Raw genomic sequence first — 144,179 nt, 5'->3', positions numbered from 1 at the left:
ACACATTCATTTTTATACCAAGTCAAATGTACCCTGGAAGAAGATCTGGATATTAATGTTCACTTATTTTAGTAATGGTGCAATATGGTAACTTAAACAGGATGAGGTAATCAATCTTTATACGGTTATGTAAATAAAGCAAACTACTTAATTTGTTTTAAGTTACAAAAATCTGGACTCATAACAGGAATTGAGTGCATTTGTGAATATATGTAACAAACATATCACTACCAACACCAAATTACATCTCAATCAATGTTAAAAGGCATCTGACATTTCCCTTTGATTTATGGATTAACCTTTACAGTTAATACAGTCTAGCATTTATTGTTTTCATCAGTCTGTGGTTTGGTAGCAACCCCACAGTTCATTGCAGGGAATTGACTAAATTAATAGCTTTTCCCACCATGATCAAACAACTAATGAAAAAGGTCTATTTTGCACAGCTGGTGGATGCTAATATTTAAACAAATAAAACAAACCTTTATGAAGGACAAATGAGTCTTGGGTCCCGATGCTGCTAGTCAAGTTATTTATCTCAGGAAACCAAGGTGCACCTATTGACTGGGGTCAAACCTGGCTAAAAGGTAATGTATTAAACCCAAAGTGACGTGAAAGTCCCAAAGTGGCAGCCAGAGGAATTAAATTTTATTTCAGGATCAATTTGCGGGCAAAAAAATAGAAAGTTTGCACTCCTCATTGTCTGAGATGTTCTCTCTTTGGAGAGAGAATATAAAATACTGGGAAAAAAATGTACAGGTACCTTTGCCAAGTCCTGCTCCCATTCATACTGTTCAGATGCTGAGGGATTATGTATTAGAATGACAAAGCATTAAGCAATTATCTGCACCACTTTGTGGAAATAATTCAAATACAAAAGAGTTTTCTTGAATAAAGCATAAGACTGCCTTAAAATAACCCCTGAATTACTCTGATGGAGGACTAATTATTTTAACAAGAAAAACATTATGCAACGTAGACAGATTTTAGTGATGACAAGTCAGTTTACTGGGGACTTTTCATTTCAAGCATCATTTTACATACATTTAATCAACATGAAATTCCCATTAACTTTTGTATTGCAAGCAGAAGGAGATTAGCACCTGGCTAAGCATAACAGAGTCTGGCTCCACATAAGCCATGGAGAAGGTGGGATAGGCATGACCAATTGCCAGATACACTCATCTTCCACTTCTACACGATGAAAGATGGACCAAGACTAACAGCTTTGAGAAAATCAACATAAAATTGACAGGTTACCTTTGTACAACTCTTCTAAACTTGTCTTATTTTTAACCCTAACCTTAACTCTAATGCTAACCCCAACCCTAAACCTAGGCACCTCATGGTAGCAGCGAAATTTCCACTCTCTCCCATTTGGAGGGAGAAAAAGTTCAGTAAGAAAAGTCACTTTCATAGTATTTTGGCACATCTGCTTCCTCACTCTCTTAAATATTCATTTTTCTTAAGCTTCACAGAAGGTTTCCGAGCCTTAAGAGTCAGGGTTCATTAGAGCTAAGATTTTGTTTGAATTACAAACATCTGGCATTGCAAAGAAATAGAAAGTCCTAGGCTGCATCCTTCTTACTGTTTATAGTGGCCCCAACAGATGCTGCCTTACACCTTCAGCAGCAGTTGCAGGTGGAGGATGTCTGTAATTACAATGCAGATTTATCTGTTTTATCCACGCTCACAGGTAGTTTTTGCCGTGGCTTAGTCATACGTGCAAAGTCCCAGGGGCTTCTGAAGGACAGAGGAGGGCAGAGCTCATTAGGAAAAGATTTTTTTTTTTTTTCTCTCAGAAAAAAACCCCCAGCAACCCAAACAACTTTGCCACTTCTGCTGAACTTTTCCTCTGAAAAGGTTGGCCTGTCGGGAAGCCACGATCCATGACAATCCACTTTTTCTCAGCCCCTGCATAACGGATGGCCATGGATCATTACTTCAGGATGGCACCAAGGCTGAGTTTGCAGCAAATGTAATGAGCTGAGTTGGCCTGGGAAACTTCTCTGAAGGCAAAATCAAAGCTCTCTTCTTGTAGAACCTGTGTAAGTGTGATACTGCATTCTACCCCTATTCAGAATAGGGTTGGGAATATCACCAGAAGAGCGAAGCTGGATTCTCCAGGAGATTTTGCATCCAGGGAGCATTCACTATGGAAAAATTATTTTAAGCTCCTGAATGGATTCCTTGGATATGAACAAATATCTTGGCATTATAGAGATCCTGTGAAGAAAGTGGTTCAATAACTCTCTGCAATACCATTGTTGCTGGTGCCAGAGATTCCTCTTGAAATTACAGGTGCTCTGCTCAATTTTACTGCCAGTAGAAGGTTTTTTTGTGGGTATTTTTTTGAAAGAAAAGGCTGTAAAATGCTTTGACCTGCTGTAATGGCACAATGTTTGCTGAAGCAGGTGGCAGGGCGAGTTAATATGTCATGGAAAGTTTCTTTCATTTAGCTGGAGACATGGGTTGGCTTTAACTCAGCTTGAAAACAAGGAACAAGAAGATTATTTTTTAAAAGTAACAACATTTCCAAGCCTTGCAACCTGATCCCAGTTCTCTTTACACTTTTTTATGTTTCTTAAACTTCCTGCTCCTGGAGTCACATGAGAGTCAGAGAGCTGAGTTTACACTTTCAGGCACAACTCAGCCCTGTGCAAAACTGATCTGTGGCAACTGGTCAGGGGGAGGATGGACAAAATGTTCAAGCAATAGAGAAGATTAAAGCAGAGACAGGAAAGGTGACAGCAAATGAAGAGAATGTAGACGGTCAATAACACCAGCTAGCTGATATAGCATGTTTCTAACAAAATGCCTTGCAAAGGTGAATTCTCTCTGCTGCTTTGGGGAGACACAGAGATATAAAATGACTTGCCCCAAGGCGTTGCCTGTGTTGAGGCAAAATAGACAATCTCTGAGGCCACAAGGTTTTCTATTTAGGCTATTGCAGAGAAAAGGATGAAATATAGAAACAAACAAAAATGTTTTCTTGGCTGTGATTTAAAAAAGAAAAATAGAATTTCCTGCTCTGTTGAATGGCTGCATTATAATCAGAGTATGGTTAAATCTAATATAGGAGCCCATGTGCCACCACCAGCAATACTTCTTTTGCAACTGCCTCCAGCTATTGCTACTAGTAGTTCTGATTGCAATTTCCTTGTACTGTATGTCAATATTACTGGGTCACAAGCGAGGAAACAGGAAGCCTGATAATCAATGTCAGTAGCTGTACAGTCATTTAGCTGCTGAGTTTGGTGGTTGGAAAAATTTTGGACTTTAGCTCCAGTAATTGCAACCCTGAATTAAGGCAGAGATATCAATTTCATATGTGCTGTGCACATGCCCACATGGCTGTAGAGCCAGGACACAGAAAACTCACTTGCTAATAGGAATGTTCCTTACAGGAAAAGAATTTCAGTTGGCTTTGGAGCTCAAGTACTGTCTTTGCTTTCCAAATTCAGCCTCTGCTTTTGTTATGGTATAAGTGATTCAGATTCAGGCAGGTTTAGAAGTAAAGAAAAAAGTTCCTACACATTCAAATATATTATTTTTTCTCTCTATCTGCTGTTGAGTAGCAAGCTACAGCTTTATGATGCTGCAGCCCAGACCTGACAGGGTGATTCTTTTTTACTTAGAAAATATCCACTAAATAAGAACTGAGCCTCCTCTCAAAAAAACATCTGTCAGACAAGGAGTGTTTCAGGTGGGAGTGCTTTGTTACAGAACCTCCTCTGGTAGTGGGTGGACAGGCTGGTGGCACCCAGCAAAGGCTGGGACTGTGCAGGGGCTGTTCAGCACGTGGGCAGCAGATGTCTCATGAGAAGATCCTACACTGTTTTCAACCAGGCAAAATTTTGCTAAAATTTTTCTCTGAGAATCTCAGACCCAGGCATGAATTAGGTGGGGGTCTTCAGAGATGAGGTAGTCTGATCCTTCATGTCTTCCCTGGCAGCCCTGGATTCCTTCTGCTGTCACCTGAAGTGAGGGGACAGGGGAGAGAACGGGGTGCTGGGAGGTGCCCGTGTCCCAGGTTGCTGAGATTGTCCCAAGTGCCTTAATAAAACAACACAGGAGACCATGCCCGTGGAAAATATGTGTTTCCAATCCCAGATACAAGGTTCCCTTAAAGGCAAGTGGGGCCCTTTCTATAAAATACCTTGTCAAGGTAAGTGTATCAGCAGAGGATAGATACTTCGACATCAGTCTTTTGAGTAGCTGAGGCTGGAAATCAGGCAGCTTCCCCCAGCAGTCTTCTGCCCTTGGGGGCTCCTTTTCTTCCTACTGTAGCTTCCCTGACTTCAGCTTTTCTCCAGCTGCTCCCCATAGCATGGGTGAGGACCAGCCCGTGCAAGAAGGACCGAATCAGGCCCCCCCTCCTCTCTCTGCCTGACCCACCCCTCCTGGTCTGCCATGGGAACAGGCTGCTCCTGCCTTTGGGTCGTTTTTCCTCTGGTTGATATGAAATCTGTCTTCTCCCACCCCCAGCAAACCTGTCTGGAAGTGCACTCCTGGCTGTGTGCTCTCCACCTGGGCTAGGCTTGTCTCGGTTTCATGCACTGGGAAGCAGAAAGAGCCAAGCTTCCCCTTGATTTCAGGATCAGAAACTAAAACGGATTAAAATGTTGCTGCTTGAATTTTAAAATGTTGTTTTCCATGACATGATTATGTGACCTACCTTTGTTTATTATAAATCTAATACCACAAGTTACAGTTCAATGAATTCACATTTTATTTGAAATTTTTGTCTGAAGTAGCCTAAAGCTCTTCAAGAAACAATTGCACAAAACCATATGAGAGCTGCTAATTTATAATCTGCAGCATCACAGCACAACTGGCTTTTCATTTGGTTAAAAGGAAATGGTTACTTAGAACAACAAAGCAAACCATGTGTCCATAGTTTATATTAAATGCCCCTGGTATTTATTAGGGATACACAATGTGTCATCTTGAGAATATTTATTTTCCTGTAATTTCAACAACAGCAAAACAAAACAGAAAGTAACACAGTGTCATCCCTTTGCCAAACTGTAGCAGATCTTGGGACAGTTTCTTGTTGAAAGAAAATCTGAGATCCCAAGTCTGGATATTAGCTTAGTGTGACTTGTTTATTCGAGTGTGTACACCAGCCCCAGAGCAGAGGTGCTCTCAAAGAACATACAAACATCTTTGCACCAGGAATCTCACCCCAGATGCCAACATCTGGTTCTGCTGTGTTCAGCCCTTGGGGTTTGGGGAACTTATCCCCTATTTGGACACATTTCCCATTGAATTCAGGAAGTATTTTGTCTGTCAGAAAGACAGAGCCAAAGAAACCTGTGGAAACAAGTTGCTATTTTGTCTTGAGAAGACACCAAGTAACTGCTAGAAGGTATTTAATTTTCTCTGCAGTCCACATGGCCTTTAATCTGATTAATCTCGGGTCCTGGCAATAGAAGATGAAGTTTTGATCCCTTGAACCCAGTGGCAAAACTCTCATTCATTTCATGAGAGTCAGGATTCAAGCCATGTAGCCAGTCCCAGATGCTTCAATGCAGAAAAATGTTATGGGCTGATTAGTGCTGAAGTGCCTCCCAGGGTTTGATAATTGCTCATATAGCTCTCAGCCTCTGAAAAGCTTGAGACAGATTAATCATGAAACACAGCTCATTGCACCTGTTATTTTCCACATTCACTTTTATGGAAAGTGCTGCTTCTTTTCCCCAGTCTCAGAGAGGCCATGCTGGAAGGAGGGGATGGCAGCAGAGGATGCTGGGTGCAGTCAATACCAGCACAGTGTAAAGCCTCAAGGCAAAGAGGGGAAGATGGGGAGCAATTTTGTTGCAGGAATAAATATCTGTGGCATGAATTCTCCAAAAGGATTTTCAGCTAGAACAGATCTTGCCTGGGACAGATGGCTAATGGTCAGCGGAGCCTTTGGGCCCAAGAGGGAAGTTGATTCTATCCTGTTTTTTTTCCTGGACAAGGAAAACATGACAGTGTTTCATCATTAGCAGCTATGGAAACTGCAGCTTCAGGGGACAGTTGGATCCACATAGATGGGGCTGTAAGGCCAGTGCTAGTGCAGACAAAAGGTTTTACTGACTGTGGGACAGAGTGGTGTTCTTTAGCTGTGCAAATTTCAGGAAGCCGAGGTTTTGGTTGGTTGTTTTTTTTTTTTATTAGAACCACTGATATCAGCATGAAAACTGAACAAACTTCCAAGCCTATTAATTCTTCATCATGTCTCTAATAAAGGCGTAAGAGGGAGCAGCTTTTGTGAGAACAGTTAGTCTGTGTAGCCGTAGCATAAGAGAGCTGCCCTGAGCTGCACCACAAGGGCTGACAATTCAAAGAGCACTTCTGTATCTTCTTCAACTTGCTCAAAGCAACACAAGACAGTATGTGTCCAATGCAAATGCTGATTATGGGGACCAGGAGCTCAATTTTGCAGTGCAAAACTTTTTCTGAAATACTCTGGCAGAACAACCACCCCCAAAAGATGAAAGGGTGCTCCTGTTGCTGTCCTAGCAGGGTTCACTGCAACCCCTGCTACAGAGTGACAATGAACACACAGAGAAACGCCCACGACAAAAAGAAACTTGGTTGGACTCACTGCAACTTCTAGTTTTCTTCTCTGTCAGTGCTCTGCAAGTTGCTATTTTCAGTTTCATAGTTATGGTGAGAAACGTGGTGTATTTTCATTCCTAATTTAGCTTGTTTATCCTGAGAGATTCCAGAATCTTCATTTGAAAGATAAATTCAAACCTTCTTTTTCCTTTGCAGCGCACATTCCATAACAAAAACATTGCATGCCATACTTCATTACAGGGCTTGGAAGACCTTCATGACCATAAATTTAGGAACTTGTGGAACACAATGGACTTTAGGATGGAAACAAGCCAGTTGGCCTATCTGGTCAGGTCCATCCCTTCTGTTTGAATTAACAGCTGGATTTCACAGTGGGAGAAATCCGGCAGTTCTTTCTCAGGCAAAATTCTCACAGTTGGATTTGCCTCCAACCACTGTAGCTAGGGTGGGAGGGAGCACAACTCACTTTGTTATTTTATGTTAGCTCTCCGGGTAAAAAATTCCAGTGCAAGTTCCATAGGAATTGGACCTACCCTGTTCTTTAATTTAATGACCCTAAGTGCAAAAAGAAAGACATATCCATTAAAACAGACACAGAGGGCATGTACTAGGTTCTTTGTGCAGTGCACATGGTACCCATGTTCTGGAGAAAGCAATTAGAAGCTGGATGCTGAGGCAAAATAAAGAGGGAGGACCATTTGTTGCTCTGAGAATTCCATCTGGGAGATGAGGTGCTGGCACAGGTTGGCAGAGTGTGTGAGTAGAGATGTTGAGTATAATATGCAAAGGTCCGTTTCACACGTGCTACTTCAATTCCAAAGGTAATTATACCAAAGTTAATGGATTTGCAAGGATTTACACCCACACAGCGGGGAGGAGAACATACCCCAGAGAAGACAAAGAGGGGAGAGGCCAGCTGGAATGAACAGTGCAGGATTTCCATGTCTTGACTTCGGGATCTGGTCACAGACAGGGATTTGTGTTACACTGCCAGAGCTGAAGGTTAAAGCCCTGTCTGCTCAGGGGCATGTGGACGAGGTTCCTTCTTTTCCCTGAGCTTGAGTGTGGTGGGACACAGGCAATTGCTGCCCTGGATTTACAGTACAGAGACTTGACACACAACCCCAAGAGCCCTTGTGCTGAACCATTAGCAGAGTCCCAACCAGCTCTGTATGACTGGAAGATATGTAGCAGAGCTTGTTTTCCCCAAGGCTTGTCCCTCCAAACCCCCTTCCCTCCTCTCAGTGTGTCCTCTCTGTTGGTAGAGAGTGGAAAGGACACATAAGATTTGGACCTGGACAGGCAAGTGGTACTTTCTGTGACCAGAAAACAGTGTAAAAATCTTGATTTGATTTTGAGGGAGCAAGGGAGCTGAGGACCAACCTGCTGCATGGCTGAGGAAGGTTGTGGTAGCTCAGGCAATGAAATGGAGCACAACAAAGCACAGGCATGGGGACAACCACCTCTCCAATGTGGCTTGACCTTCAAATGCTCCTTGAGCGCAGTTTCTCTTTATACGGGAAGTTAATGGGTTTCAACTAAGAAGATCTATCTGACTGGCAGAAAAATAGGGGAACTTGGCTTTACTGACAAAGAAAAGGTTTGTTTTCAGCTATCCTAATCTGCATTAATGCTCCCATAATGCGCAGGAGGTTCTGCTGAGGGACAGGTCCCTGTAAGTGAGGTCAACTACTGGCCTACCTTGGGGGTTATCTGGCCTCTTTTCACTGTTTGTGTGAAAGAAAAAGTGCTGCATCCTTGTCCAAGTACTTTGAATTTCATTCTGAGGCTGATCATCATTTTGTTGTTCAAAAACCACTTCTCTGACACCAATGGCAAAAGCCTAAGAAATTAAATCATTAGGGGTGAAATTGCTGCATAATAACCTAGTGTGGGTCCATCAAAATATTTATTTTATCACGGGAAGCCTTCCTTTAAAAGGATAAACAAACAACCCCCCTCCAGGGTCCCTCAGTGAGGCCAAGCCTTGCCTCTCCCCAGAAAGAAACCTTTCATCTTTCCTTTGCAAAGGTATTTATGATCCTAAAGGGAGAGGTCAAAAGGCCCCACTGTGCCCCCAGCCCAGCAGGGAGGAGCTGCTCTCCCTCTCCTCCTCCTGCCTCATCCCAGGCCTGGGACAGTCGGTGTCAGCCCCCAAGTGAAGCAGCTCTTTTGGGTTCAGAAAATCCATGGCTCATTCTGGGTCTGTCTCTGCGGTCAGGAAGACCCCTTGAGATTGAGGAATTGAGGCAAACACCAAAACCTTTCCTCACTCTGGCTGCTGTGCCCAGCCTGCCCAGCCTGCTGATATTCTCAGGGGTACAGAGCCCTGCCCTGCTCTGCTCAGCCGTGGCTTCAGCTCAGCTTTTAACCCGAGTGCCAAACCACCTACATCGGGAGAACATTCACCTGCTCTAACACAGGGCAAAGAGGGATGTTCCTGTGAGATTTTTTTTTTCTTTCATTATGGCTTTATGTAAGTGGCTGACAGGCTGTGATGGAGCTGAAGAAATAGCTCTGGACTCAGAGTGCAGGGATAAAAGAAAGAAAGCCAGACTTTTTCCCCCTCTTCCCTGAGAAAAAGTAATTTACGTAAATTTATCCACGACCAGCACACGGCAATAGCTCACAACTTTGTTAATGGAAACCTGGTGATCCATAACACTTGTGTGGGAGACATTTGCTCGGGGGTAATACAATATTAATGTTAATATCAATGATCGATCAGAGGATTTGCAAGAAAGGCATAAAGTATTTAATTATAATTACATTGGGAATGGCTTTGTAATGGCTACGACATTTGAATAAGGTCACATCTAGCCCTCACCCCTGTTATGTTGTTCTATATTAAATGCCATTCACTTTAGGAGCTGGAAACCTTTCTGGAGTTGTCAGAATATAATATACTGGGTAAATTGAAATATGTCCCTTCATTTTTTGAAATATGATTGATATCCTTTGCAAAACAAATGTTAACACCTATTTGTACACAAATTTGTTTGATTATATGTTAGGGAAACTCAAGTATGACAGTCTCTCCTAGCAGGCACTTTACTGTGAGCAAAGGACATGGCTATTTGTGAATATTAATTCATCTTACTGAAAATGGTTTCAGATCTCTGCTGTAAATCCACTTGGGTGTATTTCTGCCTTTCCTAATATATTAATCCTACGTTGCTTAGTAGCCATAACTGTATCTCCACTGGTCTCAGCAGCCCACTGGCTACAGTGATGCTTAGGAGGAACTTTTGCTGTCATTGGGGTGCCTTTTGCTAACAGCACTAACCAAGAACACATAGTAACAACCATAACTGCACATTTCACAGCAGAAAATATGTATTTCAAGTACAGTGCAGGATGTGTACTAGAACTATCAGCCCAACAGCAGCATTGCCATGTTTAAAACAATCAGGAAAATCATCTGGGTATAAAGCATGAATATACAGCTGTAGGCAGGGTCCTAGAGGGGCACACGTACCAACCCACATGTGAGGACATGCACACACTGGAGCATTAAATGAGAACATGCTCTTCCCACACCTATTTACTACTGAGCATAAATACTAAAGGAGCAAATTCTCGTCCCTCTTCAAATGAGAATCCATCTGTCCCGTCACCCTGGAGGTTTTCTTCTTTTTCTAACATCAGTGTAAACAGCAGATCAATCAGGTCTAATGAGACAAATTTTGCTTTCAGATAATCACCCAGAATAACCATTGATTCAGAGAGAATTGAAAGCTCCCATTTGAAGGCGGAATTTAGTCTCAAGAAATCATCCCTTCAAAGTTTGGAAGACATGCAGTGATGTAACTGATATGATTTTCCATTTTCTCTTTTCTGAAGAAGAAGCAAAGACTTTTTGCATGCTGTGCAAATGCCTGAAGATAACAAGTTTTACAGTTTTCCAAAAAATGAGCTTTTATTACCAATCAGTGTGAAATACCACTGATGGTAAATTTTAAGTATATGGCAGGAGTTTCAGCATCACGACAACATACATCATGCATTTTTACAACATATAAGTGCAGTGATATTGCTCCCTTTCTCAATAACAATATATAAGAATATATAGTATAAATGTACAGTATATATTAGACACAATGTAAAATAACTTAGTGAAATGTCAAAGCTTCTGCATAAAAATTCAAGTCATGCCTGAGCATACCTCTAGCACAGTTTTGCTGAATCTTATCTTATATACCTTCATTTATCTTTAGTTCATGTTGCAAAGATAATTTTTTCTCTCTGTATTTAATTGCTTAAAACCATCAGAATCTTTGTCTTTTTTTTTTTCTTTTATCTGCAGTAGGTGAAGACTATAGTAGCCAAGTTAAAGCCAAGATTTTGTGGAGCCTTTACTAAAGCTGTCATTAGGTTCTGGGAAGCAGTTCATTGGGAACAAGTTGTATAAAAGCAAGTTCCTAAATGCTCATTACAGTTCATCATTGTCCATCAGGTTCTGTTCCAATATCTCCCACTGCATGTAAAGGGTAATGAAACAGCTTTCTTAGAAATGGAGCTCATGAGCTAACAGTGATATCTGGAAATTATAAATCTCACCAGCTTTGTTGAAATCATATCAAGCACCACTTTGGTAATTGCTTGCAAGAAGGATCGATAAAAATCTATTTAATAGGAATATTCAACTTGTCTCAAAGCAGGTAGGTGGAATTTTAGCTTTGCTCAACACTGCATACAGTTTCATGCAAAGCTGGGTCTCCCTTCACACTTGCTAACTGAAATATGGTCAAGGACTTTTCTGCAGCAGCTCAGGAAGATTTCTGGTAGTACAAGGGGACAGAGCGGCTTTTTTTTTTTAACCAAGGCATTAAGAGGCTCTATGCCTCTGTCACATTACCTGTCAAAGTCTACCAGAATTCAGCAGACTTGCAATTAGCTCTCTTGGAATTATTTTGAATACAACTCCACTTCAACAATTTAAACAATTCTGCCCTGAACAGAAACAAAAATATATTTTAAACACACTTATTAATAACTACATTTCCTAATGAATTATGAATTAAATCTGCAAAACAGTTTGAAACGTGATGTCAAAAGAAAAAATAAGGGAAGACAGAGTGATTTTCAGTGATTCCTTATAAGAAAACAAATTACCACCCCCCCACATTCCCAGTCAGTGTAAGTCGACAGAATTACACGATTTCAGATCAGCTTAAGTTCTGACCTATATACTTCAGTGGAGTTAATCCTAATTTCCACCACTGAGAGTGGGATCAAATTCACTTTGTCTTTAATAAAGCAACGGGTGATAAGCAAGTCTCTTCTCTGTCGGATTCTGCTCGAGAAAGGAAATTCTTTGTCGTGTTAAATGATGTCCAAGACAGTTTAGAAAATAAAGCTGGAATTTCATAAATTTCAATGTAGTGAAAACCGATATTGGTAACTGTTATTTATGCTTTAATCTTAGCAAAGTTCTTTGGGTACAGACAGAGCATCAGCTGGTGAGTCAGTAACCCTTTGTGAGTACTGCTCAGGAGGAAACCAAGGAGGCAGGCGGCTCATTTTCAGTGACATGAGGCTGCTGAACAAACTGCGACTCGGACTTTGTTACCACGAATAAATAACATCACATTGTCCAGAACTGGAGATTAATATGCTGAGCCTCCAGTAGATGATATTTGTTTTCTTGCATGTTATATTGAGATCTCAGGACAGGCAAAGGGTCAGGGGCTGAAAGGATGTAATCGATGCTAAACTTAATTTCAGAATCCGATTTTGCTAAGGAGGAATTGTTTAGGCTCTGCCTGTTGGTCATGCTGTTTGGAGCAAACCCACAAGGCTCCAGAAGTTTTGGGCCTGATTCAATTCTTTCATGTTTACTTTCAGAAGAGGAAATGTTGTTCAAAGCAGAGTCCATAGAAGAGATATTGGGGGATGAAGGACTTTTCACTCTGTTTGGTCTCTGCTCCTTATGTTCCCTTTTCATGTTCCTCCTCCTCCGTCTTCGCCTGTAATTCCCATTTTCAAAGAGATCCAGCATGGATTCGCATCCTGTTGCAAAGCTCCAATAGTTTCCTTTCCCCTTCTCATTCCCTTCTGTTCTGGGAACCTGTATTTATTTAAAGGCAGTTCAGTATTTGTATGTGTTACAGATGCTGCTGCTTAGCATCTGCATTCATTTACATTCAAGAACGGTGTAAACACATATGACAAGATTTTAAGCCTATTCTCTGTCATTATACAAGTAAACTCCATCCTCCTCAATTTGTTATCTTTTAGCACACATCAGACAAGGATATACTCCTTATCTCAGGAACTGACAACTCAGAGAGATTTTAAGTGATTTGCAGCTCAGCTGTTTGTTTTCCTCCTTTCTTAAGCATGAGATTATTGCTGCATGTATTTTTTAGCCATGCACAGAGTGTATGTAAATACACAGTTACTGATCTTACCTTTACAAAACAACTGTTAAGTGATAAGTTATGTCGGATGGAGTTCTGCCAGGCTCTTTGATTTGATCTGTAGTAAGGAAATTTCTTCATTATAAAGTCATAAATGCCAGAGAGGGTGACTTTATTTGAAGGACTTTGCTGGATGGCCATTGCAATTAAGGCAATGTAGCTGAAAAAAGGAAAACTTGCTGTTACACCATTGCCCTACTCACAGAGTCAGTTTTTAGGACCACATGGATACGTGTGCCTATATCTTCCTTCCAAAAGTTCTCCCAGTGGATCTGCACTCTGACCTCAGATGTCCCAGGGAGAAGCCCTGAGCATGGTCACTGCCTGTCCTCCACAAGACCCCAGGTGACATAGAGGTGTTATTGCCAGGCACTTGAATCCCAACCAGGCTGTCTGCCCTGGCACTCAGTGCAAGGGGCTCAGATACAGAAGGACTGCAGAACGATCACACACCTCTCAAGCTCCATCTGAAAAGTTTCCCTGAGAAGGAAGGCTGCAGGGAGACAGACCAGGCTCGGAGATACTGTCACTGGAGACCTTCCCTGCTTGTAGAAAGGACCTTGGATGTCCCTGTGAACATCTATACTGCGCCTCTTCCCACCAAATTGGGATTACTGCAACTGATTCACCCGTTGGCACGTTGCACATTAATTCCCCTTCTCCCAGGGGTCCTGGAGGTTGGAGATAGTCTGAGATCTGGAGGCTCAAGGGCATGTCAGAGTTGCTGTAAGCCCTCACAGGAGGAAACAAATCATGAACACCTCGAATGTGGAGAGGGGGGAAATCTGCCCGCTGTGGTGCCTGCACCAGGACCGGACCCACTGCACACACCTGAGGAGAGGTCCCACGATCCCCTGAGAGCTGTGATCCCACCATCCCAGAGCTCAGAAACCTCCCCAGAGATAGGAGGACTTGGAAAAACTTCATCTTACCTGTACGCCGGTCTGGTGAATTTTTTCTCTTCGTCAGAACTACAGGTAGGATAATCATCCCCATCATAGTTAAAGCAGTTATAGGGGTACTGCGTGTTGTCAAACATCGTCCTGCTCCTTGCTCAGCTCCTGTGGAGTGAGAGAGATGGAGTGATGTTTCTCAGAGCTTGGACTCCCTCCTCCCTTCTTCCCTCCCCTCTGTCTGTCTCGTTCCCTCTCTCCCCCCTCCTCACACTCCCTCTCCTCTGTGCACACACACACTCACTCTGTGATGGAGTGGGGATTGTTTTTGCAATTCTCGCGTCCCAGACAACACGTCTGTTAGGATATTATTATTTTTTTTTTTTGGGGGGGTGTTGTTATTGTTGTTCTTGCTGTCGCCTCCAAGGGGGTGGCACAGCCGGGTGGCACAGCCGGACGGCTGGCGGCTGATGGAGCCGGTGAATTGGGGGTGAACCTTTGAACTGGGGAGTGCAGCGCCGGTAGCTCCGCTCAGCTCGCTGGGTGGTCCAGGCTGGAGAGGGGCCAGCGCTCCCACCCCCCCTCCCCCGCCACATCCACAACGTGACAAAAGCAAACAGCATGATGTTAATAAATCATGCTTCAAGGTCTCTACTTGGAAATTAAACTTTGAGAACAGAGTGCAGCTCCCCCTCAGCGCCCGAGTCCTCCCCCTCCGTATTTTTCTCTCCCCAGTAAAGCAGGCTGGCTTTTTTATTTATTTATTTTTAGAAAACCCGACGTACAATAAACAGACGTTCCAGGCAGTAATGCATGCTTGTCCTGATCTGCAATCTATAATACAGTATAATAGACATAAATTATATTTCCATGACTAAAGAAAAATCTGTATGTTCAAAGAAAGTAGAACAGAGGGATATGAGGGACTACTGTCAAGCAGGAAAGTAAAAGGAAAATAGCTGTAGGCAGGAGAGCTGCCTGTGTGGGCTTTGATCTGAAGGATGAATTAGACTAATAGCCCTGTGTGTTGGCATCCAATACTGTAACAATTTAATAGTTTTTCAATGCTTTGGAGTGTTTTCCAACAAGTGATGTAAACCAAAGGCATCACGCACCATTTCAGGGGGGACTTAAAAGGTGTGTGCCACATGATAATTAAATTATTTGAAGACAGCTCTGTCCCAGGAACTAGCCCCAGGAGGAAATGGGTATTGGAAAAGAAAAAGCAAATTGGTGTGCAGAGAGTGTCCCTGGATGGAAATATAAAAGCAGAACCACTAGCATTGCAACTTTTGTTTTCTATAGCATCTTTCATACAAAGTATGTCCCCTTTTGGAGTTAAAGGATACAATTAAGGGACAGTTCATCTGAGTGACAAAGAGTGCTTTAAAATTATGCTTAGGTTGCTCCTAGAGTTCTGACAAAGGTGGGCATAAGAAGGCTTTTCCTGTGGAATAGAACAAGACATTATAGGAGGGACAGAGGGAAATACATGGCAGGAAAAAAAAACATATACAAGAGGTGTTTTCTTGGGAACATGAAGCCAGAGCAGATACTCAAAATGAAAATTATCTCCACTCTAAAATACATCAATAGGCATATGCATGAAGCACCCACTGCAGAGGAGGTGTTAATTCAAAGGGTCAGCTACTGCTGCCCAAGGCATTAGCAGGGCTTTAATATTGAGTAAGATAGAGCAGATTCAGTGGTGGAGAATGAAATATATAATGTCTGATCTTAATTCATGCTTTGTCCAGCTGGACTAGAAGGTTTAAAGTAAAGAAGAAGCTGGGTCACAGACTTGGGAAGATTTTCCCTCACTAAAAACCATGATCCTTGAGACAAAAGTAAATGTCTCCTTTGATTTTTAGCAGCGGTTTTCTCTTTGGAGGTGTTTTACCTCACTGAAATTCCAGTAACTCAAACTAAAGGCTAAAAAAGTCTTGCTTCTGATTTATAACAATTTCCAAAAGTAGAACTGGGTTGTTGACTCTGATTTTACCCAATCTCTTAGCACCCTTTTTACAGTTTTTCATATTCTATTTATGACAATTGCCTTGCTAAGGAAGTCAGACAATACACTTTGACCAAAATCTCCACATATTTACTGACAGTATTTAATAGGTAAGTTTTCTGTAATGGGAGTTAAAGCAAACAACTGCAGTGTCATATATTTAGTTACATTATTTACCTCCATTCCTGTGTTTTGTTGCAGTTGTGAGTGTAACGCACTTGCCCATGTCTAACACATCTACAAGATGCATTACAGCTGTTGGTGGGACCTACTCTCTGTGCAATAGCTCATGGCCACTGTATTGCTCACCCATTTCGGTGGAAAATACACTTAGATTAAATTTCCATCTCAGTGGTTGGTTTGTGAGACTAAATTGAGCAAAAGGAGGAAGGTCATAACAACCAGTGTCAGTGTCCTTGAGCAGCACTTCAGGAGTGAGTGGGACCATGGGTGGGTGGTACAGGGGCAGCTTGGCAAGACATATAGGAAACTCCTGCCATTGCCCTTTGTGCAACACATCACCTGTGGATATATATTATTACTTCCTGAGAGCCAACAGTGAGCTGGAGGTTTTAGTTTCTGGCTCTGTAAATATCACTACATTCACCTGCAGCAAATTCATATAGACCCTAAGAAGAAAGCAGACCATTTCTGAGTCCTACAAGATCAGAAACAAGTTATATATGATCTCTCATAAACTTGCTTCTGAAATCCAGATATGCAAAACTGGCGGAATGTTTCTCAAGCTAATTTTTAAGGCCTGCATGCTGATATTTTACCCCCAAGTGAATGTTTATGGTCCAATTATAATCCTTGAAAACAATTTTCACAAAGGAATGCTAACATGCTCTTGTATGTACCATGGTGGAGTGAGCAGGTGCCATGCTTATGGTGGCAGAACATGTTGTACAATAGCTTTTCCCCAGCATCTGTGCAGCCATTACAGTTTAACTGGAGTAACTATAACTCATCCCTGTCATTATCATAAAAGCATAATTTTGCCAGGCTAGTGTTTTCTTATGTTGTATATTTTCAGAACACAAAGTTGTAAACCATTTGCTTTGAGATAGTAAATAGGCAATAAAAGTGCCGGGAAAGATTTGACTAATTTTTAAAACATTGATATTAAAAAGTTATTTGTAATTTGTGTAATTATGACAAAGATTATGAAAGTTGTACATGAAATTCAGATCAGTAATAAATCCAAACAGGGCTGAATTACTGCTCATTATGGGATAACAGAATAACAGCAGGCACCTCAGTGTTTAGGACTGAATGCTGACATTCCAGTCTTCTTATGGGTGTAGACTGGCATCTCCCAGCAGCATGAATCCTCCTGCTCTCTCTCAGACTTGGAAGCCAGAGCTAGTTGCAATTTAGTACTTTATCCCAAACCTTTTAAGTTTATCATAAAATCATAGAATTTTGGAGCTTGGAGGGGATTTTTTAAAGATCATTTAGTTCCAACCCCCCTGCCACGGCCAGGGACACCTTCCACTTGACAAGGTTGCTCAAAGCCCCATCCAGCCTGGCTTTGAACACTTCCAGGGATGGGGCATCCACAATTTCTCTGGGCAACCTGTTCAGTATCTTACCACCCTCACAGTAAAGAATTTCTTTCTTATATTCAATCTAAATCTACTCTTTTCTGGTTTGTCAGTGGAAACAAGCAGCCTTCAGCAGGCTTTGAATCCCTCAAAAGCAGTCTACATCACCAGTAAACTGCTTTCTTTTTAGTACAAGATCTGTAGCTCTGACAAACAAAGAAAAGGATGGAGAAATGCAGGTGGTGGTATTTATTCTCCTACTTACTTTGATATAGGATAAGAAGGAGAATTCCCCAGACTTCTTTGGGCAATTGGCTGCAATGGCACTGGATACCATTTTAAGAGACCTTATGTCATTCAATTTGGTGACCCCATTTCTGGGAAGGTGATGAGGCTTGCCACCCTGTGCACCTGCATTTCACCCTAAATTTCTCTCTGCTTCACCCACATTCATCAACTGAATTGCTTTCCCTTCTGCATCTCTTTTGTGTTCATATGTAGAACTTCATGGAAATAAAATTTGCACCACAATTTGTGGTTTTCTGCTGGAGTTCAGTGAGAATTGTTTATATTTCCTAGCTAGGGGGTTATTTGGAGAGGCATTCCTCATCTGCATGCCTTGTAGCTGCAGCAGTGTAAAACTCATGCATAAAACACAGCACGGGTTTCTACTGAAACAGGAACCTGGATAAGAAACCTTCAATAACAATTCATCACATTAGAGGTGGTAAATAAGTGAGCAACTATATAAACTGGCTCAGACATATTATCCCTGCCCTAGCTAGATATGGAGATTCACAAGACATATGTGAAAATCCATTACTGGAGATTCTGAGTGTGGTTTTGGTAGTGAAAAATAGGAAAAGAAGGCTCAAAGCCCTGTCCAACCTGGCCTTGGGCGCTGCCAGGGATGGGGCAGCCACAGCTTCTCTGGGCAACCTGTGCCAGTGTCTCACCACTCTCACAGGGAAGAATTTCTTCCTAATATGTAGTCTGTCTTTTATATTAGTGGGATTTTTCCTCCCCCAGCTGTGAAAGCCTCTAAGATCCTGATCCATGAGGCTTTTGGAGTCAAGTAGAAGAGCCGGAGGGTTTGATGTGAGGATAAATTGAGAGATGATGCCTATTCTTTGCCACATAGTGCACCTCTTGGACTGGCACAACAGTCATGCCTTAAGCAGTCTACACTTGTTCACCAAAACCAGACATGATCCTGGCACAGCTGCTGCACCTCGTCCATCTTTGGGCATTTCTCATTTCAGGTCTGTTCAAAATCAGTTGGCAATAGGCCTCACTTCATACATTGTTTGAATTCTGCACCAGACACAGCTAATAACTCGGGCCAGGAAACTTGTTCCAGATGTTAATTAACTCCCTCTGCATTAACTGAAATCACACAATTAAGGCCTGATTATTTATAAAACCATTTTTGTCAAGAGAATTAGGAGAATTAGAAACATCCTGGCTCACACTTTCACACAAATGTCCATGTGCTATTAAACTGTGGAAACTGGCACGAGTTGTCCCACACATTTATTTTCAGCCATCATAATTATTCCAGAGGAGAAAGGGCAACTGTCAGCCAGGCGTGGAGGAGCAACGCTGGAGCAAAGGAGCTAATTCCCAGCCCAGCAAAGGTCTGCTGTTGTGGTGCCATCAACCCTCAGAGATGCCTATCAACTATCCCACAGGCAGTGTGTCTCTCCTACTGCCATCACACTAAATGATGAGCAGCCTCCTGTTGCCCAGTCACAAATTGCAATATTTAGGAGTTTAGTAGCTACTCAGTGGCTGGAGGGCCTGACCACTGTCTGTGGTGCTTTGTTGGCTTTCTACCACACATTCATTGGTTTAAGGGATTTTTACGGGGGTCACAGAAGCACTTGACAGATCCCACAACACAGCAAATTTGAGCAAATTCAAACCTGCCTCTCCCATCTGCCTTGCACACAGCCCAGAGTCAGCAAATCTGGGACTTTTTGCTATCTGATGTGGACAAAATGGACAAATACAAGGCAAACGAATGCAAGGAGCACAAGCTTTGCCCAAACTGACTGAACACATGTGGTCCTGTAAACACAAGGGAAACCCTCCTCATGGTGATGCAACTTCCCAGCTTCTGGATGGGGAGGTGCATTCTGAGCACCTGGAGCACATGCACAGCTTGTCTTTGTTGCCTGTGTCTCCAACCACCAGAGATGGTCACTGAGAACGGTCCAGGGACTGTCTGAATCAAGGCTGAATGGTTTGTTTGAATCAAGAATCCCCTGACTGCCTTGGCCAAGCCTGGGAGGTTCAGTGGTGTGTGTTGAGCCAGGACCCCCAGCTGTAGGGCACAGGCAGGCTGAGCAGTGGGTGGTAATTTACTACCACTTTCTGTACCCTGTTGCCACTTTTACAAATTACAAATCCTGCACCTCAGGGAACAAGAGGGATAGGGAGAAGCAGCACTCTTATGTTTTGTTGATTTTATTTTCACTTGAAAGTAGTTATTCATTCCAGTTCCCTTACTCATAGTCCTCACCCACGCAGAAGTTTTCTGAGAGCTGCATGAACAATCCCAAAACAATGCAGATCAAACTGGCAGGGCAAAAGCAACTGGAAACTGGCCCCTAAGTGAATGCTGTTACTTCTTTAGAGGAAGGAGATGGTAGACAGGAACCATCTACATCTAGAACTGAGCTGCAAGATTACCTATCCCCAGGTTCTCTCTCTACTACTTTCTCTTCAGGCATAATCCCTTCTAATTTCTCAATAAGGTGCAACCTATGGCTGCACAAACCTCCTAGGATAGTCCAGTTTTCCATAAATACCCATCTTTAAAATAACATCACACTTTGTAATGCGTTTCCCAACTCTTAATTACCAAGTGATAATAATATTTCCCCGTTAGCGGTAAGATTTCTTTTTTTTTTACATAACCCACCAGTTCTGATTTGATGTATTTCTCCAGGTAAGTAAGTTCAATTGGCTTTTCTTCCTTCTGAAGGGAAAAAAGAAAAAGGCCAAAAAAACCCATACATGTTTTGATGATACCAGTTGAACTACTCAACTTCCTTCAAGGACAAACACTTGGTGGTTAATGTGTCAGGGACATCTGATTACATTTTTCTCAGTGCCAGACACAGGCCACTTTCTCTTCCTCTGAATTAGAATAATCATTACACAGTTCATCATTTATCACCCTTCAAGTATTTGGTTATCTATCGCATGAAAGCAACTCACAGCTAACATTGTATTCTGAGGTTCCTGCTGATAGCTCCTTAAAGAGGGGTAAGCTCCCTTCTTGCTTTTCCCATCCTTTTCATCTTATGAGAGGCTTTCTGAGGAAATAAGCTTTGATCTCTGCCACCTGAAGTGTATTTTCACCATTAGTAGTTTCAGGTGAAAATATTTGTAGTGTAATGCTTCATTGCTGCTGTCTTTTAGCAAGATTGGGAGATTTGCTGTGTGTCTATTTGTGAAGTCATAGTTTATGTTTGAACTGGGTGTGATAAAAGAACTCCATATAAATATAAACCAGGGTTCTTATGCTTCTTTTCATTAAATTTTGACCTTAGATTACTTTTCTCCATCAGCATTTCAGTTTGAAATGTCTTGGAGATTTAAGAGTGTCTGAAGCCAATCCATAGTGCTAAAAGTTTCTCATTTTCCTAATGCTCAGTGTCCTTTAGACAGCTGAATTTAAAAAAATGGGACCTTTAAGAAACCAAGTATTTTAATGGAAGCTCAACTTCTTTCCATTCATTTGGTGTATGGTGCTTTTAGGAATGTACAGGTAAGTTCTCAGTAAACCACATATCTTGATTAAGAGTTGAAGATTTCCTTATTTGAGAGTCAAATCCTGTGTATTTTCTGACTAACCCATTTCTGCAGCAGCTTGTTAGGCTGTGTGTAAGGAAAAGGGATGGTTATTCACAGGCACATCCCTCTGTTAATGAGTATTTGTGGGAGTAGTTTATTTTTCTTTAGTATCTTCCTTATTTCTCGAGTTGTTCATCGATTCCTGTGAATAATTCTCAGGACTTCCAAAGTTAGAAGTTATGGTCCTAATTCTTGAGCTCTGGATTAGAATACTCTTAAGGAAATAATAGAAGATGACTTTTATACCCATTTAGCTGCTGGTGTGAATTTCCAGGCAAACAGCAATTTATGAAACTTCAAGGATTCAGGGACTCTGTATCTGGCTGTGTGATCAAAAGCTAAAAAATAGGATCTGAGAAATCACAAGGTAGCCAAGTCAGCACTTTTATCATGTGAAAGACATTCCTAAATCCAACAGCTTCTGTGGTGAGTAGTCCAGTGTCTCAGAGCTGCAACCCAGCCATGTGGTGAAATCAGTATTGTGTGAGGTATTTTGCAGTGTGAAGCTTCACAAGCATCAGAGCTGCTTTGTGCCCCTTTTGCTGCCCACGGCACAGTCTGCAGCCACAGCTCCAAGGGCACCCAAGTAGCCCAATGTTGTACTTGTAAAATAGAGCCACGAGCAAAGGCTCTAATTGAGACAAAATTGACACCACGGCAGCTGCTGGGGGTGAACAGGAGCAGATCAGGAGGAGTTGTGTGGGTGGTGACAAAGGTAGTGACATGACCCAGGAAACAACAGGGAATGTGTCTATATTTAATTGCAGATCCTGCTATTAATGATAGTCTGAAGCAGGAACTTCAGCATTACCATTTGAAGGCTGGTCCGTAACGGGGTGATCAGTGGGTGGAGGTGAGACACAGGAATGATTACAACCATTCTTTCTTTAAAGCTGCCTGGCAGTCTGGAAAAGTTGCCCTTTTTTTTTTTTTTTTTTTTTTTCCTGTAATACCAGTCAATTCGGAAAAAAGATAGTCAAAATCATAAAAAGGAATGTTACATGGCTCAGAGACCAATGAGGAATGTGCTGACCCTCCAAAACATTTACAGCCACTGCCCAACACACAGCATTGATCTGAAAGAAAACAACGGTACAAGACAGTCCTGCATATTTTTCTTCATGTCTCTAGTTTTATCCCACCCAGAAAACACCGCCCATGCTAAAATGATGAGCAGGGGTTTGCAGCAGAAGTAACTCTGCTATGCAAGCTGCCTTTTCCAACACAATGTCCAACAGCAGAAGTGCAGCTCTTTGCTGACTTAGCTGGACTCAGTGGTGCTCAGTGTGATTTACTCAGTATGCTTGGGAAAGACTTAGAGCAGCTTCTTTCTTACCTGAGATTAGGCTCTGGGCTGCTAAAGGCAATTTATGCTGTGGCAGGAGCCTATAAACAGAAACAATCTTGAAAATTACTCAGATGCATTGGTGTTGACAAAGGGCATTGGGGTAGAAAAAGGGTTTCTAGGAAGCAGGATGCAAAGAAGCCAAATTTGCACTTAAAATAGGCAGAGAATTCTATTCTGGCATGTGCTGCAGAGAGATCTGCTGGCGGTGCATCACTGTGCCCTGGCACTTGAAAAAACTGGAGCACAGGAGTTTTATGGGTCATACAATGTACTTTAGAGCTATTCTGCAGTAACTGAGCTTGGGAGAGAGCACACCTTTTTTGTTAATTTTATTAAATAAGTCCAAATCAGACACCAGGATGAGAAGATTGTAGAAGGGCTGTCTGAATCACGAGCTCTTATTTGTGTTTTGAGATAGAACTCAGTAGAAATTTTTGATCCCAAAAACTTTAAATTTGGAGCATTTAGAATTCATCTCAGCTTTTTGTGGTTAATGGCCTATTTAGCTTTTGTGGGGAGAACTTCTAAAAAAAAAGGGCATTGCAAATATTTATGTTTGTTTGGTATGGAGCTGAACAGCATTGAGCAGAGAGCCAGAGATGTATTTTCGTTCCCCTCGAATACGGGTGGGGATGGACATGTTCTTAATTAAGTGTCGGAGTTCAGAAGATTGTTTCCCAAGGTTATTTTTGGTTGCTGAAGTCTGGATCTGAAGCTTGTCTCCTGGCTCCAACCCCAATGAATTCATGTCTGATTTGGGCAATTTAGAACTGAATCTTTATTTGGAAGCAAAGAAGAGCAATGGTTCACTTCACTGATTTCAAGGGATGTCCCCAATTTTCCTTAGGACAGTGGAAAGCTGTTTGAGCCATCTGAGTCTTACAAACATCTCCATCTTGCAGAAATCTGTATCTTAAAAACATCTATCTTGCAGCTTGTTAATGTTTTTTGTTACCAGGTGAGGGGTAGACTGGGAAACCTCCGAGTTTCCTGGAGGTGTCTAAGGAAAGGACAACACCTTTGTGTAAGAGTGCCTGGGTGAAAAGTTTTCTCATCTCATTCCCCTACTCTGGCATCAGCTCCCCCATGCCATGGAGCTCATGGCATAGGCTGAGAGAAGTGATGGGAGGGGAAATGGTAACGTTGAAATGGGAAGGGCACTTCAGTTATTCATAAATAACCCCTGGTTATCCATTCAGGGTTATTTAACATGACTCAAAGGGGCTGATCTGCTATAAATGCTTGATATTCAGAAGAAATAACTAACTTGTGCATTCTGAGGAAGCTAATTCAGTGGAGCTAATGAAATCATTGTAAGACCTGCACTACATGAAGTCATCAGAAGCAATTTGGTTTCAAGTTGTAATATCAAACTGCGTTCAGAAAATGGCTGTATTGTGACACTGGAGCAGGTTGTCCCCACAAAAATGTTCCCAGAAAGGGTTTGACTGTGTCCCAGGCCATGGCATCAGGATGCTCCCAGTGGAGCACTGGGATCTAGCAGGATGTGGGGAACTGATGAGCACATGAGAGAGCCTTTTCCAAGCACAGCTGCCTAAAAAACTTCATGGTGCTTATTCACAACTTTTGTTCCCTGGATAGCAAAGAAGCAACAGCTTTTTGTGTAAAACCCATTGAAAGATTTAACTCAGATTCCATGCTGTGCTTCCTGAGGAGAGGAGAAGGACCAAGGTCCTCCAAAGATGAGGATGATGCTAAAAATTATTGAATTGCAAAATGAAGGTAACCAGCACTGTTCTGGCCATTTTCTGGTGTTTTCTTCCTACTCCCTGAACCATTCACTGTTGGGCTTGTTGCACTAGAAATGAAAATTAAATGAAAACATGGTTTATGAGCAGATCTTTGTGCATCAGGAAGTCTCTTGCCTCAATCTCTAGCCTTATTTCAAACAGTTTTTGTAGTAGTTCAGAAATTTATTTAATTAATATTATTAATGATTTCTGATGGGAAAGCTGGGCTTGGACACATCTCTTGCTGGACGTCTGAGACATCATGCAGAGCTGCATTTTGGGGCAGAAATTGGTGGATCTGCCAAGCTTCACTGCTCCCTGGACATGGTCTAGCCTCTCAATGTCTTTCTTGTTGTGAGGGGCCCAAAACTGAAACCTGGATTTGAGGTGTGGCATCACCAGTGCCCACACAGAGGGATGGTCACTGCCCTGGTCCTGCTGGCCACATTATTTCTGTTACAGGCCAGGTGCCATTGGCCTTCTTGGCCACCTGGGCACACCCTGGCTCATATTCAGCTGCTGTCAACCAGCCCCTCCAGTTCCTTTTCCAGCTTTCCAGCTGCTCTGCCCCCAGCCTGTAGCACTGCAGGAGGTTGTTGTGACCCAAGAGCAGGACCCAGCACTTGGAGCCATGGTGGTGTGTGCTAATAACCCAATAATAAACTGATTAATGGTTTGATAAATCAGTTGTCACACCGCAAACCAGGAAATGCTTCCCTTGCCAAATAAGTGGTCACTATCAAGCTTAATGTGACTTTAATAAGAGCGCACACACAATGGTGGGCTGTTCAGTCAGGCTCATGTCTTTTGCTCACCTTGACAGCAATTCACTCAGAGACAGGAAAATCTTTTCAGCAACGTGTGTTCCTTCAGAGCTGCACTGATTATAGCAGGGATATGAGAATATTCTCTATACAGTGGGATACAGCAACGTGTTTGCATCACTGGTACTGAGCTGGGTGATGCTGCTGCTGCCCTCTAGATGGTGCAGTCTGATAAAAAATTTGAGAAAAGACTGTAATTTGCTTCGGGTTTTTTTTTTTTCTTTTGTTGGGCAGAGATTTTTTAATTGCATTTACAGGAGGGCATATTGCCAATGGCTGTGAATTGGAACACCACACTGCTGGTAATTCCCTTAAGTGTAGGGGTGAGGGTCTGATCCATATGGTTTATGCATATTTTGTAAAACCTGGTGCACTGTCCTGTATTGTACCTTGAGATATTTTTTTTTTTTCACATTAAGTTTCTACCTATACCATTCTATCAGAATTATTTTTTATTATATAATTTTTTTAATCCAGGAGTCAGTGTCAGGAAATGCACCGTTTTGGAGGTCAGACTGGGAAATATCACACAACTGAGTAAAAGACCTGGTTCAATGGGTTTGGGTATTTATATTCAAGAACCACGTGTTGTTGACTGCAGATTTTTAGTAAACAAACCCAGTACTGTATATGTTGTGCTGCAAAGGAGATATTTCACAAAGCTGATCACTGCCAAGTGGAACTGATTGGAAAAAAAAAAAAAGGAAAGAAAATGGGAATAAAAACATCCTAATTCTTAAAATGCAAAACTCCACCTAAGAGAAAAGACAGCAATTTGAGGTGAAAGCCTGCTTTTGATTCACTGATGAAATACATTCATCAGCTGGAGTGAAAAAAAGCAACATACACCACATGAGAAAGAGTGTGGGTAGGGATGGGCAGCAGCCAGCTCAAACTGGAGGTCCTTTGGTACAGAAAATAAATGTGAGGTGGAGATATATATCCAAAAATCCAGAGCAGGGCTAAGGAAAATAAAAAAGAGGTTTGTTTTCAAGCAAAAACATATCCTAGCAACATCACTGGCCTAATATTAGGTGGAGATACTGAAGCTCATGCAGCCATGGGAAAGGGAGAGGTATCCAAAAGATACTTTCCCTATTTGGAAAGCCACTCTCTTCTCACATAAGGTTGGCTGGTACCTCCTGGTTCATCCAGCTAGGAAAATATTAGGCATCATCTGCTAGGGTAAAAATCAGACTTAATTATTCTCACCACTAAGCATCTCAGAGGAACTGGCCAAGGAAGTCTCTGGGCTATGAGAAATCATTTTTGGGTTGCTTGAATGCAGTAAAGTCCAGGACCACAAGGATGCTGTTCCTGCTGGTGGGACACTGTCATCCAAGAGGTGGAGAGTGAATCCTATGAAGATAAAATGCATGGACAGGACTATAATGAATACAGATCAATTAGAAAATGGATTTTCTAGGTAAAGCCTAAGTTTACAAAGTCGGTAATTCCCTAGGTGGGGTCTGATTGCTGGACTGGAGAGGAGGTAGATAAGAGAAGGGTGGTTTGCTTTTGATCAAGTTCCTGTGATGCCAGGGATGGGATTGTTCATGCCTGGAAGGGCTTGGGAGTGGTGACAGGAGCTCAGAACAGACTGGCACTGCCAGATTGAAAGAGCTTAGGGAAGGGAAGGTTGCAAGGGAAAGTGACTGCAGGATATATAACATGGTGAAAAAGGACATAGCAAAAAAGTGACACATTCAGACTGGAGAGAAGGCACCCATGTTAAAAGGAGAGCATCAGGAGAACTGCCAAGGGAAGCAAATCACTTTGTCATTTCCTTGTGTCTTCAAATCAACTGTAGTTGCCTTTCACGTAACTGCTTTCATCAGGTAATTACTGGGCTCAGTCTGGGGATATCTGGTGAAACCTTGACATAAGGAAGATCAACTTTAAATCTTGTCTAAGGTCTCCTCCTGGCCTTTAACTCTGGAGCAATGAAAATCATCTCTGAAGAAAGATTGACAGAGACAGTGCATGAGAGAAAAGGAAACGCTGGGAATTTTCTTCTTCCCCTTGTTCATGTAACTTGAATTTACTTGCTTCTTATCTCGAGATTGGTAGGTCTTGTATTCTGCAGAAGAAAATACCAATGTTTGCAAAGGCGAGTCCTGAGAGGCTTTTGAGGACATCCAGCACAGGTTTGGACCCAGCTGCCACCTGAATGGAATACAGCTGTGCTGGCACAACATCACACCTCAGACCAGAAGCCCCACTGAAGGGCTCCTTCCCACACATTTCAGCAATTCACTGTGTCTTCCAAGGTAACACAATGCCTCCAACCCCTGCCAGGCCAGTGTGCCACTGCTGAGTTTGTGCCCAGGTCTGGGGACCTGGATAAACCACTTACCAGTGGATGTCCCTTAGTAGAGGGTTGGGCACGTCCACACCAGCAACCATCCTGCCCAGCAAAGCATCAAAACAGAATGCTGAAAGATTTGTCTGAATTGATTTTTGTGAGATTTTATTTTTTTATTTTGTAATCTTAACATTTTCTTCTCAGCATGTAAGTGCTATTTACAATGAATTCTTCCTCTCCTGCCCTTTGAAGTGACCTTTGCTCAGACCTGATGGCCTCTTCAGGCTGCAAGGGGGACAGTTTGACCGGAGCAGGTGGGACTTCTTCAGATGAGGGAATGTGTTGGCAAAGAATATGGCTGTTTTTTGCAATAGATTGTAAGCTCCAGTCCAGTGGGTTTTTAAAAGTATTATCAGAAGTGAAAGGCTACATTTAAAAATGTATAAGCAGGGACTTTCAGCACTGCATGCCTTCATTCATAATTCACCAGTGCTCGTTTCTAAAGAAGATTTGATATTTTTACAAGGTAAATGTACTTTGAAACCTTTCTTTACTTTGCAGTGAATGTGCAATTAAGTGAACTTACTGAAAAGGAGGAGAGGGAAGCAAGGTTTAGAATAGAGTCGCCCAAATACCCATGAAATGATTGTAATTTTCATGTAATTCAGCTGTGATTGGGAAATGTTGTTGCATTCTTGTTCTTAGTGTTGCTACGAGTTTGGGGCTGGTAGAACAACTTCTCTGAAAAGATCTCCAAATTTGTGGCTGGTGACTTTTATTATCTGCACTTTTATGTCTGAAGCTCCTTGGTGGAGAGGACATAATTTTCAACTTTCTCCGTGATGTGCCAGAGCCCCACATTGCTGAAACCAGTCCAGCAGACTGGTCTGGCCTGAAAGTTGCACCAGTGTGTCCTAATACCTAAACCAACTCCAAAGGCCTGTTATTATATATGGTGCTTGAACAGAGCTGAGCTGGAGGAAGGACAGAGATCACAGAATATGCTGAGATGGAAGAGACTCACAAGGATCAGGTTCAACCCTTAGCCCTGCACAGGACCGTCCCCAAGAGTCACACCGTGTGCCTGAGAGGAACGTCCAAACGCTTCCTGAGCTCTGTCAGGCTTGTTTACTCTAACAAGAGATACCCACCGCTCCAGTCTCCACAGTAATTAGGAGGAGCAAAGCACTCTTAAAGTACCTTCCCTGCACCTCTTATCCAGGCACAGTGTGAGGTGCAGCCATTAATCAGAAGAGCTGCTGGAGATAACTGCTAATTGAGAGCAGCGTGGCTCCCTGAAGTTTCCTCCCTCTTTCTATTCATGCTGAAATATATAATTTGTTGTCTATGCTGGTGTTGAGGAGCAGGTTGTGGTTTGACACTTGTGCTGTGCAGGGGTTTGGAGGAGGGACAGGCAGTGTTTATACAACAACACAGCACTCGTGTGTGTGCTGCGTGCCCCTGTCCACAGCTACACAACGGTGTGCATGCTGACTGCTCATATTCCAGTTCTGCAGGAAGAGGTAAGAGTGGGTTGTTGATAGGAACCAACTGGAGAATTCCCATGGACATCTGACTTTGAATGTCCAAATGGGTGGCCACCAGCTCAGCAAAGCAGCACCAGTATAAAAAGTGTTTGCAGCTGGTGTCAGAAAACTCAGCACGGGCTTAATGCAAGACTGTGTTGCACTATCCATTACTTCAGCATAAGGAAGACTTTCTTTGCACTAGTAATCCTGTTAAAGCCAGAGAGCCACTTGTGGGGGAAAGTGCTGCTCAGAAGCAGAGCTTGAGATCAGGACTGGCTGAAACTACACAGAGAAATGAAGAAAAAAGTGTAATCACAAGTCTGGATAAATTAGGTGGAAAATTCATGGAAAGCACCAGAGTGAAAGCACAGTGAAACCAGAGTAAAAGGAATCAGCCAGGTGCCATGTCCCAGATGTGCTGCACCACACTCAGCAATCTCTGGACAAGGTCACTTCTACCTCAAACACTGTGAAACAGCACCTGCTGCTTTATTTTCTAGCCAAAATCATCATTTTCATCCTCATTCTCATTTTCTGCTGATGGATACACTGTCTCCCATCATGATCATGCACAAAGGGTGCTATTAAAAACTGCATTAAGTCTGAATTAACTACAAGAGACTTTTGATGTGGCAGATCCCTCTTAGGCACTCTTGTCCTTCCTCTTGCTGCCGGCTTGGATGGGTGAAGAGAAGCATCAGCAGTTTGGGCTCCTTCCTACAAGGCAGATAGGACAGTGACAGTCCCCCTTGTGGCATCTGGAAGGGGGTGGGGAACTACCACTGGCTGGACCCACAACAACTCTTTGTTCCTGCTTGTTTTTTTCCCTAACACACTTTTACTATTCAAAGGGAAGTCTTTCCAGGGACAATGTAAGGGAAAAGTCTCTCTCCCTAAACAGGCCATTTGGGGACAGTCTCTGTCTAAGCATTTTCCCATGTAACCCTCAACTGGCTTTTTTTCCCCCTTACTGCTCCATTTTTCAGCCTTTAAGAGTTGCCTAGGACTTAGGGATGAAAGCCTGCCTCATTCTCTCAAAGGATCAAATCCATTAGGCCTGTTTTTCAACTTGATTGATGTTTATATCTATAAATTGTTTTCCCTCTCATTTTCTGATTTCCTACTGATATCACAGAAAGCCCTGAAAAAAACAATCTTTGATGGAGAATAACATGTTTCAGAAGACAACTTCCCACCTTCAATGTTTGTGGATAATTAGAAGATTGAGTATAAATGGCTTATGAAGCTGCTTATTAATGTATTTTTCTTTCCATTACCTAAAATAGTTCATTTCTCTGTTCCTTTTGTGCATCCCAGAATCTTTTCCATGCAAAAGACAAAGGTGACCCCCCTCTCCACCTGTTGTCCATGTTCTGCCAACTGTGATTTTAAGCAATATCATATTTTTAGCATCAACTGCGAGATGACTCCTGGTGTTTACATACTGCTTTATCTCTCCCATGCATTAGCAAGTGAGAACAGATTAACCCACACACTTCCCAAGGTAGACAGGTCCTGCCAGATTCCATAGATGGACAAATGGAGGTGAAAAAATTCAGTGACATCATGAGATCACAGGAGCAATCAGGACGAAATCTGGAACTGCAGATTCTCCCACCCAGTAACTTTTGGCCACAGATGCATTAATAATGGGATGTGACCTTATCTAGGTCAGGTTAAGGTTTTCGACTTTGAACAAAGCCCAAGCTCTGAATTCAATGGGAAAGGACTTTTGAGTCACAATATATTGCGAACTCATATTCAGGACAGATGGTATTTTCTAAAAGTAGCTGTTTACTCCTAGAATTACTCTTCCTTCCTGTGGCATTTTTTCCTCATTCTGTGGTTCTTCTGCCCACAAACTTGTCTTTTCCAGTATATTTCTGGTGGCAATTTTAACGATCTTTTAAAAAAACCCAGCTATAAAAAACCTCTTGCCCTGTCTTTGTCTTCTTACCTTCATGATACTCTGGGGCAATATCCTGTCCTAATTATGGATAAAAGTACAATATTTAGTTATTTCGGAAAATGTCTTTTGTCTTCATATAGGAGGTCTAATTAGAAGTTTAGTTCATCTTGCTTTTTGTCCAGCTAAATGCCACTGTCTCTATTTGTGTTGCTGCTGTTTTTTCTGACTAATTAAGGAAATCAAGAATAGATTGCAAAAAGAAATATACCTTGGGTTCATTTTCTTTTAGAATACTGTGGCTCCTGTTTTCCCCCTTTGTAAAGGAGAGCAGACTGTTTCAGATGTCTGCCACCCTGATCTCTCCCTTCTGACAAATCCTGTCTGGATTTATGCCCAGGTGCAAACCAAGACAGAGCAGGATTTGGCCCAGCAGCCCCAACAGGAACCATACACAGGGCTTGACCCAAATCCTTAGACACCTTATGGGGCACAACTAGGCCCAGTTAAATAAATGAAGTTGTTGTCTGTGTCAGCCTCATAGTCCTGTGATGAGGCTTGGCTTTTGTATTTCCCAGTCACAGGCTTGAACGTTAGATTTTCTGTTATTTAAGCCATGTTTTCTTTCAGTTTGGACGACAGCAGATTTCCACTGGCACCATATTCTTTAAAAGGCCTCTAAGTCCATACCAGTATTCAAAAGTGTTGCTCCTTAAACCCTGGAAAGCAGACAACCTTCCTCTTGTATGATGGAGAGGATGAAAGGTCTCATATAAATCTTCTTTATAGAAATTAAAATAGTCCCAGAAGCACAGCATTTTTTTTTCTTCCTATTCCACACAGGTTACTCTGTTAACAATTGCAGTAAATACTGTCTTCTGTTATTTCTGGATATATTTATGTTAGAATAATCTAACAGAGATTCTTCTCTTCACATAATTAACTAGCATTCTTCCCATAATGTCTTATTGGTACCCATCACCCTGGTTTCAACACTCATTTCAGATATAAAATTAGAGACACAGATGCTGAATTTTGCACTATTTGCAATGCTAAATTTTGTTTGGTCTGCTTTTATCTTTTAACTTTACACTTCTTATTAAATTAAAAACATCTCTCAAATTATGGAGATGCACAGCAAATGTAGTTATTAACTTATTTTCTTGATAGAGAGAGAAAAAAGGTAAGAGAATTATTGTTGGTACAGCAAAAGGAATGGGAGAAAAAATTGTTGGCTTCAGATTACACATAGTATGTGACTGAAAAAATGGAGCCAAGTGGGAACCTGCAGTGCCAAACTGCAATTAATCCTGGCTCACCAAGGCTTGAAAAGCAGATTTTCAGCTGATATGTATTACACAGTACCTTGGAATAGGCAGGCAGGAGCTCCATTCCTCAGGCAAAATAGTTGTCTGTGAGAGGAGAACTGATGTGTGCAGGAGACAGAGCTCCCCCAGGTTACACACTGGGCTCCCAAAGAAGGAAGGGGCTGTGGGAAGCTGCGCTGCTCGAGGCTTTGATCCTGACACGGCAGGGCTGCTGCTTGGGCTGTGCCTTCTCCAGTGCAATTGGAGTGATGGGATCAGCTAAAAGAGGGGAAAAAAATAACCCACAGACAAAAATATGTACTTTGTTCTGCGCACAGTGCACGGGCTGAAGGACCCACCTGTGACAGCTGCCAGTCACACAGAGGGGCACTGGGGGGGCCCAAACACTGAACAGTGGCAGCGTCACTGTCAGTGCATCACAGCTGAGCAGGCTGGGCAGGAACGAGCAAGCACAGAAGAATAACAGTTTCTGGTTAAAATGTTGTGAGGAAATAGCTTTTTAGGAAATATTTGTGTTTATGGACGTTTTCAGCATTTTATCCTTGTTTTTGTTAACTTTTAACCTGTGAAAGAAAAGCTCTTTTCCTCACTGTTCATTTGACTTTTGGTCCTTGGAGCGCTGTTTTTCATAGCTGCTTTGTTTAATTTTTCTAAAAATGGTTACACTTTCCCAGATGGTGCAGGGATTGGGATTTTGGGAGGAAAACTCCACTCTTGCCATTATTAAAAAAAGAAAATTGAATATATTGTGGGCTACTGCTGCTGCATTTTCATGGAAGAATTTTTCTTCCTTGCCTGGGCAGGACCATTCTCCAGGTTTCTTCCCAATGTTTCTGTCCTTGTTTGGGTTTAGTCTTATATCTCCAACTCTATTTTATGTTACTGAAGTGAAAGCATATTAAATCTCCACAAAGCAGTTGCCTTAGACCCAATCAGGTTTTCACAATCAGAGCTTTTTCATAAATCTGGGCATGTAGAACTTCAACAGTCTTTAATGCTGCTGTAAGGGTAAGAAACAGCAGCTTCTTTCATTCAGAAGCACCAAGCATATTACTGCAGTCAGACACAGACCAATGGTCTCATGAGCAACACTTATTTCCACTATTGTTCCTGCTCATGCCAAAGATTAATCTCTTTGCCCACAGCAGCCTCCTTGTCTGATTTATTTGTGTGCATGAAAGGGACCATACCCCGGGCTCTGGCTCTGTGCAGTCATTGCAGGGACATCCAATTAGCAGTTCATCATTTTATTTTGATTCAATGATAGTTATGATGAACAACCCCACTTGGATTGTGTCCTCTGCTCTTTTGTGTCGCTATTAACACACGCTTAGCACTGGCTGTGTGAGAGACCAGCCCTTGCCTGCATGCAAAGCCAGCTGGACTCAGAAAGGGCCTTTTTAGTGGCTTCAGAGGACCTTGGATGCAGCCTCTGATGTGAAGTATAAGCTGGTAGTCACAATAATTTGCTTTTTCAATCACAGGAAACTCCATGCTTCTGGATGCAACCAGCTCAAACAAATACATATTCAAATGAGAGCTCACCATAGGTGGGAAGAGAAATGTAATTGCACCCAATTTTGCACTTGCACTTGTCCTCTAGGAGCTAAAACAGGATTTTTAATACACTTGTTATGAATATCTGCTCTGTCATTTTTGCAAAATGAGCACATTCCTGATACTTAAAGAATTAGCTTCCTCTCTCTCTAAGATATAGGCAAAATGAGGCACGCTGTTATTCATGTATTTATTTATTCATTCATTATTTTTTTGCGTGAAGCATACTGGGCAATTCATCTTGTTCCCAGGAAAACCCCAGGGGAGATGGAGAAAGCTCAGCATTCAGCTCTGAACTCAATTATCACAAATCTCATCCTATAAATTAGAACATGTTGAAGATAAAGAAGAAAATGCAGCTCTCCATAGTACATTCCCTGAAAGAAAGAAAGAGGGGAAAAATGCTTTTGGACAGTTGCCTTGAGAAATACAGGGGAGGGAGCTTATCCAGCCTTCCCCAGCTCCATGCTGCAGGAAGGGAAAGGCCATTAGCTGTACTTTCAAATATGTTTTGCCACATCACGGTTTCACAGACTGAGCAAAGTCCAAAGCAGCAGCAGTAAACATGGATAACATAACCATCCTCGACTCCAGGATGTATCTGGAGCTCAGACATGATCCTTCCCTCTAAGGAAAGCAACTTTTCTTGCTCAAGTGAACCAAATAATGAGCTTTTATTTCTCCCTGTGATGACTCGAGGATAGTTCTAAAAATATATGATTTCCCCAAGTAATTCAGATGTTAGAAGCCCATCAGGAGAGCACCTACTGGGTGTGTCCCTGCAGCACGACTTACGTGCATTTATAAGTGACATCTGTGACTTCCACAGACCTGCTCCACAACTGCACAATGTGTACCAGCACCTCGAAATGATGAAGAGATTTCCAGAAAAATACCACCAGTTTTGACATGTCTGTACCACTGATCTTGCTAACAGGTTGACCTAGCCAGTATTTTCCTTCAAGTGACGTTCATAAGATGTGATTTGTAACCAGAATAATTGCTGTGATCGTTCTAACAACTTCATTTACAGCCAAAGCTGGACACCCACGTGTGCCTGGGAATAGGGGAGCAGGGTGTGCCAAGAGTGCTGATGCAGCACAGAAGCTGTGAAAGTAGCATTGCTCCTTAAAAACTGGTGCATTGCTGACTTTATTTAAATAGTGGTCTTATTTGAATGTGTTGCCTTGTTTAATATAACTTTTTAAACTTATGTAGGTTCTGACTTACTCTGGGCAGATGCCATGGTCTTTGTGGCAGTGGGAGACCACTGTTCCTGGTGTCTCTACAGCTCTGCACTGAAGGTGGAAAAGTGAACAATGGGCCTCAGATGGCCAAATACACAGACAACCTACAGCTCTGTGTTGTGCTGGGTTAGATGAACGGCTGCAAAGGGGTTTGAAGGCTGATGAATGAACAAGAAGCTGCTTGTATGGCTGAAGTAGTGTCTAACCAGCCAGTTCACCACCATTTCTGGCAACAGAGGGAAATGTGTAAGGAACAAACTCTCAGGTTGCTGTGGGATGTGTTTGACAGGTAACATTCCTGTGAGTCGCCAGCACTCAACGTTAGAATCGTTCAGTCCGGGGTGCAAAGTGTGGAGACCTGGTAAATAAGTGTCTGAACCTCTTAAAATGCTAATCAACCATCACAGGCTTGAGGTAGGATGCTCTAATAAAGGTGAGGATATGTGAGATCTCTCATAAATATGCAGCAGCCTGCCAGCTGGTAGGCAGACTACACAGGATGGTAGAGTCCGTATAGATTTTTCTACTGACTTCTTACTCTCCCTCCTCGGTAAGTAAGGCATCTGTTTTCACCTGCTGCAAAACTGTAAACAGCTAAGGGGTTACTCTTTAATCAGGAACCACATGTACCACCACCAAATAAAACACTTGTACAACCATTAAGCTCTTTCAGTTTTTAACATTCCTGTTTCTCAGGGTGTTTCTCAGAAGCTCAGGCGAGCAGCTCTGTACTGCTGCAGCTGCTATAGGTTGGATCCAAAGAAACTTGAAACCTCTGGGAAGCTTTCCATTAACTTCACTAGATTAGGTCCTGTAACAGGAAAATACTCATAATTTCAGGCTTCATGGGATGGCTCTGCCAATGCCTGTTTAAGAGGTGAAAAAATACACTGTGGGGACCACACATCCTGAAGACTGCAAAAACAGTTTTTCCACTGGAGCTATAGAATGGCAGAAATGTTTAGGTTGGAAAAGACTTCTAAGATCATCGAGTCCAACCATTAATCCAGCACTGCCAAGTCCACCACTAAATCATATCCCTAAGAGCCACACCATTAAATCCCTCCAGGGGTGGTGACTCAGCCTGTTCCAATGCTTGACTATCATTCAAACACGAGCCATGACACAGGTTTTCAAACCTTATCTGAGCTTCTCCAGAAAGAACAGCTTCCTTCCCCTTCCTGCATCAAGCCTGAAGATTACCAGCAGGCTCCTCTTGCTTTCTCTGCTCTAAGCAGCTGTTAGAGCCTTCAGGACAGCAAAGAATCAGGGGATCACCCCCCACAAACACTCTGGTGCCTGAGCAAAGCAAAACACCAGTTGCAGTGCAAATGCCAGGATAACAGCTGGAGTCAGGAGGATCTGTAGGTACTGAGTCAATAAGAATTGGGGGTTTTTTCTTACCCCAGACAAGTGGATTGCTTGTGCTAATGACATTTTCAGTCCCTCCTGATGAATTTAAGGACCGCAGTTCAGCAAGGCTGTTCTACACATACAGAGGCAGCGTCTTTGTCTGTGCAGGTGCAGATAGCACAGAAGATGTGCTCAAATCTGGCTCTCAGATGGACAGGGAGGGTAAAGCCCTTGGTCAGGTTCTTTTGAAAGGGCTCTGGAGGAACAAGTTTCACAGGAACTATACAATCCTAGAATGGTTTGGGGTTGGAATGGACCTGCAAGATCATCTTGTTCCAATCCCTCTGCCATGGGCAGGGATGCTTTCCACCAGATCAGGTTGCTTAAAGTCCCATTAAGCCTTGCCTTCAACACTTCCAGGGATTATCACACAAGCTCCTGTTTAAATCTACCAGATGTATCACAAAGTGAAAGCTCTCTAGGCATGGCCAACATAAGGAAACTTGCTGCAAACAGGAAACTCTAAAGTTCACTGCCAGCATTTAAACAAAGCTCCAATTACAATGCAAAAACTTGGCTATAAGATGCCTCAAGTTATAAATAATGAATGTTGATGTTTATTCAGGCAAAAAATACAACCATTAAAAATGGAATTCCAGTACAAATCAGTGATGCAGACATCTAGAAATATAGTGAAAAGATAAACAATAATAAATTATTAAATTTTACAGCTAGGAAAGCCATGGGAAAGTCAGAGGAACCATTCATCTGTAAATGGGGCAGTGAAAGAAGATAATGCACCTAAATTCTATGCCTATAAAACCCTCACTGCCTTCACTGATTAAGGAGGAGTTGCTTAAAAATCAGCAGAAAGGATTCTGATTTGGTGTAGAAAATGATGCAAACTTCAGTCAATGGATGAACCAGAAATGCCTTTTATCATTGCTATTTATAAAGTGCTGGCAAAGATTCCTGGTGCTACTCTTCAATGTTGCATGAATTGTTATGGTGGAGGACTACTAGGGAAAGCTACAAGGGAAGCTGCTTGCAGTTTTGGATAGCCTGATTTGCTTAGTTTACAAATCAGAAGATTTGTCCTCTATTTCCAAAGCTCAGCCTAGGATCAGAGCAATAAGTGTTGCTCCTGGCTTAGTCATTGGTGTTGGCAAGAATAGATTTGACCATCAACTTGCCTTTGTCATTTTGGGTTGTTTCTTTTCTGGTAGTGGATCAGATACAGATGTCAGCATTCATCCCACACTGCTCAGAATCCCCTTAGTTCTTCACATTAATTATATCAGTGTTGTATAAATGGAAAACCTTGAAAAGTGCTTAATAAGTCTAAAAGGATGGAACAGCAGGCATTCCAGCAGCTCTTCTCTAAACACAAACTTTTGCTTTGAGCTTGCATTAGAGGAAGAGGAACTGGTACTGCCAAATCAACAGCCTCCTCTTTGCTTATGCTTCATTTGTAACCATGGCCAGAACTGGTCTGACCTCAGTTCTCAGATCTTTTGACCCAACACATTGAATGGCTTCTAATTTTTTTTCTAGACAGCCCCTAAAAGCATTGAATTGGTACTTTACTGATGGAAATGTAGAAGGTAGCAGATAATTCAGTTTGATCTGGTCACAGATGGAATTATAGCTGGAGGCTACCTGTGAATGACTTTTAGCATGAAAATATAATTCTCAAGAAACTCAGCAGCTTCTAACTGGTAATAACTTGAAATTCATGTGAAAACTTGTTCCAGAACACTCAACATTTCCTTCAAACACTCAATTTACAGTTTCAGAAGAATATTCCTTGTGCACACTTATTTCTGCTTTTTGAGCTCCAAATATTTTTGTAAACAATCACCCGCAAGAAACTCCATAGAAAAAACTGACAGCTGGAATAATTTCTGGAAAATGAACTTTACATTCAACACTAGAAGAAAAGTTATCAACACTCTATGTCCAGCTCCCAGCTGAAAACTTAGAACTCTTAGGCTGGGGCCACAAAAGCCTGGATGCAGGGACAGTCCTTAGGTGGAGTCTGGATGTGTTAAAGGGACGATGCCGTTGCTGCAATGGAAGGTAGCAGGGTGTCCCCCTTGGGCAGATACAGGCTCTGTATCAGGTACAGGCTCACTAGCTGGAACCAGATATACCCTTTGGACACTCTTCCCTGTAACACCCACATAAGACAAGTTCGTTTTCAGTTCAGTGCCCAAAGGCAACAGCCAGGCTAAAATCTGAGTTTCCCTCCTCCTACACAACACATCTTGATGTTGCTTACACTGCAATCTGCTTCAGGCTTCCAGCTTGTACATACATCATGGGCTCTGCTGATCACAATAGTGATATCTAATTCAAACAATCAGAGCTTTTTCCCTTTAACTTGTGTGAATTTCCTTTGATGCTTAAATAACTGAAAAACCGCAAAAGCAAATGAGGCTCTCATCTGAATTACTCAGGAGAGCACAGTAAGCTATTCTAAGCTGTCAGATACAGTTGTAATTAGGTGCTTTTAGAAGTATATTATCTATTTTTATCTGTTATTTATTGTGCATACTCCATTTATTGTGCTGAACTCATTATGTCCCTGACAGACTACTGCAGATTTCTCAGGTCGTTAATTGTCTGGGTGCTCCTGCTACACCCATTTTCGAGACTCTGAGACAAACCAACTGAATTCTGACATTTATTTATCTTCTTAAAGCAAATCTTTTTGTCTGGTAAATATGTAGGGCTCCTAAAGAGATGTTACACCATGTCATATTAATCCTTCTTAGTTAATGGATTACTGACCAAATGCACAGTGACAGCCCTTTCAGAGCCACCATCTCCCACAGCTGCAATCTGCCGAGGTGCACAACCTCTGCACACCAAACCCACCTTTTGCCCTCCCCACCAGGACCCCAAGAATGAGCTGTGTCTATGCAAAGACACCCTCAAACCTCACCTGCTGCTGGGAGAGCTGGAAGACTCTCATTTCTTGTAGAAGGATATATTTCACCTGGGAGAGCAACACCCTCTGCCTAAAGGCAAACCCATGAGGTTTTCAGAAGAACTTCAAGCCAGCTGTTTCTTGGGGCAATGCAGATGCACCTCAGAAGTAGGGGTTTGCCTCTGCCTGGGCTGCACAGAGTCATCCTCGAGGCTGTGTTACCCCAAGAGCTGACAGAGCCCCAAGTTCACTCCCTATCTCCAGTTTCCTGTCTCTTGTGCCCACTCACCCCTGCTCTAATAAAAAAGAAATAGCGAAACAAGGCAATAACTCTTCTCCCTTCCCAAATACCTAGAAAATGAACATGAGCCAAAGCTCCAGCTGCCTGGCAGCAGGAATGCAAACACACCAGAGCTTCCTGGTGGATACCAAGAAGCAACTCCACAGCCTGTTTAATTAATCATCTCTTCCACTCCTTGCAATATCCTCAAATTCAACCCATGTCCTCAGCTACCCTGACCATGGGTGGGGTCCGAACTCACCTCTTACCATTAATTGCCTGAGCACCCCACAGTGTTTTTAGGCTGCACTGCCCAGGTGGTGTTAATTGACCCCAATTTCTCATCAGAGGCACTGAGGAAGGGAAACCCTCCCACCATGTTAGCTGGTGTCTCCCTTCTTCCAAGACACTTGTATGTCTCATGCCAAAGAAAAGCCTCCCCTTCAGCTTTTCTGTATGCCTAATTTAACACTGGAAATGAAAAAGAACTTTTCTAGGTCTACATCAAAGTTCAGGACAGGAAGGAAACTGGAGACCCTCGAACTCATTACAATATGCCAAGGATTAACGACCTTTAGTTCTATATATTCTACACAAACACTACTTATTCCATAAGAAACAATACTTATTCTATAAAAGCACTACTAGTTTTGCTTATAGAAATTCAGAATTAGATTCATAACAGTAAGTTCATGTCCCTGACAGCACCAGGCAGCCGCCTTTGGCTTGAACCAGCCTGCCAGGAGCTCCTGACCCAGCTTCTAAAGAGCAAAGGCTTCTACTGTATCTACTCCTCTCTGAGCTAGGAGTCTGCCAAGTGCTACTTTCCAAAAGAAAACCAGGTTTGCTGAGCTGACCGCAGAAGCAAAAAGCAGAACAGCTCCAGGAAGGTGATTTTATAGCCCCCATCTGCTGTCCTGGCACTATCTCCTTGTGAGAAAAAGTTGCACCTGCAGGAAAACCACAGCCAGGCATTGAGGCTAAAGCAAGGATAGTACCACCCATTTCACCTTTTTATAATCCTGTGTTTTGGGGGGTTTTTTTGGCTAATGGGGGGAGAGTGCTGCAGTGCCAGTGTTGTGTTGCAGATGACAGCCATGTCGTCATTTGTCAGTCCTCTGAAGTGAAAAAGAAGCCATGGGATAATACAGAAATTTTCCAAGTTCATGGACAGTTGTACAATTTGAGATACTCTGTTATCTTTGTATGCTATGTGTGTGAGAGACGTGGGAATTTGAAATGGGCCATAAAATATAAAAGACATGGGTTTTTTTAGTAATAATATATCAACCTAAGAAGTGAGTGAGCCCATATAGCAGCTCTTTGTCTGATTCATAATTTTAATATGCTGAAAGGCCCACATTTTAGTCTATCCGGCTACAAGCTTTTAAAGTATATGTTTATGAATCCCTGAGAAGAAAGACATCAAAAGAAACAAATGGCAGCTTTGAATTATAGTGGTGATGAATATTGTCATAATAAATTCTCTCCTCACCCAAAGGAGCAATAAGGGATTTCTGCTGTACCACACCATGTTTTCACAAGTCAAATAAAGCCACGTGTTCAATTTATAGCTTGCTTTGGGGCTGAAAGTCTCCACACATCTTCTGTAAATGCAGCTGAACATGATTCAAAACTATTTGGTTAAGAATATAAGAATAGCATGTTTCTAGCTAACTTAGGCGGAGATTTTCTAGGTTGTGCACGGGCTTTTGCTGCTCAAGTCAGAGGCATTGATGTGTCTAAATCCTCTGGGCAGCATGTCAAGCCATAATCTTTTAGAGGCGTTGCTCTACAGCTTGTTTCTACAGCTATAATTGCAGGAGGAAGGGATGCTGAAATGACAGTCAAAACAATGCTTTCATATGAAAGATTAGCCATTTCAACACCATGGTCCTTATCAGAGTTGCAGTGTATATTAATCACCAATTCCCCACTTCTGCTCCATTTGCTGTTGCTACAAAAGGGGATGACAATTTAAACAACCACTTCTGGGACACTTGGCTGATGCACACAGCTTTGCTCTGAACAAGATGAATGAATCCATTTACACACAATGGCTACACATTTTGCCATATCTTTATTGCACTTTTACCACGTTGCAAACAATTCCACAAAAATGCTGCAAAAGTAAGCCTAGAGCTGCTGAAAGCAGCTTTTTACCCATATATGTATATATTTACACAAAACTATCAAAAGCAAAATTGAAAAGTAGCAGCTCAGCTATGATAGTCTAGAAAGATAAGAGCTGCCACCTCCTTATGGACAAATAGTACAACTTGTCATTTTACATCACTTTGTAAAACCAACATTCAAGTATTCCTGTCAATGCACAATTAGTGAAATTCCCTTCTGGTAACCACTGTATTTATTATTATTATTATTATTATTATTATTATAATTATTATTATTTTTTGCCTTTAAAGGTTCTTAATGCCTTAACCCTTTAAATGCTGAGTAGCTGGGGGGACAAAAGCATTCAATTTAAATAAGATACAGTGGATTAGAGCACTTAAAGGGTTAACACAAAATACTAAGTGGACTGTCACCACAAATAAAGTGTGAGTCACAAAACTATGCCATCCCTCTTAGTTAAATTTGGTAGGTAGGTCTGGGGTTTCATAGATATACCATATATAAATACAAAATATTAAGTAAAGGCCTCCTTTCTATACAAAAAAGGACAGGAGGTGTTTTGCTATCAGACTGTTGTCTGTCAATGATCTGAGTATTTTCTGAATCTTTTCATAATCTCTCTTCAGGAACTAATGAAAAGCATCACATTAGACTTATTTTTTCTTAATGAACTAATCCTTTGCAGAGTCTACACTTTACCTACTTTGGGAACAATTATATCTCATTTCTGAATTCACTGAATTCACAAAGTGGCATACACAGTCTTTTGCAAGACTTAATTTTTATTTTCTTTTTCTTTTTCCTCTTTGAATCTTCTTTACTCGGCTGGTAAAAACGTAGTCTTGCGATTTCACTACCTCTCGGTCGTAACAGTGTTAACATCAGTGTTAAAGTCATTTTCAACCACATTGTCATAACCATCCTTTTCTATACAGTCACTAACAGCCTTGAGGACAATCCGTAGCCGCCTGTCCATCGCCTCCAAGTGAGGCTGGTAGAGAATCGGAGCTATTTTATCTTTTAGCAAAGATTCTTTCATCAAGAGACTGAGTTTGTATTCCTCCTTGGCTAACAGCTGTAATCGCAGATAGGTAGACTTCCTTATTCTAGGAGAAAAAGGAGAGGAAAAAATGCAAATCAGTATTTTCATCACCGTTGGTCTTGACAGGGCTAAAAGGCTTATAGTCAGAATTGCATTAATAGTGTAAAAAGCGTATTATGTGATCTGAAATGATGAGAACCAGGCACTGTCTCAGTCCTAATGAGCAGCTGGCATTGTCACCTGGCCAGTGATCCCCAGGGGCCCTTAGAGGTGGAGAGGTTTTGGAGCACAGCTCGATGTTGAAGTGCAGGCAGCCCTCGTGTTCCTCAGCTGGGAAAGGCACCAACAGAAGCTGGTGCATCATTCACAGGGTCATGTCCATCTTGGCAATGACACACGTGGCATTGAGCAGGGGGATGGGTGACAGCAGTGGAGGCTCCTCAGGCTCACCCTGCAGGGGATGCCCAAGAGACTCCCCAGACACAGAGCTCACCCTGCATCTCAGCTGTGCAAAGCTGAAACTCAAAATATCACCTGTCCTCTCTGGAAACCCTGGCTATGGGCACCAAGGAAAGCTGTGGTGAAGCACCCAAACAAGCTGGGATAAGTTTTGCCACTTGACTTCTGTGGATATTTTGTCTTCAAGCCTCTCTTCTGACAGCTTATAGCCACACTCCTGCACGGTCCTGATCTCAACAGAGCATTTAATGTGTCAATGCCAACGCTCAGGGACAGCTAAAGTCAGGCTCCATGGGTAGGATCACACCATGTCCTCATCTCCATGGTGTACAATTAACAGAATCACTTGAACATTTTCAGTCCTGTTAGTGGAAACTGTATAAACCAGGAAACAACTCCAGACGTGAAACATACCTGCAGCACTGGTTTAAAGGCACCAATATGGAAAGTTCATCATGGGAATATTTTCCAAACCTATTTAAAGATAAGAGCAAGAACGTGACAAAGGATGTTTTAAAGACTCACTTTTTTCTTTTTTTGTTTCCCCCAGAAAGATTATTAAAGATATTTACCCTCTTCCATTATCTAAGTGGATAATAAACGTTTCATTTCCAAACTTCTCAAAGGTTTCATAGTGATGTCGATCCATGTTACCTATGGAATAAAGAGGAAAAAAGGTCATTCTCACCCTGGTTTGCTGCTGAGCCTGCAGGTCAGGGCAATGCAAAGGCCCCAGTTCAATGAGAAGCCCAGTGCTCCTCACACATGATGGCTGTGAAGGGCAGGGAAGGGAATGGATTTACTGAGCTCATTCGCTTCTACCATGGATACCCTGAAGTGTAGTGTGTGATGCTGGAAGATGGTGGAAACAAGCCCTGCTGCTCCAGCCTGGGGTCAGCACGGTGTGTGAAGCAGCCACGGCACATGTGACGTGTGAGCCTTGGCTTAGGGAGGGGCAAATGCCTCAAGCAGGGCTGTTAATCCATAGGACTTTGTTAATATTGCATTAAACTTTCTGAACCCTGACCAAACATCCTGGTTTTCCTCTATTAAGAACTTTGTCCAAATTTCTGACTGCCTGGAAGGCCAAAACAGTATCATGGCTCTAACATATGGATCAGGATGGTTCTGCAGGGGTAAAGCTGCACAGCCCCTTTGGGCACCAAGGCAGGCAGCCGTGGGACCTGCTCTTTAAGGTCCATGTGCAGAATACTGGTGCCAAGCTGTGAGTTTTGTCTTCATGGCAGGGGTCTGGAGCTACTTATAGATGCCACATATGGCTCCTGAGCTGTGACTTGGCCTCTCCTGCTGCAGCCTATTGCAGAAATCTCAGTGGGGGCAGTGGCAGAGGATATGTCCACGCTGGCATGTGCCCAAGGATCAAGTGTGTAGGTTGGCAACTTACAGGTGTATTAGCTACAGCAGAACAGATTTCATATGAGAATGTCTCAGTGTTAACCAATGACTGGGCTTGGAATGTGTCATTATTACCCAGTTGTTAATAATTATTTTATTCTGATTCTGTTGCATAAGCAGATAAAACCTTCCTGATAGATACCACAGCTTCCTTTGTGACAAAGCAATGCCTCTTCCCCCCCTTCTCCTCGACATTTTATAGAGCAAGGAGCAGAGAACACCACTGCAGGATGAAAACAAAGATCCAGTAATGAGCAGTCCTTGCATGTGCCTCCAGGAGCCATACATTACAGTGGTAAAGCACTCACTAAAGCAAACTGTGAAGCCCTTCACTCTTGTGAAGGAGACTGCCCTGACCTGCATTTATCATCACTCTGCATTTCTGAACATCTTTGTTCCTTTAATCTGCACTGATGGGAATACATAACCATGTAAATCTGCATTTTCTCATAATCATCTAGGATGGCACATACAGTAAATGCAGCTTCAGCCACGCTTTAGCAAACTGCTGAGCTATGCAAGCAGTGTAGAAAGAAATGGTTCTTATTCTAATTAAATGTTGCATTTAATTTTTGAAAGAGATGAAACATACCCATTAGGAAATCAAAAACTGTCATATCCATTATATCCAGAATTCTGGTCCCACTGTCATACGGGGGAGTTTGTTTAACCTCTTCACAATAATCTGGATCAACTTCCCATCTGGAAAAGGCAATGTTTTGATATTTTATGTGACATACAAAGCTCACTGAAAATTACAAAAAAAAAGTTATTTTTCAAAGATCTAGTTATGTCATGTTGGACTGAGGGCAGGGTCAGGTAGAGGCAGCAAATTCCTCAGGCCGCTTCCAGCAATGCAGGCAACCGAGAAAGATTGTGACTGATGAAAAGGGAAGAAAACCACAAGATTGAAAACTATCTGGCTAATAGCTTCAGGATTTAGAAGACTAGCTGCACCATCAGTCATATGATGAAAACAACTCAGACTTGCTTAGGGCTGCTGATAGCAGTGAATCTTTCTCCCTCTGATAGGACTTAAGACAGGTCCCGTTGCATCCTGTCAATGCCACTGGAGGTATTTGTCCCATGAGGGAATTATGCCATTGAAGGTCCTTTTGGGTTCAGGACCATAAGCTGGAGCTCCTGGCATATTAAATGCCCTGTCCCTTCCCAGGAGATGGAGAAATACAGAGGCTGTCCTAAGGCCAGGACAGCCAGGGCAGTGACTGCAGCACTGGTTTATTTTCCCATTGCCCTCCCTTTGCTCACCACTACTCACTCTGCTTTCTTGCGCTTGTGGTAGGAACGTCTCCAAGGGTTTCTCCAGGTTTTCCTTTTTGCTAGAGACAAATCTGGTAGGAAAGCAGCCAGGGACCCTTCAATCTGATCTGGTTTTCCACACAGGGCGTGCTCTGTTGAGCAGTAGTAGGAACATTCCCCATAGAAGCAGATGTTGTTGGCTGGCAAATAAAGGAAAAGAGTTATAAAACCTACCCTTAAATTAGTATTTGAGAATTCATAAAACCACTGATGTATGTAGGAGCAGAAATAAATCCAAAACCCTGTTACCACACATAGTTTTCTTCCACTGAAACCACTAGAAAGACATTCATTTCAGTGGCTGTGATCACGCCCTGTGCTGAGCTTTCTGTGACTATTTCCAGTCTATTTATATATTCCAAAACCACGTTTGTTTTTTTTTTTAAATCCTTCTCTTTCTCCTTCCCCTCCCCCCCCAGACTGATACATTCTTTGGGTTCTATCTGTTACCCCAGGCTGGAACCCCAAATCCCACAGCTGAACAAGTGGCACATGCCCAAAATTAAGTAATTTTTCAAAACCTTGGCTCGTTTCTTTAAGAACAGAGAACATTTCATTCATTTACTTGTTGCCTTGTTGGTGTGAGAAGAACTGGCAGTTTTAGTACGGAGAATTATTTACCATGCAGGCTCCCGTGGGGGTGTGTGTAGAAGGTGGAAATAGCACAGATGTAACTCTGTCAGCACACATCCCAAACACAAATTTCTTCCTCCACACCTCACACTACTCCAACAACCGCAGAAAAAGAATCTGCAGCAGGTTTTGGAACTTGTGTTACCTTAAAACCTCCCCAAAACCGCCACCACCTATTTCTGTACCAACAGGAACACCCACCTCTTTACAGGAACACCCTGCCCATGGGAATTCACTGAAGGTGAGAGAGAGCAGCTCATCCCCAAAGCCCACCAACGCTGGGCTACAAACAGGAATAGGAGCACACTGCTGCTCTTGTCAGTGTGCTACAACTCTTTTGACATTGCTTTATGCATACAAAATGTCATTAGAGGAAGAGTGTGCCCTTTCCTCATGGTAATGCATGAAGCTGAGAAGTCACATTGCATCCTAATTCCCCACTAGGCTTCTAAATTCAAATATTATTTCTGAGCTCCTCACTCTTTGGGCAGGCTCAGTATAAATGAGGCAGGAAGGGCTGGGAAAAGAGGGAGGTGATTTTCTGCCTGCCACAGAAGACCTGGTGGCTTGGAAAGGTAAGCTGGTGGGTTTTCATCACAGTGATGCCCTGCAGCACGTGGCCCTGCACATCACTGGAGGCCTCTGGTCCAAGCTACAGCTCCAAGCCAGCTTCTCCAGGTTAAAAACGTCTGCAACCCTCAGCTTCTCCTTGTGCACCAGGTCCACCAGCTCCAGGACTGTCTCAGTAGCCTCTTTCAGACTCATCTCATTAATCTAAAATCAAGTATAAAGTCAGACCCCAGACAAACCCAATCTAAGGCAAGTCCTGGGCACGGTGCCCTGCAGTCTAGAACCATTCATGGGTTTCCTTTTCAAAAATGGCAGCTGGACTTGGCACAGCTTTTGCAGGGCTAACACAGGTGCCTCAGCTTCACCTTTAACCATCGTGGCAAACCCAGGAAGGCTTCGTGTCACCCTGTGAACCTGTTCCATCATTCAGGATGATGGTAAAGAGTTGTCCAAGCAGCTGTGGGCAGTACTGCCAGCTGCAGATGGGCCATCAGGAAGGTTGGGATATTCTCAGCCAACAAAAACTGGGGGAAAACATCTGTGATTTTTATCCTTAAAAGAAATTATTGCAGATAAAATATTTCAAGGGGTTTGAAGCTGCCACAAGGGATGATTTACAAGAAATCACATGCAGATGCTACTTGCTGCAGGCTAAAGCAGAAGAGTTAGGGAATACAGAGATCCCTTCTTTCCTGGGCACCAGCTGCCTCAGTGGGAAGGTCAGGTTTTCCCTGTGCTGCAGCCAAGGTTTGTGTTTCCACAGATTTTAAGCAGTGGGGCTTGGGCTTCAATTCAGCTGTCTCAGCATCACCCCCTCATCTGTGGAGGGAGGGAACCACGTGGATTTATCGTGACCGCCTGAGACAATTTATGTTCCGGGCTATCTGTGACCTGACTCCCACCTGGCAGCAGGAAGCCAATGCTCAGTTATCTGACACCACAACAGTTTTGCAAAGAGCAAAAGGCCCAGCAGTGCCCCCCACCCTGTGCCATCACAGCCTCTGCTGCTCGCTATGTAAATCTGACCTTTCAAAAAAGGAATTGTATTAAACACAGCATTTTGCTCAGTGGGAAGATAAATACTGTGTTTAATAGTTTGCTTCTGAATTTAACTTTGGGAACAATGAAACCCTGCTCTGTATTGTCAATGAAAGCAGCTGGGACTAATCATTTGACAGTAATCACACACTGGTATCCAGATAAATCTCGAGGAAGGCTCGGGGGCTGTGGCAGTGATGGCATTTGCTGCTGCAGAGTGATGCAGGGAGCACGTGTGCTGCCTGCACCATTCCAGCCACTCATCCTGCTCATCCCTGCCGGGATCTACCAGCTATTGATCTTCCCACAGAGCCCCAATTCCCTGCACCAAGGCATCCAGTCCCCCCAGCAATGGCAAGATGTGTCCTGTCATTAAGGCAGTGAACTTGCAGTAAAACCAAAAGTGTATTTCTCACCGAGAACTGAGAAGTTATTTTCAATGGCAAAGCTTTTTCTGCCAGCAGTTATTCTTCCTGTGGGCTCAGACCTACTCTCCACAGCTCCTGTCCATTTTCTGGGGATAGTGGAGGTGAAAGGATGCTGTATCTCAAACTACTGCTAATGAAATTAACTGCCTTGATTGATACAAAATAGACATCTTATTATGTCTACCTTAGTTCTTATATACAGGCAGTAAGATGAAGCAGCCTGAATTATCTGTGGAAACATTCATTTTAAAGGTTTCTTAAAAATGTAGAAAAAAAAAAGAGGTACCAAATATAGAAACCCACAGTTCTCATTTAAGACTTCAAGGTGCAGCAGCAAGGCTCTTTGAAACCTAAGTAGGTGACCCACATTCTGCACAGCAGGCTGAGGGTGAAATTCCAGCTAGAGACACAAGCCCAGCACTTCATGGCCATCCCATGCTGAGAGTAGGATTTGGCTTTCCCAAGGCAAAATAACAGGGAAAGGGGAGATGAGCTCCCTACTGGAGCATGGTCCTTCTCCTACCATTAAAATTGCCCAAACCTTATGTTCCTCTCACCAGATAAAGATATAAGTACACCCACAAAAGGAGAAACAGCCAGGAGTTTGTGCTCCTGCAGAGTGGGTAGAAATGGCAACAGCAGCAGTGCTGGCAAAGCAGGCAGGGAGGGATGTTTATACTTGCTGAAATGTTCAAATGCTGCGAGTTTGCAACATGCAAACTCCTTCTTCATTATAAACCAAAATTGTTTCCCCAAAGCACTAGAAAGGCAAGAGAATCCCATGTTGCAATGTCTGATTTTCATTATCTGAGGAGGAATGGCTACGATTCATAATGAAATGCATGCAAAAATCATGGTCTGGTGATCGAAACTCCAACTAATTACAACAATTAAGAACCAGAGTGTCTGTGTACTCATCTGCACATTTTCTGGGCATCATCCTGATAGCTGAACAATAGTTCTCAGGAAGAAAAGGAACAAGGGAGGATACCTTAAAGCAAATTGCTTGGCAGAGCAATTCTTTCATTGAGCTTTGCATGACTGTTAATAGAGGACATTTAGCAAGCTTGTCCAATTGGAATACTGGAAAGAATACTGAATATTTACTAAAGCAATGCATGAAAAGATCTTTCCTTTACCTCCTCAAAATAATAGGTAATTCAGAATTGCTATTGTATGCTGAGAAGGGAAAAAGAATCCATAATCCCTTGGAATTGGTTAATATTAACAAAAACATAGTGCTTACTAGCTGTGTAACATTGATTTCTTTAGGCTGCTGCCTCAATTACTTCCAAAACGAAGGCTGACATCATTAATATGTCTCTTTTTTCCTAGCAAATTACCATTCATTTGTGAGAGTAGCAGGGCTACTGCAGTCTGCCCTGCTGCATAGGATGTAAAATTAATTTAAATAATTACTGACCTAATTCCATTTTTCATGTTTAAGTCCAAGCTGCCTGGAAGTGCACTTTTCTGCAATCTGCTTCCTCTCTGAGTGCAGCCTAATGCATCAACTGACCTGCCTGCTCAGAGCCATCACCACTTTCCAGTGGAAGAAGGGATCCTGCTCGGTGCTGTGCTCTGAAGTACAACTGCCTGCAGCTCCCTGGCCCTGATTTCCATGTCTGATGGGACAAGGGAGGTGTCCCAGGAGTGGAAATGCAATGAGGTTTCTTCCAACACATCCCCATGCTGGTCCAGGGAATAACACAGTGCAGTGATGAGCATCATCAATACCCTCCCTCTGAGGGTTCCCACTGCAAACCATGGGCTCCCAGCCCGAGGGGGAGAGCGTTCTATAAAATCAATTTCATTTAGTGCTCGTTTAATTTTAAGAGAGGTATATGTGTGCATGGAGAGGGATGGATTGCCAGCACGACCATTAATTGTCACTGAGCACCTCTGGGGATAGAGATGCAGTGACAAAGCCACCTGAAAGGGAGTCCCAGAAGGTCCTCAATAGGTGCACAGACTGGTTTGTGCAAGTATGATATGTCACACTTCAAGTTCTCAGCTTTGTGAGCAGTTCTTCATCAAAACCAACTGCCCTTCATCTGCCAGAGGGGACAAATCAGCCTCTTCCAGTCTTCCCCAGGCTCTCTTTTCCCTCTCCATCCTCACCTTTCCAGACCACGAGTCTCACCCCTGCACCTGCCTCTTCCTTCTCTGCCCTCAATCTGCTGCTTGAGCTGCCTGCTTGTGAATTTGTTTCTAAATTCACAAGGCTTGTGAAGTTGTTTCTAAATGCTTAATTTAGGATCTTTATTATTTTTTCATTAAGCATTAATTAATGTCTGCCTTTTAAGGTCAGTATGAAATACAAGACAAAGGTTGGGCATACATTAATGAGAATCTGACTAATTAAACTGGGGACTTGTAGGGAAGAACTCTGACAAGTAACCAGCACGATTTAAGCAAAGTATATTGATTTAGGAAACGTAAAAGGGAAAGAAAAAATTAATTGCTTAAGCACTTTATTCTCCAGAAAAGCCTGATTCATAGTTAATCAAGTATTTTAATTGAATTTATCTGAGGCCTCTAAATAAATTTGAATAAAGGATTATGTTTGGATCATCCCTTGGATGTCTGGAATTTCATAATGACAAGATAAAGATCTTCATCTGAACTGGCAGCCTTAACTCTGTGTTGCCCTGCTCTGGCTGCTGTAAGCTTCTCAGTACTTGAGAACAGTTTTGTAATTCTCAGAAATCATTGAAGTTCACCCCTAAGCCTTGAAATATAACGTGGGAAGATTAAAAATCAAGCAAACCTACTAATCCGTGTCTTACTTACCAAAATGGGAATAAAATTACTTATGTTTTAAATGAGCCAAAGCACCTTGTGCACTTAGACAGTCACAAGATTTTTTGCCATCATTTTTGTGTGATTATTTGCCTACAAAAAGCCAAGTCAAAAAAAAAAAAAAAGTAGAAAGAGAGAGACAGAGAGGGAGGGAAAGCAACTGATGCAAATACAAAAATGTCTGCCCATCAGGTTTGGTGAACACATGCTGTCACCATGTACTGTCACCATGTACTGTCACCGTGTAGTGTCACTGCTGTCACCATAACTGTGCCTGTAAAATTGGAGTGCTCATAATACGGGGCAAGACGAAACCTTCTGTAATTATGTAACGTATTTTATGAGTGAAGTTACTGTAATAAATAACTGTCTGCTCAACCGTGTCCTGCAGAGCTGAACACAACTATGAAGCTAAAAATAACAGCCGTAATAATGACTTTATTGGGGATCTGAAAAGTGTGATAAACATTTTAAGAGTGAAAGCACTGCAACAACAGGGCTCTGGTTTCTCGCTAATGGCAATAAATTGCAGTTACATTGGGAGAAACTGTAATTAAGTCTTTGGATCTTGACTTTAGGGATCTGGGATAAACAGCTTCTGGCCAATCACACACAGAGCAAGGGAAGAGATCTCTGGAGGTTTCTGCTCCAGATTGCCTCTTACACAAGTCACAGCCTGAGTTCAGCAACACACATTTGCACGCAGCTGAAATAGTGTGAGTTAAGCTACTGGAACACAGCACTATGCTTTAAGTTGAATGTTAACCTATATATTCTACATGTAAGAACAAACTTAAGCATTATTTTCGTGCCTTAACTCAAAGCTCTTGTTTCTCTATCTCAGCATCTCAGATGCTACAGAGATGTTGATATTTTTTCCCACCCTTTGCCCATTTTTCCCAATTCCAGTTGTACCTTTTGGTGAGCAGGGCAGAGTTTTATCCTGTGTTTGTAAAATTCCCACCCTGTGGAGCTCCATCCTTGACTGGGTCCACAAGATGTGGTGAAAGAGTGAAGAGTAATAGAGAGTGGTATTGGTTTCTGGGTCAGCCCTCCAAGCAAGAGCGAGAACTGGGGACAACTCAGGTCGTTTCTAGTCTGCCCTCTGCCCAGCAGAGATTTCAAGCTGGAGGCAGGATATGTCATGTATCCTTCTTGATTTTTTTTTCAAACTCCTGTTGTAATAAAACCTAAATGACTCTGAGAAAATTAGGTTTTGGTCCTCCAGTCAAAACCAGAAATAAATTCATCTGACCAACAGAAGTGACAGATCACACTGCAGTAGGAAAAAAGTCTAGATAACTAATGGGTCAGGTAATAAGGTTTAGGGTAAACTGAGAGCAACAGAAAATTGCTTTAGAAATTGTTCTACATAAAACATTTGTTGAATACATTGCTTTGGCGAACATAAAAGCCTGTCTCTGAGGATAATTTGTCAAGGGGAAAAGGCAGTCAGTTCAAAACAATACAGTGTTCTTTGTAAGCTATGTCTCCACATTTATTTTTATTCAAAGGTCTAGGAGACAGTTTTATTAGAAATATCTGAGCAATTAAGCAATCTACACATCGTTCCCTTAAGTATCTGTTCGGCGGGATAGAAAGAATATAGTGTTATTTCCAAGACTACCTGGTGAGATGAAAAACGTTCTCCACAGCTTCTTGTCACGAGTAACATCTCGTATTTCCCTTGTCATGTTAACCAGTCTACCTGCAACTGGTGGCACACGACGGAAATCCAGGATCCTGGAAGAGAAAGAAAAGAGGTAGTTTATGTAAAGGATTAAAATGTAATGATAGTGTTAGGTCTTAGGAAGCTTCATTACACTCTGAAGGCACATTTATCTGTGGTCTTTAAGTAGCAAAAAGCCCATCAACTTTAAACTGGATAATCCTTCATATAATATATTACAAAATATGTCCTGAATGTGATGAGCTCTGACTTGCCTACATAGCATGGAGCAAAATACAGAAGGGTATGGGGGGCATTGTTCCATGATAAAAATGAAGACACATACAATTCCAGAAATAAGAGACAGTGGAAATTTATTTTTTCACTTTGTGCTACTTCATGATTGTTATGACATGCATTTTGCTCACCAGTTTTTTAAGTGACTTGGGGAATGGGATTTCAGCCTCTTTCTTCCATAAACACCATGTAATTCTTTTTCTGACAGCCTTAGTATGTGTTTGATTTATTTCCTTCTGCTCCTCTCTGTTTTAATACCCTTACACCAACCTAAACAATCTCCCTGAGACTAAAAATTTTCCCACGGGCAAAGGCTGGGAGAAGAGGCTCTTTCTACCCCAAACTCCCCTGCCTTAATAGATCATAAAAAACTCCCTACTAAGCATTGCTATTAGATACAGTAAAAGAGCAAAGGCCCCATACAAAGTCTCCCCATAGGCGGGATTTTTATATCCACTGTCTGCTGTTCAGATTTTCTACACTGGGTAGCAACTGCTTTTCCTGCTTAGTGTGTGGATATTTAACATACCCCCCGTAGGAACTCCACTAATGCTTTTTTTCTACAGCACCATCTGCTTAAAATGGCAATATAAAACACAAAGCAGAAGGGATCAACACCGAGGTCAACAACAATAAAATAGAGAAGATCCCTGAAGGATCTCATCAGGATGGCTCCTAACAGCAAACCTACCCTGTGCCACTTGCTGACAGGTTCCCATACCCCAACCATCATCCCAGAAGGCAGCAATATTACACAACCCCCCAAATAATTTGTTGCCCCAAAGCTTCAAGCTTTCTAAAGGATGTTTCTCAGCACTTCACAGTGTGAGAGACACTTCAGTTCTGACTCAGTCTGTGAAATGCTGTTGTTCCTGGCCCTACTGTTAATCACTAATTTTTAATTCCCACCCCTAATCTGGGCAGGCTGAGAGGGCTGCAGTCCCTTGCCAGTCTTGGGGTATCCACCATCTCCTGCACTATCTCTGCCTGGGGGGACATTTTCAGCTGACAGGACCATGAGATGACCACCAGTGTCCTCTCCTTCACACTAACTTGTGGCCTAAATGTGCTCCTGATCTGGGACAGTCCCAGCTTTTTGCTGTGAAACCAGAACTCCCTTCCCACCTCGATTACTCCCCTCTGAATGCTCACACCATTCCCCACATCTCACTCGGATCTCTGTGCCCTGGAGCTAATTGGGGTGTGTGACACATTCCCCCAGAGATGGGTCCTCTCCATATGTACTTCGAGATCACAGGGGAAATTAATTTCTCAGCTTCTCTTCGATATAACTTCTCCTTCTTTTTGAGAATTACTTATTGCCAGGCTTCTCATTCCCAGAGCAAGTCGCATTTCCTAATTATTAATCTACCCTTTCATCATCTGCCATTTCATTTATTCATGGAGTTTGCCTACCTTTGTTCGACTTTCCACTTTTTAAAAGTAATTCAGTTACAGGGCTGGCCAAGTGCAGCAACTTATCACAATATTTCCCCTTTTCTTCTAATGCAAATCCGTTCTACTTGCCTGTCCAGATGAAATGCTGCTATTTCTGCATTATGTCTCTCATAGTCTGAGAAATAAAAAAAGTCAGGCGGGGTTTCTTGTTCTCTGGTTTGCCTGCAAAGGAAAACAAGGGAAGTGTTTTAATGAAGGGTTAGCATTTCTAAGGAGCAGTGCTCAGTCATCAGCATGCTATTCAGGAGTTCAGAATTGTTTGCTTAATGGAAGACCTTTAAATACCTCATGTGTGCATTATTTGCCATGCAGCCTTCATTTTATCTTCTTTCTTAAACTACTGTGACAAAAAAATGGGAATTCAAGACTTGTGCACACAGTCTGCTGTCACAAAGCTGTTCCACTCAAGATTCTCGCTCTATTTAACAAGATCTGTTTTATCACTCTCAAACATTTCATTAGTGATAGTGGTGAAGACAATGTCATTTCATTAAATTATCATTAATCGTAATTAATTTCCAAAAGTAATAATATTTTTCTTTCATCTTTGGCAGTCATGCACCTCCTATCTAGAATATGCCTCTCTTTTTGTGTTACTTGGAGCCAAAAGTGACATGTTTTTCTCATTTCAGAAGCAACAGGATCATTGCAGTTTGATGGCCACGACACATGTCGTGTTTCAAAGAACATTAACAAGACCGTGCTTGAGAGAGGGTGCAGAATTTGTTGTTTCTTCAGTTTAAGAAACAATAAAAAGTGTCATTCTGATGGAAATAGAAAGGGTAAAGCTTCCACACTGCACTCCATGGAAAATACAAAGCTCCATGTTAAGACAGAAGTGTCACTTGTGGCAATTTCAGTCCTGATGGAACACAACTCAGGCAGTTGACCAACACAATGTCTGGGTCCCACCTCAACCTGCATTATGCCCTGTTTTGAAGTTTTCAGTGGGAGATAAGCACAGTAAAGCTGTCTGCACAGCATCTGCAGGGGAGGACAGTTCCCCAGAAGAGGAAAACAAAGCTCTTTTTCATTCCCCACTGCCACAGGTGGCCCAGCTGACAGCTCATGCGTCACTCCTGCTACCTGCTGGCAATTAAAATACAGCTTCTGCATGGGGACCTTGGCGCATCAAAGGCTTTGGGGTGGTGCTGGTGCACAGCTCAAACCTCCAGAGAATTTGCAATAAGCCTTAATTATGGGGTTTGTTGGGAAACCAAAGCTGTGTCCACCCACGACTGTGACTACCAGAGATGGTATCTGCCCACAAACTCTCCTGGGGCTCTCCACACTGCTGGAGAAACCGGGTAAGTCTTGTGGGTTTTGGCTGTATGAAGACTTTGCTATGCACCCAACAGGGTTTGAAAGCCTGATATTCTTTCTCAGACATTCCTTCTTATAGTAACATCTTGGCAAGGCACTTGATCTTGCCCTAAATGATGAACAATTGCTATCATAGAGACAACATCAAGGTATTGTCCAATGTAAGTCAAGGTCAGAGTGGCCTTGAACACCCCAGTGACGCTCTGGCCAAAACAGCACTGACCACAGTGATAGTGGTGGCCACAGAGGCGGCCAACACTTGGCAGAAGTCCTGCTAGGGCCCTGCTGTGGCCAAAGGGTTCACAAGGACACAGGCTAAAAGTGAGCCTGGCATAAAATAAAAAATAGCATTTTGCTTTGTCTCCATAAAAAATGCAAAAGTGGAAGGAATGAGCACACCCACAAAGAGGAACACGGAAGAGCAGAACCTCTGGCATCTCACACCATGCACCACACAATCAAGGCAAGAGTTAGGAGAGCTGCAACCTCACTGTGCATATTCCCCTAAAAAAATGAAGGAATGAGCCCTGAATATAAATTCAAAGAAAAAGATTAACAGATTTCTTCTAGGCATAAGATTACACATTTCTACATAACTTTCCCTCCCCTCCAGATTTTAAAATAGTTGATTTCTTCAACAAGTCAAAGAGAGAAAGATTCAACCCAAGATTTTGCAAACTTTACACGTATCAGCACAGCTGATAAGTTGCAGAAAATATTACTAATTAGCTAATCAATGCCATCTGCTTTTTATCTCCCAAATGCTTAAAACATATCACGTTTGTTCCTTTACAAGAAAATCCTGCTCCAGAAAATCAGAGCTGAATAAGGGCTAGATCTCAATCTTGCAAGCACAGCCATACCCCCAGCCCAGCTCCCCTGCAGTCAGCACATCACTGCCACGATCGTCCGGTCGCTCAAATTCCACTTTTCTCTTTACTCCCTGCCACCCCTGGCAATGGCTGGGGATATTATTCATATGGGAGTAAGTACAGCTGTCCTGCAGGCTTAGGCTTGTTTGTACATATTTTTCTGCTGTCATAATGTGTTATTAAGTGGTACCAGACTCTCCTAAGAAATCACGGAATTTATTGTCCTAAAACCTTCAAAACTGGACACCAAATCCACAGTGAAATCTAGACAGTGGAAATGCCGGTGTGTGAACCCGACAGTACACCATGAAACAAATTCCCAAGTTTCTTTGGTGCTTCCCCCTACTTAGCTACAAAAAACCACTCTCCAGCCACTGTCCACATTGTCCCTGCCCATGTCAAACATATATGGTACCCACTTCTCTGTCTCTTGAAAATACTGTGTTACTCAGAACATAGACTAGAAGGAGGATTTATCAACCCCCAAGCTGCTTTACAATCCTTATGTTCCTTTGCAGAGCTCTGCAGAACTAAGATGTAGCAGATCCAAACACCCTGAAATAACCTTGGAAAACCCCTTCTGCTGACTTCTGACAATATTCCATGGACAGAACAGGAATCTTGTTCCTTGGATCTGACTTTAGCTAGATAGACTTTTATTCAAACAGACATTTATTATTAATTTGATGTCTAGAGCAGCACCTAAAGAGGTTCCTTGGTAACTGCCCAGCCAGAGTAAGCTGCCATACCACCAGCAAACACTAACATGTGAGAGGATTGTAGCCCAAGGTAGACAACTGAAGCCACATGAGCTTAACACAGCTCTGAATCAATGCCATCCATGGAATGTCATGAGAATGGCTTTAACAGGGTTAAAGTGCACTTACATCATAATCTATATGTTTTACCTTATCCAACTGCGTTTATACATAATTTTATTTTATCCACGTTAAAAATGTCCTTTCTGTTTTTTTTGTTTGTTTGTTTGTTTGTTTGTTTTGTGTTTTTTTGTTTGTTTGGGTTTTTTTGTGTTTTTTTTTTGGTTTTTTTTTGTTTTTTTTTTTTTTTGTTTTGTTTTGTTTTAAAATGCACAATCTAATCAATAAATTGCCTTGTTTGGTGCTAATTCTAACAATCTATTCTGATATATAAGCATAGAGAGTTGGAAGATCAAACTGCTCTCAGCAACACAAATGAACAGTCAACAAGTCCTATCAGTTCCTCTGAGATTAGATCACAGTAGCTGGTCCCCAGTCCCCAAGTGACAGCTGGAAAAGGGGCAAGCACTGAGTCCCTGATCAAGTAAAGCATCTTATAAAACAACACTGGAACCAAGCCACCCCACAGCATGTTTTAAATCAGAATTGCATTTTAAAAGGGGAAAAAACCCAACATCCCTCAAGTTAGTTTGGTTTTTATCACCTGATGGCTATTGAAGGTTATTGTCTAATAAAATGACACACAGAGTGAGATATTTGAGCAAACAGACCAATATGCTGAGCCCTCTGCAGCAGTGCACGCTTCCGAGGGACAATAGGTTACAGAGCCAGCAGTGACACCTCACACCGAGCAGGGACAGGTTCTGCACAGGTTGCAGACGGTGGGAGAGGATTTCTGGCGGCGGCTCTTATTTTGCAAACAGTTGGAATCTGGTGATCCTCTCTTTGGAGAAGGATTTGGCAGATATTTATAACGGCAGGCTGGGAAGCTGTGGAGGAGAGGCAGATGGAGGTCTGTTGATAGTGCACACAGTTAAAAATTACACAGTGGCACCAGCCCAATTACAGCATGAGGAAAAGACAAATCAGCACGGTAACATGTGTAGAGGAGAAGTAAGAACTAAGGGGAAATCAAAGCCCATGGAGATTTCCCCACCATGACACAACTCACAGAAGACACGGGAAGCAAAGAATGATTTTAAACAGGACAGGGACACATTTGTGTTGACACAAGACAAGATGCAACTGTGATCTGATCTGGTGGCTAGAAAAGCAAATCATGCCTACAAACAGAAGAAATAAAGCTGTTCTCATAAATGAACAGTCAGATAAGTCCGGTGAGTCAGCTCCATTCTAGTTATGGTTGGGACCTGGTTTGGTGTTCAGTAGTATTTGGATATATCAACATAGTGATTTGCATGCAGAAATACTTGCAAAGTCTCAATCTTCTCTTAAATGTTTCTGTAAACACTTTTTTTGCCAATTACTTTATCCCCCAGACCCAACATTAATAATTTCTTGTGGCTTTTCTTTTTGCTGTTCATGAACCCCCTCACCACAGGACAACTGCAGACTGCAGACTCTCTGGCATTTCATAAAATGACATTGTAGAAACTAAACCTTTAACATGGAAATCTATATTTAGTTTCCATGACCACTAGCATACACCTGCCTAAACTAGGATTAATACCCACCGGGGCCATGTATTACTCGAAAGAATCCTGCTCAGTGCCAGACTTCCTCTGCTCTGGGGGGGTTCTATTATCTGTACAGTAGCCAAAAAGCTAAAAAATAGGGCAAACAGCCCAATCTGAGCTAAGTGTTATCCTGACAGACACGTGCTGTCTTCCTGTGCTGCAGTCCAGAGACATTTCAGAGACACCTTTTGTGTCAGACCCTCGTACCTTAACTAATGAGAGGATGTGCTGCTGATTTGAAAACATCTCCTTTTAAATAGGTTACACTCCTGTTCTGACACATAATCAGGGGAATCAAGCGCCGGGATTAGGGATGATTAGGGATCACAACAACGAGCTTTGCTGCAGCAGGGAGTAGGTTTGCTTGGGTCAGGCCATTTTGCAGACAGAGCCCCTGCCCCTCTCCAGCCAGGGGAATTCGGCAGCAGCAAAATCACTGTGAGATATAAGCCAATGAGGCTTTGTAATTGCATTGGCAGGGACACGACTGACACTGATAAGAGCATAACTTGGCTATCGTAACAGATAACAGGAGATTAACTGGGTCTACCCACAGCTATAGGTTGCTATTCTTCTCCTTTGGAAAGCAGCTTTCCTCTCTTCCTGTGGAGTATTTAAGGTGTTTAAAATACCTGTCCCGAAGCCGAGTTGCAGGCTCAAGAGTTCACATAGAGTGTTACTTAAATGATAAAGTATAGTTAATACAAGACTAAAAGGATAGTTAATGCAAGACTAAAAGGTGGCCACTCAGGAGTTAGCTGCTGTTTCAATTATTTTATGGCCTGGAATGGAATTGGGGGTTTTTCGCATTTGGAAGCTCCACAGTGGGGCTTTGTAGGCAGCCCCTTCTTCTAACATGCCACTGAGGCACAGATGCTCCATCAAGTCCGGAGAGCCTTTCTTCCAACACAGACAGGCATGAAATCTCCCCAGGCCTCACCAATGAACCTCTTCTTTGTACTAATGGAAAACTCAGACTGAAAGTCCGGTGTCTGCTTGCAAGATTTTCTCCCTCCTTCCCCTCCACGCAACACTTATGTCAAATTGGATTGTGCAGCAGGGGGATCTACAGTGCCCTGAGATCATCTAAAGCTTATTATTCTAAGTGAAGGAGGCAGCCCATGGAAAAAAAATGGTGTCTCTGAGGCAGCTGCAGTCCTTAGGAGGGTACTGAGATTTTGCATGCAGAGCTGTATCATCTGGGAGGGCTTCCAACACATTTGGCACTGGTTAAAACAGGTGGAAAAAGTGCCACTTAATTTTATAATAGATTTTAGTGGCTTAGTAAGTCCTTAGGAAGAGAAATGATACCGTTAATGCAGCTACATCTACAGTAGCAGAGATATCTGGTGCCTGTTTCTGACTCCTTATGGAGTCTTGGCAGCTGATGGCTCTGGCTTTATCAAAGCATTGTGCTACAAAGAGCACTCCCAGGGACGATAGGAGATGTTTACAAGAGCAGAATATGGGCCAGAAAACCAGTGGCCAAGGCAGGAATGCAAAGACATGCAATTTGAGTGGTACAGAGAGGATGTTTGGCCCGTTTCATCGCCATCAACAAAATGACAATATGGGCCTCTGCAGGATATTCAGCCTTCTCCAGTTTAAGTAGCATTTCTGCTGCTAGAAAAAAAAGGAGAGAATATTTACTGTGGCAGAAAGACAGAAATTCACAGAGGGATGTGATAGCAATAGGAATAATTAGCAAACTGCCAAAAGGATAAATACCGAGATCATGCTATTGCGTGCCAGCCCCCGAGTGCTTTTCTCCTGAGCAGACGGAGAGAGCTTGACAACAGCACATGCTCAAGGACCAGTTAGCTTAATATAAATCATAAACTTCTTATGCAGAGAATGACAATAAGCTTTTGAAAGAGCATTTGTATATATAAATATCTTATTACCTGGCACAGAAAGACAGTGGGGCTGAGAGGGACAGAAAATCCACAGGGAAATAGCATATTAGGGTGGGCTTTCTGTTTCCAGTGTGGAGTAAAAGAAAAAAGAGGCTCAGGAGGTCACCTAGCCCTATTCCCTGGCCCCAGGGTGAGATCAGCTAGAACTAAACCATTCTTGACAGACGTTGTTCTAACGTGATCTTCAAAATGTCCTTTCATGATCCCATGGCTACAGCCCCCTCATCCTAGTCCCCATGTGCTGGCTTTACTCTTCTGCTGATTTCCAATCTTGCTTTTCCACCTGGCAAAAACACCTGCTGCAGCTGATCCATGTGTCTTTCTGAGGGAATACATGCAGCACAGGCACCAGAAAAACTGGCTCCCATTCCTGAAACTACCATCCCCAAGCCAAGACCTGGCAATGAACGCCTTTAGACTGCAGATTCCTCAGCTCAGAAGCCCCTTCTTTACTAAGCACAATTAATTTATTTTTAATTCATTAAAATCCCAACCAGCTCAGAGCCCTGAAAGTGTATTTTAGGCTTTGCCCTTAAAAACCAACACTGTTACTATAAGGCAAAGAAGCTACCTCTAATTCCTCTACATAGATCAGGGCATTTGTGAAAACACTGTGCAAAAACAGCCCATTGTTTGAAGCAGCACCAGTGGAAGGCTCCTGCCATCCCATGCACTAGATGTATACATATATATATATAAAAGCAGATTTTCACCTGAGCAAAACACTGAGTTACCACTCCTGCCTACACAAGCAGATATAATATGAAGGGATGAAAAATAAGGGCAAATAATATGATCCAAGAATATGAAAAAATAATTTTATACTCCACTAAACTATAAAAATAACAATAAACCCAGACATTCTCCTCTTTTCTGGGTGCTTTTCTGTTCCTTTCAGTGGTCTGGATTTGGTATTAATATCTCAAAATGCACCCTCTCTATACTGTTGCCTTCACTGACATTGTGCTGACAGTAAAGTCAAGGCATAATCTCACCAATCATCATTTCATTGTCTACCAGCACAGAAGAATAGCTCTTTTTTCATTCACTCTTTTGTGCTTTCAGATGTATAAGACATGAAGAGAATCTTTGATCAGCACAAAAAACGTAAGAGTTTGATCAACCAGGGAAAATTTCCTTCAGCAATTCAGAATATTACTTCCAGCTCTGCCCAGTAAGTAGCTGTCTGTCACTGTGGGAAAAGAAAATGGAAAACAAAAATTAGTGTAAGCACATTTGTCAGGATGTCTTCCCTTTCGGCACGACAGCCAGCGGTCCCTTCCTGCCCCCAGGAATGTGGGCAAGGAGGTGGGGTCCCAGTGCTGAGTGCTGAGCTCTCAGCCTGGTCAGATCTGTTTCACAGGTTGTTTGTGTATTATTATTATTATTATTATTATTATTATTATTACTATTATTTAGAAGGTGGCTGAAGATAAAGCAAAATGAAATGCTGTTACAAAGCAGGTGAGCCCTACGAAACCAGAGGAATGGGCTCCAGTGCTGCCCAGCTCTGGATGGATGTACATAGATGCACTTAACATATAATCCAGCACATACAGCAATATCTATCACCACCTGCTGTGGTATGGGCATGATGTGACCAGACAAGTAGGATCCTTCTTTATAACATTTGCCTGTATTTCCCCTGCACCCCGCAAACATCGATGAGCCCCTACAATGCTATTTTATGCCTTTCTCTAAAGAATCTTCAAATTTAAGAGGCAGGCGTAGTGTTAGAAAGCATGCAAGACTAAAACACTCGAGGTAAAATGAGTTTTTCCAACATCATGGGGTAGAGGCTGATCTCAGTTATTACGGAAAAGCAGCACCACTGAATGATGGGGTGAGTGAAATAAAGATGCTTTCCACGACCGCTTTGGAGAGCTGTGTACGGGGCTGCTTCTGTTGTAAGCAATGACACGCACGGCTGATTTTTTGGCCAGCAGTGGGGATTGAAGTGTGTTTTTCCAGAATTAGAAGCTCAGGTCTTCGTACCCTGATTTAAAGAAGCCTGCCCCCTGCACAGGGAGCTCAGTGGGATGTATACAGTCCATACTGGAACGCTGATTGCGCGAGAGGCAGCACACAGCACGCGGAAATCACAGGGGTGCAAAGGTGGGAGTCGGGCTGCAAATTCATCTTTGTCTCCCTCCTTTGGGATGCTGGTGGGAAGAGGGAATGTAGGACGGAGAACAGATGAACACTGATGCCACAGTGGCTAAGTGGCAGTGCTTGTTGGCTAGAAATGTTTTTCTACCATCCAGAACAAGCAGGGCTTGTACAGAAAAACAAATGAGTCACGGTATGAAAGGAAAGGCAAGGTCTGGGAAGCTCCTGTCACCAATTTACTTTGCAGAGAAAAAAATTCTTGACCCAGAAATAAGGTTTGGTTCATCTTTGAGGTAGAAACCTGACTTGACATACAGGAATGGAAAGATTAAAAGGTACTTGACAGCACAACAGAAGAGTTCCCTGTGCCAATGTTAACATGGTCAATGCTGTTGTCACAGCAGGGAGAAAAAAGCCTCACAGAAATTAAATTAAATAAGCAGGAGACATCATTAATGAGATGCTGCAATGATATTTTGAGCCTTTCTTTAAGATATCTTCATTAAGAAATTATATCACTATGAGTATTTTCTGCCCCTGTATGGCCTAAATTCTTTTGTGCTCTTAAGCAAGCAGTGTGAGCATTTTTGCCATGCCAAGCCCATGATATCTGTCATCTTTCCCCTTGATATATCCCTTTGAGGCTCCACTGTACATTGTCTGCTCGCCACAAATTGCAAACATGAAAAATGATACAGCTGCAAAAACTATTTTTGAAAAATTGTCAGAGCAGGCAGAGCTCTGTGTGAGCCCAGTTACCTGCAGCCTCCTTCTGGAAAAAGACTGCAGAGTATTTTCTACAGAGGTTTTTCAATATATAACATTTCTAGAGGTCTGAGAGCGCAGCAGGAAAAATATGTGTAAAATTAGAAGTCTGAAGCATTTCTTCAGCCCCGAGAATGTTATTTAATATGTCTGGGGTCATTAAGGGTAGGGATTTAACGGAACAATAACATTAAACATATTAGAAGCATAGCAGAGCTCAAATTTCTCTCAGCTTTTTGGATTTTTTTTCTTTTCACTGCACGTGATGTATGTGCCACTGAAATTCCAGGGTTCACAATAGGTTTCAGCTCAAAATAGGTTGGAAAAAGTAATTACTGAGAGTCTGATGTATTGATATGTAATTTATTCCTTTTTATTCATGAGTTTCCTTGTTATCATGACGAGAACAACGAATGCTAGTAAGCCTGTCCTCAAAATTTCCCAGGAAGCAGGAAAATATTAGTCCCATTTTTCAGCAAAAGCTGCAAAACATGGAGCTATTAAGGATTCAGCTCTGCCCTAAGCGAAGCACTCGAGCCTCATTAAGCACATGCTTAACTTTGGGCACACATATAGCCAGTGAACTATGTGTGTCCTTGACAGTCAAGCATAGACTTTAATACTTCCTCGGAGCTGTTTTGTGCTCAGCACTTTGCAAGAACAAGCCAGTGATCAGCACCAGATCCCTGCAGCAGCTCTGGCCGCTCCCCCATCCACTTCCACACTCAGAGTTGTTTTTTCTTCTTCTTCTTCCTTCCAACTACAACAACAACTTCTTTGGGAAAATAATGTGCTATTCTGCCAAAAGTACAGGTCAGTTTGGCCATGGGCTTTGGTAGATCCCAGATATCACCTTTCAGGTTGACACTGCGGTGCCTACGTGTGCTCAAGACTCCTTATAGGTGAAATAAGACTCAAATCCTGGCTTTCAGTGTGTCTGCTGCCCCACACGGGCAAATACAAATAGATCTAGAAAAGCTCAGACAACTTTTATGAGCTCTCGTGTTGCAGAAATGCCATTTGAGCTGTGCCAGGCAGAGGAATGGGCTGAGGGGCCACAGGCAGAATGTATGAGCAAGTTGTATGAGCAGTATGTACAGACCCAACATTCTCATCTCCAGACCAAGAGGAAGAAGTTGTTTTGACTTAATAGTGACACAACCAGAATCACCACAGTGTTTGCGCTCTGTATTCAGCACATTTGGTCCAGGCTCCCTCTTTCAATTTGTAGTTCAGAGGTTGAATTTCTGCCCCATCTCTCTCTCTCTCTTTCTCTCTCTCTCTTCCTCATGAAGTGTTTGCAGTTCTTAAGATTGTATAATAGGAATAAAACCTATGGCTTTAAAGAATAAATAAAAGGATGCTCAGGCTTCAGCTATGAAAGTGAAAAATCCTTTCAGATTTCACAGTTTTGTGTCAAGAGTGTCCTATATATCTACATGTGTATAGAGGAGCTCCACTTTACCAAGCACCCCAAAGGAGTAACCATGCTGACTTTGGGTATGCTCCCTTCTCCCTTCCCACCTGCCTGTGCAGAAGTTCAAACACTTTTGGCTTTTAATTTACAGTTCACCATTCAAGAGCTACTGAACTGCACTGAGTTAAGTGCCCAAGATTATGCAGATAAATAACTACCATCAAAATCATTAACAGGACAGAACCTACACAGTGTGTGGACCAACACATAAGAAAAAGAACATGAAATTCTCATTTGTACAGTGAGCTGCTTTACCAGCTATGGATCTCAAAGTCTCAGTACAAAACGAGAAGCAGGGGATCAGAACAGCCAAGCATCTTGTGCAACCTCCTCCTGCAAACCCCAGATCATCTGAGTGCCAGCAGAGAGCTCAACTCCAGCCCCTACACATCCTTTCCAGCAGAGTGCTCCGCACAGGGGGGCAGAGGATGTGCTGGTGCCCAGTCCTTCTGCTGGTCAGAGGGAACATTCGCCCAGGGAACTGCAAGTTTTGCTTTTCAAGCTTGTTTCAAACCCAAATCCTCCATAATCATGCCACTGAGGACAGCAGGCATGTGGTTACTTCGAGATAATGGCTCCCCAGGGCTGAGTGTTTCTAATTCCTCGGAGGTGTGATTTCCCAGTAAAGCACATGCATCCCTGAACTCTCCTCCCCGCTGCCATTAACATTCCTTAACTTGTGGCAAAGGGTGATGTGCCTCTCTGAGCTGGAAAGGAGGTGTAATTGCCTGCTTCAGACTACTTCGTGGTCACAAAAGAAGTGGGAATTGCTTTGATATGGTGTGGTATTTCATTGCCCTAATAAAGCAAACTATGCAATCTCTCTCTTTCCTTATTTTATTTTAACTCCTGTCTCGTTATTACTTCTGTCAGCAAACATGATCTCCATGAAGAGTGCCTAACTTCTTCTTTGCCCTAAGCTGGTTCTGCAGTTTGTGGGTGACCCTCCATTTTTTGTGTTTTCTTCCCAACCAGAATTTTGCCTAAACAAGGAATACGGAGCAGCACTTCATCGCTCACCATTCCCGGGCTCTGCTCTGGCACTGGCCCTATCCCACTTCAAAACCCTGCAGCTGATCACGCACCTCTGAGCCTGATTTCCCCTGACTGATGAGTCTCCCACTTGGGTTACTTCCATCTGCAGAGGGTTACATGTTTGGGTTACATGCAGAGGGTTACATGCCATTTTAGCTTCTCTATCTCCCCTGAGAAGGACGATTTTAACCTCCTGGCCTCCACACGGGCCCTGCTGCTGGGAGCTGCACATACAGTCCCTGCTCACCACAGAGCATCATCCCTCTCCTCCTTTAATTCTAGTTATAGACAAAGCATTTCAGGGAAAAAAAATGGAGGTGCAGGTTTTGAGGAGCATCACTTAAATGACAGTGGATGCAGGATTTCAAAAGGGCTCAGTTTTGGCATAACCTGCTCCATTTAAAAAAAAAAAAAGACATATTGAAATCTCTGAAAAATATTCCATATGAAAAAATCAAGAGCAGGAGGATGTTAGGGGAAGTGCTCTGGTGCACTACAAGGGAAAGAAGGCTCTGGCTGGCTTGGCTGCTCAGGGCAATCACTGTTTTATATAAACATCTCCCATCAAGCGCAGTGCGTTCTGTGAACTCCCACACTCGAGGTGCAGAGGAATATTCACGCTTGGTGGATCACAAAGACACATCCACTCAGAGCTGGAGTGAAGATAAAGAAGGGAATCTGTGTGTATGTGTGTCTCTCAGTGTGTGCCTGTACTCAGTGTGCCTGTGTACAGGCACACTGAGGGGAACACTACTCTGGCGAGGCTGTGCTGAGTTTGTGCTCCATGCAAAACAGGTGTTCTCCCCTTCCCCACACTCAGACATTAGTTTCAGCTAATTTAAATTTTAAAGTCTACCTATGCTGAGGTTGCTTGCTATGATAAGGGGAGATTTGAATAAAGTGTGCGATAAAAGTGTGTTCAGTAAAAGCAGAGCTCAGAAAATACAACACATGAAAAAAGAGGCAAGAGTAGAGGGCAAGAGAAGGGAAGAAAATTCTGCAAAAGATGAGCAGTAAAAGCTTTAGTGAAATGACATTGTTGCCAGATTTTTTTTCTTTTTTTTTTTTATGGAGCTGATTTATGACATGCAGCTGCTTTTCTCTAACAGTGCATGTCTGGTTACCTCTCCTTGAATTTTTAACTGCATTTAAATGTCTACAAAATGTGAAGCTTATCTACTGTATGTACAGTGTGATAGCTATGTGTGTGCATAGCCCACAGGAGTTTGGTTTCAAAGACAGAACTATGTTTTTCCTAAAGCCAAGGACATTTGTATTTCAATTTTCCTACCTTTTTATGAGCTGCAAGGATAAGTATATGGTGGACAAAAGTGATCACATAATTCAATCATTGACTTCATCATCCCATTCCTTCAACTTACTGCTTTCTTCTGGGTCTGATCCAACTTTCTTTCTACACAATGAAAGGTCTCCCATGAGTTCAAGGTGAACTGGCTCAGGAAAGACAGAACCAGTTCATAATCTGGGACTTCACCTGCCCATACTCAAATTTAAAGGTCAGTGAAGTCATGGGAAAAGCCTCCCACTGACTCCAGAGGATTGTGGAACAGATGCAGACTAAATCAAACAACTAAATGAGCCATCTGTGACAGCAAACACCCTGTCCTTGTCCAGGTGTGGATGAGGGGGACAGAAGACATAACCTCTGGTTTTAGTGTTTAGTTTAAATATGTCCATGGTATCTTCCACAGCTCTTGCTAATATAAAGATCAGCAAGATGTAGGATTAAGCAAGAGCAGGAGTAGAAGAATCTTAAATTAATATTGGACTTTCAACTCTGTTCACAGCACACTGTGTGTCTGACACTTTCAGGACTGAGATCTTGAATAACAAAGAATATACAAACCATCTTCCTGTGTCTTATTACAAGTCCCTCGAGTTCCCTCCTTAAGCAATCTCCAGTAGGCTGCTATTACCAAATACCTGAGTAAATACCAGTAAAGCTGAGTGAAGATCTTAATTTTATCCCAAATATTGGTAAGAATTAAATCTGCCTTTTTTTTTTTTCCTGAGAACTGTTTTCCATGCAGCTCACAGGCAATGATTGTATTGACAGAACTTCTTGACAGCAATATGAATGTCAAGAAAATATTACAGGATTAGTTACAGACAGCCAGAGCACTTTGTGACTGAATTGGCTTATTGGTAGAAGAGGAAACCAAAGGAAACAAAATAATGTGGGTTCACTGCTTGCCTCCAGGAAAATGTCTAAAATGACCCAAGGGTGCAAAGCAGGATTAAATTTGACATTCCATTTTCTACACATATACAGATCTTTCTAGTCACCTCTTTGGTTTCCAGCATCACATACACTGGTGTTGCACTGACACATGGACCCCATTCTCCAAATTAGGGATTTCACCTACACAGCTACTGTGCAGTCTGAGAGCATGAGATGGAGTGCCCCAGGAATGTCAGGACATCACCACCTCCAGCTCCCACCACCTGGCTCTGGCAGGGAGCAGAGAACAGAGCAGTGGGAACACTGAAAACAACAAAAACCCACCACCCTTCCATAAAGTCCTATAGAAATTAAACACTCAGCTGCTCTGAAACTTTTTCACCCAGAGGAGAAAAATAAGAGGACAAATGAAGTGAAATCAAGTCTTTTAGGCCATTTTTTCCAGATACACCTTTTCTTTCCACAACATACAGTCAGTCTTTAAACTACATCCTAAATCCGATTGCCTTTGCATCAGACCAGTAAGCACTCTGGTCAAATAGATCTATTTTTGATATGACCTTAATAGTTAAATCCTCCCATTAGGTACATGCACACAGCTCCTGTGGACATAGCAAGACTTCCCCTGCATCTTGCAGTGCTGTTTTCACAAATGATTAATATTCAGCTCTACAAGTTTAATGAAGACATTGTTTCCACTTATCTACAGGTCAGATGGCAATTGCAAAACAACTTACTTGTTAGATGGCTGTAGCTTGCCTGCTGATATGTCTGATTATTTATGCATAATATCCATTTGCAGATAGATGACCATGTTAAATTATATGCCTTTGCCTTATTATTTCATGAGCTTTAATGGTTTTCCATTCTTTGTTTATAGGAAAGAAAGAATAATCACTCATGCTAATGACGTGCTATACCTGTGTTCTACATCTGCATCTTTAAAGTTATTGAACTTCTTTCTAAAGGCATGTCAAAGACCAGTGGCCTGAAATTTTTGATTTTTATGACAATAAAGATGAGAAAGAAGATTGAGGCCTTTTCTTTTTTCCAAAGGCAGCAGGATTTTTTTTTATTTTTTAACTATTCTGAGATCCAGCCAAAACTTTTCACACACGAGCCTCGTGCCCAGCTGAATTCCCTCCTGCACAAAGCCCCTTTGTGCCAGTTACACCTAAGTCCAACCCTGAAAACTAATTTCTTCCAACACCACTGGCCAAACACATGCACTCCACGTGGGTACCACCTTTGAGGGATGAGAAAACCTAACCTGGGTTGCCAGAGAGCAGACATGGTCCACTTCCAGACCAGAGTTCGTGGCTCCAAATTGGCAAAGCCCATCTGAGTGCACTGCAAACAGATGGGAGGGAAGGAGGAAAGGCACAAAGACCTACAAAGCTGCTTTCTGGGAGCTTAAAGTCTGTCTCTGAGCTGAGACTCACTGACCCACAATTAGACAGGCAGCCCTGTGGCATTTGGCATTCAGCTTCTCCTCCAGGGACACGTGGGGACACTGAGGTTTGAGATCCAGCAAAGAAAGGTCTGTGAATTGCAGGAGAATTTTCTTGCTTCTACATAAATGCAACTACTACTCTAACGTTATTTAACTAAAAATAACCAAGTCAGTTCTAGCTCCAAATGTGATCAGCCCATAAATAGTTGGATAAACTCCTTCCAGGCACATCATGTACTTGATTTCCATTTCCAACACACACTAAAGCTCTGCTTATGCATAAGTAATGCCTACGAGTGGTAGATGGTAGATTTGCCTTCTTAAACATACAAACCACTCTCACCTTACTGAGCAAAGGGACAGGATGGTGCTTTTCCACACTGTGTGATCTCTGCTGTCTGAACACTGCAAGAACCACTGCTATTTTTGTAGAGGGGAGTTTTTAACACCTGAATTGCAGATTTCAAAGAGCGACATGTGCTCACAGACAAAAGCGAGTCCGTGGGGAATTTGTGGGGACCTTGTATTTCCAAAACTGCTTAAAAGAAGTCTCATTTTCATCATGCTTATCAACTGTGGGTGTTTGGAGCGGCAGGGGAGGCTTCAGAGCTCTTAATTTCCCTTCACGTTATTTTGCACTTCCAAGTCCTAACCCTGGGTTGCAAATTCAGAGCCACTTTGATGGATCACAGTGTGGCTGCCATGATGTTAAGTTAAACAACAGTCTCATTCCACGCTATAATTACTGCAAACAATTTCATAGTCTAAGGGGTGCTTTGCAAGGTTATGTATTTGCTAATGCTGCTTCTGTCACTGTTCATCACATGAATATTTTCTTTACCTGCTGTGTCTGTGTGTGCCTGAAAGAACCGTGGCATTTTTAATGGCATAATTTCCTGGGATGAACTGCAAATCAGCACAGCATGGTTTGCATTATTTATATGCCGAGTCCTACAAATGGCAGGGAAAACACTGTAGATTTCCTGGAAATAAATATATTCATTATCCTGAAACCTTGTGCACAGTGGATGGTATGTCAGGAAAGGAATTTAATTACTACCTCAAAAACATTTTCATTTTGCTAGATTTGTAACAAAAATAGAATGTCTAGACATATTTTAATCCAAAGACAAAGGACTCCTTACCCACCCAAAAATATCCCATGTCGATAAATGTAGAAACATGACCTACTGTTGCTGCTAATCAGGAGAAAATTCTTAGCATTTTTACAGCATGAAATAAATTGTAGATTGAGCCAACTGGGAATGCTAATGACAGAAGCTATAAAATATTTTGTAACATCAATTATGACTAAAGGAAAAGGACTTGCACCATAGATCAGCAGAATATTTTGCAGCCGTGCTTCATTTAAGACCACGATTCCTGAACATGATTTGGGAGTTGATTTGCCAAGAAGAATGTTCAGGAATATATAATTGGCAGCTATGCAATTGTGGTGCTTCTGCAATTCAGTTGTAGCTGCAGAATTAGCTTCGATGGGAGGGCGCAGATCTATGGAACCCACCTGACAAACCAGACTCCAGAGGAGTTCTACAGATCATATTAGAATCAATAATAAAAAATCTGATTTTGGTTAAGCCTTAAAATGGTTATATTAAATCCAGAACTAAAAAGTGATCTGAGAACTAACAACCCCCTCTTTTTAAAATTTGTTTTCACATGTTCCTTATTGTTATGCACAGACTACCTCCCTGACCACACTTCATAGGCAGAGTCCAAGGAAATGCCTATTTCTTCTGCCTTTTGACATGCAGGATTTATCAGAGGAGGCCACTATTTTCTGCTTTACATGTCATTTATTTCAGAACATCATTGTAACTTCATCACCTTGTCTTTAAAAACCTGCTTATAAGGATCCTTCCATCTTGATGGAATTGCCATTTTACAGAGACAATACACTGAACTGGGGACTGAGAGAAGGAGAAAAGTTACATGGAAAAAGCCAAAGCCAAACTTATATTTTCTTCCATTCTCTTTCTCCTTGATACAAAAATTGTTTCCTTGCCCCAAAATAAACCAACCAGTAGATTCTGAATCAACATATTTTGAAAGCACCTGTTTCCCTCCCTGTGCAGAATACATTTCCAGTATCTATACACCACAGGAAAATAATTTCCCACCCAGATACTGCTTTTATTCTTCACACCACGCTTGCTGCAGCTCCCCATTAAAGACAGACAATATTTGGTCACAAGGTGGTTAAATTAAATCTCTCCTCAACACAGAGGAGTTATCCATGTTCAGCCTACAGTGTTCCAGCCAAATAATGCTTTGCTAATGATGTCTGCAGTTAGATGACAAATCAGGCTATTTAAATTGCTTCGGCACATACATCCTTTACAGGCAGGGTATCCAGGTAACCATCCTAGCATGGCTTCAAGGTGGGAGGGAGAAAGCAAGAGCTAATTTCTTCAGCTAGGTGGAAAATTAATCCTGAAGAGATTTGTCTGGTTTGCTATGATCAATTTGAAGAAAAAAATAATGATTATTTAAAAAGGTTTTTTAACATACGTAGTTAGGTAAGAGAGGACAAAATCCTTGTCTTTCAAAAATACGGTAACTTCTAGTTCTATTTCTGAAAATAATTAAAAATATTTAAAAGCCCTCAATAGGAACATTTTCTGTACTTTAGTACAGGTTAGTATCAACATGCTTCAAATGACAGGAATTTCAGATGCTGCAACCAAACACCTTTTCGTAAGTTTAACATTAACTAAAATTTAGAATAATAGATTGTCTTGCTTGTTTTTTTCTTTTCCCCTAAAAAAAAGCTCAGTAATACTTTTAATACTTGGTTAAGGAAATGTCATTGCTGACCAGCATTAGATGCTGTTATAGCTCCACTTGAGAGATGTCTGTTCATGTCCTTGAGTGCCTTTGAGAAGGTTTTGCTGCACTGGTGATGTTGGTTCGGTTGGAGATGGGGGATAGGGCACCTTTTTTGTGCCCTGGCCTGGGCTGAGGCTTGTTCAGGGTTTCAACACGAGCTTCTCTGTCAAGAAGCCACATGGAGAGGCAGGAGATGGGAGGGGCTCCCAGTGCCCCCTGTGGCTTCCAGTCTCGGGGCCCTGAATATCTTTTCTGTGATTCCTCCCTTGGACCTCCTAAATATTTTAGGTAGGGTTAGAAGATTCCTCCAGCTGAGATAAAATGCTGAGATGAGAGACCAGATTTTATTTCCTCTGCAGGCCAGGAGGGCTGCAGTATTTGACCCCACACATGATAAAGGGGTGGGGAAGGGAAGGGACCCTCAGAGCCTGCACCATCCCTGAGTGGCTCAGCCATGGATTCTGCCTTGACACCTGCCAGATGTACAGGCATTTGCCATTTGCCAAGACAGTGAAACTACTCAGGCCCCTGTGCTGTTCCTCCTGTGGTGCAGACCATTTTTTAAAGTATTCATTAGATCTATGAAATGGGAAAATACAAACATCTTCTGATATTCCCTTTCCTTGAAAACTATTTTGGAAATTATGACTCATTTACTTCTTTTCCAAACAGGAGAAGTAATATTTTCCAGCACTCCCTGAGGATGCATTTAACTAAAAGCTAAGCCAGATGCAGAAATGTCTGCAGAGGTTTTCATTCCTTTCATAAAAAAAAAAAACAAACAAAAAACCAAAACAACAAAACTGTAAAGTAAGAGTTAAAATATTACTGAGTTTTAAAGCACCGTTGGTCTTTTGATTACCCTCAAAATCAGATCAGATCAGAGAGAAAACACAGCATATGACCAACTAGAGAAGGTCACATTGCAAAAGAATGCAGGTGGTCTCATTTTTTAACAGCAAACGCCATAGAAGCACAAATCTTCCAGCCACCAAAGAGACTCTCCTGGTCTGACAATTGCCACATATAATATCTGATGAACTCTGATGTCTCACTGCTCAAGGATAAAAACCCAGCATGCAGGGGCTGTAGGAACATCTACACAGTCAGAGGGAAAAATCTTGTATTATTACAGCAACCACTTATTTTATTCACCAGAATTAAAACCTCTTTGCAGACAAAAGTGGGGATTTTTTTTTTCATCCCTCAAAGCAATTTTAGATTTCTATAGAATCATTCAAAAGCAATTAAAATCCTGCTTCTGTTGATGGATTTGTATTCCTTGCTTGTAGTGATGTCAGGCTTTGAAATTCAGGGCTGTTGAGTGTAATTCTGTGGGGCTCTGGAGTCACTGCTGAGTGCCAGAAAATACTTCCTGTAAGTTCACATATAAAATGGCTTTGGTAACACCAAAATAGTTTTGTAGACATGTAGCTTTTAAAATCTAGAAGATATTGCAATAAAGAATTGGTGCAATATCTGGTGATTCAATACAGTTTTTAGGGGAAGAGAGAGATGAGAGAATCCAATAATCTAATAACAGTAAAGAAGGACCTGGAAGCTTTTCCAAATTGTGGTACTGAAAGAGTGACAGGGAAAATTAAAAAAAAAAAAAAAAAAAAGGAACAAAATCCTTCACAAACAAGCAAGTAAACAACCCAAACCCAGCATCTACATAAAAATGATTCATAGTCCTCATCCATTTAAAGGTCTGTGTTATTTAAACAAGTGAGTGAGCCTCCAATACAAGTGTTTGTTTTGGCTTCATTCTATAAAACAAAGGAAATTGTTGTTAAAAATGTAATTCAGATGTCAGCAGCAGGAGGCTGTTCCCAATTGCAGAGACACAAAATGGCAGGATTAATACTTCTGGGCCTGGAATTGAATCAGAGGGATGAGCACTGATATACAACCCTGAATAAAAGGAGCAAGCCATGCCAAACATAATGGGGTTTTGGGCACCTCCTGCAATATAGGTACCATTCTGATCCTTGAAAAGGTCTTTCTCCTGCCAAAGGATGCATCACATAATGGGAAAAGTATAGGGTCAGCAATATTGGATACATAACCTTGCCAAAACATCAGAAAAACACTGATCAGTGATTATGGCTATTGGCTTATCAGCACCAGAGATACTGAGACTGGCATCATGCCAAGAGTCTGGTGTTTGTGGGTAAACAGGGCAATTTCTGTCCTTAGGCCACATTTAGGCTACAGAATTGCTGCATTGTTGCTCTTTGAAAGGGAAATTAGTTAAATAAAGCTATAATCACGCTGCTGCCTGACACAGGAGATTGTTAGTGGTCACTAGGCAGAACTGGCAGAAGGTGTGGACTGGCTCAAAAATGATGAGATCCATGGACACCAGCAAAGCCCAGCTGAAATCAGCATGACAAGAATTGTCCCTTATGCTGCTGTTGCAGGTGCAGCTCAACCCTTAGCAAAGTTTGGGGTGTGGAGTGCTGCTGGAAAGGAGGGAATCACAATGGAGCTAACCAGGAGAGGCAAGACTGGTTTAATGTCCTAATGTTGGGCTTCTGTAGCACAACCAGTCTAAAGGGAGGGATGGGACCATCCACACACAGAATGAGCATTATATCACAAACAGATCCTGTATCTTCACAGCATCACACCCTGCACAGCAGGGAACAAGGCAGGCTGAAAGGCAACAACCAATTTTTTTTTCTTCATTTTTCTCTTCCCCTAAATTCAGAGTAATAGATACAAATAGTTGCTCTCCTGCAAATGATGTTTGAACTGAGGCTCACAGGAAATGAAGGCAGTTGAGGGGGGGCTGTAAAAGGCTGTTCATTAGCCCTGCCTTCTTTATGAGCTTCTTCTTTCCCAAAGCCATATGGGCTTGGGAGTGCAGCAGAACAGGGGACTCATGTGTTCAAAGAAATGACAGGATCCAGGCCTGTAAGGAATTCCTCCCCCATCCCTTCAGATTATGGGGTTAATTAATAACAGTTAATTAACGATGTGTCAATCATCATGCAATGCATGCCTGTGTGAGGAAAGCTGCCCCTCAGCATGATAAGCACTAAGGCCTTCCCTGGAGAAAGCCCCTGTGACAATTCCTGTGAAGCCTCAAAGAGGATGTTTTAATCCTTTTATCTCAGGATTCCCTTCTGGTGAGAGCCAGCCTCTCACAGGAAACCACCTAGCAGAGGTGGTTAAAAAAATAATTGCTGTGCTGTTGTCTTCAAGGTGAGTCTCTGGAGGACACAGGACAGTGCCAGGTGCCAGCTGTCCCCAGCAGGGAGCTGGGGCCGAAAGCATCTCAAAAACCACCTGGTCATGGGTGATGGAGTAGCAGTCACAGGTAGAATGTGAGGGGAATCATCTCTGCTGTGAAACACCCCGTGCCCAAGCCAGACACCCCACCACCGTGCCTGCTCTTCCCATGGTAACTTCAGGAGGAACGGGCATTTGGACACGAGCACGGAGGAGCTCTGCTCTCACTCCCTCTGCCAGCTGAGCATCCCAGGCTCTTGGCTGCCAGGACACTCAGCCCATCTGCTCGCGTGGCACGGTGCCCGCTCACAAGTTGTCAGACAATTTCACGGGTGCCAAAAGAACCTGGATTTGAATAGGTGGCCTGGATACGCTGCAAAATCCATCTCTTCTGCATGGCCTCGCTGATTGCTAACGGAGCAGGGCCTGGCTGTGCTCACACCGCCTGGAGCCATGGGCTCCTTTTGGGCTGGCACTGCCCCTCCCCAGCATGAAAGCAGAGGCTGTGCCATGCTTCAGGCGAAGCATTAGTGCCCTGAGTACTGCTGAAGCACAGAAAAAGCAGCTTCCATACCAAAATATCCAGTGTATGCCAAGATGACTTCAAGGCACCGTGATACCATCAGCAACACAAAAGCCTGACTCTGGGAAGCAAAGGCACGAGTGGAGCAGAAACCCCTGTGGCTCCCCACGGGCAGTGACAAGTAGGTCAGGCAGAGCAAAAAAGGGCATGTTTTGGGCTAAAATCCCAGTTACCCAGCTCTCATACCTGGCCTCCTGAGAGGCTGCAAAAAAAAGATGGTTTCAACTTGGAGCTGGCTCTGGGAATAGGAAAATTAGGCAGACAATGAGAAATGCAGGCTTTGCCCTCCTTGGGCAACCTGTTTTGCTGGTGTCAGAGCCATGAGATGTCAGGTTGGCTGCTGCTGTGAATGAAGGGGGGGGGGGCATGGAGGCTTCTTGTGACACTGGGTCATGCTGAAGGGGACAGCTGCCCCTTGCCCAGAGCTGGCACAAGCCCTCCTTGCTGCACCCCAGCCTTCTGCCACCAACAATCCTCAGCCCCACATCTCAATCTGATGGAGAAAACCAGGATTTTGCTGTAAGTTGTCTGCTTTTGTCAGCTGCAGAAGGCAGAGCTGGCACTGGAACTACAGCATTGCTCTCCCTCCTCTTGGCTGGGGCTCATCAGGGCCCTGACACAAAACCTGGGTTTGCAACACGAAAGGCTGAAAAATCTCTGGGTTTTATGTCTTGGGAATCGGATTTTCTGCTTAATAAAGCCCCTAAAGAATCAGATGCAAAAGAGGTTTGCTTGAAAATTTTGGCTGAATTATCATAACACGGTGATTCAAACAGGCGCAAAATACCAGGAAACACAAATATGCTGGGTCAAAATTCTCTTCTTGGGTATCATGACATAGACTCAAACAAAATACAAGGCAGTCATACTGGAAACTAAAGAAAATTATACCAATCATTGCTAGATTTCCCATTAAACCTACAGATTTGTTTAACACCTTCATTTCTTTTGCTGCTTGCTGCCAGCTGATCAAAGCAGTTTAAAATCCATGTACAGACTGTGTGTAGCTGAGGTCTGTGTAAAATATTTCTGCTATTACAGGTCTCCATGGCATTATGTGTCCTCTGGCCAGGTGAACACCCTGGCATGAAGAACCTGGACTACCAATTATCAAGGTTTACAAAAGGGCCTTGAAGTGCTAACAGGATCAGTTGGCTGCTGCTGCTGAGAAGGGTATCTGGCTTATGTGCTGGCTTGGGGTGTTTTGTTATCTACAGCACATAATCCAGCATTTTAAACTGCTTCTATTTACAACAGTTTGGCTGTCCCTCCCTACTCTCCAGCTCCCACACATTTTCAGATGCTACTTACTCTGGGTTTCTGCTACTTCTTCACATGCAAATGAGTCTTTCAGGCTTTCTCACTTTTATTTACCCCCATGCAGAACATCACAGCACGGTGGAAAATTGTAAGTTAAGAAAACTACTAGGACTATTGAACTAGACACTGAAAATGAAAAACTAAAAAGTCAGAAGCGTTCGCTGTGCCCTGAAGCTGTGTTATTAACAGCGATTTTGGCTATTTTAAACACACTTTTTTTGTTTGTTTACAACAGTGAGTCACCAATAGCCCCATGCCAAGGGCGTCATTTGGATGTGTGCTGTGCCCTCTCTCCTAAGCTTTGCCAAAACCTTCCTGTCTCAACCTGCAAGACACTGTTGCTTCAGTTGTCAGTCTGTCCCAAATGCCACACAGTTTTTGCATCGTCACTGACCACGGGACTGTGTCACCTGAACTGGTGACCTCTGGCGAAGTTGAACAGTGGGTCCTCAGCCCTAAACATGCTGTTTCATCAGATCCATTTCACTGCTGCTTATCTCCTGCCCCTTCCAATGGCCAGCAGCCCTAACCTAAGAAACCTGTAGAAATGTTGAGGGTTTAAATGAGCAAACAAACATCAAACAAATCTCAATCCGCATCCTCCGAAGCAGTGGGGATCCCCAGAGCTATCCCTGTGTAAGAGAAAGACCAGGGGCAGAGAAGAAGCAATTTAGCTCCATAAAACATCCAAAAATAACTCCTCCCAAGGGGCAAGATGAGCACAGTGCAACTCATCTCCAGGATAAAGCTGTGAGTGCTGCTCCAGAGAGAAAACAACTTCAGCCTGTGGTTTATGCCACAAGTCTTGCACAAATCATTTTCCCTCCCTGAATTTCAGTCTCTTGAGCCCAGTTTAAGGATTACAAATTGTAGAGAAACTGAGACAAATTCCCATGGAATGTTTCAGGGTAGTGGTATCTGCATATGCCACTAAAAACATTTTGGGCACATTTTTTTTGCTTAGATTTACTAGGACATCTTACCTCAATGCTCCACCAATGAGTCCCCTGTGTGCCAAGCCCTGTTACTCAGCAGTAAATTACAGATTATGCATTTCATGCCAGCTCTTCCCTCGATAACATTTGCTGCTTTTCTGCTCTGTTGATACATGGCAAAATGTGTGAAATAAGGAACAGGGGAACTAAAGTGGCTCTCTGATTAAAAGACAAAGCCACAGGACTGCACTTTTTGGTATGCAGAAAATTAAAGTGAAGAAGTGGTTTGATTAAAATCAGACACTGAAGATGGTTCTTTCCTAATACACTGTGGCAATGTAAAAAAAAAAAGTTAGCTATTGTGATAACTGGCTTTAAAAAAATATAATTAACACCAGCATGTCTTTGTTCCCAAAGACTAATTAGCAAGATTCTGTAAGCACCTAGAAGGCATCTAATCAAGTAGAGACAATTCTATACTGTAAAATGTGACTCAGGCCTCCCTTAAAATGGGGATAAGGGGCAGGTACAGACAGGACCTGTGGCTGTTTGTGTCTGTGTAAGACAAGAACAAATATATTGAGCATCATGTTACCATCTGCTGAAAGCAGACCAACAAATGAGTTGTAGAAAAATGCAAGGCTGGAATTATTTGTGCAAAAAGCCACAGCAACAGTGGGGCTGGCATTTCTGGGAGCTGCAGAGTGAAGTCTTCTCCTGTCCAGAGCTGCAGATGCCATGGGGAGGTCTGGGGAGAAGGATATGGGGAGAACTCACCAACAGTGGTGGATGGCAGCTTCCTAGTACTGGGAAGTGGGATGGGGCTGAAGTCCATGGACATGGTGATATCCAGCAAAACAGCCCTGGTTTGCTGCAGGAAGGTCTGCTCCCTCCCACCTTTGGGATGCTTATTATCCCATCTGGCTTAGGGCAGCTCCTGTCTGGCTCCAGAAGGGGATAATCCAGGCTAGGTCGGTTTGGGACAGCACGAAAGACCTGGTGCCCAAAGAGAGGGAAGGAGATTTTTTTTCCCCTTCCTGGCTGCTGGCACAGTGAAACCTGCTGTCACAGACCCCAAAGATCCTTATCTAAACAGACCTTTGAGCTACCTGGACTTGGCAGACTGGGGTCATTTCACAAACATGTTTGCAGAATTTGAGAATAAACTGCTCCTGAGCTGGATGGGATTGATCAATATTTCAGTCAGCAGTTGCTGAGCTGTGGCAAGGGAAAATGCAGTGCACGGTGACAGACAGACACTGGATTTTACTGCTGTCCAGGGCCATTAGTCAGACTCCATCCTGATCCAGCTACCCTTGAAGTAACCACAAATTTTCCAATCTGCATAAATGAGATTTGGACCAGAGGCACTGCTGAGTCCTAGGACACAATTTGCATTGAAATACTGAAGAAGTCTGATATGATGAACCGGATTAGTTATAAAAGAGAAAAACAGTTCATGCATAATATAGCAGAAGTTAAAGAACTAAAATACTATACAGCAACCTCCACTGTCCTCCTTTAGGACCACATTCAGATTCATGCACTTTAAATATCAAGAGATATAATTCATCCACTTAACTCCAGATTTATTCCTGATACAACTACAATCAAATCTGCCTATCAGTCTCACTCAGGTAAACATTTCAGCAGGGATCTGGTAGGCAAGGATTTGAATGCCCTTAAAAAGCCCTAAATCTCATGGATGAGGCCCACAGAATATCTGATTACTGATTATTACTTCCAGCAGCAAAGAAAGCATTTCTTCTCCATGATGTAACAAGACAGCACTCCTTGCAATTTTAAAATACACTTACATAAACTGAATGCTGGAATTATCAGATTCAACCCTTCCAACCAGTTTATTCAATTTTAGGTCTCCAGTAACCCACCTTGCACAGAACCAGTGTTCTCCAGTGACTGGTACAGTAACACAGTTTAAGCCAAGGGACAAATCTCAGCTGCTGGGCTGCACTTTGACCAGTGGCTGCTCAGTTGGGTTTCACACAGCACATTCCAGCGTGCCAAAGTGTTAATCCTCGAAGGCTTCTAGCATAGCAGCTACTGGATGCATATCTCACTTCTCTCGCTGCTCAGAGAAAACATTGCAATTTGATTTAATTGCTATGTTGACTTATAACAGTATGTTTATACTGGATGCCTGCCAGCTCACATGCAACAGGTTGGCAAAATGTATTTCCTCAAAACAGCATGAGATGCAATGTAATAAGGAAAGCAATCTTTCAGCTGCCTCGGTTCTGGAGTTCGTTTGAACTCCTCTGACTTGGAAGCAATGCTACCAATTCAGAAGGATTACACCAGCCTAATTGATATGATAATCAGGCCTGGAGGCTGCACTTCCCAGGTACAACAGCCACACTGCAACTTCTTAAAGGGAATATAACTGCAGGAAATGAAAGCGATTAACAGTTGTTTGTATTATGGGGATTGTTTGGCCTATTTAATATCCCTATCAAAAGATGCATTATTTGTTGAACAATCCTAAAAGGAAATCAAAGAGAAACTTGAAGAACGTTGCTAATCCTTTGTCACTGTAAGTATGACATCTAAAAGCCAGTAAAAAGCTGGGCTTTGCCAATTGAAACAAAAATCATAGAATCATAGAATCATTTAGGTTGGAAAAGACCCCTAAAACCATTGAGTCCAGCCACTAACACAGCACTGCCAAGCCCAGTTGTTACCCCAGCACACTGTGTTCAGCACTGCACCACATCCCCAAGTGTCACCTCCACATCCCCAAGCACCACTCAGCTTCCCATGGCCTTGTCTGCCACATTTCAGCCCAGGGGACAGCATCCATGTCTTTGAGCCAAAAGGTAGCTACAGGAGCTTTACAGAAACAGAAGGGTGAGTGTGCTTGTTTCATTTCCATAGAGCACCAGCTTTGCCCTAGGCTGTGACTGCCCACTGGTTTTGTGGCTGGCGCTGGGATGGGTCAGGGCTCTGAAGGTGCAGGAACATGGAGATGCTCCCAGTGGGCAACATTATTTCGACAGCAGCAAGTTTCAGGAGGGACAGCAAGGGCAAAAGTTACAAAAAATGTGGTCAGCAGTGTTTGATAAGTTAATGAAGGAGACGACCAACTGTGATTCAAGGGCACTTCATTTTTTGATCCCAAAGTCTCCTCTGGCCTGGTATCACCCTCATGCTGATTGGTTCTCCTTCACTAAAGACTTTAACTTTGAACTTCATCTACTGAAAGAAACAGCCATATGGCTCTTACCAATACTGTATTGTGACTTATAATACCAGAAGAAAAGAAAAAAGATGTTAAAAATATCCAGTAAAATCTAAAGTTGGAACAGAACTGGCTTTTATCTGTTTCAGCCAAAAGCAAGTTCACAAGATACAGTAGTATTTCTTTGAATGGAACAAATAAACCTCAAAGATTTTATAATGAATACCCCTTCTGCACATTTGTACAAAGCAGTCTATAAAACTGGGAATGAGAGATGTCATTCTTAAACACAGACCACAGGACACTTTTCTCACAACTCCAGTAACTAGGTATCATTTTCTATTGGATCCTATTTGGCTTTTCCATAAGGAACTGTAAAAACCTCTCTCAAAATCCTGGCACCAGTGTGTGCAATAGGAATCCTAACACTGGCTCTGTTGGAGCAGAATTTCCCTCTTCAAGAATAAAGCCTTGGGAGGAAAAAAAATAGCATGTTGGTTTTGTGGCTCAGCCAGCTATTTAACTCCACAAGCTCACAGAAACAAAGAGGAACCAAATAAAACTACAGAGCGTATGTTCCTTTTGGAGAAATGAGCCAAAATCCTTCGAAATTTATGGCTCTACCCATCCCTACCTGGTAAGTCATAGAGAAAGCTGCAACTGCAGATATCAGCAATCATGAAAATAGGTTTTATTATGCTGTATGTACAATACTAGTACAGTTAGACACACTAATCATGGGAGAAGGGGAGGTTGCTATTTTTCTTCTGTCCCATATGGTAATAATTTTGCATGATTGAACTGTTATGAGCTAAATAAAACTACACATTAAGTTAAGATACATTGCAAATACATTAAATCTTCCCTGGAGTTTTAGCAAATACGTGCTTTTTCTATCATGCATTTAGAATTAGTAAAGGAATCTACACTGGGCCATAGGATTTATAAATAGATTTGGCTTCCTCTGCAATACTTTATGGGCCATTATTTCAGAAATGAAGATGCAGAGCCACGAATAAATAAAATAATTACAGCTGATCAGGCTTTATTTACTGCTATCCCATTTCCCTGACTTCTATGCTTCCCTCCTCTCATTTGCTCCACTATCCTGAATCAATGACCAGATGAAGAGCTGTTAGTTAATGTGAAACACAGAGCATAAAAGATGCCAAAGGCTGATTCTGGTTTCCCCACTTCCAAATCCTTCCTGGGCCTTTCCAGAGCTGGCTTTCTCCCTGGATAAATTCCACGTGGAATTGGGAGGCTGGGAAAGGGCAGAGCCAGTCAGATGAGTTCTGCAGGGTCTCCACCAGTTCTCCAGGGAGCACATTTTGCTGTGACTCCCCTGCAGAAGTCACTGCCAAAGGTCTGGAGACCCCTACTGCCTCTTGTCCTGGGAAAGAACACCCAGCTTTGTGAAGCCTCAATCAAAAGGGTACCCTGTAGAAAAGAGAGAGCACCAGAATCAGCCTGCAAAGTATCTAGGGAGTGAAGAAGATCCTACAAGAAGTCTCCTAGATTTAAAGCCTGGGGGTTTTTTTTAATTATTTTTATTTCATTCTCGGCTGCTTATTTCTGTATAAAGAAATGATGCTGCAAACCTCTCCAAGAACATCAACCTCAGTCCACAAGGCGGTGAAAGAGGCCAATGGGACCAGATGCCAAAGGAACCAGGAAGATTTACGCTGGGTGAGCATCTGGCTCCCTGTTCACCATTATCAGAATGAAGACAAATGCTTGCAAACACCCTTATTCAAAATCACTAATGTGTTCAGTGATGCTCAGCACAACTGCAGCAGCATTGCTCCTGTAAGGTCTGCTGACTGGAAAAGCAGATGCTGAGTGCTTCTTCCAGGGGTATATGTGATGCAAAGAGCAGTGAGAAAACAGTGCACTGCTGCCCCTCAAATCAAGCAAAGGGAATGATTAAGACATCATTTTCTGTTGTTGTTCTAGTGGATGGTAGTAATTGCTTCTACACAGGAATGTGGCTACACTTCTATTGTCATCCATCATCCTGCTGAGGCTGTGTATAGCACAGTAGCAGTGGCAAACTTTTGATTTGACCTCATTAGCATTCCCAGAATTACAATGTCATACCAATGATAAAGACTGAGATTATCTGCATCTGAGAAAACAGAGAAGGAGCAAATCACACACTATGTAAAAAGCCAACAGTGCAACCACGACTCTGCCAAACACTTAAAGGCTGCTTGAAACCCCCTTGGTTCTTGATTTTGCACGTGAGACAAGACACAATTAGGAATTGTGCCTATATATATCAAACTTGCAGATAAAGGGGATGAGTTCATGTACTGGTGACCTGAAAATTTGGGGAGAGGACAGGGAGAGGAAGGACAGATGCTGGAGCAGATGCTCTCTGCTACCACCTTCCCTCTGACTTGTCAATATTGTCTGTGCTTCCTCCAACCTCTCCCAGGCAACCAGAGATCCACTGAAAACAAGGAAAAATTTGTGTGCAATTGGGAAATAACACATTTGCACAAATGCCTTGTGCTGCCTGAAAGTTCATAGGATTTCCTTGTGATTCCCAGGACAGATGCACGTAGGGAGGGTTCCTGCACAAACTTGGGTTGAGGGGAAGTGGGACCAATTCTTTGGCCCTTCTGCAAGTCAAACAAAATCAAGTCAAATCTGTCCTTTTCTGAAGTCAATCTATAGCAAAATCTATAGTGAAATGGGGAATTTCTGAGTCTCCAGCCAGCAGCTTCCCTCTGAGCTGTGCTCCCCACTACAGCTCTAACACAATGCCAACACATATTCCAAACCACTCATTCTCAGTTACTTTAGTCTTTTATGGACCATCGTAGGGAAAATTAACTGAACTTCCCTACAGTGGGAACAAAAGAAGGAAATGGATTTATTATTCCAGTGGTACCCTTGACACAGATACTGAGTGGCTTCATTAAACATTTTGCAGCCCCGAGCATCTTTGATGAACCCTCTACAATAAGCAGAGTCATTTTCCTTATTACAAAACAAACATACAGGTCAGGATTCAGGAGTCATTTACATCTGCTTTGTATTTGAATAACTTATCTCAGCGGGATCTGGGCAGGCACAAATCAAGGCCATATAATCCTAGTCCTTCCCTTTCTCTCCAGAGTCATTACCTTGCAGTTCCACTCTTGGATAACCTCATTTTCACAGACTCAGCATAGCCACAGCCAAATGACTAATACAACCCTTTAACACAAACAACAATAAATCAACTGATTAAATTATAATTTATCAGACAAATACTATTTAGCTCTTCCCAAAGCTGTTCTGAACCACCTCTCTTGCCTGGCCATGTTCCAGAGGAGCACTGACACTAGATAAAGCTCAGACCTGTGCAGTAAGTTTACATAGGAAAGAAATGCTGAAAACATCTTGTATTTATGATGGGAGATTTCACAGAGATCAGAGTGCATAACATTCCTGACAAGACTGTAATGTCTCTGAAGCCTCCTCAGCATCTCTTCCAAAGACCAGTCTAGCAGAACAAGGTATCAACAGACCCCGAAGCTCCAGACTCGGCAACAAGCCTCAGGAATGAGACACAACCTTGAGAGACACTACAGCAAACTTTTAACAGCTTAGAAAATGGCTATTCCACCCCAATTTCACTTAACAACACACACTTTTTTGACTTACTTCATTGGTTTGAACAATGCTTGTCCATAGTTCTGGAATGTCATGATCAGCTTCAGCTGGGTGCCTCCTGATTTCATCGCTGGGGGAAAAAAAACAAAACTGTTTTAAAATGCGACATGTGGATCTACTTAATTCAGCTTCCTTGAAACCAAATCGTATCTATTTTGCTCTGTATTAGATGCAGCACAAAGCAGGGTAATCCTAACTGGACAACAGATTATTAGAGTACAGGGATGGGCTTTGGGCTGCTGACCAGGACTAAACACGGATTGTACTTCCTGACACATCTTTGTCTTCTTCAACTGGCCACTGTGGGCTCCATAAGCACCCTGACTGAACAGCACGGATAGGAACAGACCATTGGAGTCTTGTTTTCTCCATCTTCAATTGCTCTGGGAGTTCCTTTTAACAAGGGACACACATTGGGAAAGGAGACGGGGTGCTTTCAAAGACATCTGCAGCTGGGATGTACAGTCCAATGCACAGCAGACATCTCCTTAATTAAAAGCACGAGCAGATACTGCAGCAATCTCTGATCTCTGCTGTGATTTTATTAATGGCTGCTGAGCAGTAGAGATATGTAAATTCACCTCCTCTATGCACAATGGATTTGTATCCAGCCCAGCTATTAACTTCAAGGGATCCCAAGGTGGTTCATACATGAGAGTGGAGCTGGGCAGCCTGGCTTGGCTGGGAGGGCAGGAGAGGACACATGGAGGCAGCAAGGACAGTGGCCCACACTGCACACTGAGGGCTATGCTCACCTCTCAGCTGGGAGATAACGGGAATTTAAGACTGATATCTATTCATACCAATCTGAAAAATTTGGACAAAACCACACCAACAGCCAGATTATAGTGTTTCTAAAGTTGGAGTGATTTTTCTATATGTATAAGAATTCATAAAAATACATTTTAATTGATGATAAGGCTACTTAAAAAAGATAAACATGTACTTTGGCAAACAGCTGCTTTTCTACTGCCTCATTCAAAAGTGCTCTGAATAAGTGAAATGACCTATAGCCCAACTCCTTAATGTACCTCTGTGTTGGGAGAGGCAGGGCATGGCTGTCAGGGCTGTGTGGATGAGTCAGGCCTTTAGAGAGGCTTTCTACGAATCATCAGATAATCAATCCCTTTCTTTAGAGTTCTGACAAAACCCATGTCAACTGGAGAACTACATAAATGTCAGGTTATCTTGCTCTGTAAATTTTGGCTTAGAGTTGCCCTTGTTCCACCTATATAGCTTGTATTTTTTTTCTCTAAGCAATGCCATTGGCTGCACATCTTTTTAATTACTTGTCTCTGTGTCTTATCACTGATAGGTCATCAGCTCTCTTTCAGCACTTGTAATCTATACTTTTGCAACAAAATGCTATGCAAATCTGGTTAGTGTAATTATACTTCTAGAATAAAATCCCTCTTGCCTTGCTGTTTTGCTGATCCCAGCCTTCTCTTGCATTTCCAGTTTATCCCAAAGGAACAAATAAATAATTAGAAATTAAAGGGCATTAAGCAATTTGAATTGACCAGGTAAAGCAGAAGCACATGGCTTTCATGGATTAAACTCCTTCTCTTGTGCAGAACAGGTCAGTTGTTCTGCACCTGAGGGGAGAAGGAGCACTAGGCTTTTTCATACCCAACCCACAGCCTGAGGGCAACGAGAAGCAGAAATCCTCCAGTTCAAAACCTATGTGTGGTGCCTCGGGACCATCACACCCAGCTGTGCACTCTGGAAACACCCCTGGTGAGTCTGGGCAGTGAACAGGCAGCTGGAGCTGCCCTGGCCTCATGCCCACAGGGACACACAGGGCAGTCCTGACCACCTTCCCTGCCCAACCACTGTCAAAGGTGCAGGATTTCAAGTAAAACATGGAATCATACAACGGCTTGGGTTGGAAGGCACTTTAAATATCAACTAGTCTAACCCCCCTGCAATCACAGCAATGCAAAGAAGAAGAAAAAGGGATGTTTCATCACGCCCTTTTCTAAGCACAAAGTTTTGGACACGCTAAGGCGACTGGTTTCCCAGAAAGTTGAAGCCACTTGACAGATAATGATTTTGTTAGCAGCCAAACTCCACAGCGAGTATGTCATCACCAGGCAGGGAAACGTATGAAGAACATTAACAATTCAGAGTAATTCTTCCACGAGACACACAAGCCTGGTTTCCTGTCAGAAGGAATTGAGCCGAAGTAAGACAAAAGCGTCTCCCTCGTCTTTTTGGATCCCTCGTATTGTGTTGCCTTAATTGGTTGCACCCGCAGCCTCGACCCAACACAGATTTTGCTGGCACGTTGTTCCTCCACTGCTGCGAGGAGCAAACTTTGGGCCCCTCCATGCCAAAGGGTGACACTGGTGGGAATGGTGTCCCATCATGCTCTCTAGCAGGGCATGCTGGAACCCACGTGCATCATGGAAAACAGCCCCATCATCCAGACTTGCAGATATTCCCACTTTGTCTGCTCTGCCAGTGCCACAGATGTGCTGGTCAGGCTGGGGGTGATTCAAGGCCACTCTCCAAATGCAGACTAGTTAAGAGCCCAACATTGTAATCCCTGCAGAGATGGAAACACCTAAACTGAGACTGTTCTTTTAAACTCAATAAGACCCTTGCTGTACCTGTAAACTAAGCAGGCTTGGGCGAAGTCCAGGGTGCCCGAATTTTGGGGTGGCAATGCCAGAAAAGAGAAGATCTCATTGGAGATGATTCACTCTGACCTCTAGGTCAGATCACTTCCCTTGTCCTGACTTAGCATCACATTCTGCATACTGGCTTCCCTCTCATTTTCTGAGCTGTATTCCTCCAGGAACTCATTCTGCTCAGAGCTCAGTTAAACACACCTCTCTGGCCATTTTGGCCAAATAACGGGAGCCCTGTCATTTTCCAGGGGTTTCTCCCAAATGAACATTGCTTGCTCATCTGCAGATATCCTTGTACCTTCATCTACTGCCCACAGGAACATTTCTGAGGAATGTATAATACCCAGAAGCAATGGATCCAATTCTCCAAGGAAGTGGATGATGCTACACCATTGCAGTCTGTCACGTCTGATCAGCAGGCTTAGGGATTTTTACTAAGGCCTTGCAACACAAGGCTGTACTGACTCCAAGGGAACCACTAGTCACTCTCTAAATTCACCTTTCTTTTTTTTTTTTTTAAGGTTTTTTAATATACTGTAACATCACAGGTCACAAACAGCTCTGTAAAAGGCTTTATAAACCTGCTAGCTCACAACAGGTACTTCAAATCAAGTCTCATACAGCTCCTGGATGTACTGGCACACTGCTACAAACAAATCCCAATACCATCATTACTTTTCATCTTCAGGCAATTCAAAGCCTCTCTTTTCCCCCAAAGTAGAAGGAAATGGAAAGCAGCATTAACCTTTCCTGTTAACCCCGTGTAAGGGCTCTTGAGTGTGATCAGAAATCTTCCAACTTTAGGAGGCTTTGCAAAAAATTCCCTAAGAAATCTTTTTGCTTGAATGACTGGGATTAGAGTCTTGTCCAAAGATTAGTGAAATTGGTGGGATTCTCTCTGTTTTCTCTGTTAGATTTTGGATCAAGCCTGCAAAAATCCTCACTCCATTTACATCTAGGAGCCTGCTGTCATGACCACATTCCATGTCTGCTACTTCCCCACCTTGTCCCCTCACCAACACAAGTCCTGAATTCCCTCCCTGAGCCAAACACACCATCCAATACAAGGTACCCTACCTATCATCTCTCAGTCATTTTTTTAAAACTGTGTGCCACAGGGTTTCTGGCTACCATCCAGTACTAACTCCCAGTAGAGATACAATCCTGCCCAAAGGGATCTGACCCAGAAGAATTTAGAATTTCAATTGATCTGTCTTTCCAGCTCCTCTGGTTTACTCCATGATAGCCCTGGTCCTACCAGCCTATCTAGACCATATGGTTTTCTGATGGAGAGTGAGAGTCCCAACAGGATCTTTGAACCTTTTCTGATTCTTTTGGTCAGAATCCAACAAACGTTTTAAAATATATTTAATTATGCAGCGCTAATGCCTGAGAAGTGAGATCCAGTCCCAGCCTGGGATGCAATTAACATCTGAAACAGAGGATGTTCAGATCCATTTTGGATTCCTATTTATAGATCAAGCTTAAATCTAACATAAACATGTTGATTGGCTTTAACAAGTAATGCTCTGCCCCAGGCTAGAGACATGGCCCTGTACGAGCTGTAAAGAACATATTTCAAAACAAATTCAAGCCCTCATTATCTCTTAATTTGTCCTTGTTCAGTCAGTTCTGCTAACTTGTTTTTAAAGGACTTTCTTGGTTTAGTCAAGAAAGTAAAAGACTTCTGCAGAGGAAGAGATCTGTGAAATTATTCTCAGGCTTTGTTGTACATTTTAAGTCCCCTCCTTTCATCTGGAATTGTACATTAAATCAATCTGCTGACTCTTGGCAGATTCATTGTTTTCTTATACAGTAAATCAATGGTGCTACATTTCATTATGTTTTTCGCAAGTTCTCAAAAGCACTTTTTCCTTTCTTTTGGATGAGATTTTTATACTTTTCTTTAGAACCAGAATTTATGTTCAATATTTAGCGTCTTGTCTTTTTCTTCTTCCCCCCCCCCCCCTTTTTTTTTTTTTGCCTGCCTTGAAGCAGAGTCCACCTCAGGTAATTGCAGCATTTATCCCCTGCGTGAGTAATCTCGCATGCTTGCTTTCTAATTACTGCCTGAACAAACTGAAGGCACCAGAGGTTCAGAAATTACCTCAGTCAGGTTATGTTTCCAAACCTTTACAACCAGAGGATTTAAAGAATCAAAAAATAAACCCTGCCTAAACAGAGGAATCACAAAGGCCTATTCTGCTTACAGGCACAGCACAGCTCCTCTGGACAGCAACACAAGCAAGACCAAGCCCATGCTGCCCCTACAAAGCACCATGCCAGAGTTGGTGTTAAGCTGCTGACAGTGCTGCAACAATTATGCACAGACATCTTGTAAATATGCAAGAAAACAGCTAACTATGGTTATTTATGCATGCAATAAACAGTTATGAAAGGCAAAGGAAATGTGCAATTGCCTGTGCATGTACTTCTGAAAATCAGGCTTCAGTGCTCAGTGGAAAAGCAATTCTCTCTAGGCTCCTATTTATGGCAAGAGGAAATTTTCAGTGAATTAAATCAAATTAAGAGCTATCCCTTTATGCTGAACAAAATGAATAGGAAATATATATACTGATGCAGGGCACAGAATTCATCCTCAGCCCGAGAGCCTGGGTAACCCTGTCCTTTTCCAGGCCAGCTCTAGGTGTCACTGTGGGAGCTGGATGTGATGCTCCTTCCCATCCATGGAATTGTTCCATTTAAACTTTAACATCAAGAAAATGTCACCTTGGTGCTCCCTGCTCTTGGGAATTGCTTCTGTCACCGTTTTCATTTTAAAATACCACTGCACGTTTCAGAGTCATGTGAGTGGTTCTAATAGACATGGGAGATCAATCTGGTCACCACTCTCCCCCATAAATAATGCAAGCTGAGCAGAGAAATCACAGTGTGGCCAAGAAGGCTTCTTTGCTGCAGTTTGGATCTAATTACTGTGGGTATCAAGCAAAGCATCTAATTCTATTAGAGCCAAACTAAATCTGAATACTGGGAAGAAACTGGATAAAGCAATATCCCATTTCATCTAATGCATGTAACCCTGTATATTTAATTGTCCTGCTTGCTAAAAGAAGCCTGAAGATTGGGCACTGTAAAGGTTTCAGTTTATTTTATATTCCTAAGCTGATATCTTCCCAGCTGCCTTAGAGGAAAAAAAAACCAACAAAAAATGGACCAAACTCAGCAAAAATGGACCATAAGGAAAAAACAAGACTAATTAGAAGATATGCAGGAGTTTGCAAAGAATGTAACAGACCTATAAATGTCCTTTGGTCAAATATATTACTCTTTATTAATCAGCTTAAATGCTTTTGAATCCCTGTGCTGCTCTGCAGTAAAGCTGAAAACTGGCAGGGATTACATTAAAACATGTATTTTTAAACACTCAAAGAATTTGGAACATAAAATAAGAGATGCTGCATTGTGTAATAAATAATAAAAAAAGAAAGTATATTAACCTCCAGTCTCATCTTAAAAAATGTTAACAATATGTTCTTTCTTTTGTTGCAACCTGACAAAGCTCCCGAACCCCCACAGGGACAGACAATGAATGCTCCCACCAAAATTCAGATCCTGGCATCTCTACATCAGCAAAAGTCCCCTTTTCATTTCCATACACTTGATTTTAAACTGGGATTTATGTGTAGGAATCGTTCTCTGTCAGTTACCACAGTGGCCAATACCAACACCAAATGCACCTCATGGTTTAATTTATGGAAATTATACTGATTCATTGCTAGAAACCATGGCTCTCTGTTTTTGTTAGAGGCCTGAGAGGCCCTACCATGCTCTTAAGAGCCTTGTTCAAACATTAACAGAGACAATCCCAAAGGGAATAGCTAATAGCAACCATAAATCTTCCCCTGTGGTCCCATGGCCCTTTCCCCTCGTTGATCTGAAAGCTCTATCAAAATCAGAATTAATGGAAACCCCATGACACATCTATATGACACATTAGGTGAAACCACGGCCCCAGGGAAGCAAATGGCAAAACTTCCACTTACGTCACCAGGGTCAGGATTTCACTCCTATGTTTTATGAGGATAGTGTTTTGCTGCTAGGATAATTGAAGCACAGACTGGTGAAGCCACATGCCCAGAAGCACAAGTGAAGACCAAGCCCGGATGATCAAGTGAAGAGTGAGTACTAAACTATTATTTCTTGCTCCTACCTCCATTTTTCTCCCACCAGCTTCTATGTCCCTACATCAACCTTAGCCATCCCACTGCTCTGAAGAAGTGACAGACTTTGTGGCTCAAACACTGCCAAGTTTGCTGCAAACACTGCTCTCCTCCTGCACAGACAACACAGCTGAGCCCTGAAGGGTTGAGGAGGTAAGTAGAGATCGATACACTCAGCAGCCATGCAGTACAAAACACTGCTACAGCCAGTGCACTTGGTGCAAGCCTCAAGAGATGGGCCAGGAGATGGCTGAGCATCACCTCTGCACAGTGCTGAGGACACTGTGCCTGGGCTCTGCTGCTCACTGTGGGGACAGGAAAGGGCACAGACTGCATCTTTCCCTCCTCAATGGATGTGACCAAAGAGCAACGTCAACACGTGTTACAAAGCGCTGGCTCAATCCCCATTTGCACGTGTCACTAATATTCCAAAAATCACTTGGTATTGAGGGGCGAGGTCAGGAAAGGTGAGGGCTGTATCAAGGAGAAAACCATCCAGGCCATGTCCATACAGAGACTGCTGCTACCTGCAGTGTCACCTCTGAGCTAGGGAAGGGAAAACACATGGTTTAATTGTCAAACCCAACCTCCTTAATGAATCACTCCAATCCAGACTTTTGGGGACAGAAAAGCCAGCACAGGTTAATAAATGAGTCCATGTTTGTCATCTTTCATGAGTTACGTGTCCACTGGACCCTTGAATCCAACACGTGGGATGGCACCTGGATACCACAAAGTGCTTTATTCAAAATGCTGCCCCAGCAGAGCAGCGTGCTGAGCACAGCCACCAGGCAGCAAGATTCATGGAGGCAAAGCTCTCCTGTAGCATCCTGCATTTTACATCTACTCCATCCCAACCAGCTAAATCAGCCCACTCTTGATGACCAAGGATCTCCTTTATTCCTGCTCAGCAGCCACTGTGATTCACACAATGGAAAATGTAAACCTTAGGGCTGCTTGAGCTATTCTTACCCAGGCCATTTCCTGCTGAAGCTGGGGAAATTTTTGCCTTGCAGGGTTAAAGACCTGCTGACCTCATCCCACAGTGCCAACACACCATCAGCACTTTTACAGAGCTCCTGCTATTTCATCCCTCTGAAAGGGACTTTGCAACTTTGTGGTCAGCACAAGTAACTTCATTTTCTGCGTGGTGGATGGAAACCACTGCCTGTGCTGCAGCTCCCTACCTCTGGAAACCACGGGGTGTGCATTTGTTTAGTATCCCAGGGCTGTCATTTGGGGCTGTGTCATTTTTTCCCTCCCCGTGCAGCTAGGCGGCTAAATTCAAGGAGACACACGTTGCCATTAAACAACCCTGGAGAAAAGCCCCGAACTGTGTCACCTTGTTTAACCAGAGCCAAAGGTTGACACGGGCACATCCCCGTCGTGGATTTACAAGCCGAATAAACAGAGCTGAACTCTGCTCAGCAGGAGGCTGGCTCGCCTGGAGCTCCCTGCGCGATGCCCAGGGAAGCTGCAGCTCCGGCAGCCGCAGAGCCCCGCGGTGCCGGATGCTCCCGTGGCCATCACTGCAGGGCTGCAGGTCAGCCGCCTCTCCTTCCTCGGGAACACGAGGCTGTGCCAGACACAGCCTTTTCAATAATAACCAGCCAATAATACAAATCCAGCTCGTGCAAGATGCTATCTGCTTTTTGCCATCCTTTTTTTTTTTTTTTTTATTATCGTATTTATTTTAAATAACCAAATAGGCCACTTTCAGCCTGATTGTGACTGAAAGATCTCTGAAGTGAATGGGGTTTGCCTTGCTGTCAGACTTGGCAATTATTCAGGTCATACAGAGCTGGCAATATCTCCTTATGTTTAACAGGGAAAATGAGCAGAGAAGTAAGGAAGCAATGTTGTAGGGACACCGGAGAGAAGCCATGCAAAATATTTATATTCAAACAACGAGATCCTAAACAAAGAGCAAATAATAATAAACAAATAACATATATCCAAACATACCAACACTGGTTATCTTTTGGGAGACAAGGTCTTGTAGTAAAGCCTCAATTGCAGGATTATGTCTGGAATACAACTCGTACCGATTAATGCCAATGTGGAATTTTAACCAGTTTGGGTAGGAGTCTATGGAGGTTTCTCCTGTTGGCAAAAATTCTTCATGATGATCTTCATTTTGCCTACCACCAAAAAAAAAAAAACAAGAAAAAAAAAAGACCCAAAAATTGAGGAGAAAGAAATAATGTTACAGTTTGTAACATACATCAAGAAACAGGGCTTTAGAACGTGACAACTTGGAAAGGCAAAGCACTACAGAGGGGAGAGAGGTCCCAGGTTTCTCCCTGCACCAGCTCCATTCCAGGAGCAGGCTCCCACCTGGGGTCAATGGGGAGATGGATTCTCACCTCCACTCATCCTGCCTGACTGAAAGGCCACCAAAGTCAGGAGCAAAACTCAAGAGTGACATCACTGAGTGTTGGCATAGCCCCTTATATAGCAGAAACACAGAGCTCAAGTTTTACCTTGTGTTTAGTTTGTATCATGTTACACAGAGCTTTTACAGGTCTGACTCAAAGGAGAGCATCATCCTGAATCTTTATTTAACAGGGACATGGAGCTGGGAACCCTGAGTCCAGCAGCAACCTGACCTGTGGTACCCAATGCTCCCACTCTCTCTCTTCTTTCTTAAATAGAGAGAATGAGAAGAAACTGGATTGCTCAGAACTGGTTGCTGAAGAACTGGCTGGTTTTGCCCCTTCCCAAGCAGTGGGATATTTCTACAGCAAGGAATTGTTTAATGACTATTACCTTCTAAATTTCATGCTAGTTCTGTGAACTTTGGCTGCAGCCACTACGGAAAATAAGTACAACAGGCAGCTGCATTGTGAACATCAATGATGATTTCACTGTTCACCTACCGAACAGACTATCCCATATTTTCTATCCAGAGTTCTCTGTGTTTACAGTCATCTCCAGATGTTCAGGCATTTGTGACTTTTTTTTTCTCTTTTACTCTCAGAGCAACCAGAACTTTTTCAGGTTATTTCCCTTCACAGTCAGTTAGGATTATTAGATGGAAGAGGCCTGGACAATTCACATGCTCATGGGGCGGAAATCAGAATTATTTATCCTCTCTTTCTAAAGGTTTAGATCATGCTGGCTGCTCTGCAGCTTGACAGAGCTTTTGCACGGTACAATGCAGCTGTTTAAACATTACAATGTCAGTGTGTTTGGAAGAGGGTGCTGTTGTATTAGACAACCCTTTTGATTTTTCAGTCATTGAAATTTCTCAGCATTTCTTAGGAGCCAACAGGGCATACGATTCACAGAGGCAACTGGCTGCTTTGAAGGCTGGAGAGCAGCGGAGGTGTAGGGCACTGGGAATTAATTGAGGATGAAAAATGTAGCACAGATCTGATCCCGAGAGTGGAAATACCTGCCAGGATGAATGCCTTTGTGGTATTAGACCTTGCTTTTGAGAAAAGTTAATGTATTACTGCCTGGCCTCACTGCTCAGCCCCTTCACCTCTGGATGGGAGACTGGGAAGGTGGGAAGGTGCTGGAGAATAAAGCTCACTATGAGCTCACCCTCACACCGTTGTTCTTGCAACATCTGCCTCGGCTACAGCTGGAGATGGGGCAGACGGACCCTTCGGCCCCAGCGCTCCAGCCTTCTCGTGCTCCTGTGTTTATTCTGTATATCATGGCATTTAATTTTTGAAGGAACACGACCGGCCGAGCCTTCGAATGGTTTCCCTTTTTTCCCAGTGACCCCGAGTCGCTCAGTTTAACCCTCTACCCACTCCAAACCAGCCACGACACCGCTCCTCGCCAGCGCCCGGCTAAACCCCGCACTACCCAACGCAGGGCAGCGACACGGGGACACGCCGCGTTCCCACTGGGGCACAACCGGAGCCCCGTGCGTCCCCCCCCCGGGGGCACTCACCACTCGGGCTGCTCGGCCGCCCGCGGGTTGAACCTGATGTCGCTGTTGACATTGAAGAGCAGGTCGCCGTCGGCCAGCGGGGGCAGGGCGGCGCGGTACAGCGGGTGCTCGAAGAGGGCGGCCAGCGGGGCGGCGGCGGCGGCGGGGGGCGGCGGGCGCGGAGCCCCGGGGCCGATCAGCCGCCGCGTCCTCCCCGCCGCCGCCGCCGCCCCCGCGCCGCCTCCAGCGCCTCCACCGCCCGCCGCCCGCTCCGCCGCCGCCTCCCGCGACTGCGAGGAGAGGTTGGAGGCCGGCTCGGCGCTGAAGTCCTGCAGGATCCGCAGCGTGTGCTTGCTGGGCCAGCGCGGGGCGGCGCGGGGCGGCGCGGCGGCGGCGGGCGGCGGGCACGAACAGCCCGGGCGGCCCTCGGGCCCGCGGCGCTCCAGCCGCGGCAGCAGGTCGATCATGATGTGCATGGTGCAGGCGACGAGGAACACCATCAGGATCAGCACCCGGAACTTGCGGACCAGGAGCATTTTCATGGCCGGGGCGGCTGATGAATTACCGGGGGAAGGGGGAGGGAGGGGAGGCGGCGGCGGAGAGAGCCCGGGCGGGCGCGGGGCTGCCGGGCCCCCCCCGGGGCTCCGGGTTGCTCCTCTCGGGTCGGGAAGCGAGCGATCAAGTCAATAAAGTTACCTCCATAGGCGCCGAGAAATAAACAGGCTAAACCCGATAGGTCCTCATTTCTCAGTATCATCAAGAACTTGTGAGGGGGAGGGAAAAAAAAAAGAATAAAAGAAAAAAAAACAATAAAAAAAAGGAGCTCCGGACTGAGCCTTTAAAATCAACGGGAAAACAATGCCAGCGGCATGGCAATATAGAAAGCCATCTGTTCACGATTTCTCCTTCTTTTTATTACAGGGATCACAACAAATACCGAGAACTGACTCTTGGAGAGAAACCGGCATCAGACACTGGCGTTGATTAAATAAAATTAAAAAAAAAATACGGGGAGGAGGAGGGGGGAAAGAAAAATATTAAGAAAACCTGTGCGGAAAGGCGACAGAAGAAAAAAAATCATCCATAATATTTGGCTGCGCTGGAAACGCTGACTCCCTTCCCTTGGATTTGAGCAGTGATGCAGCAGAAGCGCTCTCCGCTCGCTCTCTCTCCCTCTCTTCTCTCAGACTCTTTAAGAACATTGGCTGGAAAATCATTTTCTTAGAGCAGTTCCAGTTTCTTCGTCCATCGCGTCCAGTGCTTGGGAGAGATTAGTATGTTCAACTGAGATCGAGTCTGGGTGGCTGCTGTATCCGAGCTGGGCTTTTGCTTTGGCTTGTGTTGGTTTTTTTTGGCTGCAAAACTGTCTGATGGCACAACTGCAACATAAAGGTTAAATATGGCACAGAAAAAAAAGAGGGGGGAGAAGGAAGGATTAGAGGAAAGAAACTAATATAAATCAGTAGAGGTTCTTTTTAGCGAAGAGGTCTTTGATCTCTGCTGGGTCTTACAGATCTGCCTTTTAGAGAGAGAGAGAAAGGAAGAGAGAAGGGGAGAGAGAAGGAAAGAGGGGGGAGAGATCTTTGGCAGGTGCAGAGTGAAAACCTCTTTCAGCTACACTGAATTCTGGAGACTGGTTGGACTAGTAGCTCTGCAGCTCCGGCTTTCAGTGGGTGTGTTAAATATTATGAGCGAGCCATGATTCCTGCCTTCCTCACGTCATAGTTAGGAGATTGGCTAAATAAACGCTACAGTGATAGTAACAGGAAAACCTCAACCAAAAGCGGTTTTTTTTTCCCCCTCCTCTCCTCCCTTCTTCCCACCCCCCTTTTCATTCTACTGCAGCTCCAACTGGGGCAAGGAGAGGGCGTCTGTTCCACAAAGGTTTGGGAAAAAAAATATATAGGAAAAAAAAAACCTCGTAGAGAGGAATCTGCACTAACAGCACTGCGAAGCTGGAGCGCGGTCCGTGCCCTGCTGGGATCAGCGATTCTGCTCCGTCATTGCCCGGGCTGGAAGTGGCGCATCGCCCCCTCCCCTCGCCCCCAGCCCCGGCAAGGTCAGCCCGTCAAACCATGTGCTCCGCTCCCTCCCGAGGAACAGCCTTTCCTTCTAATCCGCGATCCTGCGGGCTGTGATAATCCGGGAGCGTGCTGCCCTCTCTCCTGCTGCGTTCGCTGCGCAGTTGGCTCCGTGTCTGGGTGGCCTAAAGGCTAATGGAAGTGGTGGTCTTGGGGCCAGGACAGCCCAAGGAGTGCTGTTGACGTTTGTCTAAGGTTGAGGGCACTCTGGAGGAGGGAACAAGCTACTCCTGATCTTCAGGTGATCAGGCAGGGATGCTCAGAGCTGATGATTTTTGGTTTTGGGCAGGGGTCTGCCTGGATTTTATGGTCCATAGCAGGGCTCAAATGATTGTCAAGTGGGGCTGCAGGAGAAATGAAAAAGGTAATGTTCTTCCTCCAACCCACCGCCACCTTTCCACAGAATCATCTCAATGCTGAATGTGCTGGTCCATTTTTCCCCTGCATTAAGCAGCATTAAAGTATTTATTTTTCTCAAAAGATATTCCCCCACCTGACAGGCTTCATCCAGCACCGTTCCCTCACTAGGTGTTTCTGCAAAGCCCTGTGCTCTGCACTCCTCCGAAGCACATCCATGCAATGTTACAATGTTTTGCACAAGGGAAATCACTGCTTTTCCAACAGGAAAAGAAGATTGATGAAAAAAAAAGACCCGACGGGGCCATGATCCTATGGACTGCTCTGTACCTTGAGTAGAAACACTTGCTGCCCTAGAGGGACCTTGTAGTCCCAGAGGTACAGCTCCCTGTAGATGCAACACTTTGATTCCCAGGGAAGCCATTATGTCACTCTGGATCCTTCAAGTACACAGGTACTTAATTGCAGCAAAATATTTTGCTACAGAGCCAGAAGCAAGGCTTTCCATCTTTCTGCACTTTTTTCACCAAAATCAGCTTAGACTTTGTGGACAGCTGACTCTGCAGACAGTGACAATGGTTCCTTGTTGTCACTGCCTCCCACTGCTGCTAAATAGCAAATCTGTATGGTCCTGCTTGGGAAATCGAGTTTGGTTCATAAGTTAACTACCTGCCCATGCAATGAGCTAACATTCAGCTTATTTTAATCTAGTTTAGGAAGTTGGCATTTTAGGCCCATCAGGAAGAGCCTTGAAGTTTTGGTTCGGCTGGAGAACCCACAGCTGCTGGGAGGGGATATGAGATGTGATGGGTGCAGTATGAATGACATGTGGAAGACTATCTGTTTCATTTTGGGGTTCTTTTTTTGCCTGCCTGTGGCTGTAGCCTTTCTCCTGCTGCTGTCTCGTAGGGAAATCAGCTGAACTGAGTTATCAATCAAGCCCAAGGGTACAAAAGGGGGCAGGTGGATGCGTGATCCTGTGCCTTGGGGAGTGGAGCAATGGAGGAGGGCAGCCAAAGGCAGTGCTCTGGAAACTGTGAGTAAAGGGGATGTATTGCTTGTGTTACACTCTTTGCTGTGACTTTTTAAAAGAGATCTGAGTGAGATGTGTTTGAGGATAGATAATATGACACATTATCTGCTTTAGTATGGCACAGTGGGGTTTGTAGGCTGCAGGTTGGGTTTGCCCTACTAAAACTGAGGACTGTAGTATTAGATGGGGGTAAGATGAAGATAAAGTGCTGAAGATAAAGTTGCAAATTACTTAAATGAGTTCTTTATGATAAAGTTGTTTGAATACATCTATTACTTTGCAGTAACAGAACATTGTGTCAAATGTGTTGTAACTCCATGTTCAAGAGTTATATAATGAAAGTGAGACTACCTTTGAAATACAATATAAGCAACTAAATGCAATTAATTACATGACTTTCAAAAGGTGAAATAACAGTACTGTGAACAAGTAACTGATTCTGTGAAACTACATTTTTTTGTTCTCATCAATGTGACCTTTGGTGCTTATTGGCTATTCAGTTAAGTATGGTTTTCTCTAAACTGTGTCTGCCTGAGAACTCAATCTCCCTAACTCTCCTCTATGAGCTGTTTGTTCCTTAAGCCTTTTAGACATTTGAGTTTTATCTAAAGATGGGAGACTGGTGGATGTACCCTGTTCCCTTCTGTACGTGACCTTTGTGGACAAGTTTTGCTGCAACAAAAATGCCCTAGAGATGTGAATAAAAGAGAACTATCTTATCTGTGCATTTCTCACCTCACCTTCTTTCTTCTCTCTTTTTTTTTCTTTTTTTTCTTTTTTTTTTTTGTGGGATGCAGAAGAACTGAGTTTCACTTTTTTGAAATTATACTTGCTACTTTGTAAATAGCACCCATACACTAGCAAAGGGAAAAATGTTGAAAATGTTGAAACAGCTAATGTCGCCAGCAAGGGGTGGCCTGTGGTGAGGAAGCCACAGATTGTTGATGTATGAAGCCACTGGGATATGTCAGGAGCTGGGCTGCAGGTCAGGATAGCCTGGAAATTGGGCAAGAGGTACAAGAGAAGGGGCAGGCAGACTCAGGGACCAGGTCTAAGGTATTCCAAGGCTAGTGCAGCTTCCCAGGACAACCTCATTGCTGACCCTCTGCAAGTGTGAACTTGGTGCTTTTGTGTGTGTGCTGGGATGTGGGGTGTATGTGACCGACTCTTGGTAGGAAAAGGTTCCCTTTTCCTGTTGTAAAGGAAGAAACGAGGATTTGTTTCCAACCAGCTGGATTTCAGCCCTATCTCCCTGTCTATGTACCATGATGCCCTGGCCCCTTAGCTTTCAGTGCAAGTGCAATATTTGCATGCAGGTTACCTCCCATGCTTCAAACATTTGCCTTCAAGACTTGAATGGATGAGAAAACAAAAATTTCTGTTAACTGATGACTGTTGTTCAAGGTTTTCTTCAAGTAAGCTTTTAAGCAGCAAACTTGTGTGTGTAAAGCCACAGGGTCTTTGTAATAATGCCTGATGTGGGTAATTTAAGAAGTTAGTAGTTTATTATTTTACTTCCCGAGGTCTTGGTCTCAGTAAGGAAAATATAAATATTTCTCCTTAACTAAACTCTGTGCTTTCATATGGAATTCCAGTATGTGGCAAAGAGCTTTTCATTTCTGCTGTGCTGTGTGTTGGACCAGCATTACCCCCATAATTGCTGGCATTATGTAAACAAGGACATAATAAGTTCTTAATGGAATATTATTACATTAATAAATCACTGCATACAGCTCATTTCAATAATTTAAATGAAATCAAGTCCCTTACATAGACTCTTTATTTTCTTTTTGGTCATTGAATTAAAATCTGTCCCCTGTTTTATTGAAATATTTGAATGTCATTGGGAATTTCACAATGAATTGCTACAATCACAAGCCAAGATTGCTTTGGATCTAACAGGCTTTTTAATGTGGTATTACAAATTAACACTAAGCACTTCTTTACATGTTCTACCTTTGCTTTTATTTAACAATACAATCAAGAATTCAGGGGGGTGGGGTTATTGTCATATATCCTGGCATTTCCTCATTGTTTTGTGTGAGAATTAGTAGCTTATCTGCTGCTGAAATCTGTGTAGATGTTTATTTTCCCTGGTTTTGTCTGCTTGCCTCGCTGAGCAGCGACAATGGTCAGTGTACGTGATAGTGTATTCAGGTAAATAAATGAAGCATGGGTTGGGGTGAGTAAACACACCCAGCTATTATTTGCTGTTATAACGGTTTACAGCCTTCTGATGTAAAGCCTGAACGCAGCAGGGCAAGCTGTAAGTCAGGCCTGATTGCACATTTTCAATCAGTGTAATATTTTTATTGTTACTTCTAATAGAAAAATGGATTTTCCTTTCTGAAAGCCTCCATCTATGGTGCTGGAGGTCCTGAGGGCATTCCATGCCTCGCCTGGCCCCTGTGGTGATGCTGCCTAGGGTGCTTTTCCTGCTCTCCCTCTCTTTCCTCCCTCTGAAGATTCATGTGCTGACCTAATTTATTGGTGCTTTGCCTTATAAACACAAATCACACTGGCAATCTAGTGGGTACAACATATTAACCTCCCACACGGCCAAAATCACTTCCATTGCTAAGGAATATACTTGATAGTGAACAGGAAGTAATTCTGTAAGCTTGATGTCACTGTTAACGTTTTTTGTGTATAAAGAATCAGTGATACACGTTTGAAGTGGTGTGCTCATTTTTTTTTTTTAACAATGCATACTAATATTGTTTTGGTTGCCTTCTGGCCCAGGATTTTGTTAGGTATTTGATATTTTTTTGAACAAATGCTGACCAAATCTCCACCCCCCCAATTCAAAAAGGCAGCGTGGTGACCTGCTCTTTCCCATGATGGTTTTTCTAAGGTTGACTAGAGGGGCACTGAGCTGCAAGCCTGAGATAAATAGTGCTGAAAGTAGGGACATGTGATGGGTTGCCCATTACCAGCAGGCCTGGCTGGTACTGCCAAATCATCAGAGCTGGGCAGAGGGGGGCTTGTCCTGGAAATTCATCACCAGCCTCCACTGATTTCAGAAAGCGTCTAACTCCGGCCTTTTGCTTTGGAGTGTTCCCATTCTTTAATTTGGGTTACAATATTCTGGATTATCTAAACCCTAAGGGATTTCTTGATAAACCTGTTGAAAGCACTGAACTCATTATTATATTAAGGCAAGGGAATGGGAGGCTTTTCCCTGCCTGTTTGTTACTCCTCAGCTGTTGCTGCTGCAGATCAAGGGTTGGCTCCTCAGCTGGGATCAGCTGGCCCCCATTTCAATGAAATGCCATCTAATTATATCAGCTGAGGATCTGGTCCACAATGCTTAATTCTTCCACTCTCTGGAACAAAGAACTGCCTGGCCATGCAAGAACAAAAACTGTTCTTGTCGTCGCCAGAGCAAGGGGGTTGGCCTGTGGAGGGATCACATTTGCTACAGTCATTCAAGTAGAGTAGTGATCTTACATATAGCTACATTACAGAGGAGCTGAAAAATTACCTTCCTAAGTGGTAGGATGTCATAAAGAAAATTAGCTCTTAGGAGATTGTGTTCTTATCTAAAAATTATCATTGAAACCAAGTCAAAACAGATTATGTTGGTGTGCATGACATAAAAGCATGCACTGCTTGAGTTATCATAATTTCATCTTCCTATAGCAACTGATTCCTTCAAAAATAATTGTGATCAAATAACCTGTATTCCTTGTGGACTTTCTGAGTTAGTACATGAATCTTTTTTAAGTGTATAAAACATGGCTTGCTAAATTACACATGAAATAATTTTGCTTTTTTGTTGAAATTGAGGGAGCTACATGATTTATGCCTGGAGAAAATGTGTCTTGATGCTAAAACAAGATGTAGTTACACATGCACATAGGAAGCTTCTGCCTACTGCAGTGTGCAGTCACACATGGACCCATTTGAGTGCATACAAAAACATGAATGCATGCACACATGAACAGCTTAATTGTATACTGAAGGATCTCCTCTGGGAATTCTTTTTTTTTTTTTACTTGTTGCAGTCTAATTTTGATTTGCTTGGATGTTTTGACATCTTAACTTGAGCTTTTTTTCCTCTTGGCTGGCTACATTTTCAATCAGATAATTAAAAAACAACCCAAAACAAACAACTGAGGAAGTAAGAGAGCAAACCACAAGACATTTTAAACATGCCACAGCCTGAAATAGAAATGAAAATACTAATAGAAACCCTCATGGGAGAGTCTAGAAACTAGGCAGTGTAACCTACACAGGCTGTGAATTCCTCTGCCCCCAGGAGATACCAGGACACTCCCCAACCTGGATGCCTCTTCCCAGTATGATTGGGAAAAGTTGCTTCAGCTCCATTTCCTTGTCTGATGGGAAGGATAACCTGGAACATTTTGAGATCTATTAATAAAATCCACTACAGGAGAGAAATGGTGGTATTTTAGGTCTTACTTTGGAAAATAATTCATACTCCTGACTTTAGCCCCAGAAGAAACACAGAATCTTGAGAATATTTTTTTATAGGAAGGTCTGAAACACTTAAACTTGGGGTGAGTCCTTGAGTTATGAAACCCCTTAAATGTAATAGCATCCTTATTTATTGGCTTGGTGTGATCTTCCTTTCTAATGAGTTGCACTTGCCCTGGGGTTCTCATTCCAGTGCTGGAACCCTGCTAAGGCAGCTGCTCTAGTCTCAGCCTGTGCAGTTCCTGCCCACAGCCTTGAGATCAGAATTAAACCATCCTAGACTGGATTAAGGTGGGCCCAGAGCTGGCGTGGCCTTGATGAAGATGTGGGGAGACTGTTGTTGGCTTGCCAAGGGAGGTGCTGAGGCTCTCTGGTGTCTCCCCATCAGCAGGATGGTGTTTCCTGGAACTGTTTTGTTGTCAGTGATTTCCACTCTAGTTAGCCCTAAATTTGTTTGTTTCTCTAAGGGTTTTTTTTTCATATTGTTTCACTTTCTGGATTATTCTATCAATATATTGCAATAGTAAATTTTAGTGATTAGATATGACTATTTTGCATTTGCTGTAGAAGGTTGGAGGATGTGTGTGTAGCCCTTGTGGTAAAGCAGCTGTGCTCTTATGAGGGAGGGATGATCTATGAGTTTGGGAATGTGTCACGGTGCTGTGGGCAAGTTTGTTTTCTGTATCTATTATTTCTTGTCGGGCCTTGGGCTCCTCCAAGGCATGGGTTCAAACACTTGAGACAGTTTAGGTGCCTGAGCTGGAGATATAATTGCCATAGACTCCCTTGTAAGTCAGACCTAACTGCCTTTGGGTTTGTCATCCAGTTGAGAGACCAACACAGTTCTCCATATATAGGTTGGAGTAATAAGACTTGATTTATCTGCTCTGTCTCTTCAGAGTGGGATGCTTTGAGGCAGGGTGTCTCCTGTATTCTGTATTTGTACAGTGCCTACAGCAAGAGAACTGTATCCTCAGGTGGAATACAGGTTAGAAGAAGGATGGGGATAATATACATACACAGTGCCTGTAATCCAGTGGTGAAAGCAGTTGCTCACTTACCTTCACTGCTGGAAGATAAAACCTCGGGCAGTTGCCAAGAAATGTGTCAAGGTTATAACTCTCAGGTGGGCTGGAAACATGAATGTCAGACATGCAAAGTGGAAGTGGTTTCAAGAACAGGCTTTTGCCTTCTCTGGTCCTTTGAAGACGGAGGTAACTTAAAAAGAAGGGGGAAAAAAAAGGTTTCCATGGAAATTTTTGAAACCAGAGGAGTGAATATTGGTGTGTGCTTTGTTCTGTGTTCTTCACAGCTGATAGAAGTCACAGTGTAAATGGACTTAACTGCTGAGTGACCTTTGACAAAGCCAGAGAGGAAGTCTTTGTTGTTGTTGTCAGTGATGGTAATTTCTTTTTTTTTTTTCGAGGTAAGAAGTCTTTTTCAGTGAGGTGATTCACTAGTTTTAACTGAAACTTTGAGACAGAGACATGGTGACAAGATAGCGATTGCAGTGAGTAACAAGGCTCAGTCAATTATTGACCAGCCCATCTCAGCACCTTTGTTTTATTTGCTGACAAAATATCACAACCTTTATACAAAGAGCTGAGCTGGCAGGAACCCAACATTGCCCATTCCTGGTGTCACTGTGAGAAATGAACGTTTTCTTGTTATAAAGTGAATTGAATTCTCTCCTTGCAAAGCTCTTCCTATTATCTTTTGGATTAGTGCTCTGTACATGGCTGTCGGCTCTGATTTCTGTCCTTTCTCATAGGAAAACATGCATAATAGGTACAAGCCAATGCAATAACTGTTGTCTTGTAAAATATTTCAGAAACCCAAGTAAAGTTACCTAGAGCAGGGCTAGTATGGCCCAGATCTCAGCTGGAACCCTTTAGACCTGACTGCCATGCATACAAATGACAATGTGTTGATTCATGTTTCTGAATCCTCCCTCAGATGGCATATCTGCTATTTGTACTGGAGCTAATCATTTCAAGAGCACGTGGGCTTTGTAGTAACAGTGGCTGCAAAGCTCTGCTGTGCTCACATTTTGCGGTGTGAAGGTGTGCAGCTCCCTCCATCCTTTCCAGTTGTCTTCAAGTATAGATCATGCCCTTCTGTCAGGTTGGTCAGGGCAAGGGGTGGGACTTCTCTGTGCCTTTTGCAGGGGTGCTACTCTGTTCAGCACTGATGTAGCCAGAAAACTCTGAAAAAGGATTAATGCTTGAAATCCCTGAAGGGATGGTGCCATGCCCCAGAGCCCTTTGCCTTGATGTGATGGAAAGAAGTTTTTGCAGTTGAGCTTTTTCCCCTTGGCTTCAGGTGGCAGCAAAACCTGGCTGGCCTCCTTACTTGCTTATTGAAGTCAGCAGAAGTTTGACATTCAAGGACTGGACAGGTTGAAGTGAAAGGCTGGAAAAGCCCCCACTCAGCTCACAGTGGTGACCTTGTACATAACACCAAAAATGTGAGTAGTAGTCTCAACTCACTAATAGTCACCCCTTAGGACTAAGTTTTGCCAAACTGGAATTCAAAACAATGTAGTCTTTCCCATAATGTAAAGCCACAGAGATTTTTTTGCTTGTTATCCATAAGGTCCACTTTAGAATTCCAGTCTACAAATGGAGATGAGGTTGGGCAAGTCAAGTGCTAGGGGTTAATAAAATGAAAATTAAATTTACTAGTTATATTTAAGATGTGTAGTGATGCAGAAAGCTTCCTGGCATCTGATTGTTTCTGTACCACAGATACCATATAAGCCAGCAAGAAAAATAAAAGTTATATGAGGAGCAAAGTAGCAGCAAATCCAAAAATGCATCAAAGACAGCCCATTGAAACTGGCAGGGTTTACGAAAAAAAAAAGTTTTTGTAAAAAATCCCAACCAAACAAACAAAAAACCCCCAGACCCAAACATTAAAAGGATAAAGATCAAAGGAAGAACAAAAGGAAATAGGGACAAGTAAATTAGACAACAAAATTATAAAGCAAGAGAACAAAATGTCTTATACAGGAGGACTCAAGATGAAGGACTCAGAAAAATAATAGAACAAGGGAATAACTAATAGTAAGATGCAGCTTAAAGTATCATTTGCATAGGTGCTCATAGTCCAATATGAACACTTCTTTTATAGAGGTCCTATTTTATTTTATTGTTTCTCAACCCAGATAAGATAATTCTATGTTCCTTCTAATAATAATTACAGGTAGGCTGTGCCTTCTGCCTTTAGCCTGTAGGGATATCACAGAAATAGCACTGTGGGTAGTCAAGACCTTCTTGAATGTTTTGCTGTGTGCCGCTGGCAGAAGTGGGTGGGGGCTGCAGATGGCAAAGGGCAGAGCACTGGAAAGTGCTGGAGTTTGGGTAGGACTTGGGGGTGTTCATGACAGTAGGGTGAAGGATGGGGAGGAGGATGGGAAGGAGTCTTTGATGGAGGTCTGACAACGTGTGACTTGTCCCATCTGCTGCCTGGGAGTGGTGCACAGGAACATCTGAAATACCACTGCCAAGGAAGTCCATAAGGGTTACTTCGTGCACTAAGATGCTATTTCCCAGATTCTTGGCATGTAGCTGTTGGTTGAAAACTTGGTATGGAAATCAGCATATAGATTAGGGTCAAAATGTCCTGCTGTGCACCTGCTCCCAGTGTGCTCCCCCTGCCCTGATGCCCAGGGCACAGCACTGGGGTGAGGGCCGAGATTGCTGAGGGTGTGTGTTGTGTAGCAGATGCCCAAGCACACTCCAGGGTGAACCCATTACAGAGGCAGCACAAAAGTCACAGAGCTTAATCACTCTATTTTCCACCTGTTTTGTATTACAGACCTGTGGCAAAATGGGAGTGAAATGGCCAATGGATCTCGTGAGTCCAGCAGACCCAAACCATTTTCCTTGTAAGGGACTCAAAAGAAACCAGCTGAACCTTCCCCTCCACACTTAGTCTGGCATTTTGGTTTGTTCTTAGAATGGAGACACTGGCATTGCTGCAAAACAGTTCAGGAGGGGGTAAGGGTGCTAGAAGGCACTGAAATACAAATAGTCTGTGGTGACTTTCCCCTGAATGGATACCAGGTGACCACAAAAGCTGCTCTATTGTTCCCCTTCTCAGCTGGAGAGGGGAGGATTGAGAGTTGGGATAAGGGCAGAGAAAGATCACTCAACAATTACTGTCACAGGCAAAGGAGTCTCAGGCAAATAAGTCTATTTTTTTTACCAGTCAAATCAGAAGGATGGTGAGAAGTAAATCCAAATCTTAAAAACACCTTCCCCCTGCTTCCTTTCTTCCCAGGCTCAACCTCACTCTTGTTTTCTCTACCTCCTGCCCCCAAAGTGGCACAGGAGGGCAGGGAATGAGGGTCACAGCCTTCAGCATGGGGTTCTCCACAGAATGCAGGTGGATCTCTGCTCCACTGTGGACCTCCTTGGGCTGTAGTGGGACAGCCCCATGGACTGCAGGGAAACCTCTGCTATGACATTTGGAGCACCTCTTACCCCTCCTTCACCAACTTGGGTGTCTGCAGGGTTGCTGCTCTCACATAGCCTCACTCCTCTCTCCTGACTGCAACTGGGAAGTTTTGTGGGGTTTTTCCCCCTTCTTGAATATGCATCCCAGAGACACATCATTGCTGATGGGCTCAGTGGCGGGTCTGTCTTGGAGCCAGCTGACATTGGCTCCCTTGGACACAGGGGAAGCTTCTGGCAGCTTCTCAGAGAAGCCACCCCTGTAGCCCCCCCCTACCAAAGCTTGCCATGCAAACTGAATACACAGCCAAACCCCAGAGGGAAATATTGGCAGTTTGTATGACCTGTAGCCTCTTTTCTGCCGTTAAATTTATCGAGGCTGTGTTCCGATGCAGCAGCTCATCTGCTCCTTCACTGCTGTGGCAGCAAGAAATGGGTGAAGACTGCAAATGTGCTCCTGGTTGTACCCCACAGTAAGTGCCATCTGAAGTAATTTTGTTCTTCACTTACTGGCAGAAGGACTGAGGAGCAAACTACAGAAAAGGACAGAGAGGAGAAAAAAGGGCTGAGCCTTAAAGAGCTGAGAGACACAGCAGTGGCAATAGCTTTTGAAGTCTTTTAAGAGAAAGGTCTGTGGAAAATTATTTTCCCCTTTTCTTTGCTCTCCAGACCCCAGCATTCAAAGGGCAGGCAGTGACTCCAATTGCTACCAGCCAGGTCCTCCAGAAGTACCATTCTTTCAACTTGGGCTGGCTAATGCCACTAGTGGGAAAACTTACCCTGGGTGCTGAATGTTCAGATTTGCATTCTTGAAACCCAAGCTGAACTTTTATTTAGTCTGAGTCATGATTCACAAAAAATAAAATATGTAGAAATCAGTAGTGAAGAAAAGCAGCAGAAATGGCTTTTTTGGCACAAACATATGCAAGCCATATTTCTCCAGCAGTAATTTCCCATAGATGTTTAACCTCTGCAGGACACTGAAGTTAAATTGAACTGTAGGTTTTGTAACATTAGATGCTATTGTCAGTCTGGCAAACCTGACAGCCATGGAGGAGTAACACAATATGAAAGAAATGGTACACCCATCTCTAGAGCAAAAACAAGGAGCTTTTCTCAGAGTTGTTATTAATGTTGCCATCCCTGTGTGACTGTGGCCATGTCATTTAATCTCATTGCATCATCTGAAAATGGCTGTGAAATTAGTCCCATATGCAGCCAGCACATAAAGGCTAGGGGAATAAATCATAGTGAGAGAAGATCACATTGTCCTTAAAGATGAGAACTTTGTGCACATCTGAAATAACTGTACTTTCTCATTTGGCTCATGGCTGAGTGGGCACATGGACCCTGCTTGAGGTGAGGGAGCCCAGTGGCATATGTGTCATGATCTGCCACAGAAGGTAGACCAAGCCTGTAGCTCAGCCCTTTCCACACTGGTGGTGGTCTGGGGGCTGGCTGTGCCTGGGATGGCCTGGCCAGCCAGATGTGCCTTTGCTAATAATAACAGGAATTGCCCTACGAGCAAGGCTCCATCTGGGCTGCTTGTATAAGCTGCAGGGTATCAGCTCCTCTCCTCCAGGATAGGTTATGCAATCGCATCAGAAATCAAATATACAATTTGGATTTCACCTTTTTCTGAACATCTGGCTGTTCACGTTTTGGGCCTGCTGATTCCATAAGGAACCTGGCTAGAAATGGGTCTCTTTGCATGCAAACATGGGAAACATGCTGAAAGGTTGCCCAGACAGTGACCTTGGAATTAATTTTCAAATTCAAGTGAATATCTTTATATTTTCTCCACTTGGCTGAAAGTTTCCTTAAAAGCAGTGCTGTGGTGTGACCTCTCTAGACCTAACTCAGTGCTTATTTGAAAGAGCCCCTCTTTTCTCTAATGCTGCATTGGTGCCTTTGAAATCAGCAGAGGGAATGGCACTGGAGCCCTGCAAGGAGATAAAGCTGGTGACCTAAAGCTGGTGGCATCTACAAAAAGAGTCCAGTTGACTTCAGCAGGCTTTGGAGTGAGCTCATAAAAGGCTCCTGGCAAGGCACTCTGTGGTGCCCTCACAGTATTTTAATTTCCTCCCTTTGCTGGTCTCAGATAGTCTGAACCTATTGACCTTTGGTGCATGCTGATCATCTTCTCTTTTTCACCAGGGAAGCAAAGCTTGGGACAAGTTTTGCTGGAGAATTGTCAGAGAAGTGATTGCAGCTTTTAATTTGCTTGGCTTACTGGCTGAGGTCCATGTTGGCAGATACTTCAGTAGCTTGTTATTGTTGGAGGGTTTTCTCAGTGTGTGTTCTTTACAGCTCTGCTCAAGGTATCTGGTGAACCCTGAGCTGTGTCCCCAGTTTCAGAATCCCCTTCTCAACTAAGTGAAGTCAGTGGGATTGTGTGTCCCAACAGCAGCATGTAAACATAAAGAAAGAAAGGTTTAATGGCCTCCTTCTTAATGTTTTTGAGTTTCGGGACTTTGAGGAAATGAGAAGATAAGTGTGATAGTCTGTTCCTTCAAAGTCCCTGCAGCAGTTTTAACTGCGTTTCTGATTATCATAGTAGATAATAAATACAATACATGCTCCCATGCACATAAAACAGCAGTATTTTGTGCTTAGTCCATGTGTTTCATGTAGAAGTCTGGATGATGGCCAGATCAGTAAATGACTCTGATTTTTAATGGAAGTCAGAAACACAACAGATGTACTGTATACTGAAAAGAGTTAAAAATAGCTGTTTGCAATCTCTGTGCTTGCCTTTAAGCAAAATACATGATATAGAGCAGTGGTGGTTTAGCATATGGAGGCTTTAACATCCGATATTTCTGAGAGTTTGCCAGGTTTATACAGGGAGGTCTTGAAGTTAATGGCAAGTTTCATGGACAGGATTTCTGACATCTTAACACTCTCTCCATGGTCAAACCCTTCAACTACTGTGAGCTGTGAAAATCTTTATGACCACTTGCATGTTACAGTAACTTCTGTGTAAAAATGTGCACACACCTAATAGAAGTTAGTTCCCATCCCTGCCCTACTGGAGAGCTGGGTATTTTTATTTGGTTTGTATCTGGATAAACTGAGAAATTAATTCTGGGTCACACAGCAAAATGTTTTTAACGCTGGTGCCTCTTTCTTACGACTGGTACCACTTCTTTCTCATTACAAATCAGAATAACTAGTTCAGCATTACATGGAGGATCGGCTGCATCTGGCAAAACTGGATTAATTCCAATGAGCTGCATAACTTCAGACTGACTGCAATCCTTGGGAGAAAAAGATTCGTCTTTACGAGTTAACTTAAGTGTTATCCCAGTGTGTGCATCTTCCAGTGTGCTTGGCCTCATTGCAGCTGCCAAATGACTGGGGAGCCTTTATGTAAATCATTTTGACAATACACATTTGTAAGCTGGTGCAAAGAAAACATTTTCTTCCCCTATGAATGCTATATAGTGGAAGAGCTTCATCTCCACATCACACTTATGCTTTAATAGTCTCCCTGTCAGATGCTCTGTGTAGACTCAGAAATAAGTTTTAGGGAACCCAAACTACCTGAAGGGCTGATTTTTTTTATTTTTTTTTAAAGAGGAATTTTACCTATTTTTGCCAACTTCTGTACAGTATGTTTTTGATTCAATATATTGTTCTTGTTTTCCCAGAGTGCTAAAAAAAGCCCTTTGAAACACCACAAGACTATAGTGATGAGCTATGCTAGAGAAACCAATATTATATATTTCATCATTTGTCTGGTGTCCTTGCCAAACTTCTAATTTAGCAGCACACAGTAGTGCACCAAAGTGAGTCATGAATTCTTCAGTATAATTACCACGCAGTGCAAAACCAAGGCTACAGAAGTCTGAACCTTTTCCTGTCTGTCGTTTTCCCCTTCTACTCGCTTTTCAAATACCATATGCTGTGCAGGAAAGCTGTGCATTGCATCACAGCCTCAGCCCTGTTCTGAGCAGATATGATTCAAAACTAAATTTGGAGTTAATAACTAAAAGTTCTTTTCCGTGGGACAGTCACAAAAAAAAAAAAAAAGAAATGTTTTTGTGTTATTTTTGTAGCTAAAATGTGAGGTTTTTTAAGGAAAACATCCTGATAGAAACAACCACTATGGAGTTGTAGGGCTTGATATGAGATCTGAGTAAATGCTGAGAGACAGTGTTGTTGACATTTTAAGATTAGATTTCCCTAAATTGATTTTTATATCCTCATATTTGTCTTGCCCATGCATTTTAGAAAGTATCCTCACACATGAGTTTCAAAAGAGAATTGGAAACCTCGTGTGTTCATTCAGGGTTCACTCCCATCAATAACTCAATTTAGAAGGGTCCTGATGACTTTCTGTATTATCAGTGAGATATGAAAGTTTACCTGCAATCTAGAGTTTCAGGATTGCTGCTGTGTCCAAATTCATGTGCACTTAAGCATCTTCATCGAGGCTCAGTAATTTTTACCTATTTTTTAAATGTGTACAAGGGCTCAAATTCTACAAGGGTATCACAAAAGACAAAGATTCTTTGCAGAGTTGCTGACAAATGAAGTCTTTGTTCAGAAAGACCCATTTCAGGTTGCTTTTGAAATTTTACATCATCCAAGTTGCTGCACATGACTTATCTACTCCAAACTGCCATTGAAAGTAAGAGCTTAGAAACTCAACTTCTTTAATACTTATGTTTCTTCTCTGCAAGATTATGCATCCTGTTTGCAAACATGCAAGATAAAATGTGTTGATATGTTAAATATTATCTCTGTGTTTGAATTATTCCTGCCTCCTTGTCTGTGTTACGGGGTTGTTTTACCAGAGCACAGAGATGAGGTGCAACAGCTCTGAGGGATTTCACTTCCTTCAGCTGCTGTGAGGATGGTCACTGTTCAGGGACAAATTGTTTCTAGGTGTTGCAAAAAGCTGTTTCCTCAGCTCTTAACTGCAGAATTCTGCTTCCTGCAGAGGTACAGGACAATGTGGTTGCATTTCTAAAGGCACAGTTACATTTCAGAGGGCTACTACAGAAATATTGACATTGCCAGTTCTGACTACATGACCATCCCTAACTCCTTCTTAATATTTCCCTATTTTCTAGGGAAATGTGCCTTTCAGGTCTAAGTCTGCTCAGCAGCTATAGATGAAAGATGATTATTTTCTAACAGTGACCCTGTTAAAACACAGTGACAAAAGATGTTACAAACTCTCCTTGGATTTCTGGAAACTTCTTCCCCTCTTTTCTACTTACTGTTTTGTTTGCCATACCTTGATTGTGGCTTGTGGCTCAGCCTTGCACTTGTTTCATGCTTGCATAAATGGAATTAAAGCAAAGACCTTGCTTATGTGAGTGGGGCTGCACAGATGCAGAACACTCTCACTTTGCTGTCACTGTGCTCTGCCCACACTCCTAACACAGCTCTCAATCACCCTTTTTCAATAATTTCATTAACTGAGAGCAATAGTCTGACAAATTCCCAGGCATGTCATTTCTTTCCCTTTCATAACCGTGTTTATAGGAACACGCTGTGGTGAGAAGTTAATTCTACATCCACGCTGAATTAGTTCTGTTGGTTTGGGTTTGTTGTGTGTGTGTTTTTTTTTTTTCTCAAATGGTCTACTTCAGAACTGCAATGTTGCTTATATAGGGGTGGACACAGTATTCTTTTCCATGTCAGCTGAATAATAAGTTATATCTCTAAAGAGGGGGTGATTTCAGGTTATGGAGGTGTTAGGCTTCTCCATTATGTGACCTGCTCTCTTTAGCTGCTGCAGCATCAATAACACTTTTCCCAATTCATTTTTTTTATAGACCCACAGATGCATAAAAAATTGCAAAATGTGAGTAAAAACACTTTCTAAACGAGTCCACAGCCTAAGCTTGAATGTACATAAGAGGAGATAATAGCAAGTGATAGAACACGTTTGGAATGAAAAACCACGTAACTATGTAGTGTAATCATTTGGAGCAGGTGAACAAATCAGTTGTTTTGATGAGGGCATGTTGGCTGGAAAACTTAGACAAGAGTTGCTGGGAAAGGGCCTTGTGCCAGAGATGAGGCATGGTGGCTCAACTCCAACAGGACACTTCAGGCACTGGGGCAGCCTGAACAAACCCTGTGCTACTCACTGTGATTAGAACAGCTGCCCGAGAGAGATGGGCTCAGTCTGAATGCTGCATTACTTTGATTTTTGTCAATTAAAGCCTGATGCAATTAGATGAAGCCCTTGCTCTGCATACTTGACACTGCAAGATGCTGAGGAGACTGGCCCTGATCCAGCAAAGCACTTAAATGGTTCCATTAGTTTAAATGGCCCTACCTGTATGCTTAAAATTAAGCATGCACTTAAGTGCTTTGCTGGGTTGATGCCAGTGTGTGCAATGGGTGGCAAGATCAGATTTGTAGTGACCACCAGAGTCTTGCTTTGGTTTTTGCATGCAGGAGGCCTGTAAGATTTTGTTTATTGCCTCTTTAGACCTGCTCTTCAGCTTGTGATTTTGATAGAAATAAGTGGCAACACTAAATAAATCACCCCCAAAAAAGTGCTGCTCTCATAGAATTTTTACAATGCACTCTATCAGAAACTGGTCAGCCAGAGAAATGCTAAACTGAGCCTTTCCAGTTAACAGAGACCTGATGTTTTGTAACCAGTGAATATTTTTTGGGGAGCAGTTGAAGAAAATGGCTGATATTCTTGACAGAGTGAAGGCCACATTGCCAGATGCCTAATGGCATTCTTAGGTTAAATGGATCTGTAATCTGTGTATAATTGTGATAAAAGTAGATCATAAAATACTATAATTATTATCACTTGGTTTATATACTGTTCTTAAAAAACCCCAAGGCACTGTTAATTCAGAATTAAGTCCAGCCACTAAGTCTGGAAAGTTGGAGGTTCTACAGGTACAATAGTATATGGAGAAATTTGAGATGACTTACCCTAAATTAAAAAATGGGCTTGGAAGAGATCTGAGGAATTCATTTAGTTCATCTGTCTCTTTAAACCACCAACACCATATATTCTGCAGTGTCCCTAAGCTATCTGTTTCAGGACATAACAGTCTTTACCATTAGGAAATACTTTCTAATGTCTGAATTGAATTTCCCTAGCTGTAATTTTATCTCATTATTTCTTGTCTAACCTACCATGCACATGAAGAATAGATTATTCCCTTCCCATATGCAACAGCCTTTTACAGAAGTCTCAGGGCAGTGCAGAGCTACTCTTTCTCCTCATGATTCTTCCTTATTGCTTATTTTTTCCCAATTTTGTACTCCCCTCATTTCTATCTCTCTGGGATCTAGCTCTGGACAACCACCTGTGAAAGACTAAGAAAGGAGCTGAGATTATGCTCCTAAGGGTTTAGGCAACAGGAAACCCTGGTGGGTAGAAAAAATTCTGCCCCTCTGCTGTATCTCATCAGAGAGTACCAGAGCATGGAGTTCCAGTGTACAAGCTGGTGTGTGTGACTTTATTGAGATGGGGTTTTTATTACAGAAACATCTAGTCATCAAACTTCTAATTTCTTTCACTTCACAGTAAGTGACAGAGGACACAAAGCTGTGGTCGGACGCAGCTGTTGTTGACAGGTCCAGGTTTTCCCCGGGAAGCTGGGTGGTGGATTTGCATTCTTGCTCTCTCTGTGTGACTGCTGACTTGTTCCTCACAAAGGAAGCCCAGTTCTGATGCTGACTTCTGGGTCTGTTGGGCAACAGACAAAAAGCCAAGGCTGATGCAGTTCATGAGCCAGGCTGCAGTTTCTGTAGAGTGGCTCTCCTTTTGGGAGAGACCAAGACCTTGAGGCAAGGTATGAAACAACAACAAAAAAAAAAAGTCAAGGCTTCCAACTCTTGAAAACCCTCTGCACTTCTTTAGCTTGAGTCCAAGAAAGCCTATTTCAGGCTTGGGAAGTTTCAGTTACATTCCAGTGATTGATTTTTATTTTTCTACTAAAGATCAGGTTTTCTTAACAGCTCACCACATCTGATAGCCTTGTCTCAGTGTTTGGGCGCAGCTGAGGTGCAGAGCTCAGCGAGCTCTACCAGTATTAGAAAGAATGTATTTTTTCCAGGAATATCCCCGAGGACAGCCTGGAAACATCAGGAATTCTGAGGGTGGCTCTTGCATTGCACATGGTTACTGAGGAGCCTTTCCTTCCATGTGCATGTGCACTGCTCTTTTTAGTTATTCTCAAAGCACCTCAGGAAACTTGTGCAGTGCCCAGCCCTGCCTTCCCTGAGCTCTGATAAAGCCCCCTTGGTGACAGATGATACTCACGTGGATGCAAAGCCAGTTATATTTACACTCTCCCAGAAGGCTCAGTGCAGTTGTCACAACTTGTCAGTGGTCGGCACCGAGCAGTTTGTGGTCGGTGTAAAGATATTTTTCTGTTACAGAATTTAGCATGTTTAAAAAGGAACTGGGTGACTGTGATTATTAAGATGTAATCAAATACATTAAGGCAGCTATTTCCTTTGCCATTAATAATGAGAAAGCTGGCAATATAATCTACCCTTCATTCTCTTGTTTCACTTTCGTGGTGAGAAATGAACTGAAAGCAATCAGGAGCTTCAGGAGCCTTTTGGCACTGTGTATTTTTGTTGTCATAAAAATCATAAAGTAAGTACTTCTGTCATGTATTTTTAGTTAAAAATTCTCCTGGAGAAAATCTTTCCTTTATCATAGCATATAAGGGTTCCCATAAATGAGAATTAGGTTCTTAATTCATCAAGATACTTTGGAAAACTCTCCCTTAAACTACACCTGCAGTAGGTATGTCTCCTTCTCAGTTAATATTCTTCAGTTTTAGTTTCCTGTATGGTGTATTTATTTGTTTACTAAAGCTTATATAATTATTTTTAAATCCTCCCTCAGAGTTAAAGGATTAGGAAATGATGGGTTATAGCAATAGTTTTACATGATGTTTAATACCTTAAATACTTTTCCACTATAGCAGGTTAAATAGTCACCAGCCTTTACCTTATAAAGCCTCATTTAAACCTAATGCTCGAAGATAAATGCTGTAGAAATTACCATTTAACACTTCTGTTTGACATGGGCTTACAATGTTTTCTCAACTGAGGAAAATGAGGAAAACTGAGTTGAAATGGTTGAATTCCATTATCTTTGATTCTGCTCTTTTTTTAAAAAACAGATGTTCTCACAGTTTGTCTAATGACTCCCTCGAGTTTGTTAACCTTTGTAATTATACCATTTAATTTTTCATCTACCTCTTAAATCAATTTATATAGTAGAATCGAGGCAGTTTCTTCATATTCTAGAGCAGGCATTCTGTTCCCTCTAGAACCTGGAGCTCTAATTAGACCTCTGAGATTGGGATCTTCTGATCTGCTTTGCCAGTGCTGGTCTTACACTAACTGTAACAACACAGCCTGGCAATTTCTGCTGGGAGGGCTCAAAGGGAAACTGGGAGATCTCAAAAGTAATTCAGCCAAGTAGTGGGATATTTTTTTTCTTACTTTCCGAAGTGGTAAAGTGAATGAAAAAGAAAGTGAAATCCCTCGTGCAAGATAAGAGGTAATCCAAAAGTCCTCGTGGTGAATGGCAAGACTTCATTCATTTCAGTGGTTTTGGAGCTGGTCTTCTGAGTCAGGGTGACTGAGACTTCATGGATTCATCTTCAGAGCTGTTGGAGGCTGTGTGCAAAGATTTTCCCCTAGCTTAATTTGAGGGCTCTTCACACGTCTTATGTTCATGCAGATGTTCAGACAGGCAAGATGAGCGTGCTCAGAGGGGAGACCTGCCTTTTGTGTTCTGGGTGAATGAGATCTGAGTCTTACAGTTACTTCTTCCTTACTTTCCTAGTTGATTAGAAAGAGAAGAATCAGAAGAAACCTGGAGCTTTGAGGTGTTTTGACCTCTGAAACAGCTAATTTAATGAACAATACCAGGAAATGAGGCAAGAGTTTTACGATTGAGAAATATGGGAGGAAAATGCAGGTAATCAAGCAAATGACATTTTCAAGTCAGGCTTTTCACTGACTTCAGTGAACTCCTGGATTGGGCCTGTGGAATGTTATATTTTCAAAAACAGATCTAAAAATGGTTTGTAAGGAGTCAGACACGCATATGACTGACCTTTCCCTCCACTTCATGGAGAGTCACAAGGCAACTGTGAAATCCAGTTCTACGAGCACCAAGTCTGAAATAAGATTTTCATCATGATGTGGAGCCCTACAATCCATGAAACAAAGATTAAGAATATTTTGTGCTATACCACTGGGGATGTGGATGACTGCTAGCACGCTAGGTCACTTCATGGCATTTACTATCATAGTTGCATTACACTGATATGAAGGGAGCTTCACTTCCAGACAGGAAATGTCTTCAGAAACATGAATGGAAAAGTTGTCTTGTGAGAATAAAATTTCAGTTTTCAGAGTAATTGCTCCTCAGCCCCTTTTCTGCTTCATCTTTCACAGCAGAAATTGTTCCTCCTGATTTAGCTTATGATGTGTTCATCTCTGGCAAAGATTTCTAATGGCACCTCCACTAAAGTGAAGGCTTAAAATCCTCAGGAACATGCTCTGAATTCCAGTGCTTCCATGGACTCTGTTTCTTCTCATTGGTTTCTCATTCTGGGGAAGTGAAAGCATAATTTCAGTCCTCCAACAGCAGCATCCTGCCTGTGTGCTTAGCAATATTCTAAAGCCCTTTATTCAAGGACAAGCAAATGCTTTTCCTCCAGCACATTGCGTTGGACCTGCATGCTGAGGGTTCCCAAAGCTGTCAGTGTCTCTTTTATGTGATGCCCAGCCCCTGTTAGCCTGGAGAAGAGCCCTGACTTCTCACACTAATCCCTCCTGAGGCAATGCCATGCTCAAAAAGACATATGGAAATAGGCCTGTTCCCAGCAGCTCCCTTGCTGCTGTCTTTCCACCAGTGCCAAGTTCACAGTGGCAGAGAGATCTTGCTCATCTCCCTGCTTGCTGCTGTGATCTCCTGTTTCTGTGAAGCTGTCAGGATGGATCCTCCAAGCAAATTATCTGTTTCCAGTGATAAATCCCATGATCCAGCTTCGCCTTCCAGCAGCTGGTAGGTCCTGGAAACAAGCTGGCTGGGATAGGAAAGTCCCTCTCCACATTATGTCCTGTGCCAGAGCCCCTGCATGAGTTGGGGATGCATTTGCCTCCAGCTTCCTCCTCCCCAGCTCTTGTGGGTCATGGCACTGCAGAGCTGTGATTCCTGATGGGTTTTTCTGCCCTTCCTCAGCTGAGAGAAGCTCCTGCTGTGTTTCCAGTCCTTTCCAGGTTAGTGCTGTGCATGTTCCCTGCCAGACCAGTATCACTCTTGGACTCTCCTCCTTATTCCTAGGCTCTGCAGTGTCTGACTCTGCTTTGCCACTGGAGCTGCTGTAGAGGTGTGCTGGGAACTGCAAAGGGATTTTCTTTTTTTTTTTTTTTTTTTTTTTGAAGAGACCATACCTTGTGCACTACAAGAGAGGAAAAAAGTACTGTAGGCTCTCAGTCCATATCACATAATGCCTGCATTTGGTTCCCAGTGTATGGAAGAGCTTTCTTAGGGACAAAACCATCCTGTGCTCTTATCAGTCCTTCCCTGGAGGGTTGTATAGAAGTTGTGTCCTTCTTTCAACACTGGACTAGGGGAATGGGCTTTGCCTGGATATTCTCTTCATTTTTTCTCTCCCCAAGACATCAAACTGCCAGCTCTGCCTCTGATAGAGGGGTAAAGGAAAAGTGCTTTTCATTAATTGTTGCATAGAAAATCAGCAGCAGCACTGTGAGGATGAATTTATCTTCCAGCTCTTTGGCTTGTACTTTAGTCACACTTTGTCAACCAGACAATGCTCATCACTTATATATAAAACCCTTCCAGAGAATATACAAGTAAGAAGAATACATGTATAATGAAATAACAAGTCTTGGCATTTCCTACGGAAGCAGCCAAATATTCAGCTGTGAGCAGTTTTATTAAGAGGAGAAACTGCTAGAAACAATAGCAGCCCAAATAATTGATGAGAGATGCATTTGATCTCTGGCTGGTGGCTCTAATAAATTTCTTTGTCAGCTCAGTCCATTTACTGCAGGTAGAAGCCCTGTGCGGTGATTAAAGAAGCAAAATATTTTAGGCATAACAGAATGTAACAATTCTCCTTGTGAACTGGACAAAAATATGGGCAGATAAATGGTAGGGGAGGTGCTTTTATTTGAAGTCCATATTAAATTAGGGAGCAGTTATTTTTGTTCCTCACCCCTTACAGGTGACAGTGAAGCAAAATGATATTTCTGGGACTACTGCCTTGTACAGACTCTGTCCAGCCTTTTCATTAGCACCTCAGGAGCTGAGGCAGGGGAAGGAGATGCCTTCCCTTGGTGGGAAGATACGGCATGTTGGGCAGGAGGAGAGGGAAGGTCAGGTGTTGCTGCAGAGGAGGGGAGGGAAAGCTCATCAACACTCATATTTTGGTTTGCTTTAACTGTGGGTGGCGTTTGTGACCTGGATGTCCTCTCTGCCAGCATGTAGGGGTGGTTAATCACTGCAGGGCAGAGACAGGGTATGGGAAGGACCCTGCCCAGAGAGGGGCAGCTCCTGCTGGGTGCCCACACAGCCCCCTCCCTTGTGTTTGCTCCAGTCACATACGTAAAAAGATATCAGTGCTCTGCTTTAAATGTGGAATTGGGGTTTTTTTTGAGGACATTGTGACTGCAACCCAGATGACCCAGTATTTTAAAGAGTATTAGACACAGGCAGAGAAAGCCACATGGCCTTTCAGCAGGGCAATATAAGAAGGCACTACTGGGGCAAAAGACAGCAGCACTTATAATGAACTCATTTAATATGCACAACAAAATGAGTAAATAACAACACTGTCCTACCAAATAGTTATGTTTAATGCTTCATTAATGTTTCGTGAATGTTGATAATTATTTTTATATAATTTAGCATGCTGGGGTCTTCCATCCCTGGAGTTCTTTCCAGATGGGATGGTGCATCCAAGAGAGAGAAGAGTGTCAGGGCCATCAGTATGTCATTAGAGTTAATGCAGGAGTTGTCAAATGATGCCTGTTTGCACCGAAAAGCTCTGTATTAGCACGAGGCTGCCAAACTGCAACATTCATCTCCAGTGAGTATTATTTGAAAAGATCATTTAGTATCTGTCAAGGCTGCTGTAATATTTTTTGGCCAAAGAATTTAAGTGGGAAGATCCGTGTGTGCGCGCCTCCACTCCTGATTAATTGTAATCTCACATAATGCACTCCTCAGCTTGACATCTTTAAAGTAAGGATAGGTCAGTTGGTTCCTGAAATTAATTACAATTCAGATTTTGGAGTGTGAAAAACGGATAGAGAGCTTTCTATAAACCTTTTAGACACAGCTAGAATTTGGACTGATTTATTATGCACTTCTACTATGCTCTACTGCTCATGTAATAAAGTCTTTAGGAATTTATTGCAAGAAAATGGCTCCTTTTCACAAATTTTCTGCAAGGAGATGGAACTGGTATTTTAATTGCATTTTGATAAAGAAAAGCAAAACCAGTGTGGCCCTTCGTACACCTGATAAATTGACTCTGTGTTCCTAACTCAGATTAATGGAAACTTATATCTGTGTTAATCCCTGTGTGAAACTTCTAAAAACATAAAAGCTAACATATGCTGGGATATCTTATTTGCCTTCCCTTGCAGGAATAAATTAGCAGAGTTAGAATACTTCCTTATCCTTCAGCAGGAGAGTCTTTTGGTGGTTCTCCTTTAGGTGTTACACTCAATAATGTGTAACTTTAGAAAGATCAAGTGGTCTTCAAGTTCTCCTGCAACAGCGGAGATATTAACTTCTGAATTCAGTGAGTGCCCCAAATAAAGGTCTGCTCTGGAGGTGATGTTTTGGAATTACAGCTGTCTGCACAAGGAGTTATTGAGAATCAGCCATGGCAGTACAAAGACTGTTGTTTTAAATCTGAGTCACCTTTCATGTGTAAACACGGTTAACTTTATCACACTTAAAAAATCTTTAACATTTGTGAAGAAACTTTCCAGCTAAGGAATCTTATAACACCTGCATGCTCAGAAGTCCAGAAGATGGAGAAAAAAATATAGTGAGATGCTGTCTGAGCTCTTGCTGAATCTTGTGGTTTGGATCTAGAGGAATGTTTGTAGCAGTGTGATGGATATCAGTGTATCTCCATTGGGTATCAGAGCCTGGCTGGGAGCTGCAAGCAGATTGTTACTGAAGAACAATAGGATTTTTTCATTAAGCTCTTCTCTGTTGGCTCAGACAGATAAGAAAGCCTCCTCCCTACTTGACTCATGCAGTAGATAAGATCTATGTATAAGATAAAACTTAAGTGCAGCAGGAGCTTGGAAGAGCCATTTTCTAAGAGACAAAACTTAGCAGGCATCAGTTTTTTAAAAATAAAACAGACATCGATCTATACGATGCTGTAGAGAAATTATGACTCTGGTAGTAAAAGCAAAGCCCAGCTGTTGGCTCAGTGTACTTTCTGTTGGATACTGGATTGTAACCAAGGCATCGTCTGTGGGTTGTAATTCTCCCCTCTGGAGCTTTTGGAGCTGGGGAAGTTCAGTTGTCTGCTCTGAGACAGCCTTCATGCCATGTTAACATGCATGGCAATCATTTGCAAAAACTGCTGACCTGAGCAGGCTGCCAGGCTTGTGTCTTATGTGGATGAGTATTTCTTGAATTTGTCTTGTGCTGAGGACAAAAAGACCTTTTACAGGTTTATCATTTTTCAACCTTACCTAGTCACTGTAGTGTCAGCATTCCCAGTCATTAGGAGAACTCAAAACCAAGAAAGTTGTTTTTCTTTTCTGGGAACACTCCCTTTTCAAAACAGTGACAGAGCAAGAGGGATTGTCCATTTTTTCTCCCTTGAAGAACCCATTTTCCAATTTTTTTCTTAATTATCTGCACCATTGGTTTCTGCATATGTGCTAGTTTTGGCTGGGGTAGAGTTAATTTTCATCACAGTAGCTGGTATGGGGCTGTGTTTTGGATTTGTGCTGAAAAGTGTTGATAATTCAGGGATGTTTTAGTTATGAGTAGATCTGTCTCAAGTCGAGAGTTTTTCTGCTTTTTACTCACCACCACCAGTGAGGAGGCTGGAGGGTGTTGGGAGGGGACACAGCCAGGACAGGTGACCCCAACTGACCCAAGGGCTATCCCAGACCATATGGAACATGTTCCATGTATAAAGCTGAGAAGAGGGGGGACACATGTTTGGAATCGTGGTGTTTGCCTTCCCAAATCACCATTATATGTGCTGGAGCCCTGCTTTCCTGGGATGGCTGAACACCATCCTGCCCATGGGAAGTGGTGACTGAATTCTTGTTTTGCCTTGTTTGCATGCACAGCTTTTGCTTTACCCATTAAACTGCCTTTATCTCAACCTGTGAGACTTTTCACTTTTGCCCTTCTGATTCCCTCCCCACCCCACCAGGGGAGAGTGAGCAGGTGGCTGCGTGGGGATGAGTTTCCATCTGGGGTTAAACCACAACAGCACATTATCTGCCTTGCTCTCATGAATAAAGATTCCAGGCACTGTCCTAACACATTTCCCTTGCTGTGTGCTTTCCCAGTGCTATGTGCAGTACTCTTACAGCATATATGGGTCAGATTGTATTCTGAGTTCTCATGATGAGCTCTGACTGAAGTCCCTAAGGACAAATAACCTAAATACAGGCCTGTATTCCTCTAGTAACTTGGTTGTAATGCACTGCTCTTTATGTGAGTGCTTGAGTACCTATCCCTTCATGATTAATGTTATGCAAAATATAATTTAGGTGTTCCACTGTCTGATATCTCAGGGAATATTTCCCTTCTAGGTGAATAAATTCCTTTGTCTCTAGTTTGAATAATGCAGTTGCAATTTTCACATTATCCAAATTCTGGGTGTTTTCTCCACCAGCCTCACCTTCATATAGTCACTGCAGATTCTCTAGGGGAGAATTGCACCTGGAAACCCAGATTCAATTTCAGAGGAAAAGCATCTCAATATTAACTCGATTTAAACAGAACATTGGAACACGTACAAAACTCACTATTAAGCAGCTCTATATTGAGACCTCATTTAAAAAATGCCCAAAGAACCTTTAAGAGAAAAGAACTCATGAACCAAAGGAGTTTTCTATGCAGGGCCATGCTTGTCTGAGGCAGAGACTTGAGTGGGAAAGATTGTTTGCTCTTGGTTGGGTTGGATGTGCTGTGTTTTAGGGGTGTCTGTGTGCTGGAAACCCTTGCTGCAAGAAATCTGTGCTGTCAGCAGCTGGCTGGCAGCCAGGGGGGCCATCTCCTCACGAGAAAGGGGACACGTGCACACCGGGTTTGCTGAAATCAGATAATTAATGAGAGGGTGAAAGTTAGAACGGAACCGGAAGGGTGTTCAGATGTGATCATCAGGTATCTTCCAAAATGGATTGTAATAGAAAGTGGCAGAATGTGCTGGCAATAAAATCCAAAGATGAAGTGCATTCACTTAATCAATTAAGGTCGATTAGTGGAATCAAAGGCACTGTGTTGGTGGCAGCTAATGCAGAGGTTAAAGCATTTTATCACTAGTAATTATAAAATTGGCTTGACTTCCTATTTCAAATCAGCATCTCTTGTTTGCAGTAAGAATTATAAATAAAATAGTATTTTCACTTATCTAATATTTATCAACCATCTCAGATGCTGTACTTAAAACATGGTTTTTTCTTGCTAATTCTAACGAGCCAATTTCCATCACCTTTTTGTGACCTCTCTTTAAAACTGTTTCATAACAGTATCCACCCATGCTTGCTTTCAGTGAAGGGAAATATGATCAGAGTTATATACCTTTTGCTTTTAAAAAACACAGTCTTTTCTCAATTGCTGACCCTCACTTTATCACTTCATAGAAGTATGATTTTTATACGTATTTTTTTTTGGTTTAATTTTGGAGAGAAAATGGAGACATGCTTACACAGCCACGGCATCCTTTTGCTGTAATAGCTGCTTGCTTGGAGAGCCAGCCCAAGCTATCCTGACAAATGAATTCTTTTATGGGTGTGAGCTGTATTTCCCTCAGGGGTGTGTGTAGTTGAGTTGTTACCAGCACATCCTTCCTAATGCAAGCCAGTCCAAGGCTTGGAGGAACAAGCTGCATGGACACAGGCCCTCTGCTGCTGGTGAAGGACACCCACAGCAGGCAGTGGGTGCTGAGCAGTGTGTAGCTGTTGTGTGAACACAGGGTGCCTTGCAATGAGCACTTCTTGAAGGCCTCTTTAGAGCATTTCCCATTTTTTTGGGGGGGGGGGGGGGCTATATCAAACAAGAAATGTTTGGCTTGCAGAGAAAGATGTTTTCAAATTACTCTTGGCTTTCAAACCTGGACTCCACCCTGTTCCAAGGGTGCTGATTTAAATGTAAATGTAAAATTGTCCTGAATGCAGCTGAAAAAATATGGGTGGCTTCTCAGCTAGAGCAAGGCTTTTATTTAACCTACATGAGCAGAATATTCCATGCAGAGCTCTTCTTGTTAGCTCCAAGAGGTGAATGTTTCTGTCCTGAGCATTGCTTGTTCCCAGCCTCTGAGGGGTCACGCAGCTGGTTTGTCCCATGTGTTGGCTAGGAGGGCTGTTCCATGCATGGATCTTGGAAGAAACACTCAGATGTGGGTCTGTACAACCTTCCACATGGTGTGCCATGTGCTGAGGTGGAACCATGGTCTCTGCTAAAAGGGATTGCACCAAGAAAGGAAATAATCATCATATAATCTTTACTCAAGAAGGGAAGAGTTCTGCACACCACTGTATTTTCTAAGCTCTTCATGTACAATTTTTATTTTTTTACAGAGGTGTTCTCTCTTTCCATTTGCTGTTTCCTTGGATCCTGATACTCTGAGGATAGAAACCTGCCTCCCATCTTTGCCTCCTGAGTAATACAGGAGGAGCTTTACTCTGGTCCACTAAGTACAGCAAAACCATCAGTGGAAAACAGTCTGTCAGCCCTGGATTACTGCATGTCCAGGACTGCAGCACTGGCTGGCCTTTTTGTTTTGTGTGGTGTTCAGAGTTGAGCTCTTGGTATCCCAGCCTTGTTTCAGTTCATGACCCAACCCAGAGGAATATCTATTCTGCCTTCCATGAAGTAGGATAGTTCCTGACACATTGCAAACCATTAGTGTAAGATTTTGAGATGAGCCATTCTCCACTTTTCTATTAAAAATCCATAAAACCGAGTTTCTCCCACCCACTCAAACTGATAAAACACAAAGCCACAAAAATTTGTAAATAAAACATGAGGCAGAGGAATTTTCAATGTCTTTGGGGGGAAAAAAGAGACAATAGCAAAATATGTAGCAGCCTACAGCAAAACCCCAAATGGGCAGAAATATGTACTTTATGCAGAGCAAAAAAAATCACCCCAAATCCCCAGGGTAGTTCATGAGTACTGTGAAACCTCATTGCACAACTAATGTAACAATTTAGATGGGTCTTTTTTCCAGGAGAGCTGCTGAGGTTCCTGCTCATCTCCAAAAAGTCAATTTAAAATTTCTCTGATTCGTTTTACAACAAATCCCTCTTGTTTGAAATCCTTGTTCACAACCAGAGAACCCCAACACTTCTGGAATCCTGAGGTGAACTGCAGCTTGGCCAACTCAAGCCTTACATCCCACTCTGCTGCAGAAAGGTTGTGTTGATGGAGGAAAGGAAGGGGGAAAAAAAAAGTGGGAGAGATGCAGTGCTTGAGCTGTACAGGTACATCTGTGAGCAAAAAAGGCAGAGCAAAACCTGCCTGTTGAGCTGTAGGTGTTGATTGGAACCTCTGACAAGGGCTGTTCATTGAGTATCTTTCTGTTGGGGACTGAATTCAACCAAAATCAAAACTGTTTGTGAAATCATGTTGTTTAGTCACTTTGTTGTTGCTATTTGTTGTAAAGGAAAGAAGAAAAGGAGAAAAAAAAAGAGAAAGACAAGGAAATTACAGCAGCATGGGTATGGTCCATGTCTGCATTAGCAAAACAAGAAACTTCAGTTTCCCCTTGGGGCATTTCAAATCATATTTTTCCTACTGTCATAGAAACTGTCAAAAATAAAAATAAGTAATTCATGCAGAAACCAAATGTTTTGATAAGTGCAAAGCAACTATTTTCTCAAAAATTTCTATTGCCAGGAAATTTGAAATGTTGGTCTCCTGTTGTAAAATGGAAGAGAAATAGATCTGACTATATCCCCTGTGAAATGAGAGGGACAGTGGTGACCCAGGGCTGCAATAAAGTTCTCTTACTGGTAAAATTCCAGTGATCTGAGCACCATCAAGGATTTGGTGGATAGGGCCTTAAGTCCCTTCACTATCATAGACTTTCCTATGTTATATTCAAATAGTTCAGTCTTTCTGTATCTCTTATCTATGCAGAAATGATCGAGACTCTGCACATCACAGAGCTCTAGAAGAAAATCATGAGAGGATCTAAAGATTTCAGAAAGAGATGAATTACCAAAGAAACATAATTCTGCAAAAAGTAGGTGAATTCTGTGCTCTGTGAAGCAAGGTTGTTCATAGGATTTTAGGTGTGAGGGTTTTTTTTTTTTCCCCTGTGGAGTGGGCATGGTCCAGCACAGATAGAAGAAGACTTGATAGTGGGCTGGACATCCTTATCTTGACTGCAAAAAGTGAGGAGAGGGAAAATCTAAGGCATTAAGAAAGGCCCATCTGTCTAAAACATACCCTGAATAAAGCCCTAATCTGCCTTGTTGAGAAACATGTTTTCTCATTTTTCTTTCATCTGTACTGAAAAAGCATGATCTGTACTGAAAAGGATGTAAGTGTAGATCCTACCCTTCAAGAAGCATATACAGTAATCAGGATTATGTTGTTTTCCTGCAAATATGGAAATTAAACAAAGTATTTATCTTCTTTGTCCTGTTCCTGCAAGCAAGACAAAGCAGATGCTGCTGTAACATCTTCCATATAATGCCTGCTATGTGCAAACATCCTTGTTGGGGGTATAAATGTGTCTGCATAACTTCCACAGATAAAGACAATTCTTGGTGTTTATTTTCTGATTTAGAGCTGTGTATCACTGGAGTTTCTTGTCATCTCCAACCCTGTAACTGGGCTCTGAGTCTTCATCCTCCCAAAGCCAATGGGAACATAGACAGCTGGCTTGCTGGAAATTTGCTTTATTTCTGAGATTGGTAGTTTTGAGCATCTCAGTGGTCTCTCAGGCAGCACCTTGGAAGAGGGAAGCTGTGTCCAGGAGTTGGCTGTAGCTGAGGCATCTGCAGGTACATCCCTCCAGCTGAGGACTGTGGGCAGAGGTCCCAGAGGAGCCCAGCAGTGGCTCCATTCCTTTCTTTCTCTAAAGTTTCTTCATGAAAGGGGGGATGTGTGTACCTGTTAAATTTGTGATCACTTCAATTGACCCCTCCAGTGGTGGCTTTCCACAGCAAATAGCTGGACACAGTAAGACAGGGAAAATATTTAACTGCATTGCTCCAGATTTGATTATGATGTGATCTATTCTGGGAACAGAGACCATCATTTTAGTACATGTTTATGAGGATGGCGAGGTACCCAACAGGAAGCATGACATGAATCTCCAAAGCAGGGCAGCCCTCCAAGTTAGTTTATATTAACTTGTGTATAACATGGGCTGGAACAGGGGGTGGGGGTGGCAGCCAGTGGGGGTGAATGGATACACGTGGGAAAGAGGTATTTCTCCACTCCTGCTGCTGAGTCTGTTCTGGCTCAAGGCTGGAGCTCAGCAGCTCTGTTAGTCCAGACATGTCCCAGACTGGGTGTTTGAGCATGAGCAGCAGTGCAGTGAGAGCACTGGTGCTGGCAGTGCTGCCTGCTCGGGGAGCTCCCCTGTGCCAGCAGCGCACACACCAACCCTCTCCTCGGGACAGCAGCTGAGTCACCATGGGGGGTTTGTCTGGGGCAGGCTCTGGGTGGCCTCTGCACTCTGGTCTGTTTGTGTGCTGTACCCAGACACCATGAGTTTGGTTTTTTAGTCTTAAAAGTGCTGGGCAGGAATAGAGCCGTTGTGGTGGTGCTCTCAGGTCTCCCGTGTGCCGCTCGGCTGTGGGGCTGAGCTATAAGGCCACCGCAGGGTCCAGCCCTTGCTGTGGTCACCCTGCCCCAGGTGCTGCACTCTATGCACTGCTAGGGTGACATAATGAATATCCCAACATGAACCCAGCTGTTTAGGTGTGGTCTGTGTCAGTAGCTTCCTCCTGTTCTGTCATATCATTCAACTTGCCAAGAGTTGTGATCGCTGCTGGCTGTGCAGGTAGGGACAGGCAGGTGCTCAGTTGCTTCATCTCCCCAGCAATTGCAAGGGGGGCTGTGATCCCAAGGAACACGTTGGTGCCTGCAGCGAGAGCATTGATCTGCACAACGCCTGGAACCAGGCTCTGGATCTTGTTTGGAGAAGCTTTGTGAGGACTGTGTTTGCTAAACACAATGTTTAGAAAATCTGTGGCAAATTGAGGAAGGACATGGAGATGTTTGCCAGTATTTGTGAAATGTCACAGAGTTTCAGGGGCAGTTTTATGTCTCCTCTCAATGTTTTTATTGTATTTTATAGTAAAAGCAGGATTACAGTGTTAGTTTATAAAACAAACAGATGCATCAGTAGATGCTGAACAAAAAGAGGGCTGCTTTTATTAGTGCAGATAAGCCTTGAATCTCAAATAGGAAACAATATTATTTCTCAGAGCTATAATCAAGCAACCAATATGGGTGCAAAGTTGCACCTAATTCTAGCAAGTACCAACTCATTCTTTTAAAGACAATCCCTAGCAAATGCTACCTGGAAATTCCCATGTGCCTGAATTAAGAAGGATCAGTGTTAAGTATAGTGAAGATGTGGGAAACGCCCTCAGGCCCAATTAAGAAGGAGAAACCACACACTATGGTTATTGTCTGTGCTGGGGTGTTCTGCTCTTTTTTAACTACAATATCCAGATTAAAACACTTGCTTATGACCTGCAGCACTGTGCATCTGATTCTCCTTTTGCTGATGTCTGTGGCAAGAATGCATTAGTAAAACTTGGTTCCTCTCCACTGGTGTGATCCTCCAAGCATTCACTTCTCCGTGAAAGGCGGGGAAAAGCAGAGTAGCCTCATGGGCTCCAATGACCCTTTACAGCACAAACCCTGATCCAATTAGTTTCTGCTCGAGCCTATTATAGTGGAGTTTTCCTGCCAATGTTGTGCTGTGAATGTACTGTGGCAGTGGGGATGCCTGGCTTGCCCTGCTATCTTGGAGAGGAGAGAGGATGTTCAGGATGTGTCTGTGCTGTGGGATGCAGTTTGCTACAGGGCCAGGGCAGACAGAAGCAGCTTTGATGTAACAAAATGTGCTGCTGTAATCACAGGGATGGCTCAAAGTAGTTTTTGTGGTGTTTTGGCGAACAGCAAGTCCAGCATGGACTTGCCTATGGCTTGAACCTGATAGCCCTGCTCTGTGTGACAGTGAGGTGGAATCCAGCTGGGCACTGCCTGGTGCTGGGCACCCTCCTCTGCTGTCACCAGAGGCACTCAGGGAAGTGCTCAGGCCACATGGGGAGGCTGGAAGGGACAATGGTCCGTGTCAGCTATGAACGTGTTTTCCCCACAGCTCTCAGATGACTTTCTGATCCTCCCCAGATCCTTTTTCATGCTTCCAAATCCCACCGGAGGCACTGGAGGAAAACGAATCTCAGGGAAAGGCCTCCAACAGTGACACAAATTATGCGAGGATTCAGACAAGTCCTAACCTGACATTTTTCAAAGTGAAATGCAAGACCCGCCGCTTGCTGATTGCTTTTGCCCTGTAACAGCAGCTGAAGCGCAAACAACATCATTTGCCATGGGTGATGACAAGGAGAGAAAAGAGAGGAATGGGGGAGAAGTGAGGGGAAAAAAAGAAGTATTGAATCAAACTGTGGAGGAAAATAAGCTTCTTCATAGACAATTTTGATGAAACTATTAATTTTCTGTGTAGTGCTTAGAAATTATCATGATATATCTGCTGTCCGTGCCAGAGCTAAAGAGCTAATTATGTCAAAGAAAGATGTAATTATCTCCCCTTCCTCAGCAAGGCTTGTGGCTGCCAGTGGAGCAGGGCAGCATGAGGGCTTCCTGAGGCCCACAGCAATGGAGAAGGCTGAAAGGAGTTCCCCCTGGGTGCTCCAGACTGGGATGCTCGTGGCTGCCTCCTGCAGAGGGGTTTGAGCAAATAGAACCCATTTTGTGCAGCCCACCCTAGACATTTTTCCTCTTTCCCCGAGGTGAGCCAGCAAACCAGCCAACAGGCTCTTTCTCATGAGGTTGAACCTGTCTGTGACTGGGGGGGATTTCTCACAGGAGGGTGAGGTGGCACACCTCCAAACCTTGCAGAACTAGCTTCTGCAGAAAACCTATAAAAGTAGGGAAAGCAGGAAAAAACAATATTGCATTCCAATGGAGCCAAAGACCATGGCCTCCTCAAATGTTATTAAGTCAATAATTAAGTGAACTTGGAGTGTGAACTGTGTATCCACTTTAAATGGATTAATGATATGAGAATTCATACAAAATTGCTGTGTTGATTTTATGTTAATGGCTGTTTGAATATAAGCTGAACTATTAACCAAGGATAAGTGGAACTAATGTGCCAGCATTACTATTGAAATGTAATTGAATGGATGGTCTGCAATTTGCAAAGGGCCTCGTTTCTCTGGAGTGGGTCGGGGAGAACAAAGGCTCCCTTGGACAGACTGGAAGGATGTCAGTTAGGGCGGGAGGGCTTTAAACGGAGGGATGCTCAAAAGAAGCCTGAATGGCTTAAATGAAAGCTCAAGGGAGGGGTATAATTCATCTGTCAATAGTGACTTGGAGACACCCAGCAGGGCAGGGTATCTAGTTTGCTAAGATCATCAGTTTGTGCTTTAAATCCCTCAGGACATTTCCAAGATTGCTGTGTTTTATGCCTTCAGCCAAGGAGCAAATATTCCCAAGATCTTGAGGATAAATTTGTGCTTAAAGCTACATTTCATGAGTCAACCTTTCCCTTCACTTCAGTGCAGCATGGCAGGGACAGGGAAACTGCTCCAAAAGCACAGGAAAAATTGCGGTGGTTGGTTGAAGGAGGCACGGTGAGGAGGAATGGCAGAAAAATGAGCAGAAGGAAATCTAAGCTGGCTATCAGTCTGTTTTTCCAAACAACAAAGTCTGGTCGATTGTGGAATCCCCATTACTTAGATCTTTGAAATATAAGCTGGATAAAAGCCCTCAAGAAAATACCACAGAGTGTATTCCTGCTTTGGCAGGCAGTTGAGTAGGATGACTTAATCAGTCTTTCCAGCTCTTATTTTTTGGGTTAAAATATAGGATTGAAACAGCAGCTGAATGACCTTCTTTGTTCTTGGCCTTTGATTTTCTTTTTTTTTTCCCCTCCTCCCTCAGAAGCAGCATCCAAGGTGTTGAGTGGACAGCCTGGGTGCAGCCTACAAGGGCAGGAGCAATTTGGGGTACCCAGGGATCATGAAACCTTGAGTCCCCCCCACACTTATGGCTCTTTTATGTGTTAGTGTGATTCCTCTTGATTTGCTAAAGTCAGGTTAAAATCAGGCCCAAGGCTTTTGACTCTAATGGGGGTTAGGTCAGTCTCCATAGGTCTGTACATAACATCAGCAAAGCTTTGTCAAAAAATAAATCAGTGCTCAGAATTTATGGGCATTATAGACACAGAATTGGGTAGGTGATTAAAAGTGTTGTTCATACTATAACGCTGCTGATATTTAAAGAAAATGTAAACAAATCCTTAATCATGTTGTGCATCCTTGTAAGGCTTGTGTGCCAGAACTACAAACAAACAAACAATAACAGCATATAGGTGTGTGCAAAATAAACTGCCTGATTAGCTAATCTCATCTAACTGAGGCATAATGATAAACTGGATCATACATATTTTGTAGTTTGTTACTATAAATATGACTGTTTCAAGGTCAGAATTCTTATTCCTCTACCTTCATAAAAATGCATGCTTCAAAGAAATTAAAGTTATTTTGTATTATAGATTGCAGGAAATACAAACAATTGTAGCTTGGAGGCATTAAAAATACAAGACATCTTACAGTTTTGAGTGAAATTCTTCCAGTATTGGTTTTAGTTTGGTCTACTAATATACCAAATCTTGATTTTTTTTTTTTTTTTTCACTCAGAGGGAGTCAAATCTCCACATACCCAAAATATTCGGTACACTTGGAAATCTACATCTTTGTGTGCAAATTTACATTTTCAAATTTACAAATGCAAATTTGCATATTTAAATGTTCAGTTTGTCAAAACCTTTCTCCCCTTTATATTAATTTATACATTATCAAGCTGTAAGGCTTTGTGCTTTGGGTCTCTCTCCTCCTCTCTGGGGCAAAGCTCAGTGCAGATGAGCATAATTCTCCATTTGTGGTGGGGTGAATGCTTCCTTAGTGCTGCATTTTGATACATTTACTCATCTTTCTTGAATATCACTTCATTTTGCCAGCAGTCCAATCTAGTAATGGACATACCAGTAATCTATTTTGCACTTACAGAGTAATATACCTCTTAACAGATGGAAAGAGCCTCCACCTGGATTGGGAGTGTGGCAGGGTGGCATTGCCAGTGGAAAAGGTTGGGAATAGCTTTTTTTCATAGTACCAGAGCTATGTATCCTTTCACTGCCTGACATATGGGCAGCCCCTAATGAGGCTTACATTATTGCTACTTAATATGCAAGTTGTTTTAAAGCAAGTGAAACTTGCAGTGGTAATGAACACTTAAGCAAAACACATTTTTCTTCACTGGCCCATTACTATTCAGAGATAGCTAATATCTGCTAAATGATTTTTCTCTCAAAGATAATGCCCGGAGAAGCTGTTAATACCTCCTCCCATGCAAAAATGATGTCAGGTCCTCTAAAAGTAGGAGGTTGACTTTACAACCACAGTATCTGAAAGCAAAATACAAAGTCTGGCAACCTTTCCACTTGCCTTTGGTGCCTACAGGGAATGCCTGGGTTTTGTTTTTGAGGTTTTATCCAAAGTCATCAGAGCTAAACAGTTGTTTTGTTTTGTTTGTTCTGATGGTTGAAATTATCAGTTAATTAAATGCTTTCAATAGGTAACACTTTCAGAAAGATGCCAAGTACAGCAGGATTCACTTTGTGGCCACCAGTCAGTGACTGTGCTAGGGCTCAGCAAGGGAACACACACCCACAGAATATCTGCCATGATGTTTTTGGGCAGAGGCACTTCCTTTACGAGCAATGATACCCATTGTCTGACTGGTGTCAAAGCAGCTCTTCTTAAAGAGGCAAAGGCAACTCGTGCACAACCTCCCGCCTGCCCCCAAAAAACACAGCGGCTGTGATGGTCATATGCCTCTTGAGGGTCACAACGGTTGTCCCTGACAAAGCATCCCTTTGTGGGAGCTTGGCTGCTATATCAGCAGCAGGGAGATTTTGGCACTGTCAGCAGCATCATTTGCCCACAACAAACTTCAGCAAACCCTTTCTGAATGCTCGAGGAGAGAATTGGAACCCTCTGTTTATTTGCCAGCCTGAGTGTTTGGAGGGGCAGTGGCACCCACAGTGTGTTTGCACCTGGAAAGGCAAAGGAGAAGCCCAGCTTGTGAGATGGGTAACAGCAAGAACTGTATAATGTATAGGCATAATTTGTTCCCCTGGTTTCAAAACTGGTTAAATATGGACTCCTCCTTGCCCCAAGAACAGCATTTCCTTGACTCTGAGCTGGCTCTAGTTGCAGTCCTGTGGAAACCAGAGGAAAAGTAGATAAGCCACATGCTTGGAGACCTGATTTGCAGAAGGTGCCTTTGCTTCTTGCCAGCCCATCTCATCTCATCTTGAAGAGAGCAGCCAAAGAGGCTGTCTTGCCTCTGGGAGACTCTATGGAGGGGCATTTCCTTAAGGGAAGAAAACTCATCTTCTCATTCTGTTCTTTGCCTTTCCAGTTAGGACTTGTCTCCTTCCCTTCTCCTCCCCACCATTCTGATGGCCCTGTTTCTCATCCAGTACCAACAAGTCCTTTGTGAGCACCTGAAAAAAATGACTCGGGTTGCTGTTCTGCCTCCAGATACAGAGAGTTTGTATTCCCCATTTCTTTAATAATCTAGACAGTTAAATTGGAATAATATTAAAGGGCAGTTTAGTGAGGATGAAAAGCAAACAGTGCTGCCAACTTCAATAGAAAAATATATTGAGTCAGGTTTTCACGAATTACACAGTAATCTTAAAAATCACAGTTAAAATGACTAAATTGGTCCCTTTTTCATTTTGAGTTCTGATTTCTGGGTCTTTAGGGTGCAACCATAAAGTCTAGAAAATTACTATTAATAAAAATTAAGAGAGGAGCTAGCTGAGTTTCTCATGTCATTGCACGCTTCTGGCAGCCAGAGCTGAAGAACACTCAGAAATCATAAGACTCAAGATTAAAATCATGTGAGTTGGCAACACTGCTCCAAGACTCCCCAGAGATCCTGCACCTCCTTCGGGGAGCATAACTGTACTTTTAAAATTACACCATTGCAAAATTAATCAGGGGTGAGGATCAGATGGAATAAATGGAAGGGAGTTTTGCAATGACTTGGATTTATGGCTGGAGGAGGCTGACTCATGCCTCGCTGCAGCTCTGGTGCATGTCCCTTCATGCTGCTTCATTTGGGGCTCCAGTCACCTCTGAGGTGAAGGCATGTTGTGGGTCTTGACTTCCTTTGGAGAATCAGCAGAATTGGTGTTCCCTTGGTCAGGGAGATTAAACAGCTTCTTATCAGGAGAACGGCGTGGCAGCAAGGAGGTGAAATCTCTACATGACCACAGTGCAGGAAATTGTTGTTTTCTTCCCTCAGTAAAGGAAAAGGCCAATTTTCATCTTCATCCAGCCTAGGTAATATTTCTGAAGTTAGTTAAACTCCTGTTTGTGACCACAGAGTTATACTTAGGCTGTCAGACCCTATTGATTTCCAAGTATCAACATTTTATTGCAATATTGTTAAGTATATTATAGCTGTTCAAAGAGTACTTTCAAGGCTCTGTTCCCTGGTTGATCTGTGAATAATTTACAAACTGCTGCTGGTTTCTGAGCTTACCATTAGGTGCTGGCTCATGTAGTTATTTGGAAATGTGTATAATTCAGGCAAATCATTGACAGCACATCATGTACGAAGGGAGATGTTCTAAAGCACAGAAAGTACATGAGTGACAAACAAACATTGAAAGACTGGAAAAGCTCAGGTTCCAAATCCTGTGTGTACCATCTTCTAGGGAATTTGGTTATTTATTATTTGTGGGATGTAATCAGTCACCTTATTTTTGACTTTTAACTTTGGTGGTTACAACTATCCCCCGATAGGAAAATGTTGTGAAGGGAAGAGCAGATGGTGAGTCAAACCACTACCAGCCAGGCAAAGCCTGTTTCTTGTTCCTTGTGGTCCTAGATTGATTTTTCCCATAATTATGCTTTGGCCAGGAATGTGGAAGGAGTTTAAACTGTCATCAGCAGAACCAGGGGGCTGTGAGCTCCCCATGGGTGAAGGAGGAGATGCTTCCAAGTGTTTTAAATGCTTCTTCATGTGTCTGCAGTAAAGGGGTTGGGATAGACTTTGCTATTTCACAAACCTTTGTCTCAAAGTTGGTATATCGGGAAAATCTCTTGAAGGTGCCCAAGGTTACTCCAAACTGAGTCCCCAAGTCCTTCATTTCATTTGGAGAAAGGTTGGTATGAAGTGTGCAGCTCTGACTGTGACTCCACTCTGTGCTTGTTTCGAATATACCTTAAGCAAATGTATGGAGCAGGATTTTATTATTTTATCTTGTGCTAGAAAGATAAAGAGTGTAGCTGTAAATACCTGGCATGGGTGGGCGATAGATGGAAGACAACATGTTAGGGAAGAGTTTTGGAAACAGAGTTCACATAATTCTCCCTTCATTGATATCGTACAATTTAGGAATAACTCCATGATAGTCAGTTGAACATGGAAAGGAAAACGGAGTGAAAAATCTCTTCCCCCCCCAAAAGGTATTTCTTGGCACATGCATACCGGCTGTGGCCTGTAGGTTGCAGCAGTGTATGCTTTTCATTAGGAAACACCACATCATCCCTTGTTTTCCCAAAGTGGAATTCCCCAGTGAGACAAACCAACTCGCTTTTGGCCATATCACTTACCAAAAAAAAATAAATAATCAGCCTTGATCTTTCTGGTAAGACAAAATGATGTTGTTTCTTTAGCTTTTTCCTACGTGGGTGTGAGCTATGTTGAGCCTTTTGGACCAAGTGAATCAGCACCACAAGGTCCAGCAGCAGAGCCTTCCCAGCATGGACTAGGACATACCATAAGAAACATTGGGAAAAACTGGTGCTGGAGGCCCCATCCCATTAGGCCAAATCAATTTCTGCGTTTTCTTTTATTTTTGGATCCAAAACTTGCACAAATCCACATAGTTGTCTTTTAAGCCAATGTATCATGTAGCAATGGAGGTATGCAAAAAATGTCACACCACACGCAGGGCTGCAGTGAGAAACTGCTCCACTTTGCTGTGATCCCGTCATGTGCTGCAGAAATTCAAAACTTTAGCAGATGGCACTGATGTAACTCTTTGTGGCTGCAAAGATAGGAATAAACCACAACATCATTATGTCAAGTTCATTCACTTCATTGATTACCCACACAACATTAAATACAGGTAAGAAGAAAAGTACAAACTGAAATTTTATGCATGTTTCAATGAAAAAGTGTTCTATTTTTCACCAAGAAATGCTGAGAGGAATCCAGCATTTTGTAAAACCAGTCATAAACTTATAAGAATATGTGAATGCCAATGGAAATTATTGACTGAACAATCTCCTTTTTGGTGGGAAATATGTTTTATCAATATTTATGCTGCTCTGCTTGAAATGCTAAAGGCAGAATGGAAAAACCAGTCAAAACTCCAAAAAATTTAGAGCATGTTTTCAACTGGCTGACAACCAGAAGTCATCATGTGGTTTTTTTTGGTTTTTTTTTTTTTTTTTTTTTTTTTTTTTTTTAAGAAAAAGCAATCTCTGTTTCTTCAGAGATTCATTTGGTTTAAAGCCAAAAATGACCATTAGATCATTTACTCAGACATTTTGTTTAATTAAGGCCAGCTACCCCTATATTTAGCTTGAAACTTATGTTTGGTGAACTTTTTTTTTTCGAAATAGCAAATAGCCTTTAGTTTTGACTTGTGTGTGCTGAGAACTGCAGAACTCACCCTTTCCTATGTATTTTCTACAATTGATTTATAAGTTTCTGTATTAAAATGTGTTCTTAATTGCTCCCTTAATATCATACGTCTTCACATTTCAGACCATGCTTCTTGTTATGCTTTGCTGCTTTAGATTAAAGGGTCCTTTAATACCCAGTGTTCTCTCCTTTTGTGTGTACAAACACACTGTGATCACCTTTCCATTGTCTGGTTAACCAAATTGATTGAATTCCATAAACTACATATGAAAGATTTTACTAAATTATTTTAGACTCTTTATTCAATTATCAGCAGCCTTAAAAAAATGCAAGTGCTAAAACAGGACAGTTTTGCTAGTGCTGTGTGCAGAGGTAACAATCCACCCCCCAGTTCTCTTCTTTTAGCATATTCAAAGGTCAAATTTGCTTATTTGTCTTTTTTCTTTTTTTCCCTTTCCTAGAGTGAGGACTCGTATTCAGTTACTTAACTCTTTCCCAACTCATGGCTTCCTTGCTGCAAGGACGGCCCACAGTCCTCACTGATAGCTGTGAAATTTTGCATTTGGTTGGATTAAATGAATCTTGTTTTCAGTGCCCAAACTTGCTGAACAGTACCTGTTGTTCTCCATGATTAACCTCTTATATTCTGATGTTGATCCTGCGTGTCAGATTTGCTGAAGACTTAAAACCACTGACTGTGGTTGCCCTGCAACCACATTATGCTACAAACAACCTCTCTTGTACAGATGTTTCATAATGTTTTTATAACCAGCATGTTGTGTTCTGCTGGGTCCTGTGACTCACCAAGCTTCGTGTGTTGCATCTATGTGGTTGTCTTTATCAAGCAAACTTGTAATCTCATCAAAGAATGACATCAAATTTATATGATGGGGCCTGTTTACCATAAAACCATGATTACTAGCCTTAATTATATTTATATACTTGATTATTTTAATTAATTATCTTTATTAATTGATGTTTTTATCAGGTTTTCATTGCCTTGGTTGATATTTATGCTGGCCAGCTGGCTTATACTTGAGCTCCACTCGACTCTTGGCACCACACTAGCTATCGTCCAGTGTTCAGGAATTTCCTTTGTGTTAGAATATTTATTATGAACTGATTTCAACAGGCTCAATCTTTGTGGCTCAGACACTTAATGTCACTGGTGTTCTCTGTGCCCTTCCTATTTAGTGGCAACAGCTTTCCCATGAAGTGTTGGGAGGGGAAGCTGTCATCACTGTGCCGTGTCACCCAGGAATTCTTCCTCGTCATGGCAACTTTCATGTTAAATTGGCAGATGTTATCACCTCTGGGCTTTTCTGTCATTATTGAGCAATTGTTTTAGTCCTAGTTCTTATTGTATGGGTAGAATCAGATTGTAGAAACATTTCACCTAAAACTTCAGGACAGATATATGTGATACACAGGCTTTAACAACACTGGTCTCCGAAAGTCTTCTCTTGTGTACAGACTTCTGTGGTTCTGCCACAGAACAGTGAATCACTGGAATCTGTCCTGTATCCAGCTTAAGGCTAGCATTGCTCCAGAGAGCTAAAAGCCCAGGAATCTCTCAATGATCCATGCAGACTTGTATCCATTACTCCACCAGAGCAGGCCATGGGGCTGCATTCCTGGAGGGCAATATCAGCTTTGCGTGGGCCACAGTGGAGACTTGCATGGTGTGACGTTTCCATGTGAGCAGCACTAAAAACAGCCTGAGGCACACTGCAAGTCTTTCAAACAGAGCTTGTATTTAATTTGGTGTGTTATGGAAAACTCTGGGCAAGTTTTCCACTCAGAGACATTATATTTTAAGGGCACTCTGCGAAGTAAAGCGTTCTTTTTTTATCATTTATCTTCAGGAAAATAAATAGAAGTCCTTAAAACAATTAAATACCCATCTGTTATTCCTGGGAAGCCAGGGTTATATGCCAGAAAAGTAAACCAAATTTTTTATCAGTTATTGGATATTTAGATTCAGTGATCAAGAAGACAGTTCAGTGAAAACACATATTCTAGTTTATATAACTAAAGCAGAAGGAAAATCATGATGGAGGAACCATGTGGGTCCAACTCTCAGACATGATGGAAAAGAAATTAAATGCAAAATTATCTAGATTCACCGTGGAACCATCCATCTACAGATGATCTCTTCTTCCTTCTTGGAAGTGCATGTGACTTTGAGGTAGTCTTGAAAATGGATCCAGCACAAAATGTGTGATGAAAATCAATTTGTGAGTGAGAGTGAAGAATTTTGCCCAAGAATCAGGTAATTTAATACAGGTCTAAAAATCTCTGTCTCAGGAATTAGTAGCAGTCATTTTAGCAGCACCTCCAACCACCACACACACACATATCCCTGTTGCCCTTTGTTCTGTGAAGACCTTAACAGAAAAATTTTATTTATAAGAAACGGATGCTCTGATTTGGACTGTATTCAGAGAGTAGTTTTAAATCTGGCTAGCAAATGCCAAAATCTTGGCTGAAAAGTTGTGATATAAGAAGCACTTATTAAAGCTTCCTGCAAACATATCTTTCATCATCCACATTTGCATACCCAGAAGTTAGCTCAAATAGCTGACAATAATGTCAAGCATATCTTATTTATGCTATAATTATTTTTACTCACATGTGTCACTGAGCATAATTGTTTTCTCAGTGGTTTAAGATTCCTCCTAAAGATAGGGGGATGTGGCAATGTCTTTCTAACGTGAGTTTAGGAGCATCTGGAAGAAGCTGAAGAGAGGCTGGGATATGCACAGCTGTTTGTGTTTCCAGCTGGTTTTTGTATGTTCTCGGGGTGGAGCAGACGTTGATAGCTGTTCCCTTATAAAATATGTAATGGTGTACTTTATGACCTAATATATTTTCCAGTCCTGGGGCCTGATCCAGAGTCCACTTGGCTTTCTGAACAGGCTTCCAGTGGCACCAGTAGAGCTCTATCAAATTCTTAATGAACCAAGGCCAGAGAGAGGTAATTTAGGGCCATTATCTTTGTAGGGTTGCATATGGTTCGGTGATGCTCTAACATTTGCCTCCAGAGTTCTCTCCCTGCTGCTTCCCTCGCTTTCACTTGCTGTTTTTCACCAGCCTTCAGAGATTTATATACGACAGCTCTGGGTCTCTTACACTGTCTGAGGCCACTTGCCACTGGGTTGCAGACACGGTGCTCTCTTGCCTCCTTGGCAGCCTTCCCTGGGAAAGCTCCAGGCCCAACAGTGGTTGATAATGTCTGATGATATTTTGTGATGCTCCTTCAGCGTTGTCAGTCTTGTCATACTTTTCTGTCTTATGCATCATCAACTGCAGCCTCCTAATTGCAACTTGATATGTGGGTTCATTGGCAAAGGTTGCTTATGGGTCAGTCTATCTGCTTCAAAAGCCTTAGAGAGCAGAGTGAGAAGGAGAGCACTCTGGAGCTTTTTGTTGTGGGAGGGTGCTGCAGATCCTTTCACAAGAGGCTCATTTCCACATACAGGATATACCCTGAATTTGGAACACAGGGAATGTAAGTGAACACAGGAGCCAGACTGCTGAAAACACAGAGACTAAAATCATCTAGGGGGAAGGGTAAGATTCTGTACTTGCTCATGGGCTTGGGACTCAAAGTCCCGGTGGATACCCACCTCTGCCTTCTTTAGGCCACAAAAAATATGGCTGCAAAACCAGGATCCAGCCACTCTGCCAACAAATTTTGTGTGCATCGCTCCTCATGAGCATGGGCTGCTTGAACAAACAAATATTGCTTTGCCTCTTCTGCAGAGGAGGAGGCTGTGTTGGCTTTCCCCTACTTTGGTTATGATCCAAAAGGGCTAAAGCAATTTCAAAGCTAGTATGGATGTGCCAAGTACATATACATCTCACTGGTTTGATGTGGTTATGCTTGGGACTCCAGATATTTCACACCTACTGAATGTTTCTGGGAAATGTTGTTTCCACTCCTGCAGTTCCTGGTTTTTGCTCTTGTTTGTGCTTGTCCCTTTAGATCAAATGAGGCTAATGACTGAGGGATAGCCATGCTTCCCAGGGATTTGAGGACTTAAATGCTTGAAAGCTATTAAGAGACGTGCTTTGCTGTTGAATACATTGAAGCCTTTTGCTGCAGGGGATCATCCTAAAGGCTGTAAGAAAACAACAACTCTGTATTTTGACAACATCAGCTCCCAACTTTGTTTTAGCTAGAACAGTCTTTTTCTGATCATAATGTAGGTCATGGCTGCAAGTTAATTTGTTCCATGTGCCATTATGATGCAGAATACATTGGGAAAAACAGGGCTTTCCCAGGGTGAGAAAAAAATTGTGTTTACTAAGCAGTTATAGTCCATTTCAATTTCTTTCCTCCCAAATTTCCCATGCTTCGCTTCGCCCTCCTCCCTTCTCCTTGTTTTCCTGCCTTAGCAGCCTGATTCCACATGACTGGGGCAACCAGTTCAACTCCCTGTGCTCTCCAGACCTCTGAGTGTGCAGGTAGAGAGCAGTCTCACCCCAGTCTCTTCGGGGCTTGTGGCTCCTCTGCAGCTCCCTCCAACTGTGCCTGAATTTGTGCACAGGAACAGGGGCTGCACACTCACCCACTGCCAGGTGGATCCCAGCCTACATGGCACTGGTTGCCCGCTCCTCTGGATCTGCTCCCCTGGAT

At 42.7% G+C, this 144,179-nt stretch overlaps 2 protein-coding genes and 1 long non-coding RNA gene across 3 annotated transcripts; 1 reads left to right on the top strand and 2 right to left on the bottom strand.

Annotated features, from left to right (window-relative positions):
* Window positions 1–9,888: 9,888 nt before the first annotated feature.
* On the bottom strand, window positions 9,889–14,124 carry FOXL3 (forkhead box L3). Its single transcript, XM_064673074.1, has 3 exons — window positions 13,925–14,124; window positions 12,984–13,152; window positions 9,889–12,640 (listed from the first exon to the last, which is right to left on the bottom strand). The coding sequence occupies exons 1-3, from the start codon at window positions 14,029–14,031 to the stop codon at window positions 12,158–12,160; spliced, it is 759 nt and encodes a 252-aa protein (XP_064529144.1). The 5' UTR covers window positions 14,032–14,124; the 3' UTR covers window positions 9,889–12,157.
* A 27,607-nt stretch (window positions 14,125–41,731) lies between these two features.
* FAM20C (FAM20C golgi associated secretory pathway kinase) lies at window positions 41,732–98,669 on the bottom strand. Its single transcript, XM_064673073.1, has 10 exons — window positions 97,019–98,669; window positions 95,077–95,252; window positions 86,289–86,367; window positions 55,008–55,100; window positions 53,142–53,257; window positions 46,003–46,183; window positions 45,316–45,425; window positions 43,880–43,961; window positions 43,722–43,781; window positions 41,732–42,912 (listed from the first exon to the last, which is right to left on the bottom strand). The coding sequence occupies exons 1-10, from the start codon at window positions 97,537–97,539 to the stop codon at window positions 42,660–42,662; spliced, it is 1,671 nt and encodes a 556-aa protein (XP_064529143.1). The 5' UTR covers window positions 97,540–98,669; the 3' UTR covers window positions 41,732–42,659.
* LOC135423141 (uncharacterized) lies at window positions 68,743–70,083 on the top strand. Its single transcript, XR_010434716.1, has 2 exons — window positions 68,743–68,849; window positions 69,935–70,083. It is a non-coding gene; the product is annotated as an uncharacterized LOC135423141 (long non-coding RNA).
* Window positions 98,670–144,179: the final 45,510 nt, after the last annotated feature.

The sequence above is a fragment of the Pseudopipra pipra genome, chromosome 16 (genome assembly GCF_036250125.1).
Source record: "Pseudopipra pipra isolate bDixPip1 chromosome 16, bDixPip1.hap1, whole genome shotgun sequence".
NCBI classification, from domain to species: domain Eukaryota; kingdom Metazoa; phylum Chordata; class Aves; order Passeriformes; family Pipridae; genus Pseudopipra; species Pseudopipra pipra.
This window is presented reverse-complemented; position numbering and strand designations above follow the sequence as displayed.

What these genes read in the sequence shown, in the direction of transcription:
- FOXL3 (XM_064673074.1), bottom strand. Translation starts at nt 14,031, where the DNA reads ATGTTTGACAACACGCAGTACCCCTATAACTGCTTTAACTATGATGGG. An exon ending in TTCACCAGACCGGCGTACAG is followed by an intron (nt 13,153 to 13,924) that starts GTAAGATGAAGT and finishes TCCTTTTTTCAG; the next exon opens with CTACATTGCCTTAATTGCAA. An exon ending in TTAACAGTTGTTTTGTAAAG is followed by an intron (nt 12,641 to 12,983) that starts GTAAGATCAGTA and finishes AAATAAATACAG; the next exon opens with GTTCCCAGAACAGAAGGGAA.
- FAM20C (XM_064673073.1), bottom strand. Translation starts at nt 97,539, where the DNA reads ATGAAAATGCTCCTGGTCCGCAAGTTCCGGGTGCTGATCCTGATGGTG. An exon ending in GCATTGTTCAAACCAATGAA is followed by an intron (nt 55,101 to 86,288) that starts GTAAGTCAAAAA and finishes TTTCCTTTGCAG; the next exon opens with GCAAACCAGAGAACAAGAAA. An exon ending in AACGTTTTTCATCTCACCAG is followed by an intron (nt 46,184 to 53,141) that starts GTAGTCTTGGAA and finishes TTTATTTGCCAG; the next exon opens with CCAACAACATCTGCTTCTAT.